At 40.8% G+C, this 102396-nt stretch overlaps 6 protein-coding genes across 9 annotated transcripts; 5 read left to right on the forward strand and 1 right to left on the reverse strand.

Moving 5' to 3' along the window:
* Nucleotides 1-2583: 2583 nt before the first annotated feature.
* Nucleotides 2584-5742, forward strand: LOC118562463 (translation initiation factor IF-2-like). Of its 2 annotated transcripts, XM_036134923.1 has the most exons (6): nt 2584-2691; nt 3786-3899; nt 4520-4576; nt 4948-5010; nt 5283-5390; nt 5510-5742. In XM_036134923.1, the coding sequence occupies exons 3-6, from the start codon at nt 4544-4546 to the stop codon at nt 5678-5680; spliced, it is 375 nt and encodes a 124-aa protein (XP_035990816.1). In that variant the 5' UTR covers nt 2584-2691; nt 3786-3899; nt 4520-4543; the 3' UTR covers nt 5681-5742. The 2 variants fall into 2 exon arrangements, with proteins under 2 accessions (XP_035990816.1, XP_035990815.1); XM_036134922.1 differs by lacking the exons at nt 2584-2691; nt 3786-3899; nt 4520-4576; nt 4948-5010 and having other exon boundaries at nt 5178-5390.
* A 145-nt stretch (nt 5743-5887) lies between these two features.
* prg4a (proteoglycan 4a) lies at nt 5888-9809 on the forward strand. The gene is made up of 6 exons (XM_036134911.1): nt 5888-6120; nt 6196-6497; nt 7639-7798; nt 7997-8095; nt 8513-8641; nt 9622-9809. The coding sequence occupies exons 1-6, from the start codon at nt 6096-6098 to the stop codon at nt 9807-9809; spliced, it is 903 nt and encodes a 300-aa protein (XP_035990804.1). The 5' UTR covers nt 5888-6095.
* Nucleotides 9810-10029: 220 nt separating this feature from the next.
* tpra (translocated promoter region a, nuclear basket protein) lies at nt 10030-38894 on the reverse strand. Its single transcript, XM_012882800.3, has 55 exons — nt 38634-38894; nt 37120-37224; nt 36810-36874; nt 36558-36648; nt 36272-36375; nt 35785-35949; nt 35591-35683; nt 35136-35216; nt 34916-35003; nt 34700-34837; nt 34486-34580; nt 33368-33565; nt 33171-33278; nt 32875-33098; nt 32631-32794; nt 32262-32371; nt 32018-32166; nt 31744-31906; nt 31261-31395; nt 30929-31069; nt 30610-30820; nt 30327-30511; nt 30105-30245; nt 29516-29632; nt 29202-29405; nt 28772-28947; nt 27747-27894; nt 27517-27654; nt 26742-26873; nt 25942-26072; nt 25620-25830; nt 24867-24959; nt 23571-23663; nt 22111-22215; nt 21767-22030; nt 21615-21653; nt 20479-20667; nt 20245-20356; nt 19954-20147; nt 18888-18958; nt 18336-18535; nt 18059-18256; nt 17806-17918; nt 17238-17312; nt 16598-16825; nt 16307-16490; nt 16017-16225; nt 15563-15634; nt 15271-15359; nt 15025-15137; nt 13330-13428; nt 13105-13246; nt 11992-12089; nt 10606-10701; nt 10030-10376 (listed from the first exon to the last, which is right to left on the reverse strand). The coding sequence occupies exons 1-55, from the start codon at nt 38782-38784 to the stop codon at nt 10321-10323; spliced, it is 7494 nt and encodes a 2497-aa protein (XP_012738254.2). The 5' UTR covers nt 38785-38894; the 3' UTR covers nt 10030-10320.
* A 275-nt stretch (nt 38895-39169) lies between these two features.
* Nucleotides 39170-64154, forward strand: odr4 (odr-4 GPCR localization factor homolog). 2 transcript variants are annotated; one of them, XM_012882799.3, is made up of 14 exons: nt 39170-39290; nt 39691-39790; nt 41806-41919; nt 42083-42175; nt 43020-43126; nt 43348-43384; nt 44381-44524; nt 44616-44711; nt 52094-52141; nt 52638-52757; nt 52831-52933; nt 55566-55769; nt 63049-63102; nt 63858-64154. In XM_012882799.3, the coding sequence occupies exons 2-14, from the start codon at nt 39692-39694 to the stop codon at nt 63926-63928; spliced, it is 1290 nt and encodes a 429-aa protein (XP_012738253.2). In that variant the 5' UTR covers nt 39170-39290; nt 39691; the 3' UTR covers nt 63929-64154. The 2 variants fall into 2 exon arrangements, with proteins under 2 accessions (XP_012738253.2, XP_021164412.2); XM_021308737.2 differs by having other exon boundaries at nt 52097-52141.
* A 1982-nt stretch (nt 64155-66136) lies between these two features.
* dpydb (dihydropyrimidine dehydrogenase b) lies at nt 66137-82684 on the forward strand. 2 transcript variants are annotated; one of them, XM_012882798.3, is made up of 25 exons: nt 66137-66523; nt 70261-70371; nt 70450-70532; nt 71423-71510; nt 71633-71794; nt 72027-72223; nt 73868-73949; nt 74058-74145; nt 74222-74329; nt 75116-75285; nt 75374-75584; nt 75810-75994; nt 76277-76492; nt 77965-78129; nt 78420-78488; nt 78601-78684; nt 78839-78959; nt 79073-79192; nt 79642-79784; nt 80246-80300; nt 80398-80519; nt 80715-80858; nt 80939-81001; nt 81112-81189; nt 81326-82684. In XM_012882798.3, exons 1-25 carry the CDS (start codon nt 66479-66481, stop codon nt 81488-81490), a joined length of 3075 nt encoding a protein of 1024 aa, XP_012738252.2. In that variant the 5' UTR covers nt 66137-66478; the 3' UTR covers nt 81491-82684. The 2 variants fall into 2 exon arrangements, with proteins under 2 accessions (XP_012738252.2, XP_021164406.2); XM_021308731.2 differs by lacking the exons at nt 66137-66523; nt 70261-70371; nt 71423-71510; nt 71633-71794.
* Nucleotides 82685-85932: 3248 nt separating this feature from the next.
* On the forward strand, nt 85933-101069 carry ptbp2b (polypyrimidine tract binding protein 2b). Its single transcript, XM_012882805.3, has 17 exons — nt 85933-86042; nt 88299-88320; nt 88445-88496; nt 88709-88872; nt 88973-89044; nt 89130-89201; nt 89314-89472; nt 89588-89698; nt 91318-91486; nt 91936-92013; nt 92830-92942; nt 96180-96213; nt 98278-98370; nt 98566-98682; nt 100242-100341; nt 100443-100520; nt 100637-101069. Exons 1-17 carry the CDS (start codon nt 86035-86037, stop codon nt 100764-100766), a joined length of 1572 nt encoding a protein of 523 aa, XP_012738259.1. The 5' UTR covers nt 85933-86034; the 3' UTR covers nt 100767-101069.
* Nucleotides 101070-102396: the final 1327 nt, after the last annotated feature.

Genomic DNA, 102396 nt, shown 5'->3' on the forward strand with positions numbered 1-102396 from the left:
TGATTATTATGACAGCTTTATGTTTTATGATGGCTTTTTTTTCTGGGACCTTGGCCATAAAGCGCCACCCCGGTGTGATATGTGGACAAGTCTCCTTTATCAACACATGCCATCCGCAAAGCGCAAGCTCGATAATCTGGGTCAAGTGAGGCTGTTTTATTATTTTTAATTGTCCTTTCCCCTGTTGTCCACCTGTAAACATTCGAAGGAAGATGCTTTTTACATAAAACTGCTAAGAGACTATGTTTCAAGCATTAAACCCCATCTTTTGTCGTTTCACTAACATCTGGTCCATTCAAACATCCGAGTCAGTGGCACGGACATCCATCGCCTCCTCTCTTTCCTAGTCTTAAAGGACACAGGCCGAGGCTCCTTCCTCATACAGATAAAGATAAGAGGCTACACCAGTATCCTGCATGAAGGTGCGAAAGCATGACTTGACTCTCACCAGATGGATTTTGTTCCACAGAGCTCGGGCTCTGTGGAACAAAATCCATCTGGTGAGAGTCGGGTTAGCGAAAGCAAACCAGCGACTGAGGTTTCCAGTTCAACATTGGGTGGAATAAGTCTGTTGGACAGGGTAAGAACAAGCAAACAGAGAGAACTTCAAGTCCTCTCTTCCACTTCTCCTTAAATCAGATGAAGTCAATATCTTTTTGTGAGAGCTGTTGTGGAGGTCAGCTGAAGTCTGCATAACAAATCTGAGAACAATCAGTTGAATAATAAAGTTGTTGATGGCTCTTTCATTCGTTTCTTGGTTGTCTTTATGTTCATTGTTAGTACAGATTATTCCTTTTCTTTTCGACAACGCTCATAGAGTGGCTTAGTTTACCCTGAGCTATCTCTATAGTTATGCTGCTATAGGTTTAGGTGGCTGGAGGACATCAGGGTCTATTTTTCTCACTCTACTGAGTTCTCCTACTGTTCTCTAATTTGCATTTTTGCAATTTGTTTGTTGTTATTTCAACTTTTAACTTTATTTTCCCTCTGGTTCTTTTCTCTCTTCATTAAAGTACATCTGGTCTGGTGTTCTGTTCAGCCGTGACACCACCCGGGTGGTCAGATCTTCTGCCACTGCTCCTTCTAACATAGAAATTATTCCTGGATCAATGTGTGCGTCTGTGCTCTAACCCCCAGTCGGTCGAGGCAGATGGTCGCTCACACTGAGCCTGGTTCTGCTGGAGTTTTCCTCTCCACTGTCGCTTCATGCTTGCTCACTATGAGGGATTGCTGCAAAGCCATGGACAATGCAGACGACTGTCCACTGTGGCTCTACGCTCTTTCAAGAGGAGTGAGTGAATGCTGACTTGATGCAATCTATTGGGTTTCCTTAGATAGGAAATCTTTTCACCAATCTGTATAATTCGATTGAATTTGACTTTGTAAAGTGTCTTGAGAGCCCATGTGTTGTGAATTGGCGCTATATAAATAGAATTGAGTTTAATTATTACTTGTGTTTATATTGCAAATATTAGGTAGGTAGGATTCTTCACCCCAAGTTGACCTGTTACATTAATTTCTCATTTCTAGCTCTGTCCTCCATTCATCCCCTCCTTGTGAGAGTCATTCTCTCTGAGACACTGTTTATGACCCGAGAACTGAGCTGAACAATTGAAACTCCACCACAAAAAAATTTTCAAAACCCAAATGACTTCAGTTTTGGCTCCAGTACCTTCTTATTTAAACTGGTTAGTAAATGGAAAGTTTGACCAGCGGACAACAGGTGGGAGTGGAATCGTACTGCAGACCTCAGAAGAAAAGGATGGAGGGACTCCTGAGTGTTGCGGTATTTGTGTTTTCATCTGTAAAGTGAAATGACAGTAGATTTATAAATACATCAAAGGTATTACATGACATTAAAAACATGTCCCTAGGGGAACAGTTGTTTTACAAATACAAAGGGAAGTAATCAGAGTAATTTTTGATAAGGTACTTTCTGCTTGCAGTATAAAAGCAACTAATTATGTGTGTAGGAAGCATTACTGGCAGAGTGGGACGTTTTAAAACACCTAGTGAGTTTTTAATTAGTCTGAGGGTGTAGTGTTAGTGTGCGTGTGTGACACTAATTAAAAGTGTCCTGTCTCAGTGGCTTTTTAGATCTGGTGCGAACATACGTCATGCTGTTGGTCTCTTATAAAAGACCAGCAGCCTGACTTTGGGACAGAAGACGAGGAGAGGTGATACAGAAAGGAGGTAATTGATAGTTACTGCTCTTCTGCTGTCGCTTTCACACTTCTCAGCTTCATCTTCTCTGTGTCATTATCGCCATCAGATTTTGTTACAATCAAGAATCATGAGGCAGATGATGAAGAAACTGGGGCTCATGCTGCTCTGCCTTGCTGGGACCTATGCTGCCGCACCAGTTAAGTACTTTAACTTTAACAGGACACAACTTTGCCTTTCTGGTGCCATTTAGAAGACCTTTACAATGCTAAATATTGACTGTATTATAATGAATCTGGTCTGAAAAATCTGTAACGAGGTCAAGATTTAATATTTCAGTTTCACAAATCTAACGTATAGCGTTGTAATATTTCAGGAATGATGCTTCACTCTAATGTGTTTTGTTTTCAGGCAGCTGCGTCGGTCGTTGTGGGGAGGTTTTCACCAGAGGTCAGCAATGTACCTGTGACTTTGGCTGCCTGCAGCACAACGAGTGCTGCCCCGACTTCCAGGCCACCTGCACCACCAGTAAGATCCTGAGAGCATTCAGAACACCATTTAAAACCTCAGAATACAAATCTACAAACATCTTTTTGTAGATTGTATTATGACCAGGAGCACACGTCACATCTAAATAACTGGTTTGATTTTAGAGTGCAAATGGACCTGTTTCTCCAGTAAACATTTTGCGTTTCTGTTTAAATCTTAAATCTCTTTTGACCGTCTTTTTATTGTAAAGCTTAACAATTTCTTTATTAAAGTATTTTTTTTTTACATTCAACTTATTTTAGACATTTTTGTATATTTTAAATTAGTTGCAATTTTATTTTATTGTTTCTGCGTTACATTATAAAATATTAATCTGATGTTTTATTAGATGTTTACGTCCTTCTGTCTGATCACTGTTCATTAATTCTAGCTTTCTGTTGTCAGCTTTCATTGTTTAAAGCCTATTACCGTTTTCTGCTGATTCCCTTGTCTTCCTATCCAGTAATCTCTGCAGTCTCTTTAGGATCAAAGATAATTAATATTTCCACCTCGTGTTGGGTTTCTGTATTCCTGCACTTTGAGACTTGGTGTTTCTGTTTCAAACTAACTTTGAAACCCTAGCTAACATTATTTAAACTACTTCCAAGTTAATCTTTACTTACTTTTCAGATCATACACATATATCACATTTGTGGATTAATTCAGCATTTGTCAACTTCACTTGGATAATTTTAGAGGCCTTTTAATGTTTTCAAGCTTGTTTCTGAAGTTTTTTAATTAGAACTAAATTTTTCCACTGCCTTTGCCGATTTGATCTCATAGCAACTTAGTTATGGTACATTTATTGGCTAACCAGCCTGCCAGGCCCCTCATCACAACGTACGCAAGCGTAGCATCTCCAGACCTTCTGCGTTACATTAACGCACAGTCTACTGTGTATATAGCTCTAGATTCTGTATATATATATATATATATATATATATATATATATATATATATATTTTGTCTGCACCATCAACACCAAGTCAAATTTGTAAGTGCCAACCTACTTGCCAATAAACTTGTTTCTGATTCTGATTCTGAACTGACAGACAAATGCTGAAAGCATGATATTTGTTTTCGTGTTTTTCCAGCTCCGTCCTGTCAGGGTCGCTGTGGTGAGACGTTCAGGAGAGGTCGGACGTGCGAGTGTGACCCTCAGTGTGTCCAGTTCAACACCTGCTGCCAGGACTTCCAGCTGCACTGCGGTCAGAACCACCTCAGCCCCAACTTCTTCTGGCCCTGTGCCTCGCAAAACTCTTCCAACCCTTTGAATGTTTTAACTATTCTGTCACCGCAAACATCCTTATAGCATATCACTAAGAAGTGGGAGGAGAAGGATTAGTGTTTTAATTGATCTTTTATCTATCTATTAGAGAACGTTAGTGACCAAATGCTAACAGGGCAGACAGGTAAGGGAGAAGGTTGCATGGCTTAATCGCAAAATAGGCAAGACACGCCCATCCACCTCTATTCACTGGCTGGGCAATAAATCAATAAATCAGAGAAGCATCCAAGAGCCCAGCAGTAACTCTGGGGGAGGCGCAGAGATCCACAGCTCAGGTGGAAGAATCTGCTGACAGTACAGCGAATTAGTTGTGCACACCACAGATCTGGCCTTTATGGAAACGTATGAAGAGGAAAGCTAAATCACAACAAAAACAATGCAGTTTGTGGTTGGAACGCAAGACAATGTGAGGGGGTATTAATACTTTTGCAAGGCATTGTAAACTCGTACCCCTGTGGGATAAATATTCACTGGGACTGTGATCCGTTGATATCGCAGCAAAACACACTTGTCCTTAACACACTGGCTTTCTCTCCACAGATGCCACTGTGACCATCCCTCGCCATGGAAGCTCCCAGCAGAGAACCACAGTTCCCAGTAGGCAGCACTTCTTCATATCACCAATAGTTTCACTCAGAACCTCTTAGGTTATACCAATTATCGCTTTTCAGTCTTTCCACTAAAAAAGGAGTTGGGATTTAAATTTTTGCTTATTAAGAAGTTACCCCCCCCATCTTGTTTTCAGTCTCAGATGAAGCACATACGGGAAATAGATTAAATACAGTCAGTGTTGAAACAAAAGCAGCCATTCAAAGAACTGAAAATGGTTTTATACACATTTTTATCGATATTTAGACACTGAATGAAGAAATGCAATGGTGCTGTTCATAAATATGTTGTAATTATAGCAAAGTGCATAAATACCAAATAACTTGCATCCTTGTTCATTATTCCTTTATCTTTACCAGGAAAGAGGAACCCAGAGAGGAGCCGCCAAAGGTCCAACAGCGAGAGTGAGGAATGGTTCACAGGTAAACACATGCAATAAAGTCAAGAAATGGCTTTATATTTTTCTAAAATGTCATTATACACTTAAAGTGAGAGAAATGATGCTGTATTGATCCATTTCATTCATGTGGAATTGTTTTATAGTCAAAATAAAGAGTTTAGATAAGAAAACAGCTTTTGTTGTACACAGCTGCCAAACATTTGGTCTAAAAATAATCCATGTCAGCCAGAGCATATTATTGAACTTAAGGATCAATGCTGTACTATTATAATTTTCATTCATTCACCTCTAAAGGCAGAGGTCGCTGTCCTCAGTACCCTGGGGGGCGGTGCCCAGGTAGATTTGGCCCAGCAAACCCACTGCCAGCTGGCGCTTTGGGCTACAATCCTGCTGCAGTGCAAGGTAATCATCTATATCTCACTTTTCTCTTTTTAATAATTAGAATAAAATCCCATCACCGGTTTCATTTGTTAAATCTTGGATTAGAGCTGAAACTATTATTTTTTTCTTCTGTTTTGCAGGTGGAAGTAACATCCCTGTGGGCCTGCTGCCCAGGCAAGTGTCTACCTCTCCAGGTGGAGCTCACCGTTTCCCAGCAGGTCAGCTGTCCCAGCCCAACAACGGCGCTCCAGTGTTGGACGGCAGGGTTCCTGTCAGCTCCCCCACCAATGGAGCTACAGATGGCAAACTAAATATCCAGCTGGTGGTGACCCCGGTGAACCTGGGTCTGTCTGGGCCCAGCCAAGGTTAATTACCTGTACCTCATCCTGTAGTCCTGTTTTCTCTCACTTTTAATTGTTTCTCCTTTATTGTCAATATATTGATCAGCTTTATTAGTCTGTTTGCTTAATTTGATTATATATATATATATAATATATATATTTCATTATATTGTGTGTTTCAATGTAAAGAGCTGTATGAATAAAGTGTGATTAATTGATCAACGTTTGTGGGATTTTGGCTCTGTTGGATCAAATTGAAGGTCTTATTGAGAATGTCCGTAGAACTGACCACTGTGGCCTTTTCTTCTCAGCGGGAGGTCCGGCTGAATCCAGACCCAGCACGCTGCTGGATGTGGCCCAGGCGTTAGGCCTCTCTGTTGGGCAGATGGGGCCTGAGGGATCTGGGACAGGTAGGGTTCGGGATCTTGTCAGTGTGACGGTCGTTTTATGAGATCCGCCCGATTTGACTGCGTGTTTCTGCGTAGGACTCACGTCTGATGTGGAGCTGTGCAGTGAAGCCCCCATCAACGGACTGACCGCCCTCAGCAACGGGACTACACTGATATTCAAAGGTAAGCTGTCTGATTATCAGCTGGGGATTTCACTAATTGTGGATAGCGTGAGTAATGTGTGTGTGTGTCCTTCAGGTGAGTTATTTTGGGCGGTTGACTCCATCAGAGGCTCCATTGGTCCTCCACAAAACATCACAGAGACCCTGGGGGTCCCATCTCCCATCGATACGGTCTTCACACGAATCAACTGCAACAGAAACACCTATATCATCAAGGTATAAAACTCAAAACAAGGGTTCATGCCTTACATCATATGATGCCTATATTTTGTTGCAAGCCACATCTGAATGATAGTTCTGTTTCAGACTGAGGCGCAGGGCTGGAAGGACACAGAGGACAGTTTACTCAGGGACACTGCAGAGAGGAGTCATCAAAAAAATCTAGACTGAAAGGCCTTTTGGGTCAATTTCATTTTATTTTTAAATATTAAAGAGCAAAATTAAAAAATTTACTGGCTGAAGGAAGGTGTAAAAAGGATGACTTTATGTTAACAAAAGTCAAAAACATTTTCTGAGGACCCGATCACTTCTTTATATTAGGTGCAAAATGGTTGAGTCCACACCTGCACCCAGTCCATTCAACTGACAGCCACAGCAGCATTGAATGGCAGGAAAACATCATGTTTTTGTCGGGTTACTGAAGAAAAAAAAAAAAAGGAGGATAGGAGAGGGAGAAAAAATTAAAGTCTCTGGAAGCAGCAGCAAAACATTCAGGTTTTTTTTTCATAGCAAAACAGAAACATGTTTTGTTATGCACTCTCCATCCAGTCAAAATAAATCTGATGAAAATAATGCCCCTCTTACTGCTATTTAATAATGCAACAAACAAATGCTAATGCCTGTTATTGTTTTAAACCCGTGACATCAAAAACCTGTCAACAGTATAATGAGCATCACAACATATACTGCAATTTACCTGTTATTATTATCATGCCATCGTGTTATTATTCATCAGAACGAAGCTAATTGTTAATGTAAAAACATGTACGCCCAACATCAGACCGTCTACTCCAGCGGTTTCCAAAGTGGGGGACTGGAAAAATGACCAGTTTTCAGGGGGTCATTTAAAAAATATGTATATTGATGGCAATGCTGAATTCAATTACACAGTAACATAGACAGTTAAACTTAAAACAATTACACTTTAAATGTGGTAGTTTTGTGATTTAAAGATCACAGTTTATTTTATTGTTATATGTTTTACTGCAGTTGGCCTTTTTCTTTTTTTTTGTTCAGCTGTCGAAAAGATTGCTTGGAAGAGGGCGTGAAAACTTTCTTTTAAATCACAGGGGGGCCTGTGAAGACGTCTACTCCATGATGATGGCGTCTATTAATCCTCTTTCTCTGCTTCCCAAAGGGAGAGCAATGCTGGCGTCTGGATGAGAACCTGGTGATGGAGCCTGGCTACCCCAAACCTTTAAGCTCCGAGTTCCCAGGTCTGACGGGACGCATCAGTGCTGCTCTGGTGGTGCCGGCTAGCAGGAGCACACCAGAGACCGTGTTCTTCTTCAAGACAGGTGAGCAGAGCCAAAACAGGCTGATATCAACCAGCTGTCTGCAAACAGGAGCCCATTCATCTTCAAATAAGTCCAAAGCTTGTTGAAGATGTAGGTCTGCTTCTATAAGCATCGTAGGAGGACACACAGAGGGGACTGGTTGCTGACTGAGGTTTTTTGGGTTTGTTACCATGACTGCTGCCTCTGTCTGGCCTCCAGGAGACGTAATGCAGAGGTTCACCTTCCTGCCAGGCAGCACTGCTTCCTGCGGCGACAAACCGAGGAGCTCCATGCAGAAAAACGTCGCCCAACAGGCTGGTTAGTAAAACATAAGATCTCTTCAATGCTCTTACCAAATGCATCTAAGAAATAAAACTAAACTGGGAACACGCTTTGTAAAATAATAAAGGAATCACACACATAACATGAAAACAGAATAATCCCAAACACGTTTCCTTCTCCCAATTTACCAAGAAGGTCTTAAACTCTTTTGTTTCTAAGTTTTTGCCAAACAAGAAACAGGATGTTGAAATCACAACACTGCAATTAGAGATTGTTAGGATTAGGGACATCAACAATCTCAGCATGCTTTCAACATTTCAAATAATCTAATACTTTTTCTGTTGTAAACTTCAAATGGCAACAGATGAGTCAATTGAATTAAGCAAACTATATCAGAGGTCGTATATCCTGTATGTTAAATCTGCGCTAATGCCATTTTTATTCCACCAGCAGACGTTCTTCTGAGTGGGGAGATCAACATCAAAGTTTCTCTGACGGGCTTCCCCACCCCGGTCACCTCGGCTCTGTCCGCGCCCGTTCCCCAGAGCACCAACCAGTACCAACACTTTGTCTTCTCGGGACGTAAGTACTGGGCACATCTGGATGTAGACCACAACGTAAAACTGTCCAATGGGACCATTTCACCATTTATCCACCATTGCCAAAAATGTTTATGTATCGCACAGGTTTCAGACAAATACAAATTACTGCACTTTTAAAGTGGAAGGAAAATTATATGTGGTTTTTAAAATGTTTTTACAAGAGTATAAATCTTTTTTGGGCATGTATCCGTTTATTTTAGCCCCCAGTATACCTCACTTCACTGAAGTTACGGCTCCTCTTCCTGCTTCACTGTGATCAGGGTGGCTGTCCTGCAGGAAAATGGACCTCCATCTCTGACTAAAGTCTTTTGAAGCTTCTAGCAGGTTTTATTTACAGTGATACTCTGTAATTAGCTCCATCCTCCCATCAACCCCGACCAGTTTCCCTATCGCCCCTGAGAAAAAGAAAGAAAAAAAAGGCATCTCCACAGCATAATGCTGCCACCATCATGTTTAACAGAAGGGACAGCTGATGATTTAATAGCGTTTCTTTCTCCTTCCCACTCTTCCATAAACAGCATAAAAAGCACAGAACATTAAATCACACGACATAAAAATCCAGTTTTGTGCTTGAAATGTGACATATGGTGGAAAAATTCATTTGGTGGAAAGACATTTTCAAGGCACTATTTAAAGCAGAGATTTGCCATATTTACTGGTGTGTGTTGCAGTTCACACGGCTTCAGCTCGGCAAAAATGATTAAAAGCTTTTAAAAATCCTTTTTATGCTAAACATTCAGAGACATCACTAATCAAAAACAAACAGCGGAGCTGAAATAAATAAATCTTAAACAACAATAGCAAATGCTGTACTGTAGTTTGTAAATATTTCAATGTAAAATATTGTATTTTTTTCCATATTTTAATGTTACCTGCCAACTCTGTTACCTTCAAATTTTACACACGCAGCGTAAAGTGATCCCTGCATCTGTGACCCTGAACTCTTTGTTGTCTCCACAGCTCTCTATTTCAGAGTCCAGATCACAGGAGGGCTGCCAGCTCTGGCCAAACCCGAAGCCCCCGCCACCCTCACCCCCCTACCCGTCCCCATCCTCAGCCCTCTGCTCTCAGCCACCAACCCGGCAGGTCAAAGCCAGAACCCTTCCCACCCGGCCAACTCCATCAGGTTCTGGCTGCGCTGTCCATAGGCGCCTCCCGCAGAGGACAGAGCGTCGTCTGTATCAAGATTTACCAACACGTCGCACTTAGAAAATGCTTTATGCTGAGCAGAGAAGCAGTAATTCAGTTTTTCAACACTCATTAGATGATGTTAAAATGGTCAGAAATCTGAACCATCCGAGCCTCCAATCCTTCTTGTGCACCTTTTAAATCCACCTATTAACAGGGAAGGATCACATGACAATGCTGCTATTTGTTATTCAGTTTTATTCTAAAAAAACACACCTGCAGAAACAGAACAAAATCAAAATATAACAAATCAGGACTTTACAAATTAAACTAAACTCAGTGGATTTTACAGACAGACAAACATCTGGGGATTCTCAGAAAGCCTCACAAATTGGTTGTCTCCTGTAAAATATTTGATTACTGATTTTAGTTTGACCTAAAACTTTATGAAACATAGAGTTTGTGATCAAAGTGTTGCTTCTCGTGTCCGTAATGGATAAGATCACGGCGGCTCCGATGGTGACGTCAACATTAGGCCACGCCTCCTTTTCCTGTGGCGCCGCCTCGTCCTCCTCGGGGAAAAGTTCCTAAAACATTAGAGAGAGAAAACAAATGTCTTAGATTGAATAGACCCACGCTGTGATTAAACATGTTCATGTCATACGCTGCTTGCTGCACATCAATAAACTGCTTTTTAATCATTATACCCTGAGTCACTGGAGTTTGTACAATTGTTACATATTGAGACCATGAAGAAAAGTTAAAAAGACAGCTCTGATGTTACGGTTATTTAGAAGAGAGTCTGGTTCTCCTTACCTCTGCGACTGAACCTTCCTCCTCTGCCTCTGCCTGAGAAGATGCTCATCAGAGGCTGGCTTGTTACCGAGCGAGGCTGACTAACACTGCTGGTGTCTGTTTAGAGAAACAAAGACAACCGCAGGAAAGTCAGGATGTACAGAAATCGCTTCAGTGAGAGGATGAAGTAGGTGACCACAAACTGCTCACCTACTTCCTAAGTGTTTTTAGAAAACTAAAAACATTCATGTCAGGAAGCTGAGAATGAAATCAGGTTATAAAATCAAACTGGCTGAAATGCAGCTGCTTTTAAAATGTTTTAAAGGAAATACGGTAGGGTAAAGATGGAGGCAAAGCATTTCACAACTTGGGGCTCATGGCTTTGAAAAATTCGTCCCCTCTGGTCTTGAAATGAGTCGATGACACCACTAAGAACCTCTGAGCGATGATGGGCCACGAGTAATCAAGCCCATTTTAAGCTGGAGGTGTTCATTTTTACAGTTTAAAGAGAAAGAGGTGCGGTGGAACCATGTGCTGTCAAGCAGCAGGCTAAAGGAGCTGTTTATGTAAATAATTACCTTATCATTACACCCTTATTCTCCCTGCATGCATCCGTTTCATATCCTTGTACTTTAACCACTGCTTATCAATTTCATCTTTGCTGATTTCTTCTAACCATGAAGTTATTAAAAGATACATCAATTTAATTTAATATTGCGGAGCATTTTCTGAAAACCTTTCACAACAGCCTGCAACATCCCCCTGGGTCCTGTGAATTAAGCATGGGATTTAAAAAATATAGTTCTACCCAATTCGTTTTTGTCACTTTACAATCTAAAGTTAAGGATACATCCTCTGGCAGACATGGATTTAATCACAACCACCAAGTCCCTCCTATAATTGCTGAACAGCTTTTTTGATGTTTCCACTGTTAATCAGACGATTTATCCAAGTTGATGAGCTGCAAGTCTTTTAGGTTGGAAGGCCTCTTTACCCTCAGCCTAATCTGTAGCTCCTTCTGTAGACCATTCATCAAGTTGGGACTCTGGCTGGGTTGCTTCCACACATGAACATTACTTTAAATCAGGAGATATCAGGGTTCTCGAAAGCGCATTTCAGCATAATGGACCGTTACGCAGAAATTACGTATGACACGGATGTTTGACAGCAACATAGAAAAGTCAATAAAGCTCCTGAATGCACATCAGCGCAGCTATAAACCTCCTGAATAACACGAGCTAACGCTAGCTGTTATTAGCTTGACAAACAGCCCCCTTCAAGCTGCACTACGCAACGCTCCGCTGCAGGAATGCGTCCAGAGAAGCAGCGAAACGACACAGCTGCGAGCGCACCTGCCTCCTGACACACAAACACACGCGCAGATGTTTATCAGACAGAGTAACTTACCAGGGTCTTGGCTCGTAGATGGCAGCGAGGCATCATCGCTTTGCTGTCCTGATGGCTCCATGTCTGCCTGGCTGTCCAGAGAACTTTCAATACTGGGGCTGGATATACAGACACAAGTAGTGGAGGCTCCAGGTGAAAAACATTTCCCTCCTGATCTAATTACATTCAATCTATTTGCACGCCGAAGCCATCTATGGAGTTTAAAATGATTATCCACTAAGTACCTGCTCTGTGCTCTTTGTCAGGAGCACGGTGGCGTTCGTAGCGTGGTTGGCTAGTATGTTTGTACTTGCTAGGTTTTGTAAAAATCTAACAAAATGAAGTCTGATTAAAACTAACTAAACAGAGTAACTCATTTCTTCAGGGATGCAGCTAAAGCCTGGGCAAAGATGGCTGAAGTTCATTTGTTTTCCAGATCTTTTGCAGAGATTATGTTAATGTATTTAATTCAGTGTTGTAGGACTCGAGTCCGAGACTCGAACTGGAGTCCGAGTCATTAGCTAAATTTAGAGACTCGTGACTTGACTTGGACTTGAGCACTGATGACTCGAACTTGGACTCGGACTCCTACATTCAGATCATTCTGACTTGGAAATTGAGAAAAAGACTTGACTTTTTTTTCCAATCATTAGGTTATAATTTTAATATGTCATTAGAATATTATTTGGTGTATGATTTTAATATCTAAATTATTAGTGCAATGTGGTAGAGTGTGGATATTTTTTTAGTTTAAAAACATGTAGGCTATGCTTACTTTAGTGCGGAACCTTGGACTCGACTTGATCAATAGTGACTCGACTCAGATTTTTTCTTAATGACTTGAACTTGACTCGGACTTGAACACTGGAGACTCGAACCTGGACTCGGGCTCGAGGCATAGTGACTTGACTACAACACTAATTTAATTACATCAACCTTTGCAAAAATAAAATATCCACCATGATTACCAGTGAGGGAATAGATCTGCATGCAAATACTTGTTAATGTTTTGTATTCTGCCATCGATGGACGTTTTGAGCCGATATTGTATTTGTTAAATACAATTACATAAAAAGTTAATGTAACATTCTGAATTAAAAGTCAACTTCAACAACATAATCCCAAGATACTCACCCTTCTCCTTCCTGCTCCATGAAAACCTCATCTCCATCGTCTGCAGAAGCAGCCATCCCACTTGAGGCAGTTACCATGGGAACTGATTGGGAGGCCATGTTGTCGCCACTGTCAGAGGGCATGCTCTCTGTGAAGACGGTCACTGAGGGAAACATGAGAGCTGGCAATCAACCAAGAGCAATCCAAGGAATAAAAAGGTCCAACATACAAGGAGTGTCGGCTTACCTGGTGCAGCCACCTGTAAAGGTGTGGTGGGGACACTCCTGCCACCGCCATCTTCATCGTGAGCAGCCAGGAAAAGAGGAGACTCATACATACCCAAACCTGCACATACAATAAGTAAATGAATGTCTGTATCTATCTCTACACACTATATTGCCAGAAGTATTCACTCAAACATCCAAATAATGGAAATCGGGTGTTTCAATCCCTTCCATGGTCACAAGTGAATAAAATCAAGCACCTTGGCATGCAGACTCTGGCTCCATTCGAATACCCTTATTGGGTGAGGACTCTTTAGCCAAAGTGGAAGTGTGTGAGCAGTCGCCATGATTAGTGCTGTTCGAATACTGCAGTCAGTAAGGAAGGAGGTAGGAAATGAGCCTGTATGCTCCCGCTTGTGGCTAGTTTTGCCTAGAAACATCGTGACGTCCCTCACCGGCACTAAGAACCCTTAAGATCTCCCACAATCCTTCCTGTGACATGACATATAAGGACAGCCCCCTCACAGAAATTAACGAAAATGTCTGGAGAGCAGAGAGCGCATACATTGTACTTCATTTTCAGAAGGCTGTAAACCCAGATTGGGCTCTCATCCATGTGTGTTTCTGTCATGTAACGACATCAGAGTTAAAGGCTGTCCTAAATCGGTACAGCAGTCCGAAGCTGCTTTCCTCCCTACGATAGAGTTCTTACTGTTAACCTCATTAAATGTTACGGAACAGGAGCTAGGAGCTATAATTAAGGGTATTCGGATGGAGGCTCCTTCTACAAACATTTGTGAAAGAACGGGTCGCTCTCAGGAGCTCGGTAAAATGCAGAGTGGTTCTGTAAAGGGACGCTTCCTGTGCAACAACATGTGAAAGTCCTTCGCTCCTAAATATTTCTCAGTCAGCTGTCAGTAGCGTTGTAACAAAGCAGGAGCGACTGGGAAGGACATCCACTGAGCCGCAGAGTGGTAGTTCATGTAAAGTGAGACACCTTGACCAGAGGTCGGCAACTTTCTGCTGAGTCAGTGGCTGACTGACCTCCAAACTTCATGTTACCTTCAGATTAGCTCCAGAACATTGCATAGAGAGCTTCATGGAATGGGTTTCCATGGCTGAGCAGCTGCATCAAAGCCATTCATCACCAAGAGAAATGGAAAAGGTGGGATGGAGTGGTGTAAAGCACACTGCCACTGGACTCTAAAACTATGGAGGCACGTTCTCTGGAGTGATGAACTGAGCTTTATCTGGCAATCAGAAAGACTAGTCTTGGTTTGGTAGTTACCAGGACAGCAGTACTTGTCTGCCTTTATGATGCCAAGTGTAACGTTTGGTGGAGGGGGGACTCTGTGGGGCAGATCTTCAGGAGCTGTGCTCTTAATTCTTCAGCAGACCAAGAGATTTTAGACAACTCCATGCTCCCAACTTTGTGGGAACGGTTTGGAGAACGACCCTTCCTCTACCAACATGGCTGCACTAGAGCACAAAGCAAGGTCCATAAAGACATGGAGGAGAGGGTTTGGTGTGGATGACCTTGATAGGCCTACAGAGTCCTGATCTTTGGGATTAATTAGAGCAGAGACTGGGCCTTCTCGTCCAACATCAATGTCTGACCTCAAACGTGTTTTTGGAAGAAGGTTAAAGACTTTAGTTGTAGAATCAGGACATATTGCAGGACACAAGTTGGAGAAGTCACTGTGCGTGTAGTTTGCACCTCCTTGAGACGCCAGCTGTCCCAGGTCTGAATGTGAAGCTGATGTCGGCTGCAGCAAATCTTCTGGAGGTCCGAACCTGAATCTGGTGGACAGGCCTGCGACCTGGGGTGAACTGAAGAGTTAGGGGCAGAGAAGATAGTCACAATTAGTCATTCATACACTGCTTGAAAAAAGAGGGGAGAATACATGAGGTGAGCTGAAACTCTGTTACTATCCCTTCATGAGAAGAACGAGAGCATATTTACTGTATAGCCTCAGCAAAGCCATCGGTGCGGTGCGGGACGACCAGCGTGGGAGTACTGGGAACCATTCTGTCATCGTCATCAAAGAACGGCTGCAGAAACAAACAAAACCTCAGCTGATACATGTATGGCAGCTTGTTTTAACACATATGGGACTGGGTCAGCAGATTAGCTTTCCACTCGAGGCTCTATGGCTAGAACGCCAACTTCATCCTGAATGTAACAATTAATACTTTGTCCCTGTTAAAATAAATTCAACAGTAGTATAATAAACCCAACATGTTCCTTTTCTTACCATAGAGGCTAATCCAGGTGTCAGCTGAGGTCCACGTCCCGATGATGGTCTACGCAGCTGAGAAGACTGTCGCTAAAGAAAAACAAAAGAAAAAGCTGACTCCATTTCTATCAGAGCTCTGTACATGGACACAATGCATGTCTGACCTGTACTTCAACTGTTAGATGACTAAAGTAAACTTTACATTTACACATCTTCTATTCTATAATAGCAATTCTATATTTTTGATGAAATAAAGCGTCTCCCTCCAGAGTGAACATTAAAACTTTTGCAAATTTCTATACTTTTATTTTGTCAGTGGAAATTCTCTGAAAGGTGATTTGAAACATTTGAAAAAGTTTTCTACATTAGTTTATTATCAAAGACAAAAACAAAATAAAATTGCTGAAAAAACTGCCACTGCTGAAGCAAAGCCCTCTTATAACACAGGTCAAACTGTGAATTTTTGTCTTACCTGTGTGTGTGGGGGTCCCAGCTCAGGAGCCGGAGCTTGGATATAGAGCCGAGGTGGCAGCGAGTGCGGAGGCCTGCGTGCCTGGGGCAGCCGCGGCGTTAGAGAGGATGAGGAGGATGAGGAGGGGGAGAATGTGGTGGAGCAGGTTGGGGGGTGGTGTAGGGAGTCTTTAGCAGCTCCGAGCTCTGTCCCACCACTTGTGCCTTCCCCTAAAAAGGAGACGGTGACTCAGTTAGTGGATGTCAAAGGGAGGTAAGGTAATGGTCCCGCGGGCCTGAGTGTCAGCTCACCGCTTTGTGAGGCGTCAGAGGGACGCTGGGAGCTGGAGGGCGCTTCGCTCGCGTTCTCCTCAGTGCTGGTACCCTCTGAAGGAGCCCCCTCATCTCTCTCCTCCTGAGCTTCCTGGCTCTCCTCATTACTCTCCCCTGCACCCCTCATCCCACTGTCAGGATCCTCATCTTCGTTATCGTCTTCCTGAAACGATAGGATAGAAAAAGCCAGTAAGTTGTCATAAACACTGATTGTCTATTATTAAAAACAGCATTAATCAGAAGTGAAGCTATTTGGTAAAAGTAACAGACCCGCTCCGCCACTGCTCCTGTGTCTTCCTCCCCTTCCTCTTCCTCTTCTTCCTCCTCCTCCTCCTCCACTCTCTGGTCCCCCTCTTTGCTGTTCTGGCTCTCACTGTCCGTGTCGATCACAATAACGTCTCGAATAAAAGCCGAGCCGGGGTCAGAGGGGACAGACTGGGAGACACCGTCGTCCTCCATGTCTTCACTCAACACCTGGAAACCTTCTTCTGGGAGCTCCTACAGGACAAATACGAAAGCATTTCAAGACGGCTGAAACAATAAAAGGTACAGGTCCACTTTAAAAGTTTAGATCCTGGGTTTTAGCAGTAAAATTTAATTACAGCTTCTCTAGACAAACATTTTATTCAAGTGTGTTGTTGTATTTATAAGCAGTGACGCGCATCAACGGGACGATTCTGTCTCATGTATCGGCCGCTGGGTGATTTTAGGAAGCCAAGAAGTAAGTAGAGGTGAGGGAGGGTTGCTTTGTTGAAAAAAGAAAGTCTCAGAAATGCACCATTAAATGACGTCCTATTGTATGTGATTTTTTTTTATCATCACGTGGAGTTAAAGAGAAAAAAATCTCTATACTCCACAAATACCTGCAGTTTGGTCATTTTCTAAGTCTTATTTCTCTCTAATAACCGACCTGACTGTCATCAGGAGAAACCTGCTGCTCCGCCACCTCCCCCAGCTCCTCTTCCTGCTCTTCATCCTCTTCCATCTGCAACACAGTAAATTACACACACGTCATTTCTGTACAATACTTCTTTTTTCTTTAAAAGATGCAGAAAAATAGCTTTTTCCATACTTCAACATTATTCAGCAAATAAGAAAAACATGAACGGCCTAAAGTAGCAGATAACATTATTTGTCGTCTCCATGTGGTCTTTCTCTAACGTGAAAACTAAAGCCAAGGGCACAGACTATAAGGAAAACTTGCTTTAGAAGTCAGACTGTATGAGCCTGTACTATACACCAGAAAACCAATTTCATTTTTTTCCAATAATTAAAGTTGCCATAATGAATGATTATGAATCATTTTTCTTAACATTTCATCCCAAACCTCAAACCTATCATCAGTTTTGCGGTCCGACACAAATGTCCCAGCGGTAAATTAAACATGTTTAACTGAGCGTGAATCAGAGCATTGTTACAAAATATTACAAAAAGCATGTTTGCGGTGTCGTTTTATGTATCTGGTTGGTTTATTTTACCTGCAGAGCGATCGTTGGTTTCAGCCGCAGTTTCTTTGTGCTCGGGGGCGTTTGGGAATTCTCGGGGCGACCTTCGTCTCCCTCCTCTTCGTTTTCTCTGCTTCGCTTTGAACCTGATCAGAGTCACGAAAACCTGAACATCAGCTTACACGCTCTATCAAACCAAACCCGTTGACTGGGGGGGACTTTGTCTGTGTGGTTTTTGTGTGAAGCTTAAGGGTTAATTGCAAGTCTGAGGCAAGGTGCTCCTCACCTGTCGCCGGCACACAGGGGGAGGAGGAGGACGACGTGGTTGGCTGTTCTGCCTCCGTGCTGGAGCCTGCATCCTGACTGGCCGCCTGCTGCTGGGTGGGCTGAACAAAGGCTGTGGCCTGCGTGCTAGTTGGCTGAGTTAAGGAGGTAATGAGGGCAGAGCTGGTGGAGTGCACAGAGGCTCCCGTACTGATGAGTGCTGGAGAGAGAAACACACTTTTGAGTAATTCATTAAGCTTTGGTGTTTTCAGACTTTAAATGGCTCTTTCTCTCTTTACCTTCTTGATTCTCCGCCTGTGTAGTGGGCATCACTGTGGCTGTCGGTGTTGGTATGGGGACAGCTGCAGGTGTGACCATGGGCCTAATGCTGGCCCGCGGAGTGGCCTTGCTACCAGTGGATGGACTTGGCTTGTTGCTAGGTGACGGAGTACTTGGAGTGGGCCGGATGTTGGCGGTGGGAGGCTCAGAGGCACTTAGGCTGAAACATTCATTAAGACAATCTTACTTACTCTGGTAGTTATTTTTATTTAAGCTCATCCTCTGCTGCTGTAGAACAAACTTCATATTAATAAACACAAAAGTGTGTGACTGTGTCTTTCCTGCTGTCACACCCTAATTGCCCCATTGTGGGACAATGAAGGAATTTCTTATCTCTTCTCCCATGATTTGGAGATTGAGAACAATTTAGTTTTCTAAATCTCTGCACATTTTCTGAATCATCCCTGAAAATCATTGCGTCAACAAATCCTAAGTGAGGTTACATCCTTACTGAATACAAAAATAAAAATCAAACGTTCTGCAAAAAGCAGACTTCTTGATGTAGACGTTACCTTCCCCTGTCTTGAGCAGGACACTTCAAAGAAATCTGCCTCTGGTCTGAAGGTCTGGGCTGATCCCCCAGCTGTTGGAAATCCAAAAAGAAATAAATAAGACATGGTTGCCCGATACTAGAAAATGTTGTCGTGCAGATATAAGTTGTGATTTATGCCAATTTTATCATTTTGCTCTTTTTCTCATCTGGACTTCCATCACTCTGTGGCCTTCAGCATTTTGCGAAACATCAAATTTGTGTCCAGTGTGAGCATCCACTGCAGCGAGACTCTGTGCAAGTGACTAAATATTGTTACATTTGCATGAAAAATTCATGCAAATGTAAAGTTCAAAACACTAGGAATGTATTAGCCAACAATTATTGTACTGCAAAACTATTTTTGGCGATCACACCGATAGGAGTATATTGTGCAGATATGAGAAATTAAATCATAAAAACAAGTCAGAAAGGTAAAGAAGAACCAGCTGGTATTAATAAATAGTAGTACTTTATTAATAAATAAAAAACCTAGTCATATTTTATTGTAAAATTCCAACTGGTAAACAAAAATTTCATCTTTTACTGGAAAAAAAAAAATCTAGAATATTGGTACAAAAGAAGGTTCAGTATGACAAAACAACCTTATATGGCTTACAAGCACATGCCAGACTAATTATCTCTTTGAAAACCTTTTTCTTTAACTGTTTTTAAAGTGTAATAAACTATAGATTAGGGCTGGGCGATATGGACCAAAAATAATAATATCTCAATATTTTTAGGCTGAATGCTGATATAAAATATTTATCTTGATAAGTTTTTATTTTCATAACGTAATTATAAATAGGCATCTCTGAATCAAAGCTTTTTCCCAGAAATCTCACAGGTGTATTTTTAACAAACAGCTGTAGATAAATATGAGAAACACCTGAATAACCAACCTACTTTAATATATAAAGTATGATTTTTATCTCAGCAAAGACCAGCTCGATATAAATGATATAGTCTGACCTTATTATCTCTTTTATAAAAATCTCGACCACCTTTGGGATGTTGTTATAAGTTATGTGAAGAAGTCCATAATGTACCTTGGCTCCGCTCTGGTCCTGAGCTTCCTCCCTCCCTTCAGAGTGGGCCTGTGCCTCTCTCAGTTCTCTCAGCTCTTTGTCCAGTCGAAGAAGTCGTCCTTCGTACTGAGACTTCAGGGCGTTCATTCTCACCTCCAGCTCCTCCTTGCTCTGTTTCAGCTCTTCGTTCTCCTGACTGAGCTGCTCTTTGGCGCCTACAGGTCAGCGTTCAAATAAAACGATTCAACATTGAAACCAGACTAATTAAAAATGCCATCAACATATATATATATTTTTTTTTATCCGACTTACTGTTTACTTGGCTGATTTTATGTTTGGCTCCAAGGATGATTTTTTTCCTCTTCTCCTCTTTTTCAACCATCTCCTCTTTTAGCTGCTCCTCTCTCTTCTTGCACTCAGACAGCTGCAGGAAAACAGATGAAATAGTTCAAACGTAATAAAAACAACCAAAGCTTTTAGTTGCAATGCTATTTTAATAGTGTAGGAGAATCATTTGGATGATAAGACTGCGTAATAGTTTAGTACCTCCTGTCTGAGTCTCGTCAGCTCCTCCTGTAGAGCCAGGCTGACGTCCCCAGCGGCTGCAGAGTCACTGGCCTGGGTAGACTGGGAGCTCTGGGAGGCCTGCGCTCCTCGGCTAGCTTCCTGCGCTTGCTTAGCTTCACTTAGCTGCTCCTGCAGATTCTTAATCTCTGCTTCACGCTCGGTCACAGTCTAAAAGGCGCGAAAACAAGAACATTTGCGAAGATAATAGAAAGCATTAAAGGTATACTATGCAACCAGGGTTGATTTTCCAGCGAGGCTCCCCCCAGAGGGCGAAAGTAAAAGTGCACTGTCGTAAAGATGCTCAGCTGTTCTGGTTTCTCCATCAAGCCAGGCGTGGTTGTTTTGAGCTTAGCAGACAGGCGAACGCAACGAAAAGTCGAAAAAACGGCAGTACAAACAATGACTAACACAGTGAAGGTATGAACATCAAGCTTCCCGCAGCGCTCGCCGCGGCCGCCGCGGTAGCGTCTCGCCAACATAAAAAAATAAAATAAAATAATAATAATAATAAAACTCGATATGCTTGCATGTTAATTTGAGGTTAACACGCGGTTCTTTGTTGTTGCTTTCGCGCGTGCATATAGTGAATGGCAGGGCAAAAACACATGGAGTTCTCGCCGTAAAGCAAATACGGTATTTCCCCCACAGACCCCCAGGGCAGCCGAGAAAACCTTTGTTCGACCTGAAATGACTCATTTAATCATCCAAAACGGTATGGAACACATTAATTAACTGAATAATGTTGCATAGTATGCCTTTAAGTAACATTTATGACATGAAGGATGAAAAAGAAATAAAACTGGCTTTAGCTAATAAAAACTCTGAATGCAAATGTTCTGTTTAGGTTTACCAACATGGTTTATGACCAATCAAAATATCGTCTGTATACCCACTGAACAATATGTCCGTTGTTTGTTCATAACCTTGTGGAGGTGCGTTCTCTGCACTCATCACACTGTGGACATGTTTGCAGGTGCACCTTTACATTCCTTTAACTTCCTACATGTACATGATAATAATGGTAATAATATATTACGATAGTCTCAATCTGTCTGTTTTGCTTTGAAACCAATCATTATTATTCCTGTTTTCTGAACACAGATCCTTGCTCTAACCTTCTGCAGGCTGTCCAGTTGGCCTTGGAGCTCAGTCATCTGTAGGAGGACATAAACATTACATGCTTGGTAAATAAAAATTCAAGAACAGAAAATTACGAAATGCCTTCTTAAGCACTGAATTTAATTATAGGAAGAAAATGATTTCTCACCTTGTTTTCAGCTTGACTCAAAGAAGTCTTGAGGGTGTTCACCTCCTGATTGTGACTCTGCTGCGTTGCCTGGTTGGTCTGCTGCAGCTCCTTCTGCTTAGCAAGGTTCTGCTGGAGAGCCTCCTTCGCCTGCTGAAGCTCCTTCTGCTTAGCAAGGTTCTGCTGCAGGTTCTCTTTAGTCTGCTGGAGCTCCCTCTGCATCTGCTGCATCTGGTTGTGACGGGCCTGAGCCAGAGACTTGACGGATTTTAGCTGACTCTGGAGCTATGAAGAGGAGAAAAGTTTGTTTAATTCATAAACTAGAGCAAAGTCATTAGAAAAGTTCTATTCAGTTCTAATCCTACCAGCTGGGTTTGGTTCTTGGCTTGTTCTTGTTCTTTCTGATTGGAAGCCAGCTGGTTCTGGTTCTGCTGCAACTGAGTCTGGGTCTGAGACAGCTGGGACTGGAGCTAAAAAAAGGTAAACAGGAGAAAAACAATTGTGTAATTTTCTTTTCAGGGCCTTGTTTCCATCAGACCCAACATGTGGCGACATCCATTCCAACAAATGATGCTTGCACTGCGCCCGAGCAGACTAATGAAGTTATTCTAGAAACAACCAGCCACTCAGCCTCCCTGCAGCCACTCATCTCAATGATGATCTAGAAGTTTAAATTCTGCTAACAGGTCGAATACAGCCAGGAAAAAAATGCTAACTACTTTAGCTCCTTCCAAGTGACATAAGCTAATGCTAGCTGTTTATATATTAGCATTACAGACACAGACAGTCCAGTTGATCACTAAATGAAAATACATCGCAAAATGACCAGGAAGAGAAATTGTACAGGGCTGCATGAAGAGGATCTTTGTTTACATTAGTGTTGGGATCTGCCAACATGTATTTTGATACTTTTCGATACTTTGTCAAATAAAAAGAGAACACAAATAATATCATTACTGAGTCAAAAGTGCATGGATCAGGCCAGACTTTAATTAGGAGACCAAAGTCATAATATTTCCAGAATAAAGCAGTGACGACATGAGAGTAAAGTCGTGATATTACCAGAAAAAAAAGCTTCTATGAGCAGAAAACGTCAATAGTTATCAAGATCTGATGTGATCAGCTCAAACAAACTGCAGACACAGCCTGAGCCAGAACACAGCAGCACCTACTGCTGGCTACAAACAGTAAACTGCAGACGGATCGATGCTTTTATGTGTTGTCGCCAAAGTCTCTGACAACAGAGAAAAGTTGAAAAAGCAGTATAGTACCGTTTTAAATGCCGCATTACCAAATTAGTACCGGTAAACCTAACAACCCTAGTTTACAATGTAAAAATATCTTTTGTATGGGCCAGATCCATGTTTGTTTTGAAACACCATTCCTTGTAGTGTAGAATGGTTCTTTGCTTTTCTCTCAGTAGAAAATATTACAAGAATTATAATCATATAAATTCTAATAAAGTAACTGTATGACTGAATGAAAGGAACATACTTCCATAAAGAATATTAACACGTATACGGTTAGTGCCACCTGATCTACTGCTTTGCCAAGCAGAGAAGAGACTCAAATTATACTTTTCTCTACATGAGGATGCGCTGGTGGAGCAGGGGTAGCGCACGGCCATCAACGTTTGCCGCACCTCTTCCCCCTCTATTAACCCCCGTCAGCCTACATTCAATAAAAGAGCCACTAGTACCCCCCCACCCCACCCTAAAATGATCCACTAAGTGAATTCAGCAGCTATGTCTGAGCCTGCTAATATGCATTACAAATCTAATTTTTTAATTTGCTTTAAGGGTTGCTTTGTGTGAGTGTGTGGCACCTGTGTCAGCTGAGTTTGGAGCTCCTGAAGTTTCTCCTTCATCTGCTGGTTCTCCTTCTGAGCCGCCTCCAACTCCTGCTGGTATTTCTGAGCCTGGTGGGAAAAAAAAAAAAAAAAACTCACCGGCATTTCCCCAGATTCACCTATTATAATAATATTTGTGTCAAACACTGTCTGGTGTTAAACTAAATACTTAGTGTACTTATGCAATGCATTTTATTCTGTACATAGTTTTTGTAATTTTATTGTACAACTATGGATTGTAGGTTGATACAATGACAAAGATTTATTTTATCTAAAAAAATCTCCATTATTTCATTAAAATCATATTTCTATATTAGCTGAAATAGGATTAATGTGTTTTAAATAACTAATTTGTAACAGCTGGACTACACTAAAATGCAGTAAATGGGAGCCACATCTTAGTGCCGTCTTTGATCAGGACAAATCTATTTCTGATACAGACTACAGGGTTGGGTTGTACTGGAATTAATTGAACTGGACTTAAAGTGGACCTATTTAACTTGTAACTTCTACTTGTTTGTCGTGTAAAGGGTCTTGTGATGGCATTTGTTGGAACTGTATATAAACCGAAGGAAAATAATTTGACTAATATTTCTGTTTGCAGGTCAGACTCCTGGTTAGTTTTCACTTCGATTAGACACGGGTTATTTATGCTATTTTAACTCAGCAGAGCAGGGATCAGTTTTTGGTCCACTTTTTAACTTCTATTCGGTCTAAATAAAGTGGAACTGCAATGCTTTGGTCTGAGCACCTTGTTAATTTACCCCCACATTTACCCTTTTTGACCCTGTTTTGAGGTGCGTCTGAGAGCGACTAGTTTCGATGCTGTCACTTTAAATCTAAAGGAGGCACTTCACACCCTGTCCGGCCATTTTTGTAATAGGCTGGAGGACGGTATAAAGAAAAAACGATTATGTTATCCATTTGTAGTCAGCATCCTAGAGCTTGAACTACAAAAATCGCTCATACAAATAAAAATGGCGGATTACTAAAATTGGTAAGCTGGAAGTCCCTGTTTAGCAGTTCTGCAGCACATACGTGACATAATTGTTCAGAAAACGTAATATAATATAAATAAAACTGAACAGCTTTAAAAGATAGACCCAAAATAAGATAAAGACATCAACTCCGGACAGACTAAATGAAACTTTTCTGCACTTCTAACTATAAGTACACAACAAAATGTATTTAAGGGCCAAAATAATTATGATTTAAGCGTCATTCGTCCACTTTAAACCCATAACTCCTACACGTCAATGTCCATCTTCTCACCTCCTCCTGTTTTTTCTGAACTTCCTCCTTCACAGTGTTCAGTTCCTCTCGGGTCTTCTTCAGCTCCTCCTGTCCGGCAGGTTCACTGACCACCTGGAACCCAAACTGATTCTTACTCACTGTGTCCCCACAGAGCTAGTCTTATAGAGAATGATCCTAAAAGTGTTAAAAACAATTACAGTACACTGCTGTGGAGGAACTTTGTTCCCCACTGAAACCTGAGGTCCCTACATGAAAACACTTAAAATATAGATCGACCTGATCTAATATACTTTTATAATTCTAACTCCACTACTGATGAATATTTAAGACATTCAGAGTTAAAATCGGATTTTTAAAGCAAGACATCTAAAACTGAAGCTATGACTGATGCCTAAAAAAGAAGTTATTTAAATAAAACACTCAATGAACAGTGAGGTAGAAATTAATCAATATCTTAAATGAACCCTTTAGATATATATATATATATATATATATATATATATATATATATATATATATATATATATATATATATATATATATATATATATATATATATATATATATATATATATATATATATATATATATCATAAAAAAAGCATCTTATTTCTTCAATCTGCAACACAAAACATCAGTCGCTTAAACAACAACTGTTCGACAGCATAACCATTACTGGCAGTAAGCATTTAAATACATGTAACATTTGCGTATTTACATCAGACTTTCCCTCTTTATTAGACCAAACTGCTTCCAGGATCTCAGGCATACCTTGTCATGCTGGGCTTTGAGCTCTTCGTACTGCGTCTTATAGCGGCGGCCGATCTTCTTCACCTGATTGATGGTCTTGTTCTTCTCCAGAATGTCATTGTTTTTGGTTTCTAGCTCTTTCCTAAGACCGTCTTTTTCTGAAGTCAGGCGAGCCACAGAATCTTTGAGACCTTGAATCTGGGACAGAGATGAGCTGCTGCTGGCGTTGGATCTAAGTCACACAACAGAATCAGAGCGGCAAACAGAAAATCATTGGTCACCGTGTCTTCTCTCTGCAGTCTGAGTGAAACTCCACAAAGCTTGCTTGTAAACCGTGTGGTACCTGGCCAGTTCAGTCTTCAGCTTGGCCGTCTCTTCCACTAGCTGTGCAATGCGTTTTTGCTGGGTCTCTTTTTCAGCTGCCGCTTTCTGTTTTTCCTCAGCGTCCCCTTCTTTCTGTTGGCTAACCAGGTGCTGTGGTGCAAAACATCACAGAGATACAGTTAAGAAATACATTTATAAATTACAACTCGTTAAGTTCTTTACAGCAGCAATAAACTGTGAATAAAAGGTAACATTTTCACCCGATATTTGTTTTACTTTTCCACACTAACATTTCCTGTTTTTTTTCTTGCGTTTTCTTAGCCAATTTTAAAGCATAAATAAAAAAAAGTCTAGTCGAATTTACAGCAGGAAGGATTTATTGATGGATAGATAAGAGGGAAAGCAAAAAAAATAATCAATGGATAATGCAGCAATGTATTTATATTTGTATGTATTTATATCCTAAACCATTGATCATTAGTGTAAATGTCAGGCCTCTGGTTTGCCATTTGTAGACTGATTCAACCACTGCAGATTATCTCCCATCAAGGAGGTCATTTTCCAGGGAAGCTCCTACTAATTAAATTAACCTTTTGAATAAATCTTGGCAAACGTTTTGAAAAACTGTCCCAGTTGCTTTGGTCCTAATAAGTGTTTCTATACTTTGAATCATAAAACCAACACTTTCCACTTCAGGTCACCCTGAAACAGGCAAACCCATTTTTGTCCAAAATACGCTCCAACATCAGACAAAACCTAAAGTCAAACTGAAAACTGGACCACTGCTGATGAAACGCCAAAGGACAAACATCTCCTTACTTGAACTTTAGCCTTCCAGCGTTTGAGATCGTCCTCCAGCAGCCTCTTATCCGCCTGCAGCGAGCCATTTTTCTCCGACAGTATAGACAGAGAGTTGTGCAGGGGGGCGATGTCTGACTGTAGCTTTGTTACCTGGCAGGAACAGAGAAAGGCGGCCTTTGTGTGATCACTGGGGCACTTCACACATGACAAGGCATTCTTATATACGTCTACAATTAAAGTGATAATCGACATCTAGACTTGGGTGTCGCTACCCCTAACGCTTATTTAAAGCAAAGCTATTGGTGTGAAAATCCAAGTATGAAAGAGAATTTTTAAGGTCATATGTCAATAAGCCACATTAGTCCTGTCAAGGACTGTTTTGTGTCCGTAGCTTGAACTGCCTCCTCGTCTTCTCGTTTGTCTTTTTAGCAAAAGATTTATGTGATAAGCACTTGATTAATATCTTTATATATTCATTTTATAAATATTAAAACAATTGTTTGATGTATACACAAATGTTATACATACACAAATACACATAAAATGAAGAGAATAGTTTTGGTTGCGTATTTCACTTTTATATAATAAATCTAGTCATAATATATGAACTATACTGCAAATGTGCGCGATTCTTAATTACAACTCATCCTAAAATATACATGTGTATAATATTTGCCTCATGCTCTTACCAAAGAAACATATAACTGAATTATTACATTTCTCTCATCACTGTATTACAAATTTTATGGATCCAAACAGCGAGAAACATTATGAAAGACTTCTTAGTTCTCACTTTAGCCTGAGCCTGCTGAAGTTCCTGTTCCAGCTTATCTCGGTCCGCTTTCAGCATCCTGTTGTTTTCTTGGAGAGCGCTGATGCTCTCCATCTTCTTCAGCTGTTCCTGCTGCTCACACAGAGTCTTGCTTATCAACTGAGAAAAGGAAAGAGAAGCAGACACTTAAACTAAATATAATCTACAGGAATCTCATCGTTGGGCCCACTGTCGGCGGTGCCGACTCATACCTGCATCCTCTCCCTCTCAGCGTTCAGAGCCTCCTGCAGCTCCTTCAGTTCTCTGTCCTGGTGCTCGACTCGCTGCTTGTAACGAAGAGCTTCTCCTTCAGACGCCTCGTACCGAGCAACAGCAATCTCCTTCTCCCGACGCACAAACCTGACCGATACGCAAACACATGAGGGTCAACACACGACGTAAAACACTCATCAAAGCAACACTTTTACATTGACAGGACCCACAGAGCTCCTAGCGCGAGCGTCTTCTTATAAAACAACAAACCTCTGCAGCAGAATCGACAAACACAACTAAAACACCAGCGCTGTCATGAGGCCTGTCATAACAAACTTTGCTGGATGTTACGTTTTTCTAAAAATGATCATGATAAACCGTAATATAGGCTTTTGAAGACCCTTTTCAACTAATATGATGACGTTATTATAATGTCGGTATACCCTCTTGACATAACAGCTCACATTAAGAGGCTGCTGTCATTGGGCTTAAATCCAAAAAACTCCCACACTGCAGCGGTCGTGTTCGGCTTTGACACCACTTCCATTTTTTTTTTTATTCAAACTAGCGTTTCTCTGGCTCTCCCTCACAAGGCTCTCATGCTAAACTTTGAGCATGCGCCTACCAGACACAAGCTGGCTTTCCTCCAACATATTATAAGCCTGATGGGCCGCTAGGAGCTCTGCTTTATTATCCAACCTCTTTAATCTGCAGCCAGACGCTCCGTTTTCTCCTGTCCCTCATAGTTCATTTTACAGGGCGACCCAATAAATTCACCCTCCACTCACAGCTGCGCCCCTCTGCTTTCGCATAATGGTATCGCCCTCACGTGATTGGCCGTTTGGCCGCCATATTGACCAATCAAAATGGTTGTGAGTTGGGGGCTGAGCAGCGAGTAGAAGCGCTAATCTTCGGCAGCTAGAAACTCGATTAATTTTAGGAATTTTAGGAATCAAGGCTTTCGAATCATTTGATGAATCGTGACAGCCCTAATGCAGACACAGTGTGATAGTAGGGGTCTTACCTGAGTATCTCCAGTATCTGCTCATTGGTCTTTCCATCCTCACTAAGTGACACGTCCAGCTGCTGCTCCTGCTGCATCTGGCGACTCCTGGTGGCCATTTCATCCATCTGCTGGTGCAGGAGAGCGTTCTGCTTTCCCAGCTCCTCAAAACGAGACTTTAGACTGGACAGCTCCTCCTGAAAAAGAGATGGAGTCACATTAGTGGCAACCAATCAGTATGTTACCACATCTATCAGCATAACAGACTGAGGACCTTTAAATGGTAAATGGCTGGTACTTGTATAGTGCTTTTAACTAGTCTTGACGACCTTCACACTACAGTTTTAGTCATTCACACCCTGACGGTGGTGAGCTTTGTTAGTAGCTACAGCTGCCCTGGGGCAGACTGACAGAGGTGAGACTGATAAACACCGTCTTTAAGATGACACACCTTTAATCGTTTCTCTGTTGCGCTCCAGGTTGCCGTTTTCTCTTGCAGCAGGGAAGTAGTTTTCTTCAGCTGCTCTTCCAACTCCCGCCTGCGGGCCGATTCTTGCTGGGATGTTTTCTTCAGCTGCTGCAGGGCCTCCACATCAGCAGCATGAAGCATCAACTCTCGCTCGTACTTAGCCTGCGCCTCTCCCGCTAGCTTGGTCTAAGGGACAAACGGAGGTTTAGTTAAACTGTGATGTGTAACCCTGATTGCTAGACGGATCTAAAGAAGTGGGGTCTATCTTTTTTAAACAGGGTTTGTTGATACTGGACCTGTAACAGACTGTCCTGTGTGGCTTTCTGTTCCTGTGTGACTGCAGCGGCAGCTCTCTCCAGGGCCTCTTGTTGTTCTGCTTGACTGGCCTTCAGACTGCGCTGCAGCTCGCACACCTCAACAAACATATCAGCTGTTAGGCTCATCAGTGATAACCAGGTATTTGACATGTCACACAATACATTTTCATTAATAAATACCCAACTAAGCTTATTCTTATTAATGTGAGGGTTTGTATTTTTAATCAGTATTTTATCATGTGAAGAGCTTGACCATTCTCCAGATATCAATAGACAAACATAGAAAATAAATCCATAGATACTGCATAGAAATTTTAATTGCCTTTTACAATTGAACTTATGATAAACCTTAACAAAATGTAAAAATAGCCGATGAGCATGACAAGTGTGCCCTGCTACACTGCAGAGCATTAAAATGTGGACCCGTGTTCATCTAAGAAGCTCTTTGGTACCTGGGTTAAGAAAGTCTGCAGAATAGATCGCCAGATTATTGACCAGCTACTGCCTACAATTACAAATGGAGGAGGCGGCACCTCAGATCCTCCTGTAACTACCGTGACTGCCTTACTGTTTTCTCCACAGCATCCACAGCCTTCCTTCGCTCCTCCAGCTCCTGCTGCTTCACTTTCTCCACCTCTAAAATCTTCTTCTCCAGCTGCCTCTGCAGCTCCTCTGACGCCTTCAGCCGGACCTCCAGGGGAGAGCGCGACTAAAGGAAGCAGAGAAACCTTAAGTACGGTCGTGTCTGCATGCCCACGATTGGCCAAAAGGACAACGGTGTGTAATTTACCTCCTTTTCTTTCTTTAGACTGTCCTCCAGAGTTAGAACTACAGATCGGTACTGTTCAACCGTAGTGTTAGCATTCTTTAGCTGTTCTGCCAGCTCGGCGTTTTGGTCCTCGGCACTTCGTAGCTGAGCCTTCAGTTCTGAGAGCTCCTGCTCTGATTGGCTGAGCTGCTGAGAGGCAGCTGGGACTGGAGAGCGTGGCGTGGGAGACCAGAGGAACAATTAGAAACCACGAAGACCAAATCACTGCTGGACTGTCATCACCGACACTCAAAAAGATTCCTACCTCTCAGCGGTGCCCGGAGGGCAGCAGCTCTGGTGACTGGGGTGGCCGCGCTGCCGGAGGTAGCAGCAGCTTCAGAGGTCGAAGCAGATGCAGAAGCCAGCTGAGCTTTCAGTGTATTCACCTGCTGCTCAGAGCCACACAGCAGCTCCCTGGTCTTCTGCTGTAAGACGTTCTGTGCCTCCAGCTGCTTCTTCGCTTCTAATAACTGCGCCTGAAACCCGGAAGGAACAGAACAAGAACATTGATGGTAAATTCTGCTTGGATCATCTAACCGTGCTCCCCAATTACGTCAACAGAGAGAGAGAGACGTTTTACGTACATCCATAGTGCGTCCGAGTGCATGTCTCTGTGCAACTTCCTCCTCCAGCTTGGTCTTCATTGAAGCCAGTTCAGCCTCCAGTTGTTCTATTTTGTTGTTAAGTCGCTGACGAGTCTCTGTCTCGGTACGCTCCATAGTCAACTTGAGAAATAAAACAAAAACAAAAAAGCAGAAGTTTAGATTTTGTTCGAAAGAAAATGCATTTTGTCAACAGCAAATCTATCTTAGCTAATTCCTCTCAAACAGCCTCCAAGAGCATCCAGAGGCAGCTGCTATTAAACAAGCCGCAGCCATTAGTGAGGAACCAAAAACGACGTCCTTAGGTCTGCTACCTGTATGGTCTTCAGGTTGGTCAGCAGCAGGTTCTGGTTGCGCTGCTCGGTCAGAACGGACTCCTTCTCTTTACTGAGGCGACACTCTGCCTGCCGCAGCATGTCTCTCTCTTTCGTCAGGTTCTCCACACGCACCTAGAGCACGAGTAGTGGGACGATATGAGGATGAAAGATGAGAATTCAACAGTCTTTGTTAGCAATTCATCAACCCAGAAATTAAAAAGAAATGCAGAAACACTTCAGGACAGGAAGTAGTAGTTATGAGCAGATAATTTCTGTTCCCGTTCATAAGCCATCATATACGACAAGAAGAGTTGACAAAGAGTCAATATGAACTATCACTCTTAGGTAAATGGTTATTATTCAACTGCTTCAATGTTTTAACTTTTAACACATGAAAACAGCCTCTGTTCCCAGACGTTAGAGGTCCAGCGCTCACCGCTGTTTAAACGTAAAACCGTCCCCAATAATCTTCACCCTCACCTGTTCCAGCGCCAATTTTTCATTGGCCTGTCTCAGGTCCTGGACCATTGTATGGATGACGTGCTCGTGTCGTTGAGCGGTGGCGGCCATTTTTTGGTTGCTCGTCTGTAAAGCGGCGATCTCTCTGCGGTAAGCCAACACGGTTTCTTGAAGAATCTCATACCTGACGAATAAATACAGACACACTTTAAAAGCTGGGGACCGAAGCAGGAATGTCCAACATGACAAGTAATAAACGCTGCTTAGTTTTCATTTGCCCTTCCTTCAATCACACCTCTTGTTACTGAAGTCCAGCTGAGAGGTGAGCTTGGCGCGGCTGGAGCGCAGCTCCGTCAGCTGCCTCTGCAGCTGGTCGTTCGTCTCATTCAGCATCCGGTCGTTCTCAGCCTTCTCCTTCTTATACAGGATGAAAGCATCGTTGAGCTGGAAGTGAACAGATTTACAGTCAGACCCGGCAACAGGAACTAGATTTCTGCAGGCGTTAAACACTAAAAAGCAAGCGCCTTGAATCTGCGTGCCTGTTTTAGAGCAGCTTTTGTATGAGCAGTCTGGGCCGACTCTGCAGCAGCGACTCTCTGAGGAGTGGAGCGAGTAGCGGGGGCAGAAGGACGAGGAGACGACTCTGGACCTGCAAACAAAAAGGAAATGGTGAACTTATCCTGCTCATTAAACCCCAAGATAGAAGTATGCCATTCCTAAGAAATGTGCAGTATTATTTTCTTATATTGTAAACTTAATAATGTACAGACCAATTCTTATTTAAGGTTTCTATTTATACCTTTGACTAAATCTGCATGCTTCCATTTTTCTGTCACTTTGCTGCTGGCACACCTGAATTTCCCCACTGAGGGACAGTAAAGGATATTTCTATTTCTATTAGGCGTCACCTTGAGGAGGCAAGCTGAAGCCCGTGCTCTGAGTCAGCAGCGCCTTGAACATGTCTCTCTGCCTGGCGCTGGAGTCTGCAAGCTGCTTATGCTGGTTCCTCTGCTCCCTCAGCTGCTCCACCTCCTTCTGGAGTTTATCCACGACAGACTCCAGCTCGGTTATGCTGCATCCAAGGATAAAAACAGTGACTTGTGTGACACACCAAAGTTAAATAAAGTGAAACTCACTGATAGGGTTTCTTACCGCGCTGTTGTTTCCCTGGCCTGCTCCCTGCCCTTCTCCTCCTCCAGCTCTCGCAGCCTTCCCATAAGGCTTTGGTTCTGTCTCTGGAGCTCGATCACGCTGCGAAACGACAGCGAGCTCGAGCTGTTCACCTCGGAGGTGCTGGAGATATCGGAGGAGCTGCCGTCGTCTTTGGACACTCGATTACCCCGTGCCTCCTCCAGCTCAACCAGAAGATTGCACAGCTGGACCAGGCAGATTCAGGCATTAGACGCTAGATCTGGATTACCGCTAACAACTCACAGGAAACGTTATACCTGTGCAGACGTATCCTCCAGCTGTCTCTCAGTCTTTAGTTTCTCTCTCTCCATTGCATCACAGCTCTGCTTGGCCTCATCCTTCTCTTTTTGCAGACTGTAGATCTCCTGATGGCATCAAAAGTTGTTCCAGTTATGAGAGACATCGCTCAAAAGACAGGAAGTGGATGGATTTATGCAAATTTCACTTAACGCACAGCGCGAGCTTGTTCCAGTTTGTTGCACAGGGAAGCCATTGACCTCTGCATGCTCTCGTACTCCTCTCTTTGTCGCTTGAGCACGGGCGCCTTGGACTCCACCTCCAGGACTATCTCATCCAGGACCTTGCTCACGCGCCTCGTCTCCTGCTTCTCGAGCTGCAGCTGGGTCTGGCACTCTGCGTATGCGTTATATAGCTAGGAAAAAAAAAAAAAACATACAAGGGGCAAATTATCACCTAAAATCAGACAAATCACTGATTCAGGAGCCTGGTTTCTGAACATAAACATCTCACACACTCCACTGATCACGCCTCACAGCATAAAAAAAATGAACAGCTCTCAATTTAAGTATTGCAGATGCTTGGAAATTAATAATATGGAGTTATTGTGGACAAAAACAATATACAAGCAGATACAGTACCCTTTTATCACTTCATCACATTACAACTAAAATGTTAATGTATTTTAAATTGGATTTATGTAATAGAACAACACAGTGTAGGCTATAACTGTTAAGTAAAAGCCATTACTGTGAATGGCTAAAACTGTTTAAGTCTTAATACAATTAAAAACCTTCAGTATGGCGTGTCGGTAACCAGCCCTCTTAATCTGATCCCTCTAAATAAAATCCAGAGCAAACAAATTAGTATTTAGGGTGTCCCTGCGTCTCATTTGATCTGGTTCCATGTAGGAAGTGTTCAACCCAATGTTGAAATAGAATGGCTAACTTTAAAGCATATTCATACATTACAATGGCCCAGTCAAAGTCCAGAGCTAAATATAATTGATCATTTGTGGCAGGAGGTTTAAAAACGTTCAAGACACTCTCCATCTACTCTGACTGAACCGAAGCTAAGTTGGCAAAGAGAAGTGGACAGAAATTGTAGTCTCTTGGTATAAAAACTTGGTGCAGACATCCCTAAGACGACTTGCAACTGTAATTGCAGAGACTGGCAGTATTACAAGTATGCAGCACTGTTCAGATGTTAATTTCTAAAGGATTTTGAAAACCACCCATCCTTTAACATCAGCCTCGCATTTCAAAAGCGGGTCTGAATACTTCTGCAAGGCGCTGTGTTATAATCTATTTATGTTTAATTGGATTCATTACTTACATCAAAAAACTTCATGCCAGGCTTGACAATTGCGGCGATGGCAGCTGCTGATGGACACATGGCGTCCAGCTGTTGTTCTGTCAAAGATGACCCGCCTGCATGGGAAGACACAAAGCATAAGAAGCAAAACTAACAATGTTAGAATCTCTCTTTGATACATTGCAGGCATTAATTATAGGACATCTACGAAGTGTGTGAGTGTGCATGTTCATACAGCAGTGTTTGCCTGCCGCCTTCACTGTTGCATTTTCCAGCTCCTTCTCCATTTTCTTTATCTTCTCACTAAGTTCCGCCTCCAGACGTATTTTCTGCTCTTCAGCATCCGACACTTTCTTCTCCAGAATCTTATTAGCTGAAAAGTCATGGCCTCAGTCAGTCATCAGCGACTTATGACAAATTTAAATCTATAGAAAAAAAAAAAACATCCTACTTTCGCCTGTCTCTTTAACCAGCTTGCTGAGCTCCTCTACTGCCCTGTTAAGCTCCTGGTTCTTTGTCTCCATCTCAGTCGCTGCCCCCTACAGGATGGAAAGAGTGTTACACCCAACATCAGGACATAAAAATGTGAAGATATTTTTTTAATAAATTGTTATTTATATTAATTAGTGCCCAACAACCACAATCTTTAAAAACGTTTACATGTTTCTGACCTTATAGAGAGACGACAACTTGACATGAGCGTTGAGCTCGACGCGGTATTTCTCCTCCATAGCAAACTGTTCATCCTTTGCCTTGAGAAACAGATGGCAATCAGAATCAGACATACTTTAATAATCCCAGAAGGAAATTACTTTTGTTACACACTCCAGATACACAAAACAAATAAACATCTGATATTTATAAGACAATAATACATGGACATTTTTGTGAAAAAGCTGAAAGTAAACATTTTATTTGTGGTGACGCATCTATCCTCTCCAGATACATTTTCACGTTAAACAACATGGATGACATGTTCTGTGTCCATTAAGTAAATGTTGCCGTTTTTGGAAATTAAAAAAAGGTTTTGTTAGATATTTTAAAACTAAAATTAAGTGTCATTAGTAAATCAAGGCCTTTTTATCTATGAAATTGCTTTAAAACTATCACAAATATGTTACATTACCTGTTTCAGTTTGTTATTGAGGTCTTCGGCTCTTTTGCTCTGGCTTTCACCGAGTTCCTTCAGAGAGGTGAGCTGACTTTCAAGCCTGCTCACCTAATGAAGAGAGATTATATGGAGACATTAGGGCTGTAGACTGAATAAAATCTTACCTCTATATGACATCAGGTCAAAGAGTTTGTGCTTGGTTTAGTCACCTGTTCGCTGCTGCTCTTCAGACTGCCCTGCAGCTCCAGGATCTCTTTGCCCTTGTCCCTATTGGTGCTCAGTAACTCCTCGGTTTTTGACGACAGCTCCGCAGTTAACCACTCAATTTTCTTCTCCAGTAGCTCTTTCTCCTGCTCCATTCGTTTCTCTCGGTGCTATAATTACATGGTGTATTGATGTATTATTTATTAGGAAAAAAAAACAGCCTCTTTGTCTTCACACAGTGCCTTACACCATCTTAAACGTAGGTTGTGTGGATTTTATGTGATAGACCACAACAAGACAGTTTATAGTCGTGACACAGGAATAAAAACACAACAAAGGTACCAAACGTTCCAGATTCTTTATGTACGTCTTTGTGTTGGTCTGTGAAATAAAATCACGATCAAACATATTGAAGTTTATGGCTGTAACATCAAGACCTGTAACCACTTTGGCAAATGAGTTTGGAGGACTTGAATACAACCAGACTAGTACCTGCACAGAGGTTGCCGATGACTGTATATCATCCAGCTTAAGCTGGAGCTCCATCTTTATTTTGTTGGTTTCTGCCAGCTTCTCGTTCAAACGTTTCATGTCCTCTATAGAAACACAAATGCCACAGAAAAGAAAAAGATAAAGCTGGTCTTTTGCAGCTCTAACCACAAGCCTGAGATAAAAAAAACATCTTTAAAACATACCAGAAAACTAACACTATCGACACACTGTGTATTCAGTATAGCAGGCATGTAATATTTCAATGAGAACTGAATGATAATGTTACCCGTCAGGTTCTCCACCTCCTGCGTTCTCTTCTCCAGCAGTCTCGCCAATTCTCTCTTCTCCGCCTCAATTTCATACTTTGCCTTGGTTTGCTGTAAAGACACAGATAAAGTACTCTAATAGTATAATATAATAATAATAGTAATAAAGATTACATCTCATTTACTGTCACCAACTAAAGCTACAACTATAAGAGACCTTTATTGATCTATAAAAATGTGTTTAACACCAGTGTTTGCCTCTTTCTCTTCACCTGTTTTGGTTGTTTTTCTTCATTGGACTCATCCTCGATTCCCTTCAGAGAGCTCAGCTCTTCATCTGCGCAGAAAGAAAGATTCAGATTAAATGTTTTCCAGTGTCCAGAAACGGTACCAGTAGAAAGAAAGAAAAAATCAGATTTGTCAGAAAAATTTTAATACACTTTGATACGATTATCATTTTAAATTAGGTGTGTTAACTGAGAAAAAAATATTCCCCAGATTTTGCATAAATTTGTTTTACAATGCACATCAAAGTCCAAACTACTGATTTCCTGGTTGTATTATAGATGCACAAGAACTCACTTAGTTTTTTATTCTCCTCTTTCAGGACCTGCAGGTCTTTTGTGGTAGAAAGGATCTGTTCTTGGCTCTCCGTCAGTCTCTTCTCAACGTCAAAGTACTGTTGCTCTGTAGCGACAAAAATTCAGCAGGTATACAAAAATGAACAAATCACAGTAAATATGTCTGGGGGAAAAAAAAACGTTTCATAATCAGGTCTAGCTCTTGGGAGTCTGAACAGATGTAAAGTGCTCCAAATAAAATTAACACTCTAGATTTGCGAGGTATTGTGTAAAAAAAAAAAAACGTATGTGGCTACTTTTGTCACAGTTGATGACGTTGACACAAAATTTTTTACACTTAAGAAAAGCAGACAGTTGTTCTGTAGTTTTTCTTTAGTGTGCAGTCCAGTTTCAAGACAATTAACAACTTAAACATCTACTTTAGTGACAGATGATGACTGACAAATGACTTTAAAACTACAGGATAACAAAGTCAGTTGATGATAAGTAAAGGTTTTAGATTCTTCTTACAGCAGCAGGAGTATCTGACCAGATAAACCTCTTTTTTTTTCTTCTTTTTTTTTATAGGTTCAATCCACTCTATGTGAAGTTAGACATGTCCCCTATTTGCTCTTTTTTCCCCTCAGTCTATTTTTTGGGAAACAGGAATACAACGCCGGGTGCCCATGTTTAATCAGTAACACCAATGCATAACACCAATGTTAATTGCTGCAAAAAATAAATAGTTAAATAAATCGCTTTTATTGGAGTAAAATATGTCAAAGCTGTGGTTTAAAACAAGTACGACAGACAAGAAGTAGGCATGTAACAGTACATATATGCACATCACTATATTGAATAAATGATTAGCGATTCAATTATGTCCATACAAAATTAAAACATTGATCCATATTATAATTGACAATACGCCTTTATTTTGAAATGAACAACGCATGAGACTATAGTGAACAGGTGATATTATTATTATTATTTTGTTATTAGAAGAATGCTCTCTCTCTCTCGGTGGATTCAAGCCCTAAGTTGTGTCCCTACAATATTATGATTTTTTTCACAAGCAGGATCATTTCTTGTTCTTACGGAAAATGCTGAGAAGACATTGAACTAGTAATGAACACCATGCACAAAACTTCACTTTTGAATGAGTATCGTGTTTTCTCTCTTGACGGTAGATTTTTGGCTATAGTATTAACAATTAAAAAAATAAAAAATTAATAATAATATTAGCATTATTTCGCCATTCAAACGGAGGATTTCTCAGCATCAGTGTTGTTAGAAAGTCTACTTTAAAGCCTGCTGGCGTCACTTTCTTCCTCCGCAGCTAGCTTTAGCATGCCACTGTAGCTAACGCAGCAGGGTCGTTTTAGCCATAAATAGATAAAACACGACTTCAGTAAGTAAACCAAACAACGCAAATAAAAGTATATTTCCCCATTCAGGATTTTTCCGTACCCGGTGTATTTTATTTAACACCGATAACAGTGAAGACGAGGTAGTGGAGAGGCTGAAGTTACCCACCGCTGTCTGCTTTGAAGCGCTCATGCTGCGTCTTCAGCGCCTCGTTAGCATTCTGCAGGTCCGTCACGAACTTCTCCAGCTTGTTCTGGACACCTTTCGGGAGTTTGTTCAACTCCGCCCGCTCTAAGGCCTGCAGCAAGACGACCGCCATCTCCACCCGCGGCCCCTGCTAGAAAACGATGAAAGTAACAGGACGGACAAGCCCTTGACGGCAACCCTGAAAGCGCCACAAAAACTGGAAAGTACAAACGGAGGAGGCTATGAAGCTACATTCACAGATAGTACAGGATATGTGGTTTGGATTTTCAAAATAAAAGTATTATTTGCGCAATTTGAGCTTTTTTACCGTCAGCAATGAGCATATATTTCAACATAAACATTAATTTTGACAAATTATATTATTTATACTTTAAAAATTGGCTTTCTGGGTTCAGAACTACATCATTTAGGTCTGGTGAAGCAGAGCGACTGAGTCTTACTTTGAAAAAAACACGGAAGTGTCTGTCAAGTTGCAGCTCTAGCTTGACAGAAAAAGTAATTACGGTAAAATTACGCGACGGAAATACGTAGCTGAATAAAGTGTTAAAGTTGTAGTTTTTTCCCCTCTTTTGCTTCGCTGACGAACCACGACCAGCTGTCAGAACTGAGCAGCTTCAGGTTTGTAAATATTCCGCGATTTAACCATATGAGAAGTTTTTCTGCGCTTATGTGAAATTTCTTGAACTTCAACCTGTGTTTTTTTTTATTGTAATCTGGCAAGATGATTTCTTAAATGTGTGTAGCAAGCAACACCTGGCTAGCTAGTAAGATACTCACAGCCAGGCTTTTATAAACGATGAGCTTGAGTATTGTTAGTTAACTAATCCTCTGATTACATGCAAGTCAGCAACTAACGGCGAGGTTTTAAATTCATAATCAAACCTTTTTCTTATTTGACTTATTTAATGGCGTTTTCCACATGTGTCTTTCCAATAACTATTCCCCCAACATACAGACTAAGGTATAAAATGTTAAAGTTTATGACTTTATATAACTCATCCTTTTCTTTCCTTCACAGTATGGGCCGTAGCTACATTGTTGAAGATGATGTGGAGGAATATCTGTCCAAACTATGTTCACAGCCAGCAGGTCCAGTCACAGGTCTTCTCATTGGACAGGTGGGTCTTTGTGCTTCCATTCATTGTCCTACAAAAGTATTCATGCCCCCCTTTTAACATTTTGCTGCGTCACTACCACAAACACTATGTATTTTATGTGATTGATCAGTGTAAATTTGTGAAGGGGGTAAAAAAAAAAAAAAAGAATCACACATTGTTTTCTATGTTGTTTTAAAAATACAGTTTGAAAGTCTCTGTTTGATTTTGGTAACACTCCAACCTTTTCTTACATCTTTTATAAGTTTTCTGCCACTGTCACCCTATAATTAGCTCCATCCATCTTCCTATTTAATTCTGACAAGCTTCCCTGTCCCTTGTGGGTTAAAGTGCCCCCACAGGACGATGCTACCACCATGTTTGATGTTTGGAGATGGTTCGTTCTAACTGATGCAGTCTTCATTTTCCTTCATACATATCATTTTGCTGCAAGGCCAAAAAGCAAAAGAAAAATTGCACATCCGACCAGATCACCTTCTTCCACCTTGTCAACCGGACTTCCTAAGGTTGACTTGCAACAGTGTCTTTTTTTTTTTCTTGCAACTTTTCCCCAAAGATCAGCTTTGTGGATTGTATAACTACCAGTTGTCATGTTGACCCCCTACCAGAGCTGTGTATTTCTACAGCTCATCCTGAGTTACACAACATCTGTTGACTACTTCACTGCTTAATGCTGTAGCTGTATGGCCTATCAGCTTAGGGTGGCGATGTCTTGATTGGTCAGCAGTTACTGTATGTCTTACACTGCAAAAACGGATCTAAAAATAAGTAAAATGGTCTTAAAGCTAGTGCATTTATCCTTGATTTGAGCAGGTAAATAAGATTATTTGCCAATGGAATGAGTATTTTGACCCCTAAAATAAGATAATTAGACATCCTGCACTTGAAATAAGATGATTGAGATGAATTGTTCCTATTTTAGGTGCAAAATTCTTATTCCATTGGCAAATCATCTTATTTACCTGCTCAATTCAAGGACAAATACACAAATTTTAAGAACATTTTACTTATTTCTAGTTCCGTTTTTGCAGTGTAGTCTTCCCTTTCTCAGATGATGGATTTAAAAATTCTCCACGATAAAAGACAAATCTGTGGTTAAACCACCAGATGTCGCCCTTGTCACTCCATGTTTCAACATGTCACTTTCCCTTATCCTGACCACAGCCCCTGAAGGTGACTCTCTGGGCTGGTGGGAGACAAAACGACTGTAAGGAATCACATCACTGATGGACAATGTGTCCCACCCCATGTGAGCAATGTCTCAACCCCATGGAGCAGTTACAGGGGCCATTTTTGTTGCTTGTGGTTAATGCAGAGAAAAGTCCAAATAAAATCGCAATTACGTTTGAAATATATCGCAATTTTGATTTTTGGCAAAACCGTACAGCTGTACTTAACTTGGTTTTCATTACACATTTAGTTTGTAACACTGTATGTGTTTTTACCACTCTCACGCCTTTCTTATTTCTTATCTTGAACCCAACACTATCTCTGACTTATCTGGTGTGTCCATTGATCTTCATGATGCTGTTTGTTCACTTATGCTTTCTGAAAAGAAAAAAAACTGAGGTCTTTACAGAACAGCTCTCTATGTAGATTTAACTAAACATAATGACTCTATGTACTAATTACATAAATAATTCATCCTTTTCCTTCCGTTTTCCAATTGTGGTCTTGTTCTTGTTGATACATCACATGAAGTAATATAAAATACACTTACATTTGTGGTTATAATATGGGGAAATATAAAAGCTTCAAGGGGTATAAATATCTCTGCAAGGCACTGTAAGGGATCCTGAAACCAACTTTTGTTCATGGTAAAAAAAAAAAGTAGTCTATTTTCCATCATGGAGTATTATGGGATATATATACCAAATACTTCATTAGGTACAAAAAATTAAATGGTGTAAAAATGGATTCAAATTATTCAATCAAAATACTAATTTCTGCCTGGAAGTCATTGGGACCTCTGTTTTCAAATCTCGTTCAGAGACTTTATTATAATATTATAATTTCAGAGCTCGGCCCAAAGGGATTTTGTCGTTATGGCAACAAGGACCCCCCAAAACGATGAGTCTGCAGCCGCTGGGACGTCGGAGTACAAAGAGTGGGTGTCTGAGCATGCACGGCAGGTAGGTAAAAACATGTCTTTTGCCTGTTGTGGGTCAAGTAATTTTTTCATAAAAATATGTGTTAGTCTCAGGGGTATCACAGTATGTAATATAAAGAGGTCCACCTGAATATTTGCCAGTGTTGCAGGTTTTAAACAACAAAACATTTGCTGATGGTTTGCAGGTTTCCAGGATGCTGCCTGGAGGCCTGTCTGTGTTGGGAGTTTTTATAGTCAGTGAGAGTGACGCCAAGGACACGCTAACCACACTCCGACAGGTAAAAGGGGACGTTACACAAAAGTTAAAGTGTGAAAAGTACTGAAAATTAAAAACTTTATAGAGCTGTAGTTAATAGCTGCATGCTAAATGCCTGAAGCAATTTTCAGTTATTTTACACTTTTCATTTTTTTAGTCATCAGCATCTATTCCCTAACATGGCTAAAACTTTTACTCACTACAAAATTAAAGATACCAGTTTTCATTAAAATAATATATGCAGCATAAATCCCTCAAGGACCACTCGTATGTTTGCTTTGTCAGGATGTTTGGATTCGGACAGAATTAGTTTTTTACCATCTCCCTTCCTGAATTCAGTCATTGGACTAAATTGACTACTACATATTAATAGACGGTAATCTCAATACTACCAAAAGCAGAACACTCGTGCATGATTTTGTTTGTTCTGTCCAATAATATTTAGTTATTTTTAACTAAGCTCTAAAATTATCAGTGGCAGTTGATCTCAAACATTTGGTGTCAGTTCCTAAGCTTAGGTTGCAATTAGTTTTGTCCACACAGGGTCAGGTTGGTTTGGATATTTTCTGTCCCTTAATTGTAAACAGTTTTTTGTATTTACTACAGTAATCTTTGTCAATTATTTTAAACTTTCTTTTTTGTTTAGTTTTGCAATGTTTAAAGACTTTATCGTTATCTAAGGCACTGCAGAAACCTCTGCAGGGACATTAACCCATCAGGACTTTCTGACTCTGAGAGCTGTGTGTGTGTGTGTGTGTGTGTGTGTGTGTGTGTGTGTGTGTGTGTGTGTGTGTGTGTGTGTGTGTGTGTGTGTGTGTGTGTGTGTGTGTGTGTGTGTGTGTGTGTGTGTGTGTGTGTTTGCATAGTTGGTGTTTTCAGTGGAGAACCTGATCTCCTCGGAGCAGCTCTGGACGCCTGCTGAAGACGACGTAACCGACTGCGTCACGCTGCACATCAACCCCAAAACCAGAAAGTATCCTTTTGTCGCAGGGGTAGTGAGCGCGGCCCATGTACATAGGCATCGGTCCTTGACGCGGCTGACCCAGGTTCAACTCCGGCCTGCGGTCCTTTGTCGCATGTCTTCCCCCTCTCTGTCAGCCTACTTTCAATAAAAGGGCCACTGGTGCCACACACACAAAAAAAACTTTCTTTGCCTCGCACTGTGTGGAGGTTTTCTTTAAACGCGACCATCAGAACTGTCTGCAGAACCTTCGACGTCAAAGACCCCAAGGTTTGCTTGTCTTAAGCCACAGCAGCTGTGATCTGCTGTTGTTACAGCTCATCCAGTGTCTTCTCCTTCTATAAATGTTAATATAAATTTATTTTCATGAATCTCATTGTTATTTGGGAAACTTTAGTTGTGGAATGCCATCTTGACTTCAGTCAGTTTTGAAAGCAAGAATTTGATGCAAAAGTTGGAATTTGTTGTGAATTTTCTCTAATCCACACATGGTTAAAATTATACATCCATATATATAAACATCAAACCACATTAACATTTGGTTAAATATCACTTAGTAAGTTGGTTATCTTGGTGGATCCATACGAAAACTAGTTTCAGTGTGTTTCTGAGATCTTTATCCTGTTTGATCTCCTCGTCGTCTTCAAGTTTTCGGTTGCTTTGCATTATTGCGTCCGCTTTGTCCAGTGCACCACTGAATGTGAAACAGACCCTAAGTATGATGATGGTGATCACCATGCTTGACAGTTCGTGCCGGTTCTTAGGTTTGAAAGCCTCACTTTTCAACAAACCTCTGAACAAACTTGCTTATTGTTTCCAAATAGCCAATCTCAGCTAATCTACAACAAAATGTCTAGAAATAAAAATAAAGTATTGAAGAGGGTCATCATAAGTTGCTTATGATGAGTGGACTATGCAAGTCTGAAGCTCACATGAACAGCCATCATGGGTTGTACGACGTTTTAAAGCCGCTGAGAAAAAGCCAACTAAACGTAGCCTACCTGCACAGACGCTGATTTTCAGGTGTTGACTCCTTGCCACAGAGGAAATGTAGAGAGCACATCTGATTCCACAGTAAAGTCCTCTTGGTTACAAGCTTCAACGCTGACATTTCTCAGCAATCCTTCAGGTTTTGGAAAATCGATGAAAAAACTCCATATTGTCACATTTGACTCATACAAGTAAACTATTCAAGCGTTACCGATCTGTTTGTACGACCACAAGATGAAAAATGAAGTCAGATGAGATTTGTGTTGTTTGTTTCAGAGTGTTGCCAAACCCGCAGACTGGAAGTACCAATCAGGTGTGTGTTCCTCCTGGGCTACGGTGTCCTGTTGGCTGAGTATAGACCTGTTGGTACCGCTCCCAGACAGCACAACCTGCACAAGCAATATGGATGATTGTCTTAAGGTTAGAAAAAAGCTCCCACTCTGATTCATAAAGAGAAACATCCTGCATGGTAGCTTGTGTGGAACAGTTGTTAGCTTCTTGTTTGTTTCAGGAGGAGCTAAAAGTCTGGGCGCAGCAGATTGAGAGGGGAGTTTGTGTCATCGATGGAAAGAAGCTGCCCGAGGACTCTGAGATCAAAACAGGACAGGTTGTGTGAATATAAACAGGATCACTAAGTAAATCCAGACACATGTAATTTAAGGAACAGATTCAGTTATTTAGGAATCAAGAATCTTATTGTCATCATGGTGAAATTTCCTTGGAGACAGACAACAGATGTACGCGGATAATATGACACACAGACGCAACAGACTTAGTATTTACTTAGTATTTGTTTTTTATAAACATTAAAGTGTGTCATTGGAGCTGGATTTAATGCTGATCCTCTACACTGAAACCTTCAAGGGGATTTCTGCCATCAGTTTGATTAAACTTTAAACTCTATTACCTGGATTGTTCCCCAACATGTTTTAATCATTGGTTTAGATTATACTGTATATATCATGCTCATTATGCATGATATATATATGCAGTTTTACAGGAGAGAGTGTGTAAGAAAAAAACCTATCTATACACCAAAAGTTACATTACATTTTTTTAATAATAGGCTGTTAACTAGCAAAGTTCATAATTTGATCATAACCTCACCAGGGAACTGAACCCCCAAACAAGTCTTCCTAGCAACGTTCAGCACTATGGAAATGTCAGTAAGACAAAGTTTGCAGTATAGGAGGTTCAATGTAACTGGGGTAAATGCTGCCATACCACAGTAATTGTTCGATAGAATCTGTGTATTTTCTATTGTTTTAAAGGAGATAATTACAAGTTTAGATCCTCCCGGCCAATAGGTGACGGACTCACACTCGCCCGCTCTCGTTCCAACCTTCAGTCGTGCTGTTTGCCAGCGTGTTGCCAGGTCCTTTGGTTAGCATTAGCAGACATTTAACTTACCAGTGTAACGATAACTCAAAACGGAGCCAAAACACGTGTCCAATACACCAAACTTTTATTATCAGAACGAACGTGAAAAAAGGGGCTCTAGAGGGTGTGGGCTCACAGGTAGATTGGAAATGGGGAGTCCAAAGGTTGGGGGAATGGGCAAAGGAGTTGCCTGGAGAGCTCAGGGAAAAAACAGGGACAAAAAACAACCAACCAGTGTCTCTTTAGTAGAATCAGTCCAGGTCATGCACGGATGGGTCTCAGGTACAGAAAATCCAATAAACAGAAGGCTGGAGGCAGATTCAGAGGGAGGCTGGGTTCGGCAACAGGAGATCAGACTTCTTCAGGAGGACTGGGCAAAATCTGTGGTCAAAAACAGGCAGAGTCAAAAAACCAGAAAACTTCATGGAACGTGGAACAAGGAACAGTGCTTGAAAGCTGTGACCAGAGCAACAGACGATCTCGCACTGAGCTGTAGATGAGCAGCTGGTTAAATAGGGAGTGGCAGCGTGCAGGTGAGGGTAATTAGCAATCAGCCCAGTGGTGGAGCTGCAGGACTGAAAACATGACATCACCTCCCCCTCAAGGGGCGGCTCTTGACGCCCTTCTGGGTTGGTCTGGATGCCGGCGATGGAAATCACGGATGAGGCCCTTATCCAGGATCAGGCGAGAAGGTATCCAGGACCTCTCCTCAGGACCATAGCCCTTCCAGTCCACAAGGTATTGGACGCGACGGCCCCAACGTCGGGACCGAAGCAAGCGTCTCACTGTAAAGGCAGGGGCCCCCTGAATAAGCCGGGCGGGTGGTGGGGGTCTGGATGGAGGGAAAAATCTGGATGACAACACAGGTTTGATCTTGGAGACATGAAAGGTGGGGTGTACACGCAGTGAAGAAGGCAGGTTGAGACGCACAGCCACAGGGTTGAAAATCTTGGCAACAGGAAATGGGCCCACAAAACGGGGTGCCAACTTACGATTCTCTACCTTGATGGGCAGATCCTTTGTGGATAACCACACTTTCTGACCCACCAGGTATCTTGGGGCTTTGGATCTGTGGCGATTGGCATTACGGGCATAGACAGCAGAGGTCTTGCAGAGAGTGGCTCTGGCCTTTCTCCACACCCTGAGACAACGGCGTGCTGACAAATGGGCCGCAGGAACCAGGGTGGCCTGTTCCTGAACAGAGAGAATGGGTGGCTGAAAGCCATAAACAACATGAAATGGGGACAGACCTGTGGCACTTGATGGTAATCCGTTGATGGCGTACTCTACCCAAGGTAAGTTCTGGGACCAGCGACTTGGAGCATCCAAGCAAAGCATACGCAACTTGGATTCAACCTCCTGATTCATTCTTTCTGTCTGGCCATCTGTCTGAGGAGGAAACCCTGAGGAGAGACTGACATCAATGTCGAGAAGGGTGCAGAACTCACGCCAAAAACGGGAAATGAATTGCGGTCCTCTATCGGACACGATGTTGCGGGGAATCCCATGAAGTCTGAATACTTCTCGGGCCATCACCTCAGCGAGATCACGAGCTGAAGGCAACTTGTGTAGAGGAACCAGGTGGGTCATCTTGGAGAATCTGTCAACCACAGTGAGAAGTACGGTGTTACCTCGAGATGGAGGTAGGCCGGTGACAAAGTCCATAGAGATGTGGGACCATGGGCGATGAGGGATCGGCAGAGGCCTCAGTAGACCAGCAGGGGCACGTCTGGAAGGCTTTACTCTGGAACAGGTGGCACATGCTGACACAAACTCTCGTGTATCCCTTCTCAGTGTGGGCCACCAGAATCCTGACTGGACCACTGCCAGAGTCTTAGTCATACCTGGGTGACAAAAAAGTTTAGAGCAGTGACAGAACTGAAGGACCTTAGACACCATTTCTTCAGGAACAAACAGAAGATCCTTAGGGCATTGAGCTGGTGGTGGTTGTCTCTGACTCCTTCTGAGTAAGGTTTCAATTCTGGTTAGGGCCAACCTGGTCTTGGAGGGAAGGATGAAGTCATGGTTACTAGAGTCGGGAGAACAGACAGGAAGCTGATGGAGTCTTGAAAGGGCATCAGGTTTGACATTCTTGCTGCCAGGACGATAGGTCAGAGTGAAGTCAAATCTGCTAAAAAAATAGTGCCCACCTGGCTTGGCGTGCGTTCAGTCTCTTAGCTGACTTTAGGTACTCCAAGTTCTTATGGTCTGTCCACACAGTAAAAGGATGTGTGGACCCCTCCAACCAGTGCCTCCATTCCTCCAATGCTAGTTTGATAGCCAACAATTCTCTGTCTCCCACATCATAGTTCCTCTCAGAGGCAGAGAGCCGGCGGGAGAAAAAGGCACAAGGATGTAGCCTGGCATCATCTGCAAACCGTTGAGACAGCACAGCGCCAATGCCAGTGTCTGAGGCATCAACCTCCACCACAAAAGGGTTAGATGGATTGGGAAAACGCAGAATGGGAGCAGAGGTGAAAAGACGTTTCAGCTTACCAAAAGCCTGTTTGGCCTCAGATGACCACTTGAACTGAGTCTTGGTTGAAGTGAGTCGGTGAAGAGGGGCAGCCACCAAACTGTAGTCCTTGATGAAACGGCGATAAAAGTTGGCAAACCCTAGAAAGCGTTGGAGCTCCTTCTTACAAGATGGGTCAGGCCATTCCAAGACAGCTGCCACCTTAGAAGGATCCATACAGATCCTGCCAGGAGCAATGACAAAACCCAGAAAGGATACAGATGACTGATGAAAAGCACACTTCTCTGCCTTAACAAATAGCTTGTTTTGGAGAAGCCTAAGAAGAACCTCACGTACATGCTTGATATGGGAAGGTAAGTCCCTTGAAAAAATTAGGATGTCATCTAGGTATACAAAAACAAATCTGTTTAGCATGTCTCTTAGTACATCATTAACCAATGCCTGAAAAACAGCTGGGGCGTTGGTTAGGCCGAAGGGCATGACTAGGTATTCATAATGCTCTGAAGGGGTGTTGAAGGCCGTCTTCCATTCATCTCCCTCTCTTATTCGGACCAGATGGTAGGCATTACGTAAATCCAGTTTAGAGAAAACAGTGCTTCCATGAAGGAGCTCAAAAGCAGAGGTCATGAGGGGCAGAGGGTACCTGTTCTTGACCGTGATCTCGTTGAGGCCTCGATAATCAATGCATGGTCTAAGAGACCCATCCTTCTTGCCCACAAAAAAGAATCCAGCACCTGCAGGAGAAGAAGACTTTCTGATTAGTCCAGCTTTTAGGGAATCAGAAATGTATTCCTCCATAGCCTTTCTTTCAGGGCCAGAAATAGGATACAAACTGCCCCTAGGTGGGGTGGTTCCAGGACGCAGGTCAATGGCACAGTCATAATCTCTGTGGGGGGGCAGAGCAGTGGCCTTAGATTTGTTAAATGCCTCACGCAAATCATGATAAACTTCAGGGACCCGAGACAAATCAGGGTAATCATGGTGGACTTCACAGGGAGCAGTCATAATAGGGGCTTCCCTTAAACATGAAGTGGAACAAGATGGGCCCCAGGACTGAATCTCACCAGTTAGCCAATTGATGACTGGACTGTGTTTGATGAGCCAAGGACGTCCCAGAATCACTGGAATCTCTGGAGACTTGGTCAGCAGAAACGAGATCCTGTCGTGGTGGTTTCCTGAAATCAGCACAGGTACGGGCTTAGTGCAGTGAGTTATTTGATCAATGAGATGACCATCAATAGCAAAAATCTCACGTGGTTTCTCAAGAAGTTCCAACTTCAGTGTGAGCTTAAGAGCTAGGCTGACATCTAAAAAAAAAAAAAAAAAAAAAAAAAATCGGCATCAGCCCCGGAATCAATAAAAACAGGAACTTCAGTCCTTTCAGGGGAATCAGGAAACTTGATTGTGCACTGATTGTGGGAGGGGTTCTGTGATTTGAGAATAGGGCTCAGCAAAGATCCCCCAAGCTTTACTGAGCCTGTCCTTTTAACGGACAGTTAGTGGCTTGATGGCCCTTCCCACCACAGTAGAAACACAGGTGATTTCTAAATCTTCTCTCCTTCTCCTCCGCAGAGAGCTTGGTCCTACCCAACTGCATGGGCTCCTCAGTGGTAACAGGGGGGGGCATGGAGGCTTGTGCTAAGCTGCAAGGCATGACCTGGACTGATGGAACCCGTCTTTGATAATTAGATGAAGACCTCTCCCTCTTACGTTCACGAAGGCGTAGATCAATTCTTGTGGCAAGCCTCTCTAAGGCCTCGAGGGTCTTGGGAGGGTCACGGGTAGCAATTTCGTCCTTGATCTCCTCTGACAGACCCTGGTAAAAAACATCAAATAGGGCTTCATTATTCCAAAGGCAACTGGACTTCAGGGCATGGAAACTGATGATGTAATCTGTAACCGGTCGTGAGCCCTGTTTGAGAGAAAACAGTCTCCTGGCAGCCTCCCTCTCAGGACGGATTGGATCAAAAACCCTCTTCATCTCTTCAGAAAACTCAAAAAACGAATCACAGCTGTCAGCATCATTCTCCCACTCGGAAGTTCCCCACTGTTTAGCCTTACCAGACAGTAGAGAGATTGTGTAGGCCACCTTGGCCCGTTCCGAAGGGAAGGCAGAGGGCTGGAGTTCAAAAACCAGAGAGCACTGGGTCAGAAAAGGCCTGCACTGTTCAGGATCCCCATCAAAATGCTCAGGTGGGGGAATCCTAGGTTCATAGTTGGCATTAACCGGGGGGTTAACAGCAAGGGGAAGTGGCCGTGTAACTGAGGGTGTAGCTTGGCCTTGAGACACCGTTAAGGACGAAAGTCCCTGTAACAGCTCCTGGACATTTCTTTCTAGGCCTGAAATGGCTCCCTCCACCTTTGAACACCAATCAGGATTAGGCTGTGGGTTCATGCTGGCGAGATCGTACTGTAACGATAACTCAGTTAGTCAGAACCCAAAACGGAGCCAAAACACGTGTCCAATACACCAAACTTTTATTATCAGAACGAACGTGAAAAAAGGGGCCCTAGAGGGTGTGGGCTCACAGGTAGATTGGAAATGGGGAGTCCAAAGGTTGGGGGAATGGGCAAAGGAGTTGCCTGGAGAGCTCAGGGAAAAAACAGGGACAAAAAACAACCAACCAGTGTCTCTTTAGTAGAATCAGTCCAGGTCATGCACGGATGGGTCTCAGGTACAGAAAATCCAATAAACAGAAGGCTGGAGGCAGATTCAGAGGGAGGCTGGGTTCGGCAACAGGAGATCAGACTTCTTCAGGAGGACTGGGCAAAATCTGTGGTCAAAAACAGGCAGAGTCAAAAAACCAGAAAACTTCATGGAACGTGGAACAAGGAACAGTGCTTGAAAGCTGTGACCAGAGCAACAGACGATCTCGCACTGAGCTGTAGATGAGCAGCTGGTTAAATAGGGAGTGGCAGCGTGCAGGTGAGGGTAATTAGCAATCAGCCCAGTGGTGGAGCTGCAGGACTGAAAACATGACAACCAGTCCAGAAGCAAAGCAGCAACCTCCGCGTGGCTTCTGAGCCCCTTAAACGATTAAGTTGGCAACAGTCAAAAGCTTGACCGATGGTCCTCCTCGTTTTGCTTCATTTTTTGTCCACCTGAATCTGAGAAATGTAACGTGAGAAGAAGCCATTTCTCAGCGCTCAGCCGTGATCTGGCAACGCCTGAGCTCACTCTCACATGACTTCAACCTACTATTCCAATTGGTGCAGAATCCTTTTTATCGCAACCAGAAGTAAATAGTTACACAATTAACAATTATATCTATACTATATATTAATTTCTCAGCAAAATTAATACTTTTATTCTGCACCACTCTAGACGCTCTGTGGATCTACTTGTTTTTCAAAATGAATCATGTTGATGAAAAGTTGTAGCTGTGACCTTTAAGTAAATTTGATCATGGCTGACAGGTCTGAGAAAAGCAATAAAGTGAAAGTCATTAACTCTTCCACAGTTCAAAAGGACACAGTTATGCCTCCAAAAGTGCACAGCAAGTGAAGTGGAGGATCTAACAGGATAATAACCAGATAAATCCAGTCCCATAAACTAGATGACAGTGTTAATCACCTACTTGGATATTTATGTTGTTATAAAAAAAAGTGATATGAACTGCTTAGTAGGAACAACTTAGATATGCCAAACAGTAATGAGACACGGAGTTATTTGATCTTGATAGAAATGTGTGATACGTTAATTTACTTTGGTGCATGTCTGTTTTTGCCCCTGATTTTTTTTTTTCTTCTCCCAATAGCTTATGAGTGTTATGGTTGAATCTTTATGATTTAAATGCTTATGTGAAGTAAAGCAAGACAAAGAAAGAAAAGTCTTCAGATGGGTTGCATTGAGTGTGTTTATCTGTGCTTCTAAAATGTAAAGCATCGTTAGTGCGATATTCTACGGTTAGACCTTCAAAGTTCGTACTTTGTAAGTTAACTTCATGTCTTGCTGTGAGGACTGAGTGTTTTTAGCTCTTGGGTCAAATTTAAGCCAGTCTGTGTGTTTCAGTGGTTCTTAAAGTTTTTATTTTAAATCTTGTTTTTCTATCTCTGGGCTCATGGAGGGTGTTTAACATCTGATTATTGTAAAACAGAGGAGTAAGTTTCTCATTTGCTTTGTTTCCTTCCAGAAGAAGAATGTGAGGCAGACCTACACGGCTCAGTTGCTTATTGCGCCGGTAAGGGATGCACAGTACCACAAACATTTGTTGGCATTCAACTTTTAAATAGATTTTTATTTATTTGATGATGCAGGGAATAAAATCCCACATTTTAAAAACAATCTTTGTTTTTGACAAAACCACTGGTGAGATACTTATTGGCACCCGAGCTGTCAGGGATTTTTTTTCAAAGAATCCGTTATTTCCTAATTAATTTTCTTACTTAATAAATGCACTCAATTTAGAGGTTGTCTTTCATTTTTATTGTGAAATTATGCTCTTGCAATGATTTAAAAAACAGAACTATTTTAGTTTTTCAAAATCTTAAAAAATTACATTTACCAGGTATAGCAACAAGTGCAGCTATTTAACTTATAATACATTGTGTAACAAGCTTTTTTTAATTAGACAAAAATAAAACCAGGTATAGTTCCTTTTAAGTGAGTAAATTGGTGTATCTGTGTAAAATAGTATATGATCATTTAGGAACACCTGAACGTCCTCTGTGTTGCAGGAAGTGCAGACGGTGACAGATGTGGTCCAGCGGTGCGGAGGCTGTGTGTCGGTCAGAGGAGCGATCCACAGCAGAGCTTTCTTGCACAGCAACAAACCAAAAGCTAAACTGGCTGAGAAGGTGATGCGTTTTACGATGTGAATGATTTGAAAGAATTGGTCAAATTATCAATGAAGATTTTTGCTGTGCACAGCTGCTGAAGAGGGACATAATTTCTACGGTGGCCACAAGAGTTCACATGCTGCTGGAGGAGCCGTCTACACAAAATGAGCAGAACAAGGGCAGAAAACAGACAGGTACTCAAGTTTTATACTTTTTATGTGCAGACTTATGTTTTAGGTCGGAGGATGGCGCAGCGTGAAGGTAGTGTACGTTGAGCTAATAACAGCTAGCGCTTTAGCTTCTTTACACCAGGAGGTTTTCTCCCAGATGGGAACTTTACCTTTGTTGATCATTAGGGTTGTGAGGGAGTTCAGAATTACTTGATTTCAACAAATCCAATGGGATTTGTGTTTTTAACATACATCCTCACCCTTCAGCTTAAGAAAAACAAACTGACTTGCAGCTTTAATTTGAAAATTTACATTTAAATACCTCTGGAAATTTCCCTGAATTGTCCCAACTGGCCTTGTTAGACAAATCTTACATAAATAGTTCTGTGTAACAAACACATTTTACTGACATTGTAATAAGATTTTTAAATTTCAGAAGAGCTGTAAAATAACAGTTGGTGTATAGGAAGTTTTTAAACAAACATGAATGTGTTTATCTAGATATGTTAAAACGGTCAATATTAAGGAGATAATCATTTTAATAGTCGCCAGAGATGGCGCAGTAGGGTTGCAGCCAGAAGGTCCAAACCTGTAGCAAAAGATTTAATTATTTTAGCTTTTATTTTCCTTAGCTAAACCTAAAACTTTTCTGTAGCTGAAATTGTAGTTGCTCATCTGTAGAACAACATGTCGTTGGCAGTTTATCCTGTTGTAAATCATTATCAGACTGATAATAAATATGAATATACCTGAAAACTATGGGATCTAAAAATCCAGACAGCCATATAAGCATATTTGGACATATTAAATTTCTGATGAGAATTGTTTTTATCGCTGTCATCGTTTCCTCCAACGTCACCATAAGCCTCAATTGTACATCATGGCTCACAGAGGGTGGCGGGGACATTGCCAAAGCATGCCAACTTTATTTACAAGCACTTTAAAAACAGCGCATCTGACCAAAGTCCTGAACAGATCAAAACCTGAGAACCATCAAAAACATAAACACATTAGATTAATAAGCAATTTGAATAAAATACAATATAAAACGCATAAAACATGTTATAAGTAACCTGAATGAAATGGATAAAATGAGCTCCGTCATGCGGCATCAAAAGCTGATGAGAAAAGGTGGGTTTTCAGAGCAGATTTAAAACAATAAAGTGATGAGGCTTGTCTGATGTGTAATGATAATAAGCTCTAAAGCCTTGGGGCTGCCACAGAAAACCCTTATCTGAGCTTCCGCTCCGTCCCAAGCACATTCAGGAGAATCTGGTCCACTGACCTGAGTGAGCAGCAGGGCAATGTAACTAAAAAAGCTCTGAGTGGTAAGGCGGGCCAGTCCATTTGAAGATTTAAAAGCAAATAAAATAATCTTAAAATAAGCCCTAAACTAGACAGGCAACCAGTGTAATCATGTTAAAACAGGGACTATGTGCTCTCTCTTTCCTGTACCAGTTAAAAGGCAAGCAGCTGAACCGGCTAGAAACCAGACAGGGATGTCTGTGAGACTCCATATACAAAGAGTTGCAGTAATCAAGACGTGTTGTGATAAAAGCATGGATTACAGTTTCAAAGTCCTGTTTCAAAAGAACATGCTTCACCTTTGATATTTGTCTCAGTAAAAGCTTGATTTCACCACTGAACCGATCTGCCAGTCAAGATTAACATCACTGTCCATTTTACCCCAAGGTTAAAAAAATATAATAATAAAGGGGGGGGGGGGGGGTATATGAAAATACTATGTCGGTTGTGTCTATCTCTATTTATTAATTGTGTGAATCCTCTCAAAAATAAAATTCACCGCGGTGCCAATGAAAGATTCTTGATTGTTGAAGGTTGGTAACTGTGGGTTTTATATACTGCGCCAAGGGGCTAACTCTACAGAGGACAACTCACTGGAGACCCATGGACTGAAAAAAACAAGACCTCTGTCTTCCTGTCATTAAAATCAAAAAACGTTAAGAGTCATCCAGGCTCTTGCTTCCTTAAGGCACTCAGACAATGACTGCGCAGAGTAGATTCCTTCATGTCTGAGGGAAGCATAAACGTAGCAGTCGTCGGCATAAAAACGACAGGCACAATTGTGGTTCCTAAAAATGGAGCCCAAGGGAAGCAGGCATAATGTAAAAAGCAGAGGTCCAAGAACTGAGCCTGGTGGGTTAATCATAGTTGTGATGTGAGAAGTAACTCGGTATATGATTTCTGTTGCAAATTCATACTTTGACCTGTATGATTTTGCAACGGCAGCATCTGATAAGTGAAATTTCTTCTTATTCAGCAGTGCCATTATGCTTATCGCTGTCTTTATTCTGACTCCATTAACCCAGCTGTTATCTGCTGCTTGTATTACTTAGCCTGCACATTTATATGACCAACCATAAGCATTTACTGATGCATCAGAATGTAATACTGTTAATTTGTGGCGTAATTGCTAACTAGCAGGGCGTTTCCTGCTCTCCTTCCCAATATTTCCTGCCTGTCTTTACCTTAATGTTAACTTAAAGGTGATTGAGGGTTATGGGTAGGGTTGACGCATTTATCTGAGCAACAGGGCTCCAATAAAAGCATTATAGTCTAAAGAAATCAATTATCACAAAATCATGAAAATAAAAGTGAGGTGTTTAGGTTATTTGTGCTCTTCTGTGTGTTTCAGAGCAGTTCTGCCTCCCTCGTCGTGTCTTCTGCCCGGTAAAAGGCACTGGCTCACTGAGTGTGTGTGACTACCAGTTTAGTGACGAGGGATTGTCAGAAATGACAGACCGGTTTAAGGAGATGCTGGACATGGAGGCAGCTGAGGACGACTTGGATGCCACACAGGAAATGATTGCTGAAGTCATAGAGAGTGAGACTACAGCAGGTACTAAACAATGCTGTGCTGTGATTCTATCAAAAGGACACAATCTTGACAACCCGTTGAATAGAAAACGGCCTTATGTTCTTCATTAGATGGTTATTTCCTTAGCAACCGGTATTATATTGAGCTTATTTACTTCTGCTCGTCTGCACTTACGTGATTTCTTCACCCCTATTTGACATTGACACCTCTTCACCTTTTTACCGTTTCCCTAGACAGTACACCTCACTGTACCCTTTGCTAGGGCTGGGCAAGATTTTTTAAAAAATATTATTAATATTATTCTAAAAGAGATATAAGATGAGACTATAATGTTTGTATGAAGATGGTCTATGTGGCATTTTAATTATAGTTTCATTTATTCCGGTAGATCATTGTTCAGCTGTTTCTCATATTTATCTCCAGCTGTTTGTTAAATAATGTGCCTGTTAGACATTTGGGATTAAGCTTTGATTCAGAGATGACTTATTATAATTACTTTACGAAAAGAAAAACATATCAACATAAATATTGTATCTCGACATTGAGCCTAAAAATGTTAGATATTATTTTTGGTCCTACTGTCTGCCACCTTTGTGCACAACACATTTTCTAAGAACTGTGTCCCAACTTTATGCTCTGCACTCTCATCCCGTTTTGTCTAGTTTCAACTTTGCACATTCTCCAACACTCCTACGCTTTAAAATAATTTTAGCCTTTTAATTCTTATGCTTTAAGCCTTGCTTTTTAATTAATGTCTGAAGGTCTTTGCCTTATGCAACTATATAAAAGATCTTAAGGAAAGCTAGAAAATACTTCTTCACAAATCCCTCCTTTGAGACCTCTTAAGGAGTCAACTTCCTAAAATTCATTCTCTTCAGAATCCTCAGACTCTGGATCATCAATAGGAAACCCGTTGATGTCCATCGATTCTTCAGACTCTTCATGTTCGTCATTACCCAACAGGGAAAGCTGATAAGCTGGGGTGTTTTTAAAAATATATATATTTTTAGTTAAAGCAGTGACAATCAATCTTTTAAGCAGCCTTCTAGCACATGAAATACAGAAACAACCACAGCAAACAATGATGCCCACCGTACAACTGAGAAGTGAGGAATGAAATTATCACAGCTGCATATTTACCACACTTCTTCTCCAACCATCCTGTCAGTGGATTTTCTAAGCCAAACTTCTCTGCCAACTCATTTCTAAGTACTCTGAGCCCTTCTAAAGCTTTTGTAATGGATTCACCAGGTGCCGTGTTATTGGGGATCTCCGTACAGCACATATCACCAAACATCACACATACCCTCCTTTTTCAGCTAACATGTCAGTAGCCATTCTGTTTTTCTACACCATAAGGGAAGGGTGAGCTAATCGTTCAGCTGGACCTTGACATGCATCATGGGTAAAGTGGTAAATATAATAAATGTAGTTAATCCAGTCCACATTTTTAATAGTGGGCCAAACAAAATTGGACTTAAACCAGAAACTCAAAAATAGACCAAACTAATAGAATAATCCCTGTGACGTTCCAGGGATGAAGCCAGAAACACAGGCTGGTAGAGAGGGTGGTAACCAATTATCTAAATTGGTCCCCACTCTCCACTATTTTCCAAATGTGTTCTAACCTCCGCCAAAGTGCGAGGTTAGAAGAGAAGTGGGCGTGCAATGTGTCAGGCGGTGCCAATTTGCTCCAGTTTTTCCTTCTGCCTGGATAGCTTGTGAAGTAACTTGCGTTACCTCGTAAGGTCTTTGCCACCTGGGTACTGATCACTTTATTTGTGGACCTTTATGTTCGCCCAATCTCCTACTTTTAGACTTAGACAACTTTATTTGTCATTTTGTATGCACAGAGTGCGTACATAACGAAATTTCGTTGCATACAGCTTGTAAATTGCAGTAAAATTAAATTACAGTATAAGGTGCAGCAGTGATTTAAAAGTAAACTTTTACAGTTGGAGTCCCAGGTGGAGCCGCCTCTGGTTCAGCTTTCTGCCTCTGTGTAGACGACACGTCTCGAGTCATGTTAGTTAGTGCTTTCATATAATCATCTAGTTCCACAGAATATGCATCCAGCTGATGAGGCGTTAAATAAGTTCCTGACCCTGGTGAATATCTCATGGACATGAGGGCCAAGGGTAGCAAATCTACCCAGTTTAACTTGGTGCCATGATATAGCTTTGTAGTCTTTGTTTTTAATGTCTGATTGGCTCTTTCCTCCAGTCCCTTGGACTGAGGAAGATACACTGGGCCGGACCTATGCGTGATTCCTGGTGCTTGCTCAACTGTGGCTAGATTTTTGTTATTAAAATGTGTACCATTTTCTGAACTAATGCTTCTTGGTACTCCAAACCATTGTATTACTTGTCGAGAGATTTGAAGTCATAGTCTGGATCAGTGCAGATAAATTGATTGAGTTGAGACTCCATGGATGGTTGGAGTTCCTGGTGATTCTCTCTGGACCAAATGGTGTTTGAATCTCTGAATATGGTTAAAAATGAATACAATGAATGCAAAGACCCGGCGAAGGCCGAGCGGTTGAAACAGCGGCTGTACTGAGTACTTTTGTTATGATGAAACGGCGCTTTACTCAGCTTTACTTATCGTTTTTATGGCACAACTGTAACAAGTGGAAAGCAGGAGAGATTAGCCGTTTACAGGGCAAAGAGCAGAATGGGCTATGGTTTCTATTGTTCTGCAAGTAGATTAATTCTATACTAACCAGGAATGGTGTGTAAGAAGATGAAAATGAAAAGAAGACTCCAGAGTTTCCCAAGATTGCTAAATTTTAAGAAGAAATCCACCACGAGACTGGGAAAAGATGAATACAGTAGTCCAGTAAACTTTAACCCAGAAATGTCCTCTGCTGAGTAAGAGAAAGTGGATGCTGACTAAGCTGTAAATCAAGACATCATCTCTGAAGGCGGGGTGACTGAAACTGTTTATGCACAAATGTTTAACCAATCTGAGAAGGCAAATTCTGACCGAGATGGCACAGCCATCATCCCTGGGGCAAAGATGTCCAAGAAAGGCAAGAGTTAATTATTCCACAAGCTTTCACCTGCCTGGACAAAATGGGTGCCAGCTGATTAGTTTCCTCGACATCAGAAACCCAGCTGATGTCCGGCCAGCTACACCGAAGACATCAGAACACAGATCACCTGAAGAATTCAACACTGAGGCCACGTGAGCACAAGCAGAGGCCCAGAAAAACTCATCTCACGGTGAGGAAGAGAGGAAGTGTAGAGATTCCTTGGCCTTTTCTCAGCTGCAGCTGGAGGACATCAGCAGGCGGGGTGTGAAAGCAGCAGAGAAGGGAAGAGGTCAAGGAGGGGTTGCGTTAAGCCGATCGGTTTCTGTCAGCCGAGAAGATTTAGAGCCGTCCGCTGTTGTGCATTCACATGGACGGCTCCATGTGCGGAGTCTGAATGTTCATTCTTCTTTCCTTCTGTATACGTCAAGTGCTTCTGTCAGAGCTTTCGCTTCCCCTAGTTGTCGACCCGGGCTGTAATATGGTTCTATTTTTTAACCACAGTGAATGTTTTGCTCTCATCTTTTGCTTTCGCAACAGCAAATCAGGCCACATTTCCTGTCTTCTTTGTAACAGCATCCATCTGTAAATAGTTCTGGGTCTGGGAGTCATCCTGTTCCACAGCTTGATCTGTTGTGCTGCCAGTTCTTTACAGTTTGTCTGATGTTTGCTGCATGATGGTGTCCAGGTTGGTTGGCTCAGTGATTCGTGTGACGTGGGGCTGCAGCAGCACCGCAGCAATTTTCCATTTCCTTCCAGCTGACACGTTGAATGCTAAGGAACGCCACAACACGGCTGGCCAGGTTTCTTTCTCAGCCTGTGTGCCCTGTTTCAATGGTGTCCAGTTTGTTGCTGTGATACATAAGCACCTTTCTTTCTCCCTTCTTTTTCTTAAAAAAAAAGAACTGCAGATACGACCCCTTCTTTTTGAGGAACCTCCAGATGAAAGGGGAGGTCATAATTCGGGGCGGAAAGACCAGGAGCGCTGTAGCCAGAGCTTGTTCTGTCCGTGTGAAAACTTGTTCAGCTTAAGGCTGTCCAATGAAGTTTGACTTGCGGGTTCCTGTTTCAACAACATTGTCTCTTAATGGTTGAGTCAGAAGGGAGTACTCAGGCACATGGTTTCTGCTGTAGCCTGTCGGACCCAGAAATGCAAACATCTGTTGGACTTTCACAGCCTATTGAAGTTTCGTTTTTCCCAGTCATCTCCATGTGAGCCTGGAACAGGAGCAGCAATCTGCTGTTCCTGTGCTTTGCTGCTGTTTCAGCACCTACTTAGTCAGTCTTTTCTGTTCCTCTCTCTCTTCCTCTTTTCATCAGCTGTAGCGTTTCATGTGACGCCGTGTTCAGTCCAGTGAATTTCTTTATTAAACTTGAATTTTTCCAGGAAAGAAATCCACTGAGATTGTTGATCTCTTTTACAAGGATGTCCTGGCCAAGATAAGAAACAGCGCAATGTGCAAAGTGCGAAAAGCCATTACATTAACTAACTATATCACTAACAGTATTATTATATTATGTACAGTAACAACAAGGTATTAAACATAAAAATAAAACATCTAAGTGTTTCAGTTTTTACATTTGGACAGACCCTCAACAACAGATGGATATTCTGGACTTTCACAGATAAACCCAGAATGCATTGCAGCCTCCACAGAGCAGTTGTGGCACAATTTTTATCATGATGCTCACCAGTGTGTTTGAGCCAGAGTTTTGCAGCTCTATACAGACACTCAACCAAACCTTCTTAATCTTTCATAGTGATGTCACTGAGCTGATTCAGATCTGGAGTACTGGGGTATTTTTTTTTTTTCTTAAACCATCTCAATCTCCATTTGGGAAATAATTACAGGAGACATGGTCAGATGTAGAAGCACACACTACTCCCTCTTTAAGCAGTGTCTTAGTGGGTCTTGGGCCTTCTATGCGGCCTAAAACAGCTCTCAGATGTCCAACACACAGCTGGTCTCCCCATTGTTTCACCCTCGAACAGACTTCTCTAATCGTCAGCTCCTGCAGGGAGAGGTGGTAGCTTTGTCTCTGTGTCTGAAAGGAGCATAGGCAAAGTGGCCATTTCCCACTGCTCTAAGGGGGGAACAGGGGCACCTTTCCTCTCTCTGAGACCATAACCACCATATGCTGCTGCCTTACACACAACCGGTTCTTCTCAGGCGTCAGAATAAACAGAGTGCCGATCCTCTTTCTCTTCATCCTCGCTGGAGAGGTGTGTGATCATTTAAATCAGTGGGGGTCCTCTGTTTGTTTTCCCAACCGCTTGTTCTGTCATTTCTCTGTACAGTTCCTCAGTTGGAGAATGAGGCGTGGAGATGTCTGGACATGGTGTAAATGCACTTCTGCTTTGCTCTCTGAAGAGGCTGAGATGCAAATTACTCTCACTCCCAGATGGAGATGAAAGGGGGCGGTAGTTAGTTACATCGGAGGGGGTTGGGGGGAGGCGTTGTTGATTGGAGTGGGGATGAAGGGTGGGGGGGGGGGACCTCTACCAGTCTACGGCGTAGGTCTGCTTCCGCCTGATTGTGATATTCTACTCTACCCGCTGTTCTCTGGACCAATGGTACCGTAACTGTAGGACTAGGTATTGCGGGGGGTGCATTTGGCTGATAGGGAGGGGGGGCAGGTATCAAGGCAGTTATCTGTCTTTTGGGGAATTGCCAGGTATATGGCAATACATGATTAGCATATACTACTTTTTAGTAGGGCCTACTATGTAAATGAAAAGCAAAGCTAAAAAATTTTTTAATTCTTCACACCGTGCTGCATTTCAGTTCAATTCAATTCAATTCAATTTCAATTCAATTTATTTATATAGCGCCAAATCATGAAACATGTCATCTCAAGGCACTTTACAAAATCAAGTTCAATCATATTATACAGATTGGGTCAGATTATACAGATTGGTCAAAAATGTCCTATATAAGGAAACCAGTTGATTGCATCAAAGTCCCGACAAGCAGCATTCACTCCTGGGGAACTGTAGAGCTACAGGGAGAGTCGTCTGCATTGTACATGGCTTTGCTGCAATCCCTCATACTGAGCAAGCATGGAGCGACAGTGGGAAGAAAAACTCCCCATTAACGGGAAGGAAAACATCCGGCAGAACCGGCCTCAGTATGAACGGTCATCTGCCTCGACCGACTGGGGTTACAGAAGACAGAGCAGAGACAAAACAAGAGAGACAAAAAGCACAGAAGCACACATTGATCTAGTAATCTGTTCTACATTAGATGGTAGTAGCGGGTGAGCCGTCTTCTCTGGATGATGTCACAGCTAACAGGACATCTGACCAGGTGTACCTACTATGAAGAAAAAGAGAGAGAGCAAAAAGTTAAAAGCTGAAATGACGACAGTCATTTCAATGTAATACAATGCAAAACTGGAGAACAGTAGACTGAAGAACAGTAGAAATCAGTAGAGTGAGAAAATTAGACCCTGATGTCCTCCAGCAGCCTAAGCCTATCGCAGCACAACTATAGAGATAACTCAGGGTAACATGAGCCACTCTAACTATAAGCTTTGTCAAATAGGAACATTTTAAGATTAATCTTAAAAGTAGACAGGGTGTCTGCCTCACAGACCAAAACTGGGAGTTGGTTCCACAGGAGAGGAGCCTGATAGCTAAAGGATCTGCCTCCCATTCTACTTTTAGAGACTCTAGGAACCACCAGCAGACCTGCAGTCTGAGAGTGAAGTGCTCTGTTAGGAACATACGGGGTAATCAGAGCTCTGATATATGATGGAGCTTGATTATTAAGGGCTTTATACGTTAGAAGGAGAATTTTAAATTCTATTCTTGATTTAAATTCAAGTTATACTTGTTGTGCAGCCACTATAGACAGAACTGCCGAAGCACCTTGCCTGGACTGAAAACCATCAGCAACACTGGAGGACAGCTGCTAAGCCGACAGCTGATTGCTGATAAAGAAGCTTACAAAACTGCAAGCACCAACTAGTCATTTATGTTGTGTGTTTGTTTTACTTTTGACAATAATTCAAGTCTGGTTGTTTATTAACGGGCAATTCACAACAAATAGTCTCAAGGCACTTTACAAAAAAACATACAATATATAGAGACAAATATTCAAAGATTCTATTTATTGTCAATTCACACATGTTACAAATCCGGTCCACAGTTGTTCCGGTTCATGTATTTAGTTTTTCTGATTGCAGGTTTTGAATTATCTTGCTACAAAAGCAGGTTTGACATACCATTTTTGTTTGATTCATTTAATTCTCTTTTTGTCTTTCAAGAAGCATCAACGGAAAAGGTTGAGCCGCTGGATCCCTGGAGGAACAACTACGTTGGTGAGGCCCTTCTGCCTGCATTAGACATACAGCAGCAAAATCAAGTTATACAGAAAGTATTTGCCCCCTTACTAATTTCCTCAATTTTTAGTTGGTTGTCACACTCAAATTTTTCAGATCATCTTTATTTTAAAACGAGATAAAGGTAACCTTTGTAAATACAAAAAAACGATTTTCAGAAGATCATTCAATTCAGTTATTTAGGGACAAAAGCTGCTCTCTATAGTAAAACATACAAAACCCCAGTAGTTTATGGATTTATGTCCAAAGAAATTAATTCTTGGCTACACTTTTACAGCATTTAAACAACATTAGACAAATGTCACAGCACTTGGAATTGCTGGAGCCAATGGAGGATTTGGTAAATTAAGTAGTTAGTCTGTAGTTTCTTTAGAATCAGAATTTCCTTTATGAAAATGCACATATTATTAGCAATAATGGCCCACACAAACAGGCTTTTTTTTTCATCGGTGCACCGACATGTCCAACCAAATACAGATGGATACTGGAGATTTTTTTCCCCCCAAAGCAATCCATTAAAATCACTGATGAAGAACATTATTAGTCTGTAATAATTAAATAAGAAAGTTTTATTTATTTTCATTAAATGCACCCCATACCAGATTGAATCTATTTATTACAAAACAACGCAGCAATAATTAAAAAAGGAAAATGTGTCTGATCTAACCGTTTAATCTTTTTTTTTTAGTTAACTACTGAATTAATGTTTCAAACTGCTCCTTCTCTTTGTTTAGGTGTTGCCATGGCTACTGCTGTCGCCCTGCTGGCCTCGGCTGCATCCATGCTGTATCTCAGTGACGTCTGAAGCTTCGTCCTAACTCTAAAATGAAGGATAATGTGTTGAACACTTCTGCAAAATGTCTGATTAAACAGATAAGACGTTTGAAAAGAGGCTTCCAGAGAAGTTGTTGTTGACTTTACCCATCAGTAACCAAGCACACCTTAATAAAAAAATGTTCTCTTGGAAATACTTCAAATGTTAATGTTGTTAACAAGTTATCAAATAAACCTTAACAATCTTGTTAACTGCTTGGCGGAGCAAAAACACATCTACCATTATGATCATCATGGTTTAATGACTGTTTTTTATCCTTTTAAAGGGTATTAAATAAAACGCAATTTTTAGAAAATGTTTACTTTGTTGCATAAAAAGCATTTTTCATAACTGCCACCATCTATAACTGTTATGTTTTGGTGGGAAACTGAAAATAATGTCAAATTATTCAATATATTTAATATGTATATGGGCAAATATATTATTAAAAGTCATTTTTCTTTACTAACATTCTATTTAAAGACAAATAATTCACGAGTTTACTATAAATGGAAAATATTCATTTATTTATAAATGAAGAAATCTACTAAAATTAAGGAAAATAACACAAATGGGAAATATTTCACTTTACCTCCAAAGATGGTGTGATAATTATAAATGCCATTGTTTGAATGCTACATTTCTATTGGATTGTTCCTTCGACAACATAAGGAGGCCTTTCACATCAATTTTGTGTTGGTCTGTGACAGAGGATGTTACTTCTAAGAAAGTGTGTGTGTGTGTGTGGGGATGTGTGTGTATATATATGAAACGCCTCTAACAGATGGACGCAGAGGCTGAGCACTTGGCACAGAATAGGGTGTGTCTTTCTTGGGGCCGAGACAGTTTCTGGGTCAGACAGGCAAAGGTCGGGTCTGGTGATCAAATCCAACAGGTAGGGTCAGTCCAAATTCTCAGGGTCGACTGACAAAGGTTCAAATGTGGCAGAAAAACTCAAACTTGTAAAACAAAAAGACACAGAGTGAGGTACTGGCAAACAAGGTGTATGGTAGAATTACAACAAGACAGATCTGTTTTATGAGGGAAAGTATGTCTTTTAAACACAATGCCTAATTACATAATTGACATGACTATTTGTTACTAGGCAATATTCAAGCTAGGTCCACACAATGATACATGGTCATCTTTCTTTGTTTTATAACTATGCATTTGCATTAATTCCCTTTACTCCGTTTCCCCTTAATAAAATCCACCACATCCAATTGTCTTTAGAAGTCACCTACTTGGTAAATAGAGCCCACTTGTATGTGAATTAGTCCTAAAATTAGTCCCACTGCTCTGTGAAGGTCTCAAAGGTTTGTTAGAGAACATTCAACACAGTATCATGAAGGCCAAGGAGCACAGCAGACGTCTCAGGGATGAAACTGTGGAGACGTTTCCTGGGTTGGGCTATAAAAGATACCCCAAACTTTGAACATCTGTCAGAGCACTCTTCTATCCCTCAGTTACATCAATTAGGGACACCAATCAGTTTTCAGGATTTTATTTGTAAAGTGTTTTGGAAACAGTTTTGGTCTATCACACAATCTTATCACATTACACAAGGTACTCATGATGTTTTGCGATACACAAAGTTTGTGGTTTCCACATAACAAAATGTGAAAGTTTAAAGCAGAGGTGTCCCAAGGACACCAGGCCCTGAGGACTGGTGTCCTCGGGACACCTCTGCAGGTCTTAGATGCGTCCTTGCTCCAACACAGCTGATTCAAATGGCCGAATGAACTGTTTAACATGACGCCTAACTCTGCAGAGGCCTGCTAGTGAACACTTATTTAAGATTCTGGTGTGTTGGATCGGGGTAACATATAAAACATACTGGACACTGGTTCTTGAGGACTGACTTTTGACTTTGGGTGGGAATACTTTACCAAAGGCATTGTACGTGTTGGAGGGGCTGCATGGTGACACAGTGGTTAGCTCTGTTGCCTTGCATCAAGAAGGTCCTGCTCCTTCACTCTTTCTGTGTATTTGTGGTTTCAGGGTGTAACCCGCCTCTCGTCTATGGGCCATGACCCCACGTGACCCCGCAATGACGAGCAGGACTGAACCGTGGATGGGTGTAAGTGCAGACGTATCAGGAATGGGTTAAGTCCAGACTTCCTCATTGAATGTGAAAGTAGAAAACGTTCAGCCAGAGCTCCACTCCCCTTCAGAGGAGGAGCCTGCAACAGATGTTTACTTGTTTGACTTGTGCAGTGCCCAAGTGCGTTGTACCCGGAAACTTGCTTTTTTTCCCTGACTCTGCTGAACTTTGAAGCTCAGAAAGTGATAACATCACCATTTGATGATTGTTTTCCCGCCTTATCCAATAAGCAACCTTGGCACCTCTGAGACGTCAGACTGTAATCTAAGCTCCCTGTGGGGAAGTGAGTGGGTTGGTCAAATACACGACCTCTTTTCAGAGAATACCTCCTGTGAGCTTGGCCGTCCCGGACAGTGCTTCGGACGTCTAATCCACGGCTAAAAACCCAGGATCTTCTCCAGATTTGCATCTAGAAAGTAAAGCTCTTATTTCTGAAGATGAACAGACACGTCGGGTTGAGTAAAGATCTTCCAGACATCGAGGTAATCTGCTGCATCCACTCTTTGTTTGCATTGTTATTAAAATCAGTACAATATTTATACTTTCTATATGATCAAATATGTAAGGCATACAGTGTGCATTATGAATTTAGTAGATCAGAGGGCTTTCTCTGTATACTCAGGCCAGCTGACAGCTTTGCCAGGGTCCGGAGCGCACCGTCTTTTTGCCCCCCTCACCATATGCACAATGTCTGTGTGCACTTTTTTCTTTCATGCTCTGGAATTCGCTGACAAAGCTTTCTGTATCCTACGCAGGAAATGTTCTGTGTAGTTTAGTTTACCTTTTCTTAATTTTGTAACAGAACTGCTAACATGTTAGGCGAAATAAAGCATTTTATAAGCTGCTGCTTATTGTCAGGGGACGACAAAATGGATGCCTTTCTCAGAGAGTGCAAAGGAAAATCCCAAAATATTTTGGGAATTTCCTTTGCACTCCCTGAGAAAGGCATCCATTTTGTAATTACACGTACAAGGTTCACTCGATCAGAGTTGGTCATGTTAGTCGGCCATGATGCAGGATCGCTGACATTAAGTGGGTGATCAGTCTCTGACCCATTGTGCTCTCTGACCCGGCAGCCAGCCCCTCCGTCTGCACTGTGGCTGTTATCTGTGGCGGGCAAGAAGCAACTTTGGGTCTACCGTGAAACTCTCTGCTAATTTATTTATTTAGTGAATCATTTCCTTTTGTGAAAAGATTCAGGCTGGTTTAGCATTTTTTGTATTAGACATACACTGTAGTGGCTTTACTGTGGTTTACTTAACGTTCCTTCATTTTTTCATATTTACTCTGAACCTTTTCTGTTCAAGAATTCATGAAAGGCTTACTTTGTCATCTTTTTTTTCTTATTAAGAATCAAAATCTTTTATGTTTATTGGATGTATTCTACAATATACCAAAGTTACTTAATGTTCCTGGTGTATTACATGGTGCACTATAATTTGGTTGGGGATACAGTCATAAGTATTTGGACAGGAGCGGGCTAAAACTAAAACTGTTCAGATGCACATGTACTATGTTCAGGTCTGTTACCTGGTCCTCTGTGTCTCCCTGTCTTCTTTGGTCTCCTACTTTCTGCTTCTCAGCTCAGTTCATCTTTGAATGTCTCACAAAAAAGTGGGAAAGCATGGCGTTAAAAAACTGGGTAACATCACAAGGAGCCGAGCGTACAGTCTTTCTCAAAAGTTAAAAGCAGTTTTCAGCCCAGATGTTTTGAGTAACTTTCAAAAGACACTGATTGGTCCAAAAGTTCTGGCCGTGTTCTACATATGACAATAATTTCCTGTATTCTCCATATCTCTGGAGCAGTGAATAGACAAAAGTTGTAAGACTTACTAATTTTTATTGTATATATATCTATTTTGTCTGCACCATCAACACCACGTCAAATTCCTTGTAAGTGCAAAGATAACAGACCTCAACAGGGAGTTATTTTGCATGTTAACAGAGCAGAATAAGTTCTTAACTCTTCCTATGAAATCACTTCACCAATAAAAAAAAATACCTTCTTTTCTGGGTTTGTACTTGTACTGTTTTTCATTTGCTATTAACACCACTCCCAGTCTTCCCATCCTCTAAATCCATCGATTTAAAGGATTAAAGTGGGAGCAGCAGTACTCAAACCAAGAAAAGACAACTGTAATGATGTTATCACATGAAAATAAAGGAACCCAAAGTTTGAATGTGAAAGTTGGAGGTATTTCAAATTTTGCCTTGCTCTATTTTATCCATCACATTTATGAAAATCTAGTTATCCAAAACTCTTGCACTCTCCTTTTTTCCTCTGATCTATTTTTGTCACCTTTTCTCCCATTTAACATTTTGCCTCACCCTTTTCTCTTTCTTTTTTTATTTCCTCTTTTATTTTTCTGTTTCCGTGTCCAGTAAATTTGAAATAATACCAAAATAATATCCAGTATGAAGCGGGGCTCTACAGCAAAAGTAGTAATGCTCCACCAGTGGAAGGAAATCGTTTGGGCTCTCTTTGGCATTAAGACAGCAGTTCTTAGTGCTACACTGCCAGACAGGACACGTTAGAAAAAAAGGAGAGTTTTGCAGCTAATCTGGAAACCTGAGATTCCACCTGAGTGTTTATATACTCATGTATGAAAATACTGAAGCTGAATTAATGACACCGGTGACTGTGGTGTTCACACAAACACTACACCATAAACTGTGCAGTCAAAGAAACCGAAGGAATGTTGTATTTATTTTGCTTCTTTAGTTGCGATTAACACCGTTTTGACAACCTTAACATGAATAAATAGCAGAAGTATTATTTTTCGTGTTTTTATTCATAGATTTAATTTAGGCCAGTCGTTAAAAAAACGTCTTCTCCTGTCCTCAGCCGGTACTGTGCTCTGGCACTACCACGTTTAGCAGCAGGACACGCCACAAACAGTGTAAGATTAGTGAATGAGTCACCTAACAAGCCATGTGATTCATGTAGAAATCGTAGGGAAGTAGCACGTGCTGAGGGGCTGGAGAGTTGAGTGTGCACGTGAGCTGGGGGATCAGCACTAACTTGTGCACAGATGTGAGCAGGAGTCAGTGGAACAACATCAGTGAACGTTAAAAGTCTGCATTTGCACAGATTTTAAGCGTAAAGCAAATAGTGAAGAACTTCTTGGTAATGCTGCGATGATATTGACCGGAGGAAACCGGCTCAGGCTTCAGCTTGGGCCACTGAGTGGAGCATGCATTAGGTTACACCAGCGTTTAGAAAAACAAACGCACGAGGAGTCTTTACAGGCAGAAAGCTGATTATTGTATGCAGGAGCAAAAGTTCAAATGTTCATTTCTGTTAATATACATTGAAAAGAACAACAGGTCGCTTCCCTTCGGCACAGCGACCTTGCAGCTCAGATATCACATGTAACCCAGCCAGTCAATGGGTCTCCCTTCCAAGAATGTTTTGTAGTCTTTTACCAGCAGATCACCATGTGCTTTACATTCAGGCTTATTTAAAGTAAGGCCGTCTCCCAGTTAAGTAAATATTATTGTACTCCTTTACGGGTTTTAAATTAGGTTTTGAATTGTAAACAACAAACGACAACCTAGATTCACTAAAGGATGATTCAAAAGTGGCAAGAAAAGATTATACTATCCCCCATTTCTCTTTGAGGAAAATAAACAAGCAGGATATAAGTCAATGAGCGCTCTGCTCACTTTGTGGGATAGGTAATACAAACCACCCCAGTCACAACATGACAATCATTTATTTTACTGGAGTAAAAACGTGGTCATATGCAGTAAATTAGATGTATTCCAATGAGGTTCATTTGTCATATTAAAGGTACCTTTTAAAAATAACAAGCTTTATGCAGTTATTAAACACTTTTCTCTATTAAAAATTTATTTTTTCCATTGGTCTGATGTTATATTTCAATATTAAATGTTTTTATTAGCTTTTAGTAGAAAATCACTATAAATAAATGTGAAAGCTTAAAAATGTCAGTGTGTGTGTAATTAATCAATATTACGTGTTTGATTTATTAAATTTACTTATTTTAATTAATAAACGTTTCTATGACGTTCTAATTTATTGAACACCAACTGTATTTTCTGATCAAATCCCATATTTTGGCATTGTAATATAAACACAAGTATAATGAGCCTTCACTACACAAATAGGTAAAAGTAAATAACTGACTAATCTGTTAGACTCTAGAATAATTGAAATTTTACTTTTTGACATGTTGGCAAATGTCCTTCTTTTCAGAGCATCCTGGCTCTGAATCCCAGAGTGAAGAGCCATGCTCAGATCGTTTCCACTGCCAGCAAAAAGAAAGAGAAGAAACACTGGAAGAGAAACCCTGAGAAGAGCTGCGATGTAAGAAGCATGCCCGACTGACACTGACGGTGTTTTAGTGATGTGGGCACTTTACTCATCTTCTCTTATTGTTGTCAGTCTTGTATTAAGTTAGAGAACAACTTTGATGACATCAAGCACACGACGCTGAGCGAGAGAGGAGCTCTCCGGGAAGCACTGCGGTAAAAAGAAACAGTATTAAGTTTTCTTAATTAAATTATTATACAGTATGCTACTATACTAGAAACAAAAATAAACCTTACAATCCTGAATTGGAGAGTTTGGCCTTCATATGTAACAACGATTGGTGCTAATACAGAAAAAATGGTTTTGCTTGTACAGGCAGATTGTAATTATTGCATGGTACAGTCCCTGCATGTTTCAAGTAAATAATTACCTTGGAACATGTAACTCTTCATGCTAAAAACAGTACATTTCTTTTTGCCTTTGCAGTAAGAATTCAGCTGTCTCAGGCTAATTCATAACTCAAAGAACTAAACATGCGTTATATCGTTATTACAGCCTAAACAAAATCAGTAAAGTAAATGTTCTTCATGCTGGACATGAGCTTTTTGGCTCATTTTCCAATGAATTTACTGCATTATTCAGATAGACTTACATTCTTCATAACATGGTTAAAAATATCCTTATTACTATATAATTTTTATCATTTTATTTTAGATTTTCTTGCTACTGTTTGCTTATGTTCATAGTTATTTGCATGTTAAAAAAATACTTTGAATTTAGTTCACAAGAATATCAGAAGGTACTAAAAGTCTTGTCTCTCAAAGTTTAATAACTGATTGGTTAACAGTTTCTTAAAATATGTCTATTTTGTTTCCCTTTTACAATTAAACATACTAATTAAAGCTAATGGTGATGATGTGGTGGATTGTAGCATACTTTGTATTTGTTGAATATTTTTGAATTTGCATGATACCCTTAAAAACATTTAAGTATTAATGCATCTAAATACATTTTTTTTTTGATAACTGTTCTTGGTTCTCTATATGCCGTGACATGTGTGCTTAACTTGATGAGTATAAGAACATGAACCACGATCTGTTCTTAGGTGCCTAAAATGTGCTGATGCTCCTTGTCAGAAGAGCTGCCCAACAAACATTGACATCAAGTCATTTATCACAAGCATTGCAAACAAGGTATCATATCAAAACAAGCACTGTCTCACCATTGAACACTACAAGATTCTTCTCTCGTCATATATAAAGACAGGGAACGAGGTAAAAAGAGTGCTAAAGGGGTCCGTGCGTCTGTGTAACAGAACTACTATGGGGCGGCGCGGGCCATCCTCTCTGACAACCCTCTGGGGCTGACCTGCGGGATGGTCTGTCCCACATCAGAGCTGTGTGTCGGGGGCTGCAACCTGTACGCCTCTGAAGAAGGACCCATTAACATCGGAGGATTGCAGCAGTTTGCTACCGAGGTATAAATGTCCGCTGCTCAGGAGTCACACTAACACTCAGCTGCTGTGATGACCACACAGCGGTCGCCAACATTTTAGTTCTTAACCAGTTCTTTTTTTTCCTTATTGTATTCTACATTACCGAAGCTCAAAGTCCTTCTTCTTGCTCTGTCCAATTACTTCATAGTCTACAGTTATATTGGCAAGCAGGAAGTAATGGTGCTAATGCAGGCTTCTTTGCATCTCTTCACAGGTGTTCAGCAAAATGGGCATCCCTCAAATCAGGAACCCAGAGCTCCCACCAGCCAATGAGATGCCAGAGTCCTACCACGCTCCCATTGCTCTGATTGGCTGCGGCCCAGCATCAATCAGTTGTGCTTCTTTCCTGGCCCGCCTGGGCTATGATAATATCACGATATTTGAAAAGCAGAAGTACATCGGAGGACTGAGGTATTAAAACATTACCGACTTAGCGGGCATCTACTGGTAAAAGGGGCTTTTATTTATTTATACTGGGTGGCATTGCTGAAATCATAGGAAAGTTCACACCAAAAAGGTTTTGCTTCATATCATTCATCATGAGTGTATTTCTATAAAAACAGGTGTTTGACGTCAACAAAAGCGGAGCACTTTTTGACGTCTTAGCTGATTTGCAACATCTTTGCTTATAGGTTAGGCTTTTGGTTACATGGATAGGTTTAAAATGTAAACACATAACAGAGTTAAAAACATAACTTAGTAAGACTCAACAATATAAAATGAACAGCAAAACACAATCCCATTGAATTAAATAAATAGTGGTGATCCATTAACTGCAAAAACAAACCTAAAAATAAGTAAAATGTTCTTAAAATTAGTGCATTTGTCCTTGATTTGAGCAGGTTAATAAGATGATTTGCCAATGGAATAAGATTTTTGCACTTAAAATAGGAACAACTCATCTCCATCATCTTATTTCAAGTCCAGGATGTCTAATTATCTTATTTTAGGGGTCAAAATACTCATCCCACTGGCAGATAATTTTATTTACCTGCTCAAATCAAGGACAAACACACTAACTTTAAGAACATTTTACTTATTTTTAGATCCATTTTTGCTACACAACTGATCCTCAGAAACTGTTTCAGTTTTAAACTACAACCATAGCTCTCAGCCAAAGGGGTTGTTTTAAACATTTTTTATTGAAAGAAATCTGGAAAGTGTGGTGTACATTAGTATTAAATCCCCTTTACTCTGACATCTCTAAAAATCCAGTGCAATGAACTGTCATCAGAAGTCACCCGAATGGCAACTTTTCATTGCCATCTACCAAAACTAACAGCCAGAGCAACGAGAACAATAATCCGAGAAGCACCAAAGATGTGCATTACAGCTGTAGGAGCTGCAGAGACCTACAGGTGGGAGAAGCTGTTGCTAGGACAACTGTTAGACAGGTAACCCACAAGTCTTTAATTTAGGGTAAAAAAGTGGCAAGAAGAAAGACGTTACATTTACATTCTGCCACAAGCCACATAGAAGACACAGCTGGCAAATGGAAGAAAGTATTCTGGTCAGATGAGATCCAAACTGAGCCTCTTGGCAAGACTACAAAATATCCTGCTGTGGGGAGGATTTCTCTCAGGAGGAATAGGGAAGCTGGTCAGAGTTTATAGAAAGATGCCCGTAGTAGAAAACAGGGTAGTCTTTAAAGAAAACCTGTAAAACACTGATAATAACCTGACACTGGGGTGGAGGTTCACTTTCCAGCAGAAAAATGACCATAAACATACATATAGACAGACAACAGAATGCCTTAGATCAAAGCTTATTCATTTCAAATGTGTCAGACTAATATAACCTGACTCAGATATTTTTAAGAAAAATTGATAAAAATGACCCAAAAGGGCTTGCAGCTCTAGTTGCAGCAAAAGGTGCTTCTATAAAGTATTGAAGAAGGGAAGCTATATAAAAAGGCATGCCACACTGTTTGTTAACTGTAAAAATGACATGTTGTTGTCTCGTGTAAAGTGTGTGTTGTGTTGGACAGTGTCAGAAAAGTACCGATGAAAACAAGGAAACCCTAAGAGCTAAATGTGTCTGTTCTTGTTGGCGCAGCACATCAGAGATCCCTCAGTTCAGGCTCCCGTATGAAGTTGTCCAGTTCGAAGTTGATTTGATGAAGGACCTAGGAGTGAAGGTATTACCTTTGGCATCTCATGACGTACTTTAATCGTCATAATTATTCAGGAGTTGTGACATCTACACACTTGTATTAAAATGTCCGTGTTTGCTGTGTTCTACGCAGGTGGTTTGTGAGAAAGGTTTAGGTGTTGATGGAATGAGCCTTTCATCCCTGAATGAGGAGGGCTTTAAGGCTGTCTTCATTGGGATTGGTGAGTTCGGTCCACTCAGGATTCACATTATAACCATGAGGTTTGTAAATGTCTGTGTATGTGTGCACTGCTCCAGGTCTCCCTCAGGCTAACAGGGCTAAGATCTTCCAGGGCTTAACTATGGACCAAGGCTTTTTCACTTCCAAAGACTTTCTGCCTATGGTGGCTTCTGCCAGCAAGAAAGGTACTGTGAGGTCGAGCTGTATGGTCCGGCTACTTGCTTACTTAAAGGGAACATTTGAAAAGACATAATATGATGTCATTTCCTGTTTGTTTCTCTTTTTTAAAAATAATTATGCGGCTTACGTAAAAATGCTGGCCACCTACAGTAGCTATGTACAATTCAAAGCAAGTCACAACTTATTGGTTTCAGAAATTAAACACCCAGAATTCAAGCTGTAAATTTCACCAATACTGAATAATGACAAGTAATTTAAATCTTAATTGCGTAAGGAGTTTGTCACATGTACAATGTTGGCAACAAAACTTTCAAATCAAGTGTGTTGTTTTTTTCTTTATAGTGTACGTGAAAAGTATTCACTCCCATTTAATTTTTTTTGCATTTCACATTTTGTCACATATTTTCAATCAGTTTTATTGCCCCGATTGACCAATAATATTCTCCCATAAGGCTTTAAGGAACAGCTGTTTTCATACTGAGACAAAATTACACACACTTTATTACTCTGAAACCAATTAGTTGCGTTTGATTCGATTTAGAAGATTTTTCTTTTTAAAAAAGCGAAAACTATGCAGTTTTCTTTCCACTTCAGAAGAATGCAGTGCTTTGTGTTTCACACCATGTCTTTCTCAGAAAATACTAATAACATACCTCCATGTTTGTCCTCATAACATGGGCACATTTTGAAAAGGTTCAAGGGGAATGAGTACAGTTTAGTTTGGCTAGGTTTATCATTAAATGCCACTGATCAGGGGGGAAATAACGCTGTGTTTATGGGATGCTGTGTAGGCATGTGTCAGTGTCGCTCTGCCCTCCCGGAGTTAAAGGGAGTGGTGATTGTTTTGGGGGCCGGCGACACTGCCTTCGACTGCGCCACCTCGGCTCTCCGCTGCGGAGCCAGGAGAGTCTTCGTCTGCTTCAGGAAAGGATTCACCAACATCAGAGCCGTCCCCGAGGAGGTATGACCGGGGCTCAGACAGATGAGCAGACGCAACGATTTAAAAACGGAGAATTTACTCATTACATGTGTTGTTTCTGCTTTGCCAGATGGAGCTGGCTAAAGAGGAAAAGTGTGAGTTCCTGCCCTTCCTGTCTCCGCGAGAGGTCGTCGTGAAGAATGGGAAGATCGCCGGCCTGCAGTTCTGTCGCACCGAGCAGACCGAGAGCGGTGATTGGCTGGAGGATGAGGATCAAATTATCAGGCTGAAGGCTGATTACATTATTAGTGCCTTTGGATCCATGCTGAGTGACCCACAAGGTAAGCTATCTATAAAGCATCATGTCCTTTTTATGTTATGGTAATTCCAAATAAAACATAAACATTAAAAAGAATTTACTTTTTTAACATTGGTAGTAATCAAAGATGTAATTATTTAAGGTTTGTGACAAAAATGCACTTGATAGAAGACTTTTGATGTGCAATGTTACCTAGAAAAATATCTAAATCTCACCTTTTCTGATGTACCTTTGTCTGTCTTTGTAGTGACTAAAGCCATGGCTCCTTTGAAGCTGAGCCGGTGGGGCACTCCGGAGGTGAACACGGAAACCATGCAGACCAGCGAGCCCTGGGTGTTTGCAGGGGGAGACGTTGCTGGTTTGGCAAACACCACAGTGGAGTCGGTGAATGATGGCAAACAGGCTTCGTGGCACATGCACAGATACATGCAGGTAAATCTGTCCCCCACATCTCTCACTGATTCCTGAACCAATCTGGATCAAATGTGTCCACACGTTGCTTTAGCTGTATAGACAACCTTAACGTTGTGCCATACCTTTGGTTTCTTTGATTCGAGAGATTTACTGAAGGATGCTCCCTTCTATTTACACTTGAGAATTGCTTGACTTATTTTAGACAAATTGAACAGATATGATAATGCTGGCTGCTGTAGAAAAGCACTGCTGGTTTGTGCAGGCTGATTTAATGTAATAGTTCTTCTGTTATTTTTCCAGTCTCTGTATGGACATTCAGTGGATGCCGTCCCAAAGCTACCATTGTTCTACAGTGCGATAGATCAGGTGGACATCAGTGTGGAGGTCTGCGGCCTGAAGTTTCCCAACCCGTTCGGCCTGGCCTCTGCTCCTCCCACCACCACCACAGCCATGATCAGACGAGCTTTTGAGCAGGGATGGGGCTTTGCTCTGACCAAAACCTTTGGACTGGATAAGGTACGGCACAGAGAAAAGCAGCTTTCACTGCAAACCAGTGCAGAGAAATGTTTTACAGAAGCCTCTGTGGTAAAATCAGGTCAAAAGGTTATGTACTTTCATCATAAGCACGAATGCCATGTTGGTTTTAGCCTTTTTATCATACATTTTAACTGTTCTTTTTTAGGGTTAAAGGGTAAGAAAATAGCATCAAGAATTTCCAAAAACAAGAAGTTTGAATTTACCATGAATATTCTTTACTTCACTCGGGGGCTAAAAATATTTACATTCATGGATAAGGCAAGCTTGTAGAGAAATAAACTGCTGTTTGTAGGCATCAGCAAACTTTTGGCCTATTTCTCAAGGGATATCTGATTGATTGGAAGGTGTGCAGTTCAATTATGGCCAATTTTTCTGTATTCACAAATATTCTCAGAGTCCTCTTAGAGAGGCAAGGCAAATTTATTAGTATAGCACATTTCATTAGAGAGACAATGCAAAGTGCTTTACATGACTAAACTATAGTGAAAAAACAGAGAAAAGCAAGTAAGAATAAAATGTAGAAACAAAATAGAACATGGGAAAATAGAAACTAAGAGCAAACATTAAAAACAGTTGGAATACAAAGTTGAACTAATGATGTTTCAGTAAAACAGTTTAACTAGAACAGTCAAAGGCAATCCTAAACAAATGTGTTTTTAATCTTGATTTAAAGGAACTCAGGCTTTCAGCACTTTTACAGTTTTCTGGGAGTTTGTTCCAGATAAGTGGAGCATAGGAACTAAATGCTGCTTCTCCGTGTTTAGTTCTGGTTCTGGTTCTGCAGAGCAGGCTGGAGCCAGAAGACCTTAGTGGTCTGGAGGGTTGATGCACTGATAACAAGTCTGTGATGTATTTATGTGCTAAGCCATTCAGGGATTTATAGACTAACAGAAGTATTTTAAAGTCTATTCTCTGAGATACAGGGAGCCAGTGTAAGGACTTTAGAACTGGGGTGATGTGCTCTACTTTCTTAGTCTTGGTGAGGACACAGGCAGCAGCGTTCTGGATCAGCTGCAGCTGTCTGATCCACTTTTTAGGCAGACCTGTGAAAAAAACCATTGCAGTAATCTAGTCGACTAAAAATAAACGCATTGATTAGTTTTTCTAGATCCTTCTGAGCCATTAGTCCTTTAGTCCTGGAAATGTTCTTCAGGTGATAGAAGACTGACCTTGTAATTGTCTTTAGATGCTTTTGGAGATTCAGGTCTGAGTCCATCACTACTCCCAGATTTCGGGCCTGATCAGTGGTTCCTAGCTGAAGCTGTAACCACTTCTCTATTGGTACAAAAATTATTACTTCAGTTTTGTTTTTATTCAATTGAAGAAAGTTTTGCCACATCTATGCATTGATTTCTTCTAGGCATTTACTCAGTTCATAGTCACCTAGTGACAAGAACTTTACTCATATCTGGGCAACCACCTGATTGGGCTGTAAAAATGTGTTACTGTAGGACCTGGTGACCAACGTGTCCCCGCGTATTGTGCGGGGTACCACCTCAGGTCCTGTGTATGGACCTGGTATGGGCTCCTTCCTCAACATTGAACTCATCAGTGAGAAAACAGCAGCGTATTGGTGTCGGTCCGTCACTGAGCTGAAGAAGGACTTCCCTAACAATGTAAAGGATAAGTCTTGCTTTTCTTTTCCTCCATGCATTTTCTGTAATAACATAAGCTAATATTAAGCCATCTCAGGCTGTTATTGAACAACGTTTAATTTTAACAACAGATTTTATTTCCGATATTACTTTATGCTCTGTATCAGAAAGATGATCACTTCACACTGCTCAGTAAGACATACAGATATTGGAATGATGATAAAATGGGAATATTTGTGGGTTCTGTGTTTCCAAACCTATGTGTAGATGTGTTTTGTTTTAAATTGAGCATTTGCATGTCTTTCTGTCAGATTGTGATCTCTAGCATAATGTGCAGCTACAACAAGGAGGACTGGACAGTTATTGCCAAGATGGCTGAGGTGAGACAGTCCACAGTTTGATGATTTGATCTACACATTCACAGGGTGGGATCAGTGTTTTGATGGCGGCATCGCTAATAGAAGGAAACGATTAAAGCATATGTGTGTTTAGGAGTCAGGAGCAGATGCATTGGAGCTCAACCTGTCGTGTCCTCATGGGATGGGAGAAAGGGGCATGGGACTGGCCTGTGGACAGGTATGCATGAAGTATTATTATTGTTATTTAGATGTTCAGTTTCTCAAACAAAGAACTAATAACTACTTTGGTATTTGTAATTTTCTTTTTTTAAATATTGTAATTATAATTTATTTATTGTTTGTAATTTTCTGACTCTTTGTTGTGTTGTCAGGATCCAGTGTTGGTGCGAAACATTTGTCGGTGGGTGCGTGCTGCAGTTTCCATTCCTTTCTTTGCCAAACTTACACCGAATGTCACCAATATCGTTGACATTGCCAAAGCTGCACATGAAGGTGGGGGCTTTTCGCCACAACTTTTCTCACTCCTCTTTTTAGCTGTCCAGTAACTGTAACTTTACTGATGGACAACTAGCAGAAATGGGTTTCTTCTTGCACGTGTCTTGTAGGTGGGGCGGATGGAGTGACGGCCACCAACACTGTCTCCGGTCTGATGGGTCTGAAGGCGGATGGCTCTCCCTGGCCAAGTGTTGGTGCAAGCAAACGTACCACATATGGAGGAGTGTCTGGTAAATATCTCGTCCACCCTCTAAAAAAAAGTACAGAACAATGTGATACAATTTATTATTACACAATGTAGGCCAAAGGTACACGGCTTTGAATCATGAAACATTTGGTTGGAAAGAATATTCATGAACTCCTGTTTTTAAAATGTGATAAACTAAAGGTTAACATGAAAGAGATGATGCTAGTAAGCATATTCAATGGTAAAATTGAACGTTACTTACATATTTTAATTAGTAAATAGTGGATCATAGTATTAACAAATGAATGCAATGTTTATTCAATGGAGCGTTTTTAAAATACCTAGGAATGAATTGGTCTTCTTGCATACGTGCATGAGAAACATCTTTTTTTTGTTGTCTTTATTTTGCAGTAACAGAGTAGAATATTGAAAAAGTATAAAGTGACTCAGTCTGAATGGATAATTTACTTTTCTAAACTGTGCTGTGTGCAGGTAACGCCATCAGACCCATCGCTCTGAAAGCCGTGTCGGCCATCGCCAAGGCAATCCCTGGTTTTCCCATCCTGGCCACCGGGGGTATCGACTCAGCAGAGAGCGGACTCCAGTTTCTCCATGCTGGAGCCTCAGTCTTACAAGTAATAACAAAATTACTCTTAATAGTTTTTCTCCTAATGTCGAAAGTCGTCCACACGATTATTGTTTACATTGTAACTTCTCACATCGACAAAATAGCAGAGATAACATAGTTGCAGCATTTTTACTCTGATGCTAACAGATAGCGCTACTATTTCTCCCAACAATAGTGTCACCATCATTCATATTGGTATGCAGTAGTTGTGTGGAATATAGTCAGTGTTGAAGGAAGCAGCTAGGAGTGTCAATTTTCCTCCCATAATCAGTGTGTTTTACTCATCACGGTAAGGTACAATAATGGAGCTGTCAAATCTGTCTGCTTATGAAGGCCCTTCATTCTGCTGTGTTGGCATTAAATGGTCACAGATTCATTCGACGCATTCCCATTAGAAAGGTCTTTTTTGTAGATAAAAGAATCTGTTTTTAATACGCAAACGTCTCTCCTGTTCTGTCTGCCTAACAGGTGTGTAGCGCAATTCAGAACCAGGATTTCACACTGATCGAGGATTACTGTCTTGGTATGTAATCCCATTTCATTTTGAACCGCTTTATGATCGTTAGGTTGCTTTAGATTGTGTGAGTCCAGCATCATGTTTAGCATAAGTGTGTGTTTAGGTCTGAAAGCCTTGTTGTACCTGAAGAGCCTGGAGCTAAAGGACTGGGAGGGTCAGTCCCCTCCAACTGAAAAACATCAGAAAGGAAAACCCGTTTTCAAACTGGGAGACCTGGTCGGAAAGGTGAAGCAGCATAATCTTACTACACTTTATACCTTAATAATATAATTATCTATAAAGGATTGGCTGTTTTGTTTGTAGATGCAAAGCCATCAGATCTTTTGCCGTTTATGTATCATTAATACTGAAAATAACGAGAGTTATTAGACTCCAGTTTTTCGTAACACCGTTTATTTTTTTATTTATCTGTGTTTGTAGAGCCTGCCTAGCTTTGGTCCCTACTTGCAACAGAGGACCGAAGCCATTGCAAAGTACAAAAAACAAATCAGAGAAACTGGTGAACCACATGTGCCAGAAACCACCCGCGTCAACCAGCCCAAAAAACCAGTCCCTGCTGTTAAGGTGGGGGACATTTTCCCACGCGGGACTCAGAATGATCGATTAAGCCTTGGTTTGTTTGAGAGAGTTTTCTGTTTTTGTAGGACGTGATAGCCAGAGCGCTGCAGTACATCGGAGCATACGGAGAACTCAACAACATGGAGCAGGTACGCAAGTTGTATTCATAAACTGGAGCTTGACGTAATTAAAACACAAACTAGTGAGTCATTTATCCTAAATAAATAGGACTTGAGGCAATACATATTTGTCATTTCAGGTCCAGGCTCTGATAGATGAAGATATGTGCATCAACTGTGGTAAATGTTACATGACTTGCAATGACTCGGGATACCAGGTAAGTCTGCCAGATACTAAACAGGCAACTGCCTTTTCTTGGCTTTCAAAGAAGATATATACTATTAGAGTTCTGCTACATTATCAGTTTTTATTTGTTGGAGAGACTCTAACGTGATTTCTGCACGTCTGCCCAGGCGATACAGTTTGACCCGGAGACCCACCTTCCTGTTGTGATGGACAGCTGCACAGGCTGCACTCTTTGCCTCAGTGTCTGTCCCATCATCGACTGCATCCAGATGGTCACCAGGACCACACCTCATGCACCTAACAGGGGTGTGCCAGTTAGTCCTGTCTGCTAAAGGGATTATAAACCATGACAAACCTTTTAAGTGTTGAGATCAGGTATTTCTAAGTTTTAGTTTTAACAAACTGCTCTACAAAACGGTGTCAAAGTAAATCAGAACCCGTCCAAATTGATTTTTTTTTTTTTTAAATGGGTACTTTTTACAGAAAGTCAGCGTATCAGGCTTGCAAGTATCCTCCTGCCTCTTCTAAACATAAAGAAAGGCATAAATGTCATACCATATCTTAGTTTCATTCTAAATAGGAGCCTAGTACATTTCTCCAAAAGAAATTGAGGTATTTGTCCCTGTTCCAAAGCTGGAATCTGGATTTTTATGTTGATTTTGGAAAAAGTTCTTCTTCATTTCTAAGTGTCCTTTCAGCCCAGGTCAGCACATGACTTGTTTCTTTGTAAATAATCTGTTTTACCAGTATTAGCCAATGTCGCCACAATGTCTCTTATGTTGTGGAGCACATGTTTAATCAAAAGACGTTCAAATGGCTCCTTCAGCCATGTTGAAATTTGTACCCAAGTATAGAGCAGAGAAGTTCAAAATCCCCTCAGCTGATTTCTATTTAACTTCTAGTGACGTAGCGAGAGAAAAGCGTTATGTTAACAGTGTGTTTGAGGTGCTACCTTTAAGAACGCATCCACGGGTGTGTCTTCAAGTAATTCAAATGTCTTAAGTCAACCTATCAGGAGATTCCCCAAGTCTGCTGCTTTCTGAGATCTACAGTAACGTTCAATAAATTAGAACATTATTGAAAAGTTCATTTATTTCAGTAACTCAAGTCACTAATTGAAACATATTGAATAATTACACTGACTGATGTTTTTAGGCTGTTATTTCTGGTATTCATTATGATTTTCTCTATTTCATCTGATTAACGTGAATATTTCATTTTTATCTGAACATGCCATATTATCAATAATTGTGCAATACTTACTCTTGTTTTATTTTTGTTTTTATTTTCGCCTTTCTGATAAGTTTGTTCTCTGCTGCTTTAGAACTAACATTAGATTGGCTTGCTTTTTCATTACTGATTCCAGTGTGTAATGCTATTTGCTTTTGCCACTGTCACACCCAAATGTCCACGTTGTGGGACAATAAAGGAATTTCTTATCATGTCTTACTTTGCATTTGCAGCTGATAGAAACATGACATTTAGAACAGCAATATTGATCTGGACCAATAAATAAAATGAATGCAGAAATGTGTGGTTTGATGAAATGTATATTAAACACTTGTCTGAATTATTATTTTCCTAAGGTACATTCAATCTGTCATAGGAGTGTCATCAGAACATACACTGGTTCATGGGCACACCTGAGGCCTCTTTACATGGGTCGTGTGCATTACCCCACACCCATTGGAATGTATATTCTCATTTAATGGATAATATGACTAGGATAAAGGAGGAAAGGATGTCTCAGACATATTTGGTATGGACAAAAATGGCTGATGTGGTCCAAGTTACAGGACAAGAAGGTTAAAAATTAGTATGAAGCCCCAAATAAAGATGAAGTGAGTTACAGTATATGATGCTGGAGAACCTGAGGTATGGGGGGTTCAAAAAACTCCTTGTGCTTTTTTAAATAAGGTGTGACCTGGATGGAGGCAGTAATAGGTCCACTTAGAAAACCAGGTAAGGATTCCAGTAAATCTGGGAGCTATAGACCCATTATCCTTACATCATGTAGCTGCAAGGCAAGCTAATGGGACGCATGGTCAATGAGACTCGTGAACTTCCTGAAAAGAAAAGGGATACTAGCTGAGTTTCAGAGTGAGTTTGGGAGTGGCATGAATATGCTAAATCCTGTGTTGTGTCTGGTGGATTAGATGAGGAGAGAGCAAGTAAATAGAAAAGTGATTGCTGCAGCATTTTTTGAAGTTGAGGAAGCACGTATAACATATTGTGGAAAGGAGGTCATCTGAAAAACTGAGAAGGATGGGGACTGAAGGGAAAATATAATCTGGGTAAAGGTCACAGTGAGGACTGTCCAAGCTAAAATAGGAAATGAGTTGTTGGATTAATACATAGCTGATAACGGTATGCCATAGGGGAGTGTAATTAGGCCTACTTTATTTTCAGTAGTGAGAAATTATATTTTTTTAAGAGTTCCAGTAGGGATCTCTTTGTGGAAAAGGTGAAGGAATGAACATTGTTTTCAGAAGGAAAGTGCAAGAGGGCATAAAGAAGGTTGAAAAGTCGGGTAACGATTGGGTTTTAAATTCTCAGCAGGGATGACAAAAGTTAGGCTACATTGTTTTTAAATAAGAAAGTTAGACAAGACATTGATGTTAGACATTATGATACTCTTAGAGAGAGTTGACAGCTTTTGCTTTTTGGAAATGCAGTTTGTAGATTGACATGGAGAGAACTTGTTAAAAACGTGGCACCAGAACATACTAAATTTTATTATGTCATTAGGTGCCTGGCAGGATTGAATTTGGTGACGGATTTTCATTCACTGAGTTACATCTTTATGGAAGGATACGCAGAAATATGTGGTGACAGAGTTGCATGGATGTCATTCAGCCCAGAGCTCTTAGGTTATACTTGGGAGCAGTCAGGGTATCACTGGTATGTGCCCTCCAGATGGAGAGGGGAGAAATACCCTTGTGGTAAAGAAGAAAGTGATTAAAGTCTAATTATTGGTTGATTTAGAAGGGGTATACAAGTAAGCATGCATTTAAAAAAGTGTTGGAACCCTGTTGGGAGAGGATTTGGCAGGATAAATCAAGTTTTCAACAGAAGAGTAATGGAGTAGCAGCTGAAATGTCAAACTGACTTGATCTGTTCAAATGTATCCTGGTCACGCAGTTTCCAGATCTGGTGCTGCTGCATAATAAAGCAAGGGACAAATGTGCTGATTTACCTCAAGTCTACTACATTCATGCAGACAGGAGTTATAATGGAGATATACACAAATATATACTGTACAGAGTGACTACTCGAAGGATCTTAAGGGTGTGAAAACTGGGGCTGCAACAGCAGTCCCTGAGTTTTAAGTAGCATATGGAAGAAGAACTATGGATGGGGTACATATACAATGCAGAGGAGCTTGTAGCCGTGTTGATGACAATACGATGGAACAACCTCTGGGAATACAGTGATTCTAGTTCTAGCTTTGGCTTCTATTAAATCAGGGGTTGTAATATTTCATGAAGACTTATTGGATGAAATCTACCAGGTTAACCGTGAGGTTGTGAATATTGGGGAAAAGTCGTGTTTGTATGGGTACCTGAATGAACGAGCGGATAGGATGGCAAAGGAGGCTCCGGCTGCACAGAAGGGTGAGGTGGACTACAATATCTGTTTGGCATGAGGGGAAGGGAAGAGTCTAATTAAGAAGGTTGTTCAGATCTAGAAAAGTTACCGTAGCACATCCGTTAGGACAGGAACGTGTTCAGGATTCAAGAAAAGGATGTGTGGTTAAACACAAGGGAATGGGAAGGAGCGAACAGGTAGGTTTTTAGCAGGTTAAGAATTAGGCACACTGCTGAATAAATCTCTGCATTTAATTGGGAAGTATCAAACAGTTCATTGTGGTTCATGTCACGAGGATGAAACCGTGGAGCACGTATTAGGTGTAGGAGGTGTAAGAGGGTAAAACTGTTCAGAAGACTGAACTGAAGCAGGGAAATCCGTCAGTAACAGAAGTCCTGAGGTGTGGAGAAGAGGAGGGTGGATGGTTATTCAATAGAATTTACTATGTAGCCGTGGGGTTGGGCCTCAAGGAGACGGTAATGCAACAAACTGGTTGCAATCCGCTTTAAGACACCAAAGAAGAAGAAGTTATGGCTTCATAGAATATGTGAACAAAATAAAAATGTAATATTATTTTGGACTCCTGTTCATGTAGGTATTTTGAGTAATGAAAGAGCAGATAGGGTGGCTAAGGAGGCTATTAAAAAAGAAGATATTGATATGTCAGTAAAGTTATCCAAATCTGAAGGCAAAAGTATAGGTTGGAGAGAAAGCAAGAAGATATGGAAAATTAGGTGGGATAATGAAATAAATGGAAGGCACTTATATAGGATACAATATACAGTTGATGTAGTAAGGATTAGAGGAATAAACAGGAGGGAGAAGATAATAATAAATAGAATAAGAACCAGTCACAGTTTTTTAAATGGAACTCTTTTTAAGATGGGGAAACATCTTACTGGTTTTTGTAGTTGGTGTGATAATGTAGAAACAATGGGACATGTTTTTATTAGTTGTAGAAAATGTGTAAATCAAAGAAGATTATTAAAAACGGAATTTGGTTTTAATAGGGAATTGAAATTTGAGAATGTGGTTGATCAGTTAAATAGTATTGAGGCATTAGGATCCAATAGATGCCAGTAGTGCAACAATAATGGATGCAAGCTGCCGTTAAAATGTAAAGAAGAAGAAGAAGAAGAAGAAGTGGGAGACAAAAAAATGCTACTCCCCAACGGAAGGTGGCGGTAAAGCGTCTAAGGTTACTGTTTGTCCCAAGAAGAAGAAGCACGCCCATTTTGCTTGCACGAAGCGTCCTGGCATATCAGACTGACGAGGACAAAGAAACGCAATGGACGGGTAAATATCATGATGAACCGACCTAATGCTCCTAGTTTCACCCTCCACGTGTGTGTGTGTGACAGCGGAAGGACGCCCCTGGGCCCCGGCTTTGTTTGAAGCCCGCTACGTGTTAGCTAACGTGTAAAACCTTGGTTCTGGAGCTCGCGAAAAATGTGACACAGCTAGCAAGTCCCACTCAGGCAATGTGGGACGTGTCCTGTCGGTATACAGACGTACTTTCATGACACGACGTGATATATTGGGTTGACGTGACATTTAAGCTCAGAGGCTAAAGCTAGGAAACGTACGAGAACGCTGCCGTTAATAATAAAAACAAAATGTGGCTGAAGTAATTCACGTTTTAAATTGCAGCTAGCTGCGTTGTTATCTACAATATTATATGTAAAATACTTTTATTATAAGTTGATACTGTCGTGGGGGCATTAACGACGTTAGAAGCTGTTAGTAAACCGATTTGTTGTGAGCCAGGCTAACAGTCCGTCCACCTGTCAGTTGGTGCCGCTAGCTTAATCCCGGCTAAAATAACGGTCCTTTGTCTGAGGCCGGTCCGCCGCACAGGGCTGAGACTGTAGCCGATGCACGGCTTTATGTCTGTTTCTGACAAAGCTCACTGCCGGCTAAATAAAAACAGCTGCCGGGGCCAGAAATCCAGCCAGCTATCCACAGGTTTCCTTATTTTGGTTTGCTCACGGAACCAAATCTGGTCTGGTGAGATTCTGACACACCTGAAACGGAAGCAGTGGAGAAAATGCAACGTTTCAGATGGGCGGGGAAAATAAAAACAATCATTTTAACCGATGTCATTTTTTTTTTTTTTACTCTAAGGCCCAAAAAGATGCAATATTATAGCTAAATATAAAATTGGGATGCAAAGTATTGGCAGTGTTAAATGGAATCTAGACCTTGTGGTTTTAATCAGTGAATTTTTGGTTTGTGAGTAGTTGTACTAACGGGACTGCACAATATCAGGAAAACATGTCGATGCTTTTCCAATGCTGAAGATTGAAATATAAATATGAGTTGCAGTTAATCCAGATTTTCCTTGGATTTTCTTTTATTCTTTATCACAGCGTCTCCACCACTCCTTCTGAGCTTTAGCATCACAGCCACGAGAAGTGCACAACAAGTGTGGGCATTGAATGCCGACAGTCCGCCCCCAATGTGCTAAATATATTATTGGCATTCAGGATTTGCCTGCATGGCACTTCAAATATAATATCCTTCTAAATGTTTTTTGTTCATGCAGTCCTTTGCTATTGCAGTTTTGAACACATTAATGTGGAGGTGACAGTTATTTGATATTTTGCACTGCTCAACTAACAAATTACTTGGTACATTTTTATGAAAAACCAAAGCTTGAGCAATAGGTTCTGGTTATTTCATTAACAGAAATGAAAAAAAAAACACAGTAAATGAAATTCTAGGTATGGTTACATTATGATTTGAATTTCCTAAAACGACAACAGTTTAGCAGTGAAGCACAAATAGCAGCTGCAAACATGGTGATGGTAACATACTTAAAAAAATGCGAAGGTTGCTTTGAGAGGTTTAGTTACTTTTTAATACGGTAACCTTATTTACCTTTAAAAAACAGGATCGAATTTTCTGTAACTGTGGTTCTGATGCACCAAATGTTGTTACCTGAAATGTTGTGCCTCTCCCATTTCAGAATCAGAAATACTTTAATAATCCCAGAGTGAAATTACAGATTTTTGTTTGGAATGAACCATTCAGACTTTTCCTGGCCCATACCTATTTCAGGTTTTCTTTCTGTACAAAGCATTGTTACTTTTTTCTGTTTTGTTTTATTTCTGTTAAGTACTCTGTATAAAGTAGTAGTTTTAAATCTAAAAATGAAGAAATTAGATGATTGTCCATGTTTATGAATCAAACACTTTATCCAGTTTAAGGATTTATCGATAATACTACTCTTAATGGTAGTCCTTAGCAATGCTGTATTTTATCGATACTATTTTTTAATGAAATGAAAGGGTAAAAAAAATCATGATCACTGACTGGTTTATTTTTTAAACATTTAGAACAAAAGCAGAGCAACAAAAACATTTAAATAACTTTATATATATAAAAAAAGGCTAAAACTATCTTAAAAATAGTGTTTAAGCCTAAAAAAAAGTATGTTGCAGGAGAGATAAACATCTGCATTGAAAAAGACAAAATATTATTCTGTTCTGCTGCAGAGACATCCTCACAGCTTCTTCTTCAATAACTTTTTTCCATTTTGTCTGTTTGCAGTGATGTTGCAGTTGGTGTGAAGGTAAACTGCGTTACTTATTCATAACACTTTCCATTAATCTGTACTGTACTATCTGTCCTGTTCGTCCGGTGTTCAAGTGTGAGGGTAAAAGTTTGACCTTCTGCTTTTGTCCCGGTCGTTCCAGAGAGGCTCAGATGAGCTCAACATGTACAGTAGCAGCCCCAGCTCCATGACAGGTGAGTTCGGTCGAACCTGCCGACTTCCTTCATTTGAACAGAAAGCGCCTGTAGCGCTGCTGCTGAAACAAGTCCTTGATCTGCTACGGGCAGCAGTGCTATTTTAGCCAGGATGGGATGTGGTCCATGTATCACAATGATGGGGTTAACGGTTATCAGAAAATCCCGTAACGTGAACAAATTGATATGTTTGCTTCTGAATGTGTGCTCAGCAAACGGCAGTGACAGCAAGAAACAGCGCCTGGACGAGTCTCCTCCCTCCAGAGTGCTCCACATCCGGAAACTTCCTAATGAAGTGACGGAGACGGAGGTCATTGCTCTCGGCCTGCCCTTTGGGAAGGTTACCAACATACTGATGCTGAAGGGGAAAAATCAGGTATGCTCTTTAACATCAGCACACACCAGTACAGGTTTTACTTTAGAACATTCTTCTCTCATTCTCAGATTGGACATTTAATTTTGTTGTACTTTTTCAGGCATTTCTAGAGTTGGGTACAGAGGAGGCGGCCATCACTATGGTGAACTACTACACAGCTGTAACACCACAGGTCAGAACTTGGTATTTTATTTTCCCTCTTTATACATTATCTTGTTCTTAAATATGATAAAGTATTTTTGTTTTTTCTACCTTAGGTCAGAAATACTCCTGTCTTCATCCAGTACTCTAACCATAAAGAACTGAAAACAGATTCAGCTCTGAACCAGGTACATATAAGCCTAAGGTTTCACGTCAGACGCAGCTTTTCCATGAAGTCAACCACTGACGGATGGAGCTTTTCTCAATCTAATCTCTGTTTCTGTCTCTTTGTCCACCCAGAGAGCCCAGGCAGTCCTGCAGGCGGTGTCTGCGGTCCAGGATGGAAGCTCTCCATCCTCTGACCAGGGCGTGTTGGAGCTCGCTCCGCCCCCCAGCCCTGTGCTGCGCATTATTATCGACAACATGTTTTATCCCGTAACGCTGGATGTTTTACAACAGGTAACCTCTGACCACTTAAAATCTTCACGACGATAACAATGTTTTTTCATGTGGTCTTTCAACAACAACAAAAATCTGTGGTGTAATGGTATTTTTATGTATTCTTCTTTTTCAGATTTTCAGCAAGTTTGGGACTGTGATGAAGATTATAACCTTCACTAAAAACAACCAGTTTCAGGCTCTTCTGCAGTTCAGTGATCCTGTCAATGCTCAGCAAGCTAAACTGGTAGGAAAACACCTGGATGATATCTCTGCTGAATAAACACTCTGTAGTATGACGGTAGGAAATTAAAGCAGATCTTTAACTCCTAGAGGTCTGAATCTGTTGTGCCATTTCATTTTTATTTGACCTTTTACGTAAATACGTAAAAAAAAATCTTTTAAAGATTACAAATATGGGTATGGTAAAGAAAAATGTAATCTATGTGGCCTGACTCAAAATAAACAGAATTCATGGAATCGCACCTTTTTGTGTGCTGCCACCTGGTATACGTCGGTACTCCGGTATATTCATCATGTTGAGCAGAATAAACTGTTACCGCTGTGGATAGATTTAGGAAAGCACGACATACCGGCATTAACGGCTTCAGAGCCAACAGGTAAAACTGAGTCGACATTTAAAAACTGATAGTTATTTCCATCTTGTTGTCTTTTCTGGGTGTAATTCAGGAGGAGGGGGTTGGCCATGTGGTTTTTGTTTGGTCATGTGACGGTGATGTGGGGCGTCTGACTGAAGCAGGGAAGCAATGTCCACTCTCGTTTTTTACAGTGTTGAAAAGGAAGAGAAATATGTGATATAAATAATTTCAGTTATTGGCCATAATGGCAGCAGTGATATTTGGATGTTTGGCCCAAATTTTCCTCTGGGTGCATCAGTAGATATCTTAAGAGAACCTTTACTTTATGAAATGTTTTTATTAGTAGCCTCCCAGGCGACCTGGTTTAATCTTGTGATGACATCACACCAGAGTAATCATTGACTGCTGGGGTTAACAAAGAATTTATTTATTCACTTTTCATGAAACTGGACAATTAGCTTTGGGCTAACAGAACGCACAGTTATTGCTGGTAAAGGCGGAGCAGCATCAGCTGCTACTTTCTTTCTTTTATGGTTTATTTACTGCATAATCTGATTGTTACCCATTTATGGTTGACGAAGAACATCAAAGTCTCTGGATAAAAATTTAGATTTAGTTTTTATTTATCAGGTTAATCACTGAACTTAAATAGTTTTTAGCCACTATTTAGTTTTTTGTGACTTTATTTTAATGCCATTCTGGTCCTTCATCTATTAGTGTCAAACAATAGTGACCAAGCTAAAGCTGTATTCCAGTAGTTTACTCTAAACAAGAGTAAAAGGCACCATATGGGCCAAACTATTATTGGAATAGAAATCTCACGATATATTACATGTTGTTTATCTGTTGATTTATTGTATTGTTGGAAGCTTTTTATTGGCCTTTTTTAAGTTTTATTCCCAGTCTTTGGGACATTTTTATAATGTAACAAGAGAAGAGGCTTCATTGCAGAAATCCTACTCTTTTTTTTTTATATATATATATATATATATATATATATATATATATATATATATATATATATATATATATATATATATATATATATATATGCAACTTATCTTTAAAATGTTCTACAATCTCCACTTTTTTGTCACTTTCAAAAATCTTTCCTGCCTCAATAAACACAGCCTTCCTATTCACAACATATAGCTATTCCTCATTTAAATGGGTTTTTTTTTTGCTTTTTGTGTCTGAAAATGGGAATTCATCCTGCGGACGGTATGATCAATGATGCCGCTCACACTTGCTTTGTGCTCTCCTCTAGTCGTTGGATGGACAGAACATCTATAATTCATGCTGCACTCTGCGGATAGACTTCAGTAAACTGGTCAACCTCAACGTTAAATACAACAACGATAAGAGTCGTGATTACACCAGACCCGACCTACCAACAGGAGACGGAGAGTCAACCAACAAGGATCATTCTTTACTGGGTAAATGGGGATCTGTCATCTTCTACGATGTCCATTCTGGTGCTTTTATCCGCTGTCACACATCTTACTCGCACGCTCTTTTGTTAATTCACTCCCGTTATCTTTGTCCGATATTAAAATAAATAAAAAACTAAATCAGAGGGAGTTACACTTTTCTATGTTATGTTGCTGTACATTGAGTTTGTTTTTTGTTTTTTTGAAAGAACGGGTACTATAAGTTAAACTTTTAACTATTTTGCTGTTAAAAGCAACATAAATGGTTAAAATGAGTTTGTGGGGAAATTTAAGATTGAACAAAATATTGTTTCTCACAATGCTCCCCCTTGTAACACTGTCTTATTATCTTTTGGGAGATATCTGGGTCATTTCCAATCAAAAACTATTGTTCATAAAATAATTTCCAAGGTCTTTTTGTCTTTGGGCCTAATCTGTGTGCCATTGTCTTGCAGGTACCCCATCAGGAGCTCTAGCTTCCTACTCTAGTGGAGGAGGTTACTCATCATCTCTCTCCCTCTCACAGGGTGGAGGTACATTTTTATTTTTTATTAAACCTTCCACTCTACTTGTCTGTGTTGTGTTAATGTCCTGCTAGGATTATCTGAATGCCTCTAGCATCGGCAGCCACAGCGATTCATTGATCTTATAGCTGAATAATATACTTCTAGCCTCAGTAATATTTAGCAAGACTTCCAATTGTTTGGTTTACAGCTTTTATATTTTTTTCTGATGGAATCTAGCCGTGTAAAAAGAGCTCTTTCCAGCAGATAGAAATGTTTGTAGATGATCAATACAGACCTGTATTAGCTTTAGCAAATAGAACGGTTGGTCTGACACTGTTTGTTTTTTCCTATTAAAATCTGGACTGTAACTCAGTGAGAATAAATGTGTTGTGGCACTAAAATTGAAGTCAGTTAAGTTTTACTGTCTTAAGCACAGTTAAGCTTGCTTAAGTTGAGAGTTTAAACTTGATTTAAGGAGATAAAGGGTGTACTAATGTTTTCTAGCGCCACAACCGTATTTGAATTATACATTTCTTTTGTTGAATAAAAAGAGGCATAACCCTTCCAGTGTTATGCCTCCTTGTTGTTGTTATTATTAAATCTTGGGCAGAATTACTAGCTATCGCTTCACTTTAAAATCATTTAATAATAATGTTACATTTAAAAAAGTGCCAAAATCAGGGGATTTATTATTTTCTTTGTGTCTCTGAGTTTGTGTTGTTTTTTTTGGGGTTTTTTTGTTTGTTTTTTTTAGAAAATGTTCAGCTCCTTGTGTTCTTGTTTTATTTATATTATTTATGTTGGTTGTAAAGTTCTGACCGGTTTGTTATCCTGTGCCTTCAGGGGCCATCAGTCCTCTGAGTGCGGCGGCGGCGGCAGCAGCAGCTGCAGGACGTGTGGCGCTCTCCGGATCCGGAGTGTCAGGGGTTCTGCTGGCGTCCAACCTAAACGAAGAGGTACACTAACCACAAGCAAAACTTTAACACGCTACAACAGTTTTGCTAACACGTGATAAGTTTTGAATGATTCTTCTAACATCAGTTTAAATTCTTGTGTGGATGTGTGGTTGTATGAGTGCTATGCATAACTTGTCTTTATTTTATTTAATGTAAATATGGATCCTTCACCTCTGAAGGGTGTTTAATAAGTTGTTTTTTAGGAGTTTTCCTCAATCTTTCAAGCGTTTATGTGAGACGATTTTTCTAAATGCTAACACCCATGACAACTGTCCATTTTTAAATCATATACATAAAGTAGATGTTTCATTGCAGTATGGTAAACATGGATATTTTTGCATCTTAATCAGTGTGTTTTGCTTCTCAGAGCTGTTTTAGATTCTGATTTTCGTTATTAGGAGAGCATCAGCCTCGACTTGGCAACACTCTTTTTCTTGCACAAAGAAATGTTCTTGTGCGTGGGCATGTGTATGTGTTGTTTTTTTTGTTTTTGTTTTTTTACTTGTTTTTCTTGCCATGACCTGTAATGTTCTACGCTCTGATGTCCTTCTAGTGAATTATGTCCAACCACAGCCCTGAGCAGGTCCTAAACCTTCAGTTCTTGCCGTGGCATTTTTTTTTCCTGGACCTCAGCACTGAACAAAATTTAGCGTTTTATTTCTTACAAGTGTTTATTCTCAGTCAATTTTCTGATTTCTAAATATGCATATACTTTAATATCTCTATCAACAATATCTCCTATCCTTTCTTGTGTTTGTCAGTCTCTCTCTCTCTTCTGCCTGTTTCTACGTGTACCTGGTGAGAGGATAAGGCCACAGTGCAGAAGTTTTTTTTTTTGTTGTTTTATCTTTGCTGTTTTAGACCATCTCACTGGTTCATTTGAGAACAAACACCTCCAGATCAACAGATACATGCCAGCAGTCTTGTCCTAGAGGACTTTTAAAAGGTTTTCAACGTGCACTAGAATGAACTAGTATGTTTTCTGCACATTTAGTGTGGATTTTGGTGAGACTGATAGTGGGGGGTTTACCTGTTGAACTTGTTGCCAAAGCCTGATGGTGATTCAGAAATAGTTTGGTGAAAACTTAGATTAAAAAGGCGTGTCTCACTATTTTAATAAAAATATGGCAGCATCTTATTTCCAAATCAATAGTTATAAGCATCGATAACAGCAGCAGGTTGAAGTTGAAACATCAAGCTGCAGATGACAAGATATCATCCTTTGTACCAAGATCTGCATAAAATGCATACATTGAATTTGATCTTGTTTGACACATTAATTCATTACAACACATTACCTTTTATTGCAACCAACAGTATTTAATTGAAATAATATAATACCTGCCTTTAATGAGAAGGTTTTTTTTTTTTTAGATGTAATATAGCCTTTTTTTTTATTTATTTGAAATGTAATATAGCCTCTTTTTTATTTTAAATGTAATATAGCCTATCTAAGCTCTAATAATAGGCTACAGTTAATGATCTATTTCTGGGAGTCGCTGCAATAGCCTTTCTCAATTACTCATTAAAAGAAGATGTTATGTTTAGCTGTTTCATTTTGGCAACGTTGCTCTGAGGGCTACATTGTCAACTATGTAGGTATGCTAGTTGATTTAAATGTTTGTGAACTTAACCTTGAGTTGGCTCTGATCAGGTGTGAACGTGTACAGTGCTGCTTGGGAATATGCTAGAGCTGCACAATAAACTGAGCGATGGAGCTACTTCATAATATCAGCGTGTGCAGCATCACAACCTCAAAGAACTGCTTGGGTGTAATATTTGGTAGGCTATCATGAGTCACATACTATGCTTTCAGATTGCATGAAAAGACTATTTGGCCATGTTTAATTAACAATTACTGCCCTTTAGATATAGATTTTAGTGACTGAAACACTGATAGCCATAGACTGGTTAAGACGTTGTTATAGAAAAGCAAAGTCAGGCTTATATTTGTTATTCCCAACTCGTATTGTTGAAGGGTTGTTCCTGTAATACCAGAATGGCATGTTTACCCACCATTGTGCAGCCCTAGAATATACCCGACACACTTTACTTTGCTATGCCGTGTCCAAGTGTGGAGTGTTCATTTCAGATGTTGAGTCCTATCACTTGTTCCTCATTTCCCCCACTGTGTCATCAGGTAGAAATATACGCACAGTAGGAATTAAAACGCCCCCAAAGACGGTCTTATAGAGCTCATTTAGTAAAAGGAGCTTTTTGGAGACCAAGAGCGGCCACTTTTTTTCCCTGGGTACCAAATCGACGGTCCATCCATATCCATTAACTGGTCACATGTCTGTATCAACCCCATATCTCAGCACATGATTTACTTTTAGTATGCAGGACTCACGCTGCTTTCAACATCCCTGCAGAAGACTTCACATTATTCTTTTTTTTTTTTTAGAACTATTCTTGTGTTTTTAACTATTAGAACGTAAAGAGCATGTCATTTTACTTTGGTAAACTCATCAGTCTGACCGGCTCATGTCCTCCTGGTGCCGCTTACCTTCAGCCATCCACTTCCTGGTTCTCCTGCCATTCATTCATTCATTCTTTCATTCAAAGGTTTATGATTGATTTGGAGAGTTATTTTGGTTTCCAGTCTCCTCCCATCTCTCCTGTTCTCCACTGTTACATGCATCCAGCAGAGCGGGTGTGTTTGTGTGAGTGTGTGCTACTGAAATAATGGAGTGTGACTTTGATTTCTTTATTTTTGCGTGGGTGCTTTTTGACTCAATCAGCTATCATTCAGACTCCGTTGATGTTCCACTGATGCTCTGTTTACTGACCTCTGCTTTGGTTTTTGTCCTCCTCTCCTCCTTTCTCCCCTCCCTGCCTCCTTTCTTCCCTCCTATGCTCCTCTCATACATTTTTTTTTCTTTCCATTTGACTCTACCTGCTACAACCACACATTCTTTAATGCTAAATCCTTTTCTGAACACCCTCCATATAAATACCTTTTCTCTACCCCCCCCCCCCCCCCCCTAATTATTTCCTTATATTCTATTGACATTTCTTGATCTGAACTGAACTGGACTCTGGCTTTGCCATTCTGACCTCTACCCTCCCAAACCACCCCCTCCATTTTTTTGCTTCACCCCTCATCATCATGGAAACAACCACCACATCCCCCTTCGTCCAACGCTGGGCGGTCTGATCTCTACCTTCGTCTCTCCTCTTCCTCCTCCTCTGCTCCTCCTCTTCCTGTCCTCTGCTCTGCGGTCTCTCTCTCTAAAGATGGTCACGCCTCAAAGTCTCTTTACCCTCTTCGGTATGTTTAATCTCTTCTATTCTATCTGTATATCTCTCTCTGTTAATCCAGTTTTGTTCACTTTCTTCAGTGATGTCGTGGGCACTCTGCTCTTCTCTATCTGCCTGTTTTTTTGAAGCTCTTCTCTGTCACGTTATACATTGCAAAGTTGAAGTATACTTCTGTCTTTACACTGAAAGAGGAGTGAGTCTGGGAGATTGTCCGTTTGGTCAGCTTGTCTATTAATTGATGAGAACAAAGACACCAAAGCCATTAAGGTCGTGTGAAATGTTTAGCCCAAGTAGTCCCAGGCTGCTCCTTAGTTTGTAGATTTTTGTTCTTTAGTTTAAAAAAAAAATCCTAACATATGGTAGTGGCTTTCCTAAGATGAACTGAAACACTTCTGAGGTGTACATAGATTGCTGTGGAAGATAGTAATGGATTTTTTTTTCTTTATAAAACACTTTTACATAAACTTGACCGTGTTTTTTGGCTGAAGGAGAACTGTGCTGTTTCCCTCTTCATCAGCGCTTTATTCCTGTCTTGCACTTCATATTATTTGACCTTTACTTTCCAAACATTAAATTGCTCTTTGTTTTTTGTTTTTATTGGGAGTTTTATCAAATGCTCAAGCCCAATGTAGTTAATATTTGCAAAATAATAATAAAAAAAAGCAAGCAAGTTTTGGCATTTTTTGCTAATCTGAAAATTGAGGCATGCATTTATTATATTCACTCCCCTTTATTTTGATGGCCTTAAATAAAAATGATTTTGGCCTTCAGAGGTGATTAAAGGAAATCCAGCTCTGCATTAGTTAATCTCATCTCAGAGAGCGCTGTTCAGTCGAGTACGGCCCAACGGCACACATCCTCCTCACCTCAGAGGCCAAGCAAGGAGAGCATTTATCAGTGAAGCAGCCAAGAGAAACCACCGTGACTTTGGAGGAGCTGCAGAGAACCAAAAGACTCAGGTGGGAAGTATTTGTTGCCAGGATGGTGACTGAAGAACGAACGAGAGGAAAGCCACAAGATGTGCTGTTTGCCGTTTGCCACAACCGTGCATTTCATAGACACGTTTGGTACAGGTGGCCAGTTCACATGAGACCAAAACTGACACTTTAGGCCCGTATGGAAAAACTCTTGAGGGAGGGAAAAATAACAGCGCACAACACCCAGAAGCCATCGTCCCTATGAGGAAAAATGCTAATGGCAGCATCATGCTGTGCCCGTGTTTTTCTTCAGCAGGGATGCAGACACCAGTGAATGGTTGAGGGAGCAAAACACAAGGCGGTACAAAAGATATTTTAAACACTCTCTGAAGCCATCCCAGAAATGTATTTCAACAGGTAGCCAGGTCTTTGAGCGTGTTATGTTCTCACCATATTAATGGTTAAGTTGATCACAACAATCCAGTGTACTCACCAAGACTCACTCTACCTCTCCCTCTTGTCTTTTTGCCCTTTTTTTCCCCCCCTCGATTTTGTAACCAGTTGTTGTGATTAGCTGATCTTTCTTTTTCTAAAACTGTGCTGTTGGGATTACCTGCCATCCAAACCGTGCACAGATATTTCTTAAAGTAAAGATATTACCCCAGAAAAGGCATCAAAGGAACGATGTTGATTTTTGTTTTATTTTTTTCCAACCAAGTGTTACCAGCAGCATGTTGTTTCAGGTTAGTGCATCTGGTTTAGTCACAGTATTTTCTTCCTGCACCGTTTTTACATCTTAAGCGCCTAATCAAGCTGCACTCCTGCCAAACATTAACCTGCCAGCAGGGTTGAGCTGTGTGTCAGTGTTAAAGTTCAGCTGAGGTGTAACGCATTAAATGAATTTCAGGCACTTGATTTAATTGTAGTAGAAGTTTAAATGGGAAGAGTCCATCTTTTCTTTTCATTTGTCTTTCTAGCACTAACTTGATTCCTTTCATCCTTCACACCTCTTCTTTTTTTATCTTGGTCGGCTCCATCTCTCCTGCTCTGTCTGTTCTATCCTACTCATCTACTCCTCCGCCCTCCTCTCTCCTGCTCTCTCTCTCTCCGTCTCTCTCTCTCTCTCTCTCTGTCTGTCTGTCTCTCTCTCCCTTCAGGAGTCTATGGTGATGTCCAGAGGGTGAAGATCCTCTACAACAAAAAGGACAGCGCTCTGATTCAGCTTTCTGATGGCAACCAGGCTCAGCTCGGTAAGGTTATCTCCTCATGTGTGCATTTCTTATACCGTTTTCCTCTATTAAATATGAAAACAGACTATAATGCTAATATAGCTCCTGTTTTGTTAGATGTGTTTTAAGTCTGCCGACTCACTGCCCAGAGAATGTGGAGTCGTTGAGTCCTGGAGCCTCTCACTTTTCCTTTCTTTGTGTTTCCTTTGCCTCTAGCAATGAGCCACCTGAATGGTCAAAAGGTGTTTGGCAAAGTGATGAGAGTGACTCTGTCTAAACACCAAACAGTAGCTCTGCCCAGAGAAGGACTGGATGATCAGTTACTCACCAAAGGTAAGATGATGCCCGCGTCCTGGAAGGAATCACCCTCACTTAGGTCTGATTTGCTTTGCATTATTTAGTTATTTTCCTCCTAAATCCAAGTCTTTTGCAAATAGGTAATGTTTGACAGTGAGACCCAATCTGATTCTTCATCAAATTAATAAAATCACATTTAAACATTGGATTAATGATCTGCTGCAACAAATCTGCTATTCTTTATCAGGAAATGCACAAAACTGGATTACCATTAGGTAACCAAAATATTAAAGACATTAAGATATGACTATATTCTGTAACTTTTTTTATTTTAAACTATATACTGGCACGATAGTTCTATGATGACACTGTTAGGGCCAAAAATATGTTTGTTTGTTTTTTCATCTTTTTCTACTTTACTTAATATGCTGATGCGTGTATGCACTGGTGCTGTGGGGTGGTGGGAGAATACGAGAGTTGTTTTTATTTTGTTATATGCAAGATAAAATTTAATAATTCTTTAAAAAATTAATACTTTTTTTATTTATTTATTTTTTATTTTTTTATAAAATGTGAATCCTCTTATATCTACAGTCAAACATGGTGGTGGTGGTATTGTGATACACTAAGGCTGCTTTGCTGCTCCAGAACCATGTGAGCCCCTTTTCCATTACAAGCCCCAGGATTTAAGGCCACAGGCTTGGTTTCCTGGGGTAAATGAAAGCCTGAAGCTTTTAAGACGGCACGTTTCCATTTGCAGCGGCCCATTTATTTAAATCAGCTGAATGGGAAAAGTTTGCAGAAAACTGCACTTCACCTTCAGTCCAGTGGGTGGCGGTAATAAGAAACCAAAGGCCAACAACCAAAGCTGTTTTCTTTTTTTTTTTTTTCAAACATAAGTGAAATCTCTGAAGGTAGTGGTTGGTTGTATTGTCAGGTCATCAGTTCCTACGTTTTCTGTTCTTAAATGAGTAATTGTACTTAATTTTTATAAAATAAGGAAAACTCATATCTAGAGCACAGGAGATGTTTGAAGTAAAAATGCAGTTATTAGAATATGAAAAAAAAGACAGATAATCAGTCCACAGGTATGAGGGATCTATACCTTGGCTGTCTAATTTGAAGCAATATTTATATAATGTAGACGGTGGAGTATATAGGCAGGACACAGAGAGGGTCCCTGGGAGCTTTTGGTAACCTGCATCTAAAAATCTCTCTATCTCTGCTGTTGGCATAAAACCATGAAAAATAGAACATAATTAAGAGTTGAAACTCCACCACGTTAGGTTTACATGAAGAGTCTTTGATAAATGTGTTTAGTCTCCTGTCTCTTGGTGTCGTTTTGAATAAATTCACCAATTTTGTGAGTCGTTTTGGCTGCAATTCTTTTGGACTTTTCTGTATGTCGGGGATATTGGTCTTAAGTTTCATTCATAAAGGCCTTTAAAAGTGGGTGACATCCTGCAGAATCCCTGTTCAACACACAGCTAAAATAACAGGAGCTGTCTAAATATTCTGTGTCTGATCACCTTGTTAAGCCACAGGTTTTTAACAATCTTGATTTCTCATGTGAATGTCCGGATTTTGTTGGACAGATTTCTCTGGCTCTCCCCTCCATCGCTTTAAGAAACCGGGGTCTAAGAACTTCCAGAACATCTTTCCTCCATCTGCAACACTCCACCTCTCCAACATCAGGTAGGGGAAGATTAAAATCTGCTATTAATACTTTGTAGCATAGATCATGATTCATTTAGCTTTTTACGCGGCGTAGTAAATGTTGGTGTTTTTGCTCTTAGGGATGGAGTTGGAGAGGACGATCTACGTCGTCTGTTTTCCAACAGCGGGGGAACCGTCAAGGCCTTCAAGTTTTTTCAGTAAGACGTATTTCAGAATAATTAGAGCTGCATCAGTTGGCTCTTTTCACTTGCATATCCCGTGTTTGTTGTAAAACGTTTTATATAGAGTGATTTTTAACTCTTGTTCTTCACAGGGACCGCAAGATGGCCTTGATCCAGATGTCGTCAGTGGAGGAGGCGATTCAGGCTCTGATTGACCTTCACAACTATGACATGGGAGGAAATCACCATCTCAAAGTTTCCTTTTCAAAGTCCACCATCTAACTGGCACAACGAGCTTCTAAACAAGATCTTTGACTAGCAAAGAAGCCACTACCGTTTGTCTTTTTATTTTCTATGAATAGTTTTGTTGGGGTTTTTCTGTTCCAGTATTGTAAAAATGCGGATTCCACTAACTGTGTTTTATTTTCTTAAACAGTCCTGCGCTGAGTTTCTGTTTTAAAGGCGGTTCTGCTTTGACCTTTTCCTACATCTTTAAAGAGCAGCAGAACACCAGCTGAATGTCGTTTTCCTTTAGTCCTTATCGGACTAAATCCACATAAGTGTCCCTGTTGGATTTTCTTACAGGTGAACAGGTGTACTTCAAGAAGTAAAAACTAGTGATTTTGAGCCACTACTTGGTGCAAAGTGCTGCTTTGATCTTGTGTTGCTTCATACAGATAACCTGTGACTGTTCAGTTTCTGGCTCCCTTTGAGTGTTTGGTTGAGTGTTGAAGTCTTATTTTAATAATTTTCTCCAGACTATGATGGTTTATAAACCACTGAGACATTCTTCAAAGCAAATCTCCCTATTAACCTTTTCTTTTTCAACTACTAACGCGTCTGACCAGCAAAGTGTTCAGATTATTAATACAGTCCCACTCCACTTTCTTCCGTGCTTTAAAAAATACCATTGTTGGTATGTAGAAGTTTGCAGTGGAGCTCTTGTGTAAAGTCTGGGCCATGCAAAGGTTGGGCAACTCATATCAAAATGTTTCAATTGAATTCACCAACATATTTTTTTCCCACTGTCGTTAAAAAAACTTCCTTAATCACTCAGTATAAAATAAGCTTGCAGCAAGTATAACCAGTCATAAGTCCTAGCTATCTGTCATCACGTTGCCCCTAGTGATGACCTCGTCCATGAAAAAGATGGTGTAGCTGCAGATTGGGTTAAAGTTGAAAATAATCAGAATATCAAGTGATATAATGAATATCTTGTGGTCTTTTGGAATTAAAATCTATAAAATCATGATGGGGATTTAAAGCAGCACCGTGTAAGCTTTAACCCAAGTATTATCTTAAATTGAGATGGATTAAATAATTCTTCAGGTCCATATGCAGCACTTGGTGTGTATGGATGCTCAGCGCAGGCTGCCCTCCTCAAAACCTCTCCTATGTAACTTGAAAGGTGCGGATCCGACTCTGAATTGGTCATGTGACCTAGAGCGCCACTTTATGGCAGTCTGAGCTCCCGTTAAACACGAAAGCTAGCCTTACATGGTTCTACATTTCTCATCCCGAGTCAAAGTTTCTCACCTCATAATCTCAAGGGGTGAATGTGGCCTTCTCTCTACAAGTAACTCCATGACTTCTCAATATGCTGGTCCAAAGAGATCTATCAGACTCCAAAACTATTTAGTTTCCACAGTGCAGTGTTGCCAGTGGCCTTCAGGGGCGCCAAACCTGAAATGTAAAGGTATAGTGCCCCCTAGTGGCTAGACGTTACACAGTGCTGCTTTAAGGCTTTAAATTAAACTTTTGAACCTAAACTTTGTAGGCTCTTTGGTACAAATAATACCACACTAACTACATAAAAAGTAGAAGAATTTTTCAACTTTGATTCCAGATATCAGGTCATATTTTACCATCTTCACAGAAACGAACATAACGACTTTCTCACACTTCTTGGCTA

The sequence above is a fragment of the Fundulus heteroclitus genome, unplaced genomic scaffold, assembly GCF_011125445.2.
Source record: "Fundulus heteroclitus isolate FHET01 unplaced genomic scaffold, MU-UCD_Fhet_4.1 scaffold_94, whole genome shotgun sequence".
NCBI classification, from domain to species: Eukaryota; Metazoa; Chordata; class Actinopteri; order Cyprinodontiformes; family Fundulidae; genus Fundulus; species Fundulus heteroclitus.

What these genes read in the sequence shown, in the direction of transcription:
- LOC118562463 (XM_036134922.1), top strand. Translation starts at nt 5,243, where the DNA reads ATGCTGTACTATTATAATTTTCATTCATTCACCTCTAAAGGCAGAGGT. An exon ending in CAATCCTGCTGCAGTGCAAG is followed by an intron (nt 5,391 to 5,509) that starts GTAATCATCTAT and finishes TCTGTTTTGCAG; the next exon opens with GTGGAAGTAACATCCCTGTG.
- prg4a (XM_036134911.1), top strand. Translation starts at nt 6,096, where the DNA reads ATGGGGCCTGAGGGATCTGGGACAG. An exon ending in GAAACACCTATATCATCAAG is followed by an intron (nt 6,498 to 7,638) that starts GTATAAAACTCA and finishes TGCTTCCCAAAG; the next exon opens with GGAGAGCAATGCTGGCGTCT. An exon ending in AAACGTCGCCCAACAGGCTG is followed by an intron (nt 8,096 to 8,512) that starts GTTAGTAAAACA and finishes TTCCACCAGCAG; the next exon opens with ACGTTCTTCTGAGTGGGGAG.
- tpra (XM_012882800.3), bottom strand. Translation starts at nt 38,784, where the DNA reads ATGGCGGTCGTCTTGCTGCAGGCCTTAGAGCGGGCGGAGTTGAACAAA. An exon ending in AGAGGAGAATAAAAAACTAA is followed by an intron (nt 36,875 to 37,119) that starts GTGAGTTCTTGT and finishes CTTTCTGCGCAG; the next exon opens with ATGAAGAGCTGAGCTCTCTG. An exon ending in GGTTAAAGAGACAGGCGAAA is followed by an intron (nt 34,838 to 34,915) that starts GTAGGATGTTTT and finishes ATGACTTTTCAG; the next exon opens with CTAATAAGATTCTGGAGAAG.
- odr4 (XM_012882799.3), top strand. Translation starts at nt 39,692, where the DNA reads ATGGGCCGTAGCTACATTGTTGAAGATGATGTGGAGGAATATCTGTCC. An exon ending in CGCTAACCACACTCCGACAG is followed by an intron (nt 42,176 to 43,019) that starts GTAAAAGGGGAC and finishes GTGTTTGCATAG; the next exon opens with TTGGTGTTTTCAGTGGAGAA. An exon ending in ATCAACCCCAAAACCAGAAA is followed by an intron (nt 43,127 to 43,347) that starts GTATCCTTTTGT and finishes CGCGACCATCAG; the next exon opens with AACTGTCTGCAGAACCTTCG.
- dpydb (XM_012882798.3), top strand. Translation starts at nt 66,479, where the DNA reads ATGAACAGACACGTCGGGTTGAGTAAAGATCTTCCAGACATCGAG. An exon ending in TGGGACTGGCCTGTGGACAG is followed by an intron (nt 78,685 to 78,838) that starts GTATGCATGAAG and finishes TTGTGTTGTCAG; the next exon opens with GATCCAGTGTTGGTGCGAAA. An exon ending in AACCAGTCCCTGCTGTTAAG is followed by an intron (nt 80,859 to 80,938) that starts GTGGGGGACATT and finishes CTGTTTTTGTAG; the next exon opens with GACGTGATAGCCAGAGCGCT.
- ptbp2b (XM_012882805.3), top strand. An exon ending in CTCCCTCTCACAGGGTGGAG is followed by an intron (nt 92,014 to 92,829) that starts GTACATTTTTAT and finishes CTGTGCCTTCAG; the next exon opens with GGGCCATCAGTCCTCTGAGT. An exon ending in TGATCAGTTACTCACCAAAG is followed by an intron (nt 98,683 to 100,241) that starts GTAAGATGATGC and finishes TTTGTTGGACAG; the next exon opens with ATTTCTCTGGCTCTCCCCTC.